The 144,179-nt window shown below is 36.6% G+C and overlaps 5 protein-coding genes and 1 long non-coding RNA gene across 9 annotated transcripts; 3 read left to right on the top strand and 3 right to left on the bottom strand.

The window, feature by feature from the left end:
- Positions 1–56,946: 56,946 nt before the first annotated feature.
- Positions 56,947–57,324, bottom strand: LOC110881742. The gene has a single exon (XM_022129908.1). It carries the CDS (start codon positions 57,322–57,324, stop codon positions 56,947–56,949), a length of 378 nt encoding a protein of 125 aa, XP_021985600.1.
- Positions 57,325–63,071: 5,747 nt separating this feature from the next.
- LOC118487258 lies at positions 63,072–67,986 on the bottom strand. The gene is made up of 3 exons (XR_004881050.1): positions 67,840–67,986; positions 67,264–67,330; positions 63,072–63,730 (listed from the first exon to the last, which is right to left on the bottom strand). It is a non-coding gene; the product is annotated as an uncharacterized LOC118487258 (long non-coding RNA).
- Positions 67,987–78,797: 10,811 nt separating this feature from the next.
- Positions 78,798–97,142, top strand: LOC110885139. Of its 3 annotated transcripts, none has more exons than XM_035983938.1 (6): positions 78,798–80,138; positions 80,247–80,302; positions 80,396–80,560; positions 81,632–81,745; positions 82,254–82,346; positions 97,049–97,142. In XM_035983938.1, exons 1-5 carry the CDS (start codon positions 79,268–79,270, stop codon positions 82,344–82,346), a joined length of 1,299 nt encoding a protein of 432 aa, XP_035839831.1. In that variant the 5' UTR covers positions 78,798–79,267; the 3' UTR covers positions 97,049–97,142. The 3 variants fall into 3 exon arrangements, with proteins under 3 accessions (XP_035839831.1, XP_035839830.1, XP_021988520.1); XM_022132828.2 differs by lacking the exon at positions 97,049–97,142 and having other exon boundaries at positions 78,800–79,921; positions 80,036–80,138; positions 82,254–82,629; XM_035983937.1 differs by lacking the exon at positions 97,049–97,142 and having other exon boundaries at positions 78,799–80,138; positions 82,254–82,629.
- Positions 97,143–98,987: 1,845 nt separating this feature from the next.
- LOC110885140 lies at positions 98,988–103,124 on the top strand. Its single transcript, XM_022132832.2, has 2 exons — positions 98,988–99,286; positions 102,709–103,124. Exons 1-2 carry the CDS (start codon positions 99,071–99,073, stop codon positions 102,928–102,930), a joined length of 438 nt encoding a protein of 145 aa, XP_021988524.1. The 5' UTR covers positions 98,988–99,070; the 3' UTR covers positions 102,931–103,124.
- Positions 103,125–104,732: 1,608 nt separating this feature from the next.
- Positions 104,733–118,044, bottom strand: LOC110885141 (E3 ubiquitin-protein ligase RKP). Of its 2 annotated transcripts, none has more exons than XM_022132834.2 (11): positions 117,903–118,044; positions 115,555–117,202; positions 114,205–115,038; positions 113,867–114,027; positions 112,652–112,790; positions 111,868–111,951; positions 111,083–111,364; positions 109,134–109,265; positions 108,394–108,593; positions 106,724–106,928; positions 104,733–105,185 (listed from the first exon to the last, which is right to left on the bottom strand). In XM_022132834.2, the coding sequence occupies exons 2-11, from the start codon at positions 117,052–117,054 to the stop codon at positions 104,895–104,897; spliced, it is 3,828 nt and encodes a 1,275-aa protein (XP_021988526.1). In that variant the 5' UTR covers positions 117,055–117,202; positions 117,903–118,044; the 3' UTR covers positions 104,733–104,894. The 2 variants fall into 2 exon arrangements, with proteins under 2 accessions (XP_021988526.1, XP_021988525.1); XM_022132833.2 differs by having other exon boundaries at positions 117,746–118,039.
- Positions 118,045–121,548: 3,504 nt separating this feature from the next.
- On the top strand, positions 121,549–122,859 carry LOC110881743. Its single transcript, XM_022129910.1, has one exon. The coding sequence runs from the start codon at positions 121,549–121,551 to the stop codon at positions 122,857–122,859; it is 1,311 nt and encodes a 436-aa protein (XP_021985602.1).
- The last annotated feature ends 21,320 nt before the right edge of the window (positions 122,860–144,179 follow it).

The raw sequence follows: 144,179 nt of genomic DNA, 5'->3' as shown, positions 1-144,179 counted from the left end.
AAACCTCGGATGCATCGCTGCTTGGCTCCACAACCAATCTGAGCAGAAAGCTGCTTACCGTCTTCAAGAGCAATGTGATTGGTGCCATGATGTTCGTATTCAGAAGGATAGCACAAAAGGTAATACTTCATTTGATTTGCATAGTGTATTATTTTAGTCTTTATCATTTTTGTTTTATTTTTATATTTTTGGTGAATTTTGAGGTAATTACATAAGATCTGTTTTAGGGTGTTGGGGGTCGCATGATGATGACTTGGCATCTTAACTACCAGAATAATATCAAAATAGATGTGCAACCCTGGTTCAAATTTGCTCACTGTGGTTTGCATTGTTGTGATAGAACCTATATGATTGTCACTATCGGAATTTATTTCACCGTTTATATAATTTTATGATCTATAGTGAAATTTAGTTGCGATAAAGATCTATTTTATGATAATCACACCTGTTGCAGATAAGATTTGTTCACTGTGTTTTGCATTTCCAGGTCCCCAAAGGATACGCTTGTTAATGAACCGAATGAACACGAATATGGTCATGTTCTTGTTCGTTCATTTCACTTTACCGAACACGAACATATAATCGAGCGATTTTTTTTGTTCATGTTCGTTCATTAAGAAAATCGGTATAAATGGACGTAAAGTTCACGAACATAAATAATCGAACATAAACGAACATGACATTTGTGAACATAAATTGACGTTCACGACTTAAATGAACGAATAGAACGTGTGTTCATGTTCGTTCGTTTAACTATATGAACAAAAAAGTTTGTTCATGTTTGTTCTTTTATTAATAAACGAACTTCCTATCGAACAAAGTTCACGAACAGTTCATGAACTTTGATTCGTTTAAAGGCCTATCTATGAATATGTGCTATCAGTATTTGATTAGATAAGTACAGAGACTGGAATTAGTGGTTTCAATAGGATTCAGATTCTTGTTGGGAATATTATATTGAGCTTTATTTTTTAACGTTGGCCTCTAAAACGCGCCCGCGCCTCCTCATTACTTTTCTGGGCGGCAATGGCCTCAGCTTTATTTTTCCTCGAGACAAGGAATAGAAATCGTGACAGTTATCAAGGCTATCCAACTCCTCAGGCGACTTGTCTACTAAAACCGGCCAAAATGCACTTAATTCCTCGCGAACCTGAACAAATGTAACGTGCGCAGAAGAATGACAATTGTTATTATGCATAACAAAAAAGATATTTTGAAAATTTCCCAAATGGATATATCCATGGGCATGGGATCTTACCGCTTTGATAACTCTCCATGTAGACTCAAATGGGTAACCCTCAACAGATTCAGCAATAGGTTTGTCGTCTAACAACACTTCTATACAAGCAACTACTGAATTTGCATATGAGTTGAGATTGTATCCTCCTTCTAATGCCATAACAATCTTTCCCCCGCTAAATTTCATCAGCTACACAATACACCAAACACCAGAAATACCGTTAAAACATATCAAGAGCATGATATTCATGTAAAACTGAGAACACATTCCTAGATTATTGGATGCTAACCTTTTTCAACAATACAGAATAACCGTGTGGTGTGACACAACAACCTCCAAGAGGATCACCAAGTGTTGGTCAAGTATACGATTCAGATTTTCATTTAACTATGTATGTATATTATACAGAGATTGGGATTAGTGGTTTCAATAGGATTTAGATTCTTGTTGGGAATATTATATTGAGCTTTATTTTTGAACGTTGGCCTCTAAAACGCGCCCGCGCCCACGCATCCTCATTACTTTTCTGGGCGGCAATGGCCTCAGCTTTATTTTTCCTAGAGACAAGATATAGAAATCGTGACAGTTATTGTAACACCCCGACCGCGTAGAACAACAAATCGCGACGGAATCGTCGGGGAGTGTTGTAACAGAATCATTGTTTCATAACACATGGAAATTGAAATTTTGTTTTATTGATTAAAAGATGTTACAATGTCTTAAAAACAAAGAACATAACATAATTAACTAGTCTTGCATCTTTTAATGTCACTAAGGCCCAAGTCCGCCTAAGTGTAACTTGATCAATCCTATGCATCATCTCCTAAAAACACATGTAAAAATAGGTACGTCAGCATAAAAATGACTGTGAGATACATAGGTTTTATTGAAAATAGGATTCATGACTTGTAAGTTTAAAGAAAAATGTTTAACAAAAGTTAGTCATGAAACTTGTAAAATGTTTTCTTTTATAAATCATACAAATAGTGATAAGAAATCAGATGATATAAAAGAAAGATGCACAGATAAATAAATGACCAAGTAGAATGAGTTTGTATAAAATATGTTGATTGTAAAACAATGTTTCTTGAAGATATGATATAAGTGTAAAATGTAATATGTCTAACTTGAAATGATTTAAATAACGCTACGATATTAATATCATAAAAGCACTTATATATAGGAAGTACCAACGGCGTATCCACCATGCTTTTATCATATTACACACGCCTCGTTACTTAAATCACTTACCCAAACAAACCACCAAAAATGTCATGTTTAAACCAATTGTCAAATGTTCATGTGTAAACTATGTCTATTGTCAAATGTAAATCATGTAATGTGTAAACAAATGTCATGTGTGGTAAGTAAAAGAAGTGACTACTTAAACCATATGTAAAAATGCACAAAAACAAAGGATTTGAATAAATCAAAAGTTATGTTTTGTAAAATCCAGGCATGCCTTACTGATACAAACATCTATGCGGTATTGTAAAATGCATACATTCAAGCCTTGCGACTGTGACGACAAACCCTTAAACAAATTAAAGGTTTATCTAAATTATGTATATTGCATTCAGTCATTCCTTCCATCCAAACAAACCTAGGATTTCAGGAACGGGAGTTGTCAATTCCTATGGTACCATTACTTACTACCAAGCGGCGTAGCTAATGTTAATGAATGTATTTTTGTCCCATTTAAACAAACCAAATGTCATACCAAAATGTAAGCATGTTTTATGAAAATAATGTACTAAGTATGCAATAAATGAACATACATAGCATGTGATGTAAAACAATGTACTAAGTATGCAATAAATGAACATACATAGCATGTGATGTAAAAACAATGTACTAAGTATGCAGTAAATGAACATACATAGCAAAAACATGGATAAAATCATGTACTATACGTGTACTAATGAACATAGCAAGTATGAGTTATGAGATCATGAAAAGCACGGAAGTAACAAGTAGGCACATGTGTTTCACCCCAAAATGTTTGAAAAATGGTAAAAGAGGGGACTATTTACTCACTTGAGGGTGCTTAGAAGTCTTGAATAACAACCAAGCAAAGCTAGAAAGATCACGGAATCAAACGGCACCAAATATAGGTAACTACGTTAATAAACGGACCTAAATCGGAAGATCGGATAGAACAAGGTTTCGTAAACCAAATGAGTATAGGAACTCATGTAATATGGTTTAACAAAGCCTACATCCTAAATCGAAACCTATCCTAAGTGCTTACGACCAACTACGACTTGTTTAGGTAGCTTATGCTACTTTAACGTGTCGTTCGCGTAAAACGCGTTCGGATCGCCTAACTAGTCCTATGACAGGTATTATATGCCTTAACATGCCTAATAATGTTGCCTAATCAGTTTAGATATAAAAATTTAGGTTACGTGTGCTTAAAATGAATTTATGCGTAAAAAGGGCATTTTGGTCATTTTCCTAAGGCATATAAATTACCTATCATACAACTACTTAAACGAAGTGACCATAAGGTATAACCTCGGAAGGTTATTCCCTATAAAACTATGGTCACAATACATGTTTGGTCGGATCCTAATGATCGACCAAACGGGTCGGGTTCGAAAGTCTAAGCGGTTGTTTAGACCGCTTATCTTACGACCCTATATAAGCACTAAACCTAAAGTGACGAGTTGAACATGTTAAAACATGTTTAACGAATTTAGAAAACAAGTTTGGTATCAAAACAAAGGGTCTTGATACCCAATAGTAGTTTGTTTGCAAAATACGCAAGAATACGCATTTTGACCGAAACTACGACTCGTCACTACGCCTAAATAACATGGTAATCAGTAGGTATAGTCACAAAGGAATATGACCATCATGATTACGCTCACCGTTGCAAAGTTCAAACGAAATTCGTGTTGACCATTGACTGGTCAAAGCAGAAAGTCAAACACTGTTTGACTTTCACGCTTAAAAACGCATAAAAGAACGAAAGAAGCTTACAAGAGGTCCAAGCGATGGAAATTTGATCCAAAATTCTCAGGTATGAAGTATAAGAACTCCAACTTAGAGAATGAATTCAGATCAAGGTGAGTTGCAAATGAAATCATGGGGGTATTTATAGTTTTCGGGTAACCGTTAAGATCATTCCTCGAAAGCCGAGCTTCGATCTAAGCCGTACGTGTGCACCCCCTGATTTGAATACCATGGCCACCTAAAAACAAGCCCACAGACTTGATAAAACCATTTGCAAACATGGGGAACAGTTGGAAATGGCTGGAAATCATTTTTGCTGAACTGGGCTACTTACACGCCCCGCGTAAGATGAGAGCCCATCTTACGCGGCCCGCGAGGGCTGAGTTTCCAGAATTTTCACAAATGGTCCCTGCATGTTCAAAACCTGCTTTTCGATGCATTTTCAGCATTTTTAAGCCCCGTTAACCCCATTTGAAGGCTCTAAAATGAAGTTAAAGTATAGAGAACATGAAATGTGCTCAAAAACATCTCGGATGTCGGTTCATTTGGTCGTACGGTTGCGTTGTTCGGTTAATTACGACGAAACACGAACGGACGTGAAAAACGATCCAAATTACGCGACGAATGGAATTTTATCATGCCAATCACTAAAATAAAATATTTTAATGACTATATAAATTTATGAATGTCCGGATGTATTCAGAATGTAAGATATGCGTGAAAATGCAAACTTATGCACTTTTTGATGCTTTTAGTCCCTGAATGACCAAAAAGTTTATTTTAGCACACCAAACCCCTCAAAGCCTATTTCTAAGCTATGTAAAGGATATTTAGGGTGTGTTTAACTTATGATCAAGTTTCAGAATGTCCGTTACAGTACAATTCGGCATACTTTCGCAGTTTTTCGAAATTAGTCCCTATAAGCGAATAAACTTGATTTTGCCATACCAAAGCCTTCAAAACTTATTTCTAAGTTTTGTAAAGGTTATTTAAGGTATGTTAAGCCCATGTCACTGTTCCGTAGTGTTTGTTGCATTAAACTGATTACGTTTACGCATCAGTTTGCGTATAACTTCCCAGAAAACGATTTAGAGCCCGAAATCGAACTAGAACTGATATGCGCAAATGATACACATATTTATACAAATCCCAAGTATAAAATACAATATTTCATTGATTTGGTATCTGTTTGATGGTCATGGAGGTACAGGTGTCATAGTCTCCCCTACTTCAGGAAATTTCGTCCCGAAATTTATTTAGAGGAAACCTGTGAGAGCTTGAAACACGAAGTCGAAAAGATAAAATAACACTGGTTAGGGTTCTGAATTTCTAATAACTTTAATAACATCATGCTTGCAATGTGAGAGGGACACTTATATACAAGTATATAAAGCGTTATTGGTGCGTCCACCGTACCTCCATTACATTGTTTACATTTCCATATTTTTGCCACTATAGGTTCTTACACATGATAAGTCTTACTTTGGTTTCCGCGCACTGAATTTCATAATTATGTATGCATCCATAATTACGTAATTCCTTGCATAGTCCACATAGTGCATTTTATAATGTGTAGGGGAAGAGAACAATGAACGGACCTGTGATGATTGTGACTAGACCACCATAGGGTTCTTTTAATTAAATCAATAATTGATCTCTTTAAATAGACTACCAAGGAGTCTGTTCAGCTATATCATCACATGCCATTCTTAACCAGATTCTAAATCAATCTTTTTTACTATACCATTCAAGGGGTCTCTTTGAATTATGGAATGGTACTATATAATCCAAGGGTCTTAACTATTACGTAGAAGCCCATTAAGGATTTAAGGTAGTACCTTTGGATATCCTACTGTGAATCCCTCATATGAAGATATGGAAGATTCTACGAGGATTTGGATAACGAAAATAAAAACACAAAAGAAAACACATAACACATAATCACATAATCACAAAACTGTTTAACTTGATCTTCAATTTGTTATCATTTTGTTAATTTGTTTGTTAACTGTGCACATGTATTTAAAGCATACCAGGAATCCAATCCATGGATTTCATTTGGCACTTTAAACATTTTCAAGAATCTAACTATAAAGATAGGAAGATCTTAATAGGAATTTGGCTTGTCCATTTTTGAATTGTAATGTACGTATTAAGGCATACAAGGAATTCAATTAAGGATCCCGATTTGAACAATAAACATCCACAAGGATCTAATTGTGAAGATAAGAAGATCCCATATGGATTTTGGGATTTGAAAAGTGGGAGACGTTTCAAAATCTTGCCCTAGACGTGCTTAATTCGATACATGAGGTAAAATGCTCATGAAGTTGAGGCGCTGGATATGCCAAGGCGACATATGAAGCAGAATTTGAAGGTTAAGTCAATGTATGAGAAAAATGTTTTTTGAAAACTATGCATGGGGTTCTTTTAGAAATGTGTTTAATGTTTTTGAAACCTTACATAATACTTTTGAAATCATAAAGTAGGTGTATTAGATAAGTATATTTATAAAATGTTTTAAAATCATGCGAGATGAATTTTGAAATTATGTATAAGGTTTTTAAAAACATGAATGATGCTTTTGAAATCATGCACTTGATATATTAAGTAAATATACTATGTTAAAAATGTTTTCAAACTATATGGAATATTTTGAAATCATGAAGGTTGTTTTGAAAACTTATACTATGTATGTTGTTATGAAAACCAGAATGTAATGGGTATGAGATCGAAAAATTACCCTTAGTTATCTAACCAAGGATTTAAAGTGATTATTCAAAATATCACTTTGTACTTCATTTCTTAGAATGAAACGAGTATTCTGAATTTTCGAGAAAATCATGAGCAAACATAAGAAAGAGAGAATCACAAGAGTAGTTTGTAAAGAACATAGTTCCTTGATGTAGGTATTATAGGGAAATGCCATACACACATGTAACTACACTTGTATTTCAGAATTGTGAACAACAATTTATTTATAAACAAAACAGATTGTTTCAGGGTTCAACAAAAGACACAAAAGCAACAGATACAAACTACTCAAAGTAGCAACATCTTCAAATCAGCCAACTGCTCATTCATGGGTCAGATTTGCAACAGCTTTGTTTTGGGTAGCAAAGAGGCACATGCCAACCAAATGTCCCCATCGTCCATAGTGGGTACATTTGAAGTAGGGTATGTGATCCAGATGATGACGGTTGCATCGATTGCATGATGGAGTAGCTCGGCAAACCCTAGTTGTATAAAATCCACAAATTAGGCATTTCCGGCACTTCACACTGGCATGATGATGAAGGTTACATTGGTTGCACGAGGGTGCAGTTCCGTTGTAAGGCTTCTTGGCTGGTGGTGCTGCCACCTGACTAGGTCCTCCTTGTTTTGGTGCAACCGCTGCGGGATTCTTTGAAGTTTTACGTTTCTTTGGTTTTGGTGAAGGCTTGGCTTCTGTTTCCTTCGGTGTCTCTTGAGTAGCTTCATCTGTGAGACGAGCCATGGCAGCAGGTAATTCAACAGTCTCCATGACTACTTCGCCAATTCGCTGGGCAAATTTGGTAGTCTGCTCGGATATCTGAGCATCGTTGCGATGAAGAGACATTCTAGAAGAAATGAAAGACATAGGAAGAAACAAGTGAAATGTTATCGGATAATCAAAACAGAATGACAACGCATAAAAATTGCGATCATTTGTTTGTTACCTAAGGCAAACAAATGAGACGGTGACTAATCAAAGTAAGCGGGTCATTTTAATGTATCGCGAAGACATGCTTTAGCCTATAAGTTGACACTCACCCCAAGAGTTCCCAGGTAAGAGTGACTGGTCCGATTATGTGGATTTGTATGAACACTCTAGCCTTAGACAGAAAACTTAGAGTACAGGCATCCACCCTTCCAGATTGCACGTGTTCACATTATAAGACCCAACTTTGACGAGATTTTGAAAACTTAGAGGGTTCAAAACCTAGTAATCAATCATCCTAGAACAGATGATTGGTTTTCGAAGCGGATTCGAAATTTGTGTTCTGGTTGTGGTTGTCACCTAAGGATAAGTGACGGTATTGTTTTAAGATCTAAACGCAAGGATCTTGTGTTAGGGTCCTAGGAAGGTTATAGACTAGGTCAAAGCATTACTAATAACCTAATTCCCTATAACCATGAGCTCTGATACCAACTTTTCTGTCACACCCAGACCGCGTAGAACAACAAATCGCGGTGGAATCGTCGGGGAGTGTTGTAACAGAATCATTGTTTCATAACACATGGAAATTGAAATTTTGTTTTATTGATTAAAATAAGTTACAATGTCTTAAAAACAAAGAACATAACATAATTAACTAGTCTTGCATCTTTTAATGTCACTAAGGCCCAAGTCCGCCTAAGTGTAACTTGATCAATCCTATGCATCATCTCCTAAAAACACATGTGAAAATAGGTACATCAGCATAAAAATGCCTGTGAGATACATAGGTTTTATTGAAAATAGGATTCATGACTTGTAAGTCTAAAGAAAAATGTTTAACAAAAGTTAGTCATGAAACTTGTAAAATATTTTCTTTTATAAATCATACAAATAGTGATAAGAAATCAGATGATATAAAAGAAAGATGCACAGATAAATAAATAACCAAGTAGAATGAGTTTGTATAAAATATGTTGATTGTAAAACAATGTTTCATGAAGATATGATATAAGTGTAAAATGTAATATGTCTAACTTGAAATGATTTAAATAATGCTACGATATGTAATATCATAAAAGCACTTATATATAGGAAGTACCAACGGCGTATCCACCATGCTTTTATCATATTACACACGCCTCGTTACTTAAATCACTTACCCAAACAAACCACCAAAAATGTCATGTTTAAACCAATTGTCAAATGTTCATGTGTAAACTATGTCTATTGTCAAATGTAAATCATGTAATGTGTAAACAAATGTCATGTGTGGTAAGTAAAAGAAGTGACTACTTAAACCATATGTAAAAATGCACAAAAACAAAGGATTTGAATAAATCAAAAGTTATGTTTTGTAAAATCCAGGCATGCCTTACTGATACAAACATCTATGCGGTATTGTAAAATGCATACATTCAAGCCTTGCGACTGTGGCGACAAACCCTTAAACAAATTAAAGGTTTATCTAAATTATGTATATTGCATTCAGTCATTCCTTCCATCCAAACAAACCTAGGATTTTAGGAACGGGAGTTGTCAATTCCTATGGTACCATTAATTACTACCAAGCGGCGTAGCTAATGTTAATGAATGTATTTTTGTCCCATTTAAACAAACCAAATGTCATACCAAAATGTAAGCATGTTTTATGAAAATAATGTACTAAGTATGCAATAAATGAACATACATAGCATGTGATGTAAAACAATGTACTAAGTATGCAATAAATGAACATACATAGCATGTGATGTAAAAACAATGTACTAAGTATGCAATAAATGAACATACATAGCAAAAACATGGATAAAATCATGTACTATACATGTACTAATGAACATAGCAAGTATGAGTTATGAGATCATGAAAAGCACGGAAGTAACAAGTAGGCACATGTGTTTCACCCCAAAATGTTTGAAAAATGGTAAAAGAGGGGACTATGTACTCACTTGAGGGTGCTTAGAAGTCTTGAATAACAACCAAGCAAAGCTAGAAAGATCACGGAATCAAACGGCACCTAATATAGGTAACTACGTTAATAAACGGACCTACATCGGAAGATCGGATAGAACGAGGTTTCGTAAACCAAACGAGTACAGGAACTCATGTAATATGGTTTAACAAAGCCTACATCCTAAATCGAAACCTATCCTAAGTGCTTACGACCCACTACGACTTGTTTAGGTAGCTTATGCTACTTTAACGCGTCGTTCACGTAAAACGCGTTCGGATCGCCTAACTAGTTCTATGACAAGTATTATATGCCTTAACATGCCTAATAATGTTGCCTAATCAGTTTAAATATAAAAATTTAGGTTACGTATGCTTAAAATGAATTTATGTGTAAAAAGGGCATTTTGGTCATTTTCCTAAAGCATATAAATTACCTATCATACAACTACTTAAACGAAGTGACCATAAGGTATAACCTCGGAAGGTTATTCCCTATACAACGATGGTCACAATACATGTTTGGTTGGATCCTAATGATCGACCAAACGGGTAGGGTTCGAAAGTCTAAGCGGTTGTTTAGACTGTTTATCTTACGACCCTATATAAGCACTAAACCTAAAGTGACGAGTTAAACATCTTAAAACATGTTTAACGAAGTTAGAAAACAAGTTTGGTATCATAACAAAGGGTCTTGATACCCAAGAGTAGTTTGGTTGCAAAATACGCAAGAATACGCATTTTGACCGAAACTACGACTCGTCACTACGCCTAAATAACATGGTAATCAGTAGGTATCTTCACAAAGGACTATGACCATTGTGATTATGCTCACGTTGCAAAGTTCAAACGAACTTCGTGTTGACCATTGACTGGTCAAAGCAGAAAGTCAAACTCTGTTTGACTTTCACGTTTAAAAACGCATAAAAGAATGATAGAAGCTTACAAGAGGTCCAAGCGATGGAGATTTGATCCAGAATTCTCAGTTGTGAGGTATAAGAACTCCAACTTAGAGAATGAATTCAGATCAAGGTGAGTTGCAAATGAAATCATGGGGGTTATTTATAGTCTTCGGGTAACCGTTAAGATCATTCCTCGAAAACTGAGCTTCATTCTAAGCCATACATGTGCACCCGCTGATTTGAATACCATGGGCACCTAAAAACAAGCCCATAGACTTGATAAAACCATTTGCAAACATGGGGAACAACTGGAAATGGCTGGAAATCATTTTTGCTAAACTGGGCTGCTTACACGCCCCGCGTAAGATGAGAGCCCATCTTACGTGGCCCGCGAGGGCTGAGTTTCCAGAATTTCAACAAATGGTCCCCGCATGTTCAAAACCAGCTTTTCGATGCATTTTCGGCACGTTTAAGCCCCGTTAACCCCATTTCAAGGCTCTAAAATGAAGTTAAAGTACAGGGAACATGAAATGTGCTCAAAAACATCTCAGATGTCGGTTCGTTTGGTCGTACGGTTGCGTTGTTCGGTTAATTACGACGAAACACGAACGGACGCGAAAAACGATCCAAATTACGCGACGAATGTCATTTTATCATGCCAATCACTAAAATAAAATATTTTAATGATTACATAAATTTTTGGATGTCCGGATGTATTCAGAATGTAAGATATGCGTGAAAATGCAAACTTATGGACTTTTTGATGCTTTTAGTCCCTGAATGACCAAAAAGTTTATTTTAGCACACCGAACCCTCAAAGCCTATTTCTAAGCTATGTAAAGGATATTTAGGGTGTGTTTAACTTATGATCAAGTTCCAGAATGTCCGTTATAGTACAATACGGCATACTTTCTGTAACACCTCGTAAAATCACGTCCAATGATGTATTGACACGTGTAATGAACCCTAATGAAGTCAAACATTGAAATTTAGGGACTAATTTTTCGAAAAATCAAAAACTTTGATTATGAAAGGACTGGAAGTGTTAGCATACCTAAAATAAGTTTCTAAATAACCTCTCACGATGATTATGTTCACAAATGAGCCACTTGATGATTAAGTGTAGCCGTTTGCGTAATTAATTAAAAGTTTGCGCGATGAAGGGTTAAGAGCGTCAACATGTTAATTCTTACCTCTGAGTGACCTTTTAACAAACCGGGAGCTTCATGATATTTGATTATACTCTCGGGAATGCCAACTATTGGCCGTCTAAGGTTTTTAGGCCTATAAGTAAAGTTACGCGCAACTTTGCAAATTAGAGGGGCTAAAAGTGTCAATATGTTTAATTATACCTCTGAATAATCTTTTAGGAAACCCGAAGCATCGTGATGTTTAATAATACTTCCAAGAATACCCACTATGGATTAAATGAGGCTTCAATGCTAATAAATGATGAGATGCGCAAGTTTGCGCAATAGAGGGGCCTAAAGCGTCAACTTTTGAATCTACGCCTTTCGGTGACCTTTTAAGCGAACGAGAGCGTAGTAATATATAAGTATATACTTGGGAATGCCATTATGGGCCATGGAAGGCTTGGATATCATTAAATGACATTTCGCGCTACTTTGCGCAATTAAAGGACTAATTGCGTCAAACTGCAAAAGTATGTCGATTCGTATGGTAACGGACCTTCCGGATTATGCCCATGAGTTAAACATACCCTATTTATCCTTTATATAGCTTAGATACAGGCTTAGAGGTGTTTGGTGCGCGAAAATAAACTTTTACGTCATGCAGGGACTAAAAGTGTCAAAAAGTGCACAAGTTTGCACTTTCGCGCATATCTCGCATTCTGAATATCCCCGGACACCCAAAAATTTATGTAAGCACTAAAATATTTTATTTTAGTGTGTGGCATGATAAAATTCCACTCGTCGCGTGATTTGGATCGTTTTTCACGTCCGTTCGTGTTTCGTCGTAATTAGACAAACAACGTGACCGTACGACCAAACGAACCGACATCCGACATGTTTTCAAGCATGTTTCATATCCCTTATGGTTAGGCACCATTTTAGAGCCTTATAGATGGCTTGACGGGCCTTAGAGGTGCCAGAAATGCATTCAGATGATGACAGGGACCATTTCTGCATTATTACTAAACTTGGAATCAGCTCTAGGGGCCAGGCGGGCCGCGTAAGTCCCATCGATATCCCACACGGGCCGCAAGGCAGGTACAGATGCAGAAAACCTTTTATGTTGCTAGTTTTGTTGAATCTAGGTTCCATACTCACAATTAACAAACCTATGGGCTATTTTGGGGCGCCCATAGTATACTAAATCAGTGGGTATTAAGTGTACGGTCCAGATTTGATCACGTTTATCAAGAAACGATCTTAACAGCTCTCAAAATCCTATAATACCCCCCTTTGATTTTGGGTTTCACTTGCACCATTCATTCATCTGATTGCTCTGAATTCTTTGAGGGTCTTGAGCTTCTTGAGAACCTCTTTCAGTCCTATGGACTCTTATAAGTAATCCCTTCATACTTAGTTTAATTATTTAGCGTTTTAAACCGAAAAGTCAAGCGTTATCAATAAAAGCTTTGACTTTTAAACGGTTGAGCCATGGTTCGCAACGAACCTGGCTACGTGACCGTAATTAGGTAGGTGATTAACCCTCAAAAGGGTGCCTCCTAATTACCACGTTTACTTAGTTAAATTGTCGGGTCAAATATAAGTCAAACGGGTTAGTTTTAAATAAAATACATAACTATTAATATAAAAGCCATAAAATCAGTTTTCTTACTTTAATAACTTGGTAAATATTAGTTGAACATGTCTAAGCATGTTCAACCCGACAATTCTAAGTATAGGCTTGGTTCGCAACCGCAAGTCGCGAAAGTTGACTTTTGCTTTGACTTTCAGTTCTGACCCGATTTAGCTTAGTTTAGATATGCCTTAGGATTCCATTAGGACCATATTATAGGTTAGTATAACCCTCCGAGGTTATACAACTTGGTTCCGTAGAAATCCTAGTTCGTGCATGTTTCCGTTAAATGCCTAAATGTTGACCGTTATGCCCTTTGGATCCTAAAACGAGAATTTTGAAAATATGAAAGGACAATAATCTTTATTACTGATTTATAAACTTGTTCCTAAAATTTGACATCAGTTTGAGGTCTAGATTAGGAGTTATGCTCATTAGCGTAAATGAAAATCTTTTTATTAATTAAACGGCGTAATTAGCATATATCCTATCTAAACCCAATTTTTGATACCAAACTTTTTACCTACTGATATAAAATAATATTTTGGGATTTTTGAAGATTTTTATTTATTTTTAGGCTGAGCATAACATAGGGTTCTAGCTTTAATTCGGTAATTGTCGGTTTTGCCATTTTGGCTTATAAATTGAGTTTTACAAAACATTTTGACCCCAAACCTTTTGCTACTGATTTTATATGATAAATAAAATATTTTAAGCTTTCTGGAACGATAAAAATATAAGCTTTTCTTTAAAATCCCGGATATCGCTTAAAACCGTCTTTTTACGCGTTTTAAACGCATAGTATGTATTAAAACTATTTTGAACATATACGGTTTGATGCCTACTGATATTTTTAGTAAAATTTTATATTTTAACAGTAAGAAAAAGTTTTAAACTCAGATTTCCAGTTTTGACCTTTTAGGCCTATGTGAAATTACCAAAATGCCCCTACGGCGCATAGTTTGGTTATAAATAATAAAAGTCACATATAGGTAATATCTTACTGTTATAACTTATTAAATTAAGTATTTCTATTGATTATATCAGACCTGAAACTCAGATTATTATTTAACCTCTCTTATAACCTTTAAAATGACCAAAATACCCCTACGGGGCATAAATTGGTTTTAAATTCGTTTTGGGCATAATGGAAGGTATCCTACTGATATCACAACATATAAGGCATATTAACTTAGGAAACTTGTTCATGACTCTTTTGGTTACCCGTTACGCACTTTTCGCGTTCGAATCGGCTTGTGTAACTAGTTTGCATAAATTAGCCGAAACGGGTCAAACCTTATCATTTTTATCTCAAAATCCAGAATATGTTTAGTTTACCCTTATTACACAAGTATACAAGCTTGTCGGGTCTAAACCACATTCTAATCCGGTTCTCGCTTAATCATGCGTTTTGAACCGTATCATCCTTTAAAACTAACCGGTCTAAGCATAGGCTTAATTAAGACCCATTAGGAATCTAATAGGTTATTAAAAACCTTCGTTCCAGATTTATGAGCCCAGTAAAAGCTATCTGTACTTGCTTGGTGGTATACGACTGGGATAATTTGTATAAATTTGCTCAGGTAAATACTTTTAACTTATTTTCCCTATATGGGCTTGGGGTACGGTATATACAAATACCGCTTGGTCTGGCATTGAATCATTAGCCATAATAAGGTTAATCCAGTGAGATGTCACGTTTAAATTGTTTTGTTTGCTTAAAATCTTTGGGGGGTTAATGACCATGTCCCAGATATCCTTGGCATCATTCATGAAATGGCCACGACCTAAGCACGGGGTGTAGGCGTACACCTGACAGTGCCTATATAAAAACTGGTAATCCACTTAGAGGAATCAACCTCGTGGGCATTATACCTGTGGTGTGTCTATTAATCTTTAACCTGGTATACAGGCCGGGCTACTGAACGTATAAGAAACATGTAAATCTTTTACAAGTATTATATACAAATAATTATCCCAAGTTATAAAAAGTTTTGTGCCGTTTGCACTCAAATCAATTTTCTTAAACATTTTCAAAATGAGTCAGTTAAATTGTATTTACCAGTGAAAACTGACGTATTTTCCAAAAAGGCTAAGTGCAGGTACTAATCGGAATAGGCTGGCTACTCCTAGCATCAATAAAGAGTCTCGCAAGCTTAGATGTTAAAATCTGTTGAACAATTATCTTTTATATGATCCGCCTGTGGATCGTTTACATTCCGTTTGTAATACTTTGATATCACTTTATATCAGATTGTAATATATTTGTCTTTTACTTCCGTTGTGCATTTAAATTGTGTTGTTTGACTATGATGATATCAACTACGTCACGATACTCCCCACCGGGCCCACCGGTAATACGTGGAAATATCGGGTTGTGACACTTTCGCAGTTTGTCGAAATTAGTCCCTGTAAGCGAATAAACTTGATTTTGCCATACCAAAGCCTTCAAAACTAATTTCTAAGTTATGTAAAGGTTATTTAAGATATGTTAAGCCCATGTCACTGTTCCGGAGTGTTTGTTGCGTTAAACTGACTACGTTACGCATCAGTTTGCGTATAACTTCCTAGAAAATGATTTAGAGCTCGAAATCGAACTAGAACTGATATGTGCAAATGATACACATATTTATACAAATCCCAAGTATAAAATACAATATTTCATTGATTTGGTATCTGTTTGATGGCCGTGGAGGCACAGGTGTCACAGTCTCCCCTATCAGGAAATTTCGTCCCGAAATTTATTTGATGGTCGCGCCTCCTCATTACTTTTCTGGGCGGCAATGGCCTCGGCTTTATTTTTCCTCGAGACAAGGAATAGAAATCGTGACAGTTATCAAGGCTATCCAACTCCTCAGGCGACTTGTTTACTAATACCGGCCAAAATGCACTTAATTCCTCGCGAACCTGAACAAATGTAACGTGCGCATAAGAATAACAATTGTTATTATGCATAACAAAAAAGATATTTTGAAAACTTCCCAAATGGATATATCCATGGGCACATGATCTTACCGCTTTAATACCTCTCCATGTGGACTCAAATGGGTAACCCTCAACGGATTCAACAATAGGTTTTTCGTCTAACAACACTTCTATACAAGCAACTACTGAATTTGCTAACGAGTTGAGATTGTATCCTCCTTCTAATGCCATAACAATTGTTTCCCCGCTAAATTTCATCAGCTACACAATACAGCAGATACCAGAAATACCGTTAAAACATATCAAGAGCATGATATTCATGTAAAACTGAGAACACATTCCTAGATTATTGGATGCTAACCTTTTTCAACATTACAGAATAACCGTGTGGTTTGACACAACAACCTCCAAAAGGATCACCAAGTGCTGGTCAAGTATACGATTCAGATTTTCATTTAACTATATATGTATATTATACAGAGATTGGGATTAGTGGTTTCAATAGGATTCAGATTCTTGTTGGGAATATTATATTGAGCTTTATTGTTTAACGTTGGCCTCTAAAACGCGCCCGCGCCTCCTCATTACTTTTCTGGGCGGCAATGGCCTCAGCTTTATTTTTCCTCGAGACAAGGAATAGAAATCGTGACAGTTATCAAGGCTATCCAACTCCTCAGGCGACTTGTCTACAAATACTGGCCAAAATGCACTTAATTCCTCGCGAACCTGAACAAATGTAACGCGCATAAGAATAACAATTATTATTATGCATAAGAAAAAAGATCTTTTGAAAATTTCCCAAATGGATATATCCATGGGCACAGGAGATGGTTTCTATTTTAACGGTCCCATATATATATATATATATATATATATATATATATATATATATATATATATATATATATATATATATATATATATATATATATATATATATATATGTATATATATATATATGTATATGTATATGTATATACACTATATTATAAAGCATTTCAGAAGGATACCCACAAAATTTAAGTACTTACAGTATTTTATGCTTATGATACAACAATTTAATAGGGTTAGTAAATGGGTAAAATGGTCTTTCGACATGAGTTAAATGAATTGATAAATATAAATTAATAATTGAAGTGTTCTTAAATACAATTAAATTAAATTGATATATAAAAACCAATAATTGATTAAAAAGATGAATGTCGTTTTTATTTAAATTAAAGACTCACCTCTTCATGTTCCCGTAACCCCTTTTTCTTCAATTCGCAGCAGTTTTATTTGGGGATAATCTGAGATTGCCAAATTTAATGTGGTATTTGAAAGGCCTAATCCTTCAATGCGGCTTAATCTTTTAAACCTCGGATGCATCACTGCTTGGCTCCACAGACCAATCTGAGCAGAAAGCTGCTTACCGTCTTCAAGAGCAATGTGATTGGTGCCATGATGTTCGTATTCAGAAGGATAGCACAAAAGGTAATACTTCATTTGATTTGCACAGTGTATTATTTTAGTCTTTATCATTTCTTTTTATTTTTATATTTTTGGTGAATTTTGAGGTAATTACATAAGATCTTTTTTAGGGTGTTGGGGATCGCATGATGATGACTTGGCATCTTAACTACCAGAATAATATCAAAATAGATGTGCAACCCTGGTTCAAATTTGCTCACTGTGGTTTGCATTTCCAGTTGTGATAGAACCTATATGATTGTCACTATCAGAATTTATTTCACCGTTTATGTAATTTTATGATCTATTGTGAAATTTAGTTGCGATAAAGATCTATTTTATGATAACCACACCTGTTGCAGATAAGATTTGTTCACTGTGTTTTGCATTTCCATGTCCCCAGAGGATACGCTTGTTAATGAACCGAATGAACACGAATATGGTCATGTTCTTGTTCGTTCATTTCACTTTACCGAACACGAACATATAATCGAGCGATTTTTTTTTGTTCATGTTCGTTCATTAAGAAAATCGGTATAAACGGACGTAAAGTTCACGAACATAAATAATCGAACATAAACGAACAGGACATTTGTGAACATAAATTGACGTTCACGACTTAAATGAACGAATAGAACGTGTGTTCATGTTCGTTCGTTTAACTATATGAACAAAAAAGTTTGTTCATGTTCGTTCTTTTATTAATAAACGAACTTCCTGTCGAACAAAGTTCACGAACAGTTCATGAACTTTGATTCATTTAAAGGCCTATCTATGAATATGTGCTATCAGTATTTGATTAGATAAGTACAGAGACTGGAATTGGTGGTTTCAATAGGATTCAGATTCTTGTTGGGAATATTATATTGAGCTTTATTTTTGAACGTTGGCCTCTAAAACGCGCCCGCGCCTCCTCATTACTTTTCTGGGCGGCAATGGCCTCAGCTTTATTTTTCCTCGAGACAAGGAATAGAAATCGTGACAGTTATCAAGGCTATCCAACTCCTCAGGCGAGTTGTCTACTAAAACCGGCTAAAATGCATTTAATTCCTCGCGAACCTGAACAAATGTAACGTGCGCATAAGAATGACAATTGTTATTACGCATAACAAAAAGATATTTCGAAAATTTCCCGAATGGATATATCCATGGGCACAGGATCTTACCGTTTTGATAACTCTCCATGTGGACTCAAATGGGTAACCCTCAACGGATTCAGCAATAGGTTTGTCGTCTAACAACACTTCTATACAAGCAACTACTGAATTTGCTAACGAGTTGAGATTGTATCCTCCTTCTAATGCCATAACAATCTTTCCCCCGCTAAATTTCATCAGCTACACAATACACCAAACACCAGAAATACCGTTGAAACATATCAAGAGCATGATATTCATGTAAAACTGAGAACACATTCCTAGATTATTGGATGCTAACCTTTTTCAACATTACAGAATAACCGTGTGGTGTGACACAACAACCTCCAAGAGGATCACCAAGTGCTGGTCAAGTATACGATTCAAATTTTCATTTAACTATTGTTAGGAAACTTTATTTGTAAGTATTGAAGAAAATCTCAATCAACTGGAACTCTGAAGAGATAACAATCTTGAAGATCACAAACAAGAAAAAGAAGATCAGATGGGACAACTGAAATGTAAAGCATCTACTTCAAAGAATCACAAGTTGATCAAAGAGCTGATTTGGATTATCAGAGAAGGTCATTTCTGATGGATCTGATGATATTTCTGATGAAATATCATCAGTTTCTGACGATTCTGATCATCAGACTTTCTGATGATTTGTTCACCGGAATTTCTGATGAAGTGGTTTATCAGAAATTCTGATGAAAACCCCACTTGTCTAAAATCTCAACTCTATCTTGCCACCAATGACCGAAGCATGACATTAATGGTTATCATGATTACAAATGCAACTTGAACAATTGGATTCAATGAATATGTCAAATTGCTACTTTATGCAGGACTTATTGCATGAATAAACAATTGTTTATTCATGTACACAGCCTACTATAAATAGAAGGCTCGAGGCAGAAGATAATTGAGTTTGAAGCTTAGCATTCACATACAAACACCCAAACTCCACTGCCCTTCTCACCTACAGAATTCAAGATTCATTTGTATTAGATAATAATCTTACAATCACCTTGTTAAACTATTTTGTTTCAAAGTGATATAAACTTGATAATTATGTAGGTCTTGTTTCTTGAAAGTCTGATTTCCATTTCCGCACATCTTTTTCACATATACTGAAATCACTTGCCATATTACGTAAAAAGAAGTTGTTAAGGCCAAACTGGGTCCAACAATTGGTATCAAAGCTGATTGAATAAATTATTTTCAAACGATCAATCACTCATCTTCTTTTTTCTAAATATGGCCAGCTTTCAATCCTGGAATAATGCTTTTAACATTGGTTCTATGTCCAAACCTCCGACTCTGGTCAGGGAGGAATACCCCCAATGGAAAATCAGGATGGTCAATTTCCTTAATGGTCATGACCGAGCTCTGTTTCAATCCATTGAAAGGGGTCCACATATACCAATGACTGAAATACCAGCAATTCCAGCAACTGACCAACTACCTGCTATCCCTGCCTCCCAAGCTCCTAAAAGTGAAATACTTTGGAGTGAGGAAGACAAGGAACTGGTGGCTAGGGATGAAAGGGCTAAGTCACTCTTAATAATGGCCATCCCCAATGACATATTTTCACAAGTTGATGCATGTGCATCAGCCAAGGAAATATGGGATCAGTTGGAAAATCTTTGTGAAGGAGGAGAAAGGATGAAGAGAAACAAAAGAACAAATAATGTTTCCTCATATGAGAGGTTTAAAAGTTTACCAAATGAAAAATTAAATGATACATATCAAAGGTTCATAAAACTTTTAAACGAGCTAAAGAAATTTGGTATAACTAAATCAAATGATGAAAGAAACGTGAAATTTCTTGATGCTTTACCCAGAGAGTGGAGAAGTCTGACCATGACTTTATCCTCAACCTTAGAACTAGGAAACATGAGTCTTCATGACTTATACAGCATCTTGATCCCCAGAGAGGAAGAAATATTTGAAGAATCCATTCAAAGAGGGGGATCTTTAGCTCTAATCTCAAACTCACAAAGACCAACACCAACCAATGATCCTCAATCATCAAACAGCCAGAATCATGAAAATTCTGATACATCATCAGATTTTTCAGCTTTTGCTGAGGCAATAGCACTGCTCACCAAAACATTTGAGCAGAGGTTGAGGGGTGGAGGTCAGAGATACCAGAGGAGTGATAGAGGGAGGATGGATGGTAGATCTAAAGAAGAAGTTAGAACTAAGGATAAAGGGAAGGCAGAGGTGGTGTGTTATAAGTTCAAGCAAAAAGGTCATTATGCATCTGAGTGCAAGACCATGAAGCTAAAAGATGTTGCCTACTATGAGAAAAAGCTTGAAGAAGCTAAGAAGCAGCAGCAAGTCAGCTTAATTGCTGGGGCAGATACATGGCTATCTGATGACTCTTCTGATGAAGAAGAAGAAGAAGAAGAAGAAATGGCCAACTTCTGTCTCATGGCACTTTCTAAAGACATACCAGAAACTTCAGGACAACAGGTAAGTTTAGATAATCTTGATCTTGAACACAAGCTAAATGAGCTCATGTCAGATTTTTTTAAACCTGCAAGTTAAACATCAATCAGATAGTAAAAAAATCTGATGAGTTGCAAAGGACCTTGAATAAAATTATTCTTGAAAACCAATTACTAATAGAACAAAGTTAGACCAAAGAGCTAAAATCGAGTTCTATGAAAATGAGAGAAGAGATCTTTACAAGAAAATCAATGATAAAGAAATTAATGTAAGAGGTTTTCAACAAGCTAAAGAATTCATAAATTTCATAGAGTCCACTCCAAAGAACAAAGGAGAGGGTTTGGGTTATGTAAGAACAAGTAACAGCAAACCCACTGTCTTTGTAAAAGCAACTCAACAGATTTCTGATAAATTTACATCAGAATCTGATTCTGAAACTAGCAAATCAACATGTTCTGAATATTCCTTTGATAAGCCCAACTTTGAACCAAAAAGAAGTGAATGCAATCAAAAGTGTGTAAAAACTCCAGAAGCAGTTCACTCATCTTTTCAAAATTATCCCATCATTCCATCACAAGAAACTATATAAATTTCTGATGATTCTTGTATGTGTGTTGACATACTGAAGCTTGTTCAACAAGATCTCCAAAAGAAAAAGAAAAATTATGTTAATGGCTCAGCATATAACAGAAATTCTGATGAAAGGTCATTAAGAAGAAATAATAAAATTAAAATTCCATCAGAAAGAGTACCCAAGTATGCCTGGGTACCTAAAATCCTCTAACTCTTCCATTTCAGGACCATCATGTGCAGCAGATCTAGTACTGCGACTCAGGAAGCTCCAAGCACATGACTGGAGATAGGAGCTTACTCAGCATTTTTTGTTGGTGCACTACATCTGTTGATTTCGTCTTAGATCGAGTCTTTCATTGTAATGTATAGATTAGGGCGCGTTTTACGAGAAAACTGGAGAGTTTACGTGATTTAGAGTATAGGTCCGCTTATACGGACATAGTAGGTTTTCTTTTATGTCAGGTCCACTTATTCGGTCATAATAGGTTAGCTTTTATGTCAGGTCCGCTTATACGGACATGCCGTATAAGGGAACCTATCAGGTCCGCTTATATGGACATGCCGTATAAGGGGACCTCCTCACCTATATATACCGTATAAGAGGACCTCATTTGTAACTCTCCGGATTCCATACCGAGGTGCTGCCGGTGTGAGAACTGAATGTAAACATTGTCAAATTAATCAGAAAAGAGAATTAAGAAGATATCTAGCTGTTTCTACGTCAGGTACTTGTTTTCCGCACCTGTATCTGATCAAACTCCTCTGATTGACTCGTTCGGGTCAGAATCCGATCCTACAAGTGGTATCAGAGCTTCAGGAGGAGGAGTTCTACATAGATTCGCTAGATTTCATCACATATTCTTACTTCTACACCTTCTCTCTTCGTCAGACCGAGATTTCACGGTCCGTTTTAGCTGATTTTTGGATATGTTGTGCGTGTATACCTGATCTACAACCCTACCAAGTTTCAGATCGAAACTCCTAGCCGTTTAGGAGAAATCGAGATTTTTCGGTTCGTTTTTCCGTCAAACAAACAGGTCCGCTTTTATGGCATCATCATAGGTTCGCTTTTGTGTCACAAAAATTATAGGTTCGCTCCAAAAATCATAGATCCGCTCCAAAGTTCATACAGATCCGCTCAAAAACGTGTTAGATTCGCTCAAAAAATTAGGTCCGCTCAAAAGTCTTTAGGTCCGCTCAAAAGTTCTTAGTGGATTCGCTCTTTTGGTTAAAAAAAGGACAGGTTCGCTTATCAAACAAATTGAGGTTCGCTCAAAAAAATGGTCCGCTCATAAGACAATGGTTGATTCGCTTATATGACATCATTGATCCGCTCAAAAGGACAAATATTTGTTGGTTCGTTTATCTGACATCAGTGAAAAATCCTTAATATTGACGGCCACCTTAAATATTTTGATCAACTCAGAATTGCCACCCATTAAAAATAAGACCCAATCTTTGATATTGTTTGCCACCATTCATCTTTTCGGCCCAATGAATATTTTAAAAAAAGGATATACTTGTCGGCCATTTTGATAATGATTGTTTGATCAAAAATAAATGTTGTTCACTTTAATGTGATTCAATCAAAGGATTTCAATAAAAGGCCCTATCACATTTTGTCTAAGTGGAAGGAAGGTCCAATAGGAGTGTTTTGTGTTTGAAAAGTGGCTGATATAAAAAAAAATTTATTACAAATTTGGTCCAATCATAGTGATGTTAAGTAGCCAACTTTATGACATTATTGTGATTACATGTGAATTTGTCTGCTAGTGTTGAATCATAGGTGTTGAATGTGAGTTAGTGGTTTGTTTTGATCCTATCATTGTTATTGGTTTTAGTTTGAAACGTATGTGTTGTCGGCCCATGTTAATTGTTGACAGACCCATCAAGTGAATATAAGGTTCAATCATTCAAGTGTGTCTCATATTAAAAATTGTCGGCACTTGGGTAAAGGTTTTGGTTGTGTTAGTTCAAGCCCAGTTACGGCCCAAGTTCAAAGCATAACAATTTTTTTTGGATTTTGAAACTGGTGTTAGAAGTTGTGAAGTATTGTAAAGGCGAATTCTATTTTTACACGGTTTGAATTCAATTCCAGTTCACAAGAGAGGTGGTTCTTTCCGTTTAAATTCTAACTATTTCAAGGTCGGGTGATTTAGTCAGGTCGCGTAAAAGGATCCAATTTGCTTGAAAGTCGGTTCTAGTTCGTACGGTTTGGAGTTCAAAGGTTTCAAAGGGTCAAGTCGTTTGAATTCGATTCGGGTCATAGCAGTTTGTATAGTTTGTCAACTTTCTGTCCGCACAGAATATTCACCGGTTCGAGTATCAGTTCGTTGTTGTTAATTGATAATTTTTAAACTGATTGTGTTGTGTTTGTTTGTGTTACGTCAGGTATTTCAAGACCATCAGGTAAATTCAAGATCATCAGGAATTTTTACGAAGTGATAAAGCTCATTTGAAAATTCGAAGAAAAATGGACGAAGATTTTTACAACGCATTCGCTACTCCGAGTACCCCAATCACTGCTGTTCAAACCACAATGCTCGAAAACGAAACAGGGACGATGCAAAAGCCTCCCAAACTAATGAACATCGAAGAATTTAAAGGTTGGGAAGGTCGATTTGAGAATTGGGTGCAAGCAAACTATCTTGATGCTTGGGAATGTGTCGAGACAAAGTATGTTAGACCTTTGAATGATGATGAAGAACCCATTCCGATAAAAGATCTTACTGCTGATGCTAGGAAGAAGTACAAAGATGAGAAAATGATGCTACGTCTTCTTCAACAAGCAGTGAAAGAGGATATCATGGTTCTTTTGCAACATAATGGAACATCATATTCGATTTGGAAAGCATTGCGTTCAAAGTTTAGGGGAAGTGAAGAGATGGTTAAGAGTAAGAAGTCGCTTCTAAAGAAAGAGTTTTATTTGTTCCGTGGGTTGAAGAATGAGAGTACGAGAGAGATAATTGAACGATATTGTAATTTGCTTGCCAACATGAAAAGGTTGAGTATTGAGAAGAGTACTAATGAGTTGATTGAGAAACTTGCTGATGCGTTGCCATATGAGACGTGGGGCACATACTTGATGATGCTCAGAAACAAGAAAGGTTTTAGCAATCTGACGCTCAGTAAGTTCATTGAAAAAATAGAGGCTCAAGAAATGGAACAACGGAAAGTGATCAGAATGAAAGATTTTGATGGTGAACAGGACATCGGGTTGTATTATAAGGCAGGAGTTAATGAAAAGAAATCTTCAAATCTATCTCCTAAGGTTGAGACTGCCTACAGTGCCAAGAATTCATCTGGAAGTCCATCATCTGGATCAAACAGCAAAACCAGTTTCACACCATTTTCATCTTTTGATCCAAATATTTCAGCAACTAAAAACGGGAGAAAATTACAGTGTAACATTGTGTTAAATCTTGAAAATGATCAAGATTATTCTGAGGAAGTTGCCAAAAACCAAATGTCTTTGTTAGGAATGGTTTTGGAATCTTACACTTGTTTTGTTGCAGGTCGTATCGGGAATCCAATGTTAACCAAAGAAGATTACGACCAGATAGATGCTGAAGAAATGGAGCTGATGGACATAAAGTGGTGTCTGGCTAATGTTTTACGGAGAGCTGATAAATTCAAACAAATCACAGGGAGAGATGATCTTCGTGATGCGAATGTTTCTACTTTAGGTTTTGACAAATCTAAAGTCACTTGTTTTCGATGCAGGGAAAAAGGACACTTCAAGAGGGAGTGCACTAACCGAGAAGTAAGTGGGGCTCAAAATCCGTTTAACAACAACAACGATTACTATCACAAAGCCATCTATCACCAAGTTGGTCAATCATCTCAACAACAAAAACATCAAGCTCAGACTGCGCATGGAAGAGATGTGATTGAAGATACCGGAAAGAGAGCATGTGTGGTTAATCCAAATCAAAAGCAGTCGTTTAACTGGGATAAATACATTCCAGATAATGGAAAAGCTTGTTTGATTGATCAAGAAGATGAAAGACTACCAGAGGGTTTTAGCTGGGAGAATTTCACTTGGGATGATTATATTCCTGATCAAACTACAGCTTACACTGCTTTTACAGCAAAGATTGTAGATGATAGTGATGATGATACGGAATATTGGGCAAGAAAATACAAAGAAGATATGAAGTTGCTTGCTGAAAGTGATAGTGAAGATGAAAAAGCCAAGAAGAAAAAGAAAAAGATCAAGACACCGGTGAGCAGTGATGATGAAGAGGTTCCAGTGGTAAGAAGACAAAAGGTGAAAGAAGTTCCAAAATTCAAAGTTGATGAAGAAGTTGATGCGAAAAAGATTCCGGTGAAGTGTGAAAACTGTGAAGCTGTAAAGAAGCAGAACAACACTTTGATTTACAACTTGAACAGTTTGAAGGAGTCTTATGATGTGCTGAACAAAACGATGAATCAATACAACCAAACGAGTGAAGAACAAGCCACAGACATGAAGACACTTCAGGGAGCTTTTATGACAAAGCAAAAAGTTGTAAACAATTACATTGAGAAATGTGCTGCTTTGGAACAAAAGCTTGAGCTTCAAAGAATTGAAACTGAAAGAGTTAATCGTTTGTTAAAAAGTTACTCATGTACTTCCTATGTTATTGACAGGATTTATCCGACAGTTGAAAGTATGAAGGTATGGGAAGATGATGAGGTAACTGAAGAGAAAGAAACTGGAAAAGGTGCTGATGAAAAGACTTCTGAAAAGAAGAAGAATGATACGAAGAAAAAGACTGACAAGAAAGATTCTGGTAAGAAGCAAGGTGTCAGTTATAACAAGTGTCCACCCCCGCTGGAAAATGGGTATTTGCCTAAATATCCAAACGATGAAAGAGTCAAAAAGGCCACAAATTTACAGTGGGAGTCAGAGTCGTCAGTCAATCTTCCAGAAAGTATTGATGTTGTGTTTACATCATCTGACACTGATCAACAGTCTCAATTGATGAAGAAAGTCGTGGATCATGTGTTAGAAAGTGATGATATTGAAGAGTCAAAGTCTGGGTCAAGCACACAGTGTCAAACAGAAAAACAGGACAAATTAGTTTATGATAGAAAATTTCTATTGTCAAAATCTAATTTGGATGATGGATTGTTTAAAGTGGCTTACACTTTGAATAATTCTGACAAATTATATTCTGATGATGAATTTCCAATAAGAGGTGTCAAAACTGAATTGATAAACAGGGTTTTTGTACTCACAGAAATTAATATTTCTGAAATAAAAGACTTATGTCTTAATGAAAAACCTAAAAAATACACCTCAAGAGTACAACAAAGATTAAACAAGAAAAAGAATTACAGTTCTGGTTCAGATTTCCATAAGAGATCAAACCATAACGGTAATTTCAAAAAGAAAGGTTTAGAGTTTATTCCTACAGAAAAACAGAAAAATGAAAAATATGTTCGTGATTTTAAATCCAAAATGTCATTTGTTTCAGGTACATCAACTGATGAAGAAGAAAAGACAAACTTCTGGAAAGAATCCAACAGTGAGTTTCTGATGAAGAAGCAAGTTGAGTTGAAGAAGATAGCTGAGCAGAAGAGAGACTCGAGAATCTGTTTCAAGTGCAACAATGTTGGACATATTGCCAAAGATTGTTCTAAGGCGATACAATCAAAACAGGGAGTATCTCGTAAACTCAAAGAACAAGTGGTTGAGTTTGAGCCACCAATTGATCGAACCAAACTGTTTAAAAATTCTATTTTTGAAATTGGTGAGAGTTCAATCAAGTTTTACAAGAAGAAAGCCAAATCTGACAACTAGAAATGGGTTGTTAAGAAGGTTGGTGAAAGCTCTAGCGATGATTCTGATAGGTCGAAATCAGAGGAGCTATCTTCGGGCGATGAAACTGATTCCACAAAGTCAGTTGAGCCACAAGTTGTTTCAAAATGTGAAGCTGATGTAAAAGTTGAAAAATCAGTTCCGATTGTTAATGATGAGGAGTTTCCATTACTTCGGACTGAGAATTATAAAAAGAAAATTGGTAAAGTTGAAATTTCTAACCAATTTTATCATGATGAACAGGAATTTGATCCTGAGAAGGTCTTTAACCCCAAAGTAAAACACATCTTTGGCAAGATGATTGACCGAAAAGTCAAAGGGGTTAATGAGTTTTATGAGAAGAAAACAGAGAAAGAAAAAACTGAACCATCCCTGGTTTGTGACTGGGATGGTACATATTATGAACAGTAAGTCTCAGGACTTGCCGGAGCTCCCAGGTTGGTAAGCGTGGAGCATGAATCGGCATCTTTCTTGAATTTTATTCGGTAACGTCAATCATACAATCGGTAAAGAGGTTTGTTTATGTTTGTTGGTTATAATTACAAGTGGTTAGATGATTTGATTACATATGGTAAATCAAGGACATTAATTTGTACTTGTATTTTCCTACATCTGGTTGGAAGACAAGATGATGAACCACATTCCCGAACATTTGTTTGATAAATCTACAAGTGGTAAAATCAATCAAACTTATTTTCCGGAAAAACCATTTTTGATTAAAACAAACTTAAGTGTTTTGAAATCTAAATGGGAAAATAGTTTGTTGATAGGGGGAGTTCTAATTGTTTATGCCTAGTGAATGGCGATTTGAGGTGATTTGATATCAGTTGTCATGTTTCTGTACAGTTTGTTTTCATATTTTCGTTAATGTGTTTGCATTTTAGGGGGAGTAAGAAAATTTCAGAAAATCCAAAAACATTAGAAAATTTGAAAAAGCCAAAACATGATAAAATAAAAAATGAGTTTTGTTGTGAAAAAGAGGAAATGATAGTACATCAGTGGACTATCACAACATGCTAAAGAATTGGAAAGTTTAAATGTGATAAACGATCTTACTGCGGATGTGTCAGTAGATTTTCGCACATTTAGTAAATTGAAACGAGATATAAACCTAAATCAAACTTGCTTGATTCGTGGGTAACTATTCTTGAATATATGGGTAACCCCCGAAATCTTGTTTGAAAGGTCCCGTATTCTGAGATACTAGGTCTTTATACTCAGTGATATCTGGGGTATTATCCCGGGACTTCTGTTGTATGGAAGTACTGACCTAGTCCCCGGATAATGCTTTTCGCAAAATGCTTGAAACATAGCGCCGCCCTCAGCAAATCGATGAAACAATAAAATTGATAGTCATTGCTGTTGTAAAAAAGATCCTCTAAAGGGGACCCACCAAAAGTCGAGCCGTCATCTCTCTGCTGAACGGAAGTTCTGACCTGAGCTCTCACGGTTTCGCATCTACCCCTTTACAGATATCATCTGTGGTATACTCACCTATAAGACTGAATATTTGGGATCTAGATACAGGAGTATATTCAAGTGGAGTGATACACAATTAAGTTTAAGTCTCTAAAACATTAATATCGTATCTCGAATAAATTGAAGTCTGTGTGAAAATTTAAGTGGACAAACATACTGACAATCTAGGTAAATTGTTTAGAACTGTGAATGTTTAAAGCTTAACGGTGTTAGTGATATGTCTCAAAAACTGATATGATCCTCTTGCACGAGCTCACAAAAATATTGTCTGTAATAGTTTATATCTGCATGTATTTTCTTTCAGAAAAATCCAAAAAAGTTTTTTGGTGTGTTTTAGCATAAATTTTTGAAAACACAAAAAGATTTTCGACAACTGGTGTTGAATGGCTGATTTTCAAAATTCGAAGTGCTAAACATGATGAACAATTGGTTTGGGTGTCTGTGTTTGTTTTGATAAGAAAAACGTCATAATTCCAAGTGGTTCATCAGTAACTAATTGGCCGGTTAGTTTGTTTGTTTGGTGATGTTTATATGCTTAAACGTTTATAATAAAACTTATGTTGTGGTTGAGTTGTTGTGTAGGAAGAATCAACATTTGAGGGGGAGCACATGTTGGATTTGATAAACTCAAAAGATGTCAAACTTCAAAGTGAGGGAGTCTGTTGATGATAAAAGAGAAAGAGAAGAAGATAGAGAGAGAGAAGCCCAAAGACTGATCAAGACTGAAGATATGAAGACACAGCATTGTTGTGACTCGATAGTCGACTCCATCAACATCTGAGGGGGAGTCTGTTGGTGCACTACATCTGTTGATTTCGTCTTAGATCGAGTCTTTCATTGTAATGTATAGATTAGGGCGCGTTTTACGAGAAAACTGGAGAGTTTACGTGATTTAGAGTATAGGTCCGCTTATACGGACATAGTAGGTTTTCTTTTATGTCAGGTCCACTTATTCGGTCATAATAGGTTAGCTTTTATGTCAGGTCCGCTTATACGGACATACCGTATAAGGGAACCTATCAGGTCCGCTTATATGGACATGCCGTATAAGGGGACCTCCTCACCTATATATACCGTATAAGAGGACCTCATTTGTAACTCTCCGGATTCCATACCGAGGTGCTGCCGGTGTGAGAACTGAATGTAAACAATGTCAAATTAATCAGAAAAGAGAATTAAGAAGATATCTAGCTGTTTCTACGTCAGGTACTTGTTTTCCGCACCTGTATCTGATCAAACTCCTCTGATTGACTTGTTCGGGTCAGAATCCGATTTCGTCTTAGATCGAGTCTTTCATTGTAATGTATAGATTAGGGCGCGTTTTACGAGAAAACTGGAGAGTTTATGTGATTTAGAGTATAGGTCCGCTTATACGGACATAGTAGGTTTTCTTTTATGTCAGGTCCACTTATTCGGTCATAATAGGTTAGCTTTTATGTCAGGTCCGCTTATACGGACATGCCGTATAAGGGAACCTATCAGGTCCGCTTATATGGACATGCCGTATAAGGGGACCTCCTCACCTATATATACCGTATAAGAGGACCTCATTTGTAACTCTCCGGATTCCATACCGAGGTGCTGCCGGTGTGAGAACTGAATGTAAACATTGTCAAATTAATCAGAAAAGAGAATTAAGAAGATATCTAGCTGTTTCTACGTCAGGTACTTGTTTTCCGCACCTGTATCTGATCAAACTCCTCTGATTGACTCGTTCGGGTCAGAATCCGATTTCGTCTTAGATCGAGTCTTTCATTGTAATGTATAGATTAGGGCGCGTTTTACGAGAAAACTGGAGAGTTTACGTGATTTAGAGTATAGGTCCGCTTATACGGACATAGTAGGTTTTCTTTTATGTCAGGTCCACTTATTCGGTTATAATAGGTTAGCTTTTATGTCAGGTCCGCTTATACGGACATGCCGTATAAGGGAACCTATCAGGTCCGCTTATATGGACATGCCGTATAAGGGGACCTCCTCACCTATATATACCGTATAAGAGGACCTCATTTGTAACTCTCCGGATTCCATACCGAGGTGCTGCCGGTGTGAGAACTGAATGTAAACATTGTCAAATTAATCAGAAAAGAGAATTAAGAAGATATCTAGCTGTTTCTACGTCAGGTACTTGTTTTCCGCACCTGTATCTGATCAAACTCCTCTGATTGACTCGTTCGGGTCAGAATCCGATCCTACATTTTTGTTTCAAAGCTGGGTAAATTAGTAAACCTTGGAAACGGAATGAATGGAAGGATCATGAGATACTTTGACCATTGAAGAAAATAGCCTATGATTAAAAGGCTTAAGGTATGATATGCTAAATCATGGTCAAAATTGTGATAAAGGTCTTTTAAAATAATATTATGATTTGCAACTTGTTTAAATAAAAGTGTCATAAGAAGAAGCATTGCATATCTGATAAAGCACCAGAAAATCTGATAAATTATGAGAAAATCTTATACATTATTAGAATATCTAATAAATCATCAGAAATTCTGGTACCCAATCAGAAGACTTCTTAAAACAGAATTATTGAATGATTATTTGAACAAGTTCATACATTTCATCACCTTTATCTATACCTCAAATTGACAAATTCATAATCTGTAAGTTTGCATATTTTTAGTCTTCTTTATTTTTTTATTATTTTTCTCTTTCTTTATTTGCTGTGGTTGAAAACGTCATTTGACAGAAGTTTTTTTGGGGGTCGTTAGTGGGTGTAGATTTTGGGGGGTCGTTAGTGGGTGTAGAGATTTTTCTCTTCTTCATTAAATACACTGAAGTGACAATGGTAGGTAATCATGATAGATAAACTGAAAAATGGCCGCCTAAATCATTTAATGAAGAGAGTTCTATCTGGGCTATTCTTTATGCCACCTGATAAACAATTAATAACCAAGATTGTGGTAGACAAGATCTAGTGGGTAGATACCATTTATGGCAGTTTTTAAATTTACTATATATGTTTACCACATTAAGCAAAGTCTGTCACCATCACTTAGAGATTCACCAGAAAACATCCTCATCTTCTTCTACACACATTCAAATCTACACTTACTTAAAAAAATGCTTACTATTAGAGCTGATCGTTTCCCACTTACTCAACATCCATACCACAACCTCAAACTCAGAACTAGCTTTGAGGGTCCTCTCTGGAATGGATGTCAAACGGTGGTAAACATGCTAATGGCAAGTAACCTAGGATATGCCCTCACTGCCAACATAACGATATTCCCGGAAATCCTTCAAATCTTCTGGCAAAACGCAACTTTGTCAGAAAGTCAGGATAGAGGGAGAATATATATTGAAAGTGAGGTGCTCAATCAAAGAGTCCGAATAACTGAAAGTAACATCAGAATGGCTCTTCAACTCAATGATGACAACAATGTACTGACGTTCTCAAACTCTGAGATTGAAGAAACATTGGAGCACATGGGGTACAATCCTGAAAATGATCCCATAGCAATCAACAAAAATGGCTTCATCAAGCCATGGCAGTTTCTGATTACTCAACTGGGTGCATGCTTCTCAAGAAAGGCCATAAATCATAATGAAGCATCCCATAAGTTATTAGAAATTTGTCGAGCCGTCACATTGAACATTCCTTACAACTTCTCTTATTATTTAATGAGAGATTTTGCAAGCAACATGTGGTCAAACAAGCCATTTTTGATGTACCCTCGTTTTCTAATGAAGATAATCACAAGCCAACTAGGCTTTGGAGGTATACCTACAGGTTATCTCAGAGCAGAGATGAATCTTCAACAAAATGTAAACATCAGTTTACTCAGACCAACAAATAGAAATTCTGGTTTGGTAACTGAACTTTGGGTACTTCTTGAGATAGAACATGGAGATGGAATAAATACTGATTAGGACTCCCTATGTTTAGATCTTGTGTGTGTAGATAGGTTGTATGTTAATATATATAATATGCTGCTTGTTTTGCTTTAATTGACTTTCTTATGAATTGGGTAATGGGTAAATAAAATTTTGACTCAAAAATTCTAATTTTTCTGATGACCAAAAACAAAAATCTGGTAAAACAAACTGATTTTCTGTTAAAACAAGAAAATACCAGAAAAAAGACCAAGAAACCCGGAAGCTACCAGAAAAACGAGTGTAAGTCTTCTAAATTTATCTCATTCCCTCTCATCATTAAAAAGGGGGGGGTCACAAGTTTAGGGGGAAAACACATCGAAGAAATTCTGTTGACTTTTGTTAACCATATCAAAAGGGTCAAATAAAAGTTAGAGCAAAGGAAATACATTTTTTTAACAGAAATTATTGAATGTCTGATGACATGGAACTTTGACTTACAAGGAAAGAAAGGATGCAGATGAAGAAAGTTAATTGGACCCAATGTTTTAAAAACCAGTTATACCGGTATTACCATTTTCAGATGTAAATCCGGTCCGAAACACCCCGATAAGTAGGAGAAACGGTATAGACTTTGTACTACCGGTAAAATCTGATATACCGGTTTGAACCATTATACCGGTACCGTCTCAAGTCTGTTTTTGGATTAAGATTTTACTTTTTATCGTCCCATCTCCATGTTTACTCTTAGCTTTAAGCTAACAACTTTTAGTATTTTATCTCTATCGATCAAAATTCAAAACATGCTTCATCACTCCATCATTCATGACTTGTTCCAGACTTCCATCACTCCATCGTTCGTTCCAGATTTCCATTTTAATCCAATTTTGGATTATTTTTTGAGTTCATGTTGTAATTTATGGAATTATACAATTAACGAGTCAACCCGGTTGAACCGCCCGGCACAATCCGGTTCAACCGGTTAAACCATTTTTGTGCCTAATCCGGTATGATTAAAAAACCGGATTTTAAAACATTGATTGGACCTCTTCACAAGAGTGGGGTCCACAAAAGTGAAAAGGTGTCATACAACCGATAGTTTACTCCAATCTGAAATCAGATGAGCACTTCAGTGAAGGAAATGATTGAAGAAACTGCAAATTAAAAGAACAAGTTGAAAGGGCATAACCACGATTACACGATTAATCATCATTAAAGTCTTGATACCCACGATCCAACGGTTATATTCTGAACCAAAACTCACATCACACGATCTAACGGTAATAAAGACAATTAATGATCCTTTAACCGCCATTACATAACACGTTCCATATCCTCTCAACTTCATAAACCCATAGTTCTCTGCTACAACCTTCACTCTATAAATTTCACTTAGCAGAAAATTCAAAAAATCCACACCATCTTCACAAAAATTGCAAACCAAATCTTTCCCTGTTTCTCTCTCAAAATCCAAAAATCCCTAAACTTCAAACCCTAATCCACAAAATTTCACAATGGAAGAAGTAAACCTCAACATCCCAATTGTTCAACACGATGTACCTTTCATTGAAGATACAGAATTTCTACCAATGAAAGAAAACAATATGCTAATGAATACAGAGCATTCAGAATATGATGTGAGATGTCAACTTCTGATAGAGTATCTCATAAATTATCCAGTCTCAGGAGCTCTAACAAAAGAGAGAGAACTACCAGAAAAGCTACTACAGCAATTTGTTCACACCTTTAATGAAATTGATGAAAATCAGGTCTCTGCTCATGTATGGGGAAGTGTTTTTGTAACATTAACTCCTGCAAGGGTGAGAGAATGGCTCGAACTACCTATTCTTGATAATTACATTGAAGCACCAAGCAGAGAAGAGTTATTAAGCTTTGTCATAGGGCTTGGTTACAAAAACAAGAAAATCAACAAAATTGGAGCAATCAGAAGAAATGAAATGCCAGCAATCTGGCAAGTGATGATGGAAGTATTAAATAAATGTCTCACCTCAAAAATAGGAGGAACTGATCAAATCATTAAATAAATGTCTCGCCTCAAAAATAGGAGGAACTGATCAAATCAATCAAGCTATTCTGACAATCATGTATGGGCTCATAACTAGGTTCAAAATTGATTATGGGTCAGAAATTTTCAACTTGATCAAGAGGTCAATCATCACCAGAAATGGAAAAATAACCTCACATTTGCCATATCCAAGGTTAATTTCTATTTTCATTACTGAAACATTTGCTGCAAGAGATATAGAAATTCCAAGTTTGGAATATATGTGGAGTTCGAATACCATGAAGGCCTGGAGTTCCAACCATGGATGGGAATCTGACAATGATATCCCTGAGCTACCAGAAAGCATGCTGTGCCTCATTGCACCAGACTCACAGTACAAAATACAGCATGAAGCACTTCTGACCAAATCAGACTCACCAATAGAAAGAGCCAGCATAGAAGTATTTAGCTGCTCTTCATCATCAAAAGAAAAGAAAACAAAGAAGTCTAGATCATCAGAAATAGAGGATGCAAGAGGAAAAGGAATTCTGATGATTACCAACTCACCAGAAAACAAGTCAGATGATGCTGAAGATGAACAAATTCATGAAGGAAGAATCCATCCAGAATTCGATATGCAACAAGAGACAGCACAAGAACACTATGCAGAATCACATATTGCTGGAGGAACTCATGAAGATGCTGAAGAACATTATGAAGAAACTCAGTTTGATAATACTGAAATTGAAGCAACTGAAGTGATACATCATAATGAATCTCATATTGCTAGTACATCTCTTTTAAAAACTGTGTTAGTAGATACTCAAACAAAACAAACAAAATCAGAAAGTTCAGTTAATGTCTCTTACAATTTGGAACATGAAAAGATTGATGTTGATAAAGAGGTTACTAGTACTTTTAATCTCAACTCTGAATCAGAAAATGAGGAAGAGGATGAGATCTCAATAGATAGAGATCAGGAAACTGGTCAAGGAAATCTGGAAAAAAATAATATGTTTACCTCAAAAACTTATGGAGAATCACATATCAATGTGATTCAAGGACATAAGGAAATCCAGGATGAGAGTATGTCACTCACCACTGGTGGAAATGATACTGGTAAACTTAAGGTTACACCAAAATCTGGTAAAGCCAAAAGTGATCCTATCATTTCCAAAACAGCAGCAAATATGTTTGCAGCTGGAATGTTAGCAGGAACATCTGTTGTTCCAAATATCCCTGAAACACCCATGAATCAAGAAAATCTGGAAATTGTGCTGGAAAATGTTTATAAAGCCTGCAAAAGAAATCCAGTAGAAGAAAAACTAGACATGTTGCTGACAGAAATACAAGGTCAAAGGGCTGAAATGAAGGCTTTAACAGAATCAGTGGAAGTAATAAAGAAACAAACTGAAGAAAACACTGATACACTAAAGTCTCTCCAAAAGATGAAGGAAAAGGCACCAGAATTCAACATCTCTGCATCAGAAATCCAGAAGATTTTCACAGAAATAGAAAGCATTAAGACACAAGTTGCAAAGGCTGTGGAATCAAGGGAATCAAGCAGTTCAAACAGAGTTTTGGAGGAAGTTACCATATTAAGGGCAAGCAACAACAGTATCACAGATGCCCTTGAGAAGTTGTCAAAGGAATGGGCTGAAATACAAATGAAAGCTCAAACTGAATTCAACAAAATTCAGAAAAACATGATCAGCAACTCAAAACAGGTAAAAGAAGTGCAACAACTAATGGAGAAAATGCAATTCAACATTGCAAGAGTGGCTAAAATGGATCCACAAGAACTCATGAAAGAAATTCATGCTGAAAGAGTACATCAAGAAGCTACAAAGTCAACTCCTCAACAATCAACAACCATACCAATCACCAAAGCTGGAATCACAATGATGGGACCGCCTCCGAATATTTCAAAAGATGAAATGGTGAAAAGGTTAGCAACTGCAAAACCTTAAGTTATTACAAATTTGAAATTGCTAGCATCTGTCCCAAAACCAACATTGTCTAATGACTCAGGCATAAGTAAATTCATAAATTTACAAACAATGAATGAATGGGAACAAGAACGTGATTCATTAATAAAATCAAAGGTTGTTAAAGAAAAATATCCGAAACTCAATCTGTCATGGTGAGAGAGATTGCCAGGGATGTGATGATATTCCCTGAGCACCATCTGGTAAGTTACTATTTAACAAAAGAAGATGAACTCTCAAGACCACGGTCTCCTGTCAGACTGGCTTTAAGAGATGTAAGGATTAAAAGAAATCCAGGCAGCATTCACTCCAAGAATGAAAATCCAGTAATAAAAGTTTTAAAAGTAAATGAAGTGAAGACTGCAATCGATGATGTTGGAGGAACTCGTGTGCAAAACAAATACACACTTCTGAGAAAGAATGGGGAAGAACAAATGGTGACTGATGAAGAATTAGCTGACCAATTGCATCCTATAGACATTATGTTTATGAAGGAATACTATGAAAAGGAAATAAAAAATAACCAAGAGGTCAAGAGGGCATTAAATGGCATATCAAAGGCTGGAATACTATTGTTTGAAAGAATAGCTTTTTCAGACTTTGATCTATGCATCAATTTTGAGCATGTACACAACAAAAAGGTATATGTCAAACCACCAAAAACAAAAGTTCCCTCAGAAATAGTGGAAGACGCAAGATCAGGAGACATCATTACAAGCAAAGGTAATATCCACAGCTATGGTGTCATCTTCAGAGATTTTAAGAAAAACAAAGCTCTATTCAGAAGTGTTGATATTTGCAAGTACTCAAATCAAACTCTGAAGTATATTATGAAAACCATGGACAAAAGACAAGAACATCTTCAGAAGACAGGAAAGAATTTGGAGGTACACGGGAAAGAAATTGAGCAAATGATTAAAGAATGGATTCAAGCAACAAAATGGTACAAAGACATGTATGTCAGTTGCAACAAGTATATCTCCTACAAGAAACAGTTGAAGATAGGGGATGTGCACAAGAGAATGAAGCTGAATTGAAGAACCGGTTTATTTGAATTTTATTCTTAATGTAATTTGTTTTTCAAAAACTTCAGCAACTGGTTTAAATTTGCAAGTAGTAAGTTTCCACTGTTTAGAAATTTCATATTCATAAGGTAGTTCATTTTCTTACAATACTTAGGGGGAAACTGTTAGGAAACTTTATTTGTAAGTATTGAAGAAAATCTCAATCAACTGGAACTCTGAAGAGATAACAGTCCTGAAGATCACAAACAAGAAAAAGAAGATCAGATGGGACAACTGAAATACAAAGCATCTACTTCAAAGAATCACAAGTTGATCAAAGAGCTGATTTAGATTATCAGAGAAGGTCATTTCTGATGGATCTGATCATCAGTTTCTGACGATACTGATCATCAGACTTTCTGATGATTTGTTCACCAGAATTTCTGATGAAGTGGTTTATCAGAAATTCTAATGAAAACCCCACTTGTCTAAAATCTCAACTCTATCCTGCCACCAATGACCGAAGCATGACATTACTGGTTATCATGATTACAAATGCAACTTGAACGATTGGATTCAATGAATATGTCAAATTGCTACTTTATGTAGGACTTATTGCATGAATAAACAATTGTTTATTCATGTACACAGCCTTCTATAAATAGAAGGCTCGAGAGGCAGAAGATAACTGAGTTGAAGCTTAGCATTCACATACAAACACCCAAACTCCACTGCCCTTCTCACCCACAGAATTCAAGATTCATTTGTATTAGATAATAATCTTACAATCACCTTGTTAAACTATTTTGTTTCAAAGTGATATAAACTTGATAATTCTGTAGGTCTTTGTAGGATCGTGTCTCGACCCGAACGAGTCGTTCAGAGGATATTCTATCAAATACAGATGCGAAAAATAAGTATTTGACTTAGAAACAGCTAACAGATCACTTTAAACTTCTATTTGTAATTATTTCTGACAGTGTACATTCAAATCTCGATCCGGCAGCACTTCGGTACGAGTTACAAGACTTTTCACTATGTTTCGCTTAAGAGGCTATTTATAGTTCTCAAGATTTCGCTTCAATGAACATGCCACTCAAGCGAAACCTCTAGCTTACATTCAAGCGGAACTATATTATGATATACAAGCGGAACCTCTACCTATGTGTCCCTATAAGCGAAACCTATTACAAACACATATACAATCTTCTGTTTTCTCGAATAACGTGCCCTGATCTAACACTCTAAGACTAAGACTCGATCCAAGACGAAGTCAACAGATGTAGTGCACCAACAGACTCCCCCTCAGATGTTGACGGAGTTGTCCATCGAGTCACGACAATGCTGTGTCTTCACATCTTCAGTCTTGATCAGTCTCTGGGCTTCTCTCTCTTTATCTTCAATTTATCTTTCTTTTATCACCAACAGACTCCCTCACTTTGATGTTGACATCTTTTGAGTTTCTCAGCTCCTACATTCATTCCCCCTCAAATAATGACTATTCCTGAACAAAACTCTATCACAAACATAAGTTTTATGACAAACATTTAAGCATATAGACACCACTTAAAACTTATCACAAATCAATTCAGATACTGATGAACCACTTGAGATTTGTAACATTTTTTTATCAAAACAAACACAATCTCCCAAACCAACTGTTCATCATGGTTAGCACTTAGAATTTTGAAAATCAGCTTTTCAATATCAGTCGTCGAAAATCTTTTTGACGTTTTCAAAATTTATGCTAAAACACACCAAAAATCTTTTTGGATTTTCTAAAAGAAAGTAAAAGCGGAAAAGAACTTTTTACAGACAAAAATTTTGTGAGTTTGTGCAAGAGGATCATATCAGTTTTTGAGACATATCACTAACACCGTTAAGCTTTAAACATTCTCAGATCTAAACAATTTACCTAGATTGTTAGTATATTGATCCACTTTAAATTTTCACACAAATTTCAATCGATTCGAGATACGATATTAATGTTTTAGAAACTTAAACTTAATTGCGTATCACTCCACTCGAATATACTCCTGTATCCAGATCCCAATATTCAGTCTTACAGGTGAGTATACCACAAATGATATCTGTAAAGGGGTTATGTGCGAGGGCCGTGAGAGCTCAGGTCGATACTTCCGTATACGCAGAGAGATGACGGCTTCGACTTTAGGTGAGTCCCCTTTAGAGGATCTTTTGATTACAACAGCAGCGACTATCAATTTTATTGTTTCATCAGCTTGCTGAGGACTATGCTATATTTCAAGCATTTTGCAAAAAGCATTATCCGGGGACTAGGTCAGTGCTTCCATACAGCAGAAGTCCCGGGATAATACCCCAGATATCACTGAGCATAAAGACCTAGTATTTCAGAATACGGGACCTTTCAAACAAGATTTCGGGGGTTACCCATATATCCAAGAATAGTTACCCACGAATCAAGCAAGTTTGAATTAGGTTTATATCTCGTTTCAATTTACTAAATGTGCAAAAACCTACTGACACATCCGCAGTAAGATTGTTTATCACTTTTAAACTTTCCAATTTTTTAGCATGTTGTGATAGTCCACTAAGTTACTATCATTTCCTCTTTTTCACAACAAAACTCATTTTTGATTTTATCATGTTTTTGGCTTTTTCAAATTTTCTAATGTTTTTGGATTTTCTGATATTTTCTACTCCCCCTAAAATGCAAACACATTAACGAAAATATGAAAACAAACTGTACAGAAACATGACAACCGATATCAAATCACATCAATTCGCCATTCACTTGGCATAAATAATCAGAACTTCCCCTATCAACAAACTATTTTCCCATTTAGATTTCAAAACACTTAAGTTTGTTTTAATCAAAATGGTTTTTTCGGAAAATAAGTTTGGTTGATTTTACCACTTGTAGGTATATCAATAATAGATTCGGGGATGTGGTTCATCATCTTGTCTCTCAATCACTTATAGGAAAATGCAAGTACAAATTAATGTCCTTGATTTATTATTTGCAAAGATGCATAATCAAATCTTCTAACCACTCGTAATTATGGCCAACACATACCACTAGCAAACAAACACAAACAAACCTTTTACCATTTGAATGATTGACGTTACTGAATAAAACTCAAGAAAGATGCCGATTCATGCTCCACGCTTACCAACCTGGGAGCTCCGGCAAGTCCTGAGACTTACTGTTCATAATATGTACCATCCCAATCACAAACCAGGGATGGTTCAACCTTTTCTTTCTTTGTTTTCTTCTCATAAAATTCTTTAACCCCTTTGACTTTTCGATCAATCATCTTTCCAAATATATGTTTTACCTTGGGGTTAAAGACCTGCTCAGCATCAAATTCTTGTTTATCATTATAAAATTGGTTAGAAATTTCTGTTTACCAATTTTCTTTTTATAATTCTCAGCTCGAAGTGATGGAAACTCCTCATCATTCACAATCGGAACTGGTTTTTCATCTTTTAAAACAGCTTCACATTTTGAAACATCATGTGGCTCAACTGATTTTATGGAATCAGTTTCATCGCCAGAAGATAGCTCCTCTGATTTTGACCTATCAGAATCATCGCTAGAGCTTTCACCAACTTTCTTAACAACCCATTTCTGGTTGTCAGATTTAGCTCTCTTCTTCTAAAACTTGTTCAAACTCTCACCAATTTCAAATGTAGAATCTTTAAACAATTTTGTTCTATCAATTGGTGGTTCGAACTCAACCACTTTCTCTTTGAGTTTACGAAATACTCCCTGTTTTGATTGTATTGCCTTAGAACAATCTCGGGCAATATGTCCAACAGTGTTGCACCGAAAACAGGTTCTCGTATCTGTATTCTCCTCAACCATCTTCTTCAAATCATCTTGCTTCTTTGCAAGAAACTCATTGTTTAACTGTCTCCAGAAATCTTTCTTTTCTTCTTCCTCGGATGACGTTCCTGAAACAAATGACATTTTGGATTTAAAATCACGAACATATTTTTCATTTTTCTGTTTTTCTGTAGGAATAAAACCTAACCCTTTCTTTTTGAAATTACCGTTATGGTTTGATTTCTTTTGGAAACCTAAAACAGAACTGTAATTCCTTTTCTTGTTTAATCTTTGTTGAACTCTTGAGGTGTAAGATCTTGGTTTTTCATTAAGACATAAGTCTTTTATTTCAGAAATATTAATTTCTGTTAGTTTGAAAACCTTGTTTATCAATTCAGTTTTGACACCTCTTATTGGAAATTCCTCATCAGAATATAATTTGTCAGAATTATTCAAAGTGTATGTAACTTTGAACAATCCATCATCCAAATTAGATTTTGATAACAAAAATTTTCTATCATAAACTATTTTGTCCTGTTTTTCTGTTTGACACGGAGTGCTTGACCCAGACTTTGACTCTGACGCGAACTCCGACTTTGACTCCTCTATTTCATCGTTTTCTAACACATGATCCACGAATTTCTTCATCAATTGAGACTGTTGATCAGTGTCAGACGATGTAAACACAACATCAATACTATCTGGTAGATTGACTGACGACTCCGACTCCCACTGTAAATTTGTTGCCTTTTTTACTCTTTCATCGTTTGGGTATCTCGGCAAATATCCATTTTCCAGCGGAGATGGACACTTGTTATAACTAACACCTTGTTTCTTACCAAAATCTCTCTTGTCAGTCTTTTTCTTCGTGTCATTCTTCTTCTTTTCCAAAACCTTTTCATCAGCAATTTTTCCAGCTTCCTTTTCTTCAGTTACCTCATCATCTTCCCATGCCTTCATACTTTCAACCGTCGGATAAACCCTGTCAATGACATAAGAAGTACATGAGTAACTTTTTAACAAACAATTAACTCTTTCAGTTTCAATTCTTTGCAACTCAAGCTTTTGTTCCAAAGCAGCACACTTCTCGATGTAATTATTCACAACTTTCTGTTTGATCATGAATGCTCCCTGAAGTGTCTTCATTGTTGTTGCTTGTTCTTCACTTGATTGATTGTATTGATTCATGGACTTGTTCAGAACATCGTAAGATTCCTTCAAACTGTTCAAGTTATAAATCAGTGTGCTGTTCTGCTTCTTTATAGCTTCACAGTTCTCACACTTCACTGGAATCTTTTTCGCATCAACTTCTTCCTCAACCTTGAATTTAGGAACTTCTTTCACCTTTTGTCTTCTTATCACTGGAACATCTTCATCATCACTGCTCACTGGTGTCTTGATCTTTTTCTTTTTCTTCTTGGCTTTTTCATCTTCACTATCACTCTCAGCAATCAGCTTCATATGAGCTTTGAATTTTCTTGCCCAATACTCAGTATCGTCATCACTATCACTTTCAACCTTTGCCATGAAAGCAGTGTAAGCTCTAGTTTGATCAGGAATATAATCATCCCAAGTAAAATTTTCCCAGCTAAAACCCTCTGGTAACTTTTCATCTTCTTGATCAATCAAACAAGCTTTTGCATTATCTGGAATATAATTATCCCAATTGAATGACTTCTTTTCATCTGGATTAACCACACATGCTTTCCTTCCAGAATCTTCAATTATGGGTCTTCCATGTGCAGTTTGTGCTTGATGTTGATGTTGTTGTGATGGTGATTGAGCAACCTGATGATAGATGACTTTTCTGTAGTAATCATTGTTGTTATTGAACGGGTTCTGAGCTCCACTTGCTTGGCGATTAGTGCACTCCCTTTTGAAGTGTCCTTTTTCCCTGCACCGAAAACAAGTGACTTTAGATTTATCGAAACCTAAAGTAGAAACATTTGCCTCACGAAGATCATCTCTCCCCGTGATCTGCTTGAATTTCTCAGCTCTCCGTAACACACTAGCCAAACACCACTTTATGTCCATTAGCTCCATTTCTTCAGCATCTATCTGGTCGTAGTCTTCCTTGGTTAACATTGGATTCCCGATACGACCTGCAACAAAACAACTATAAGATTCCAAAACCATTCCTAATAAAGACATTTGGTTTTTAGCAACTTCCTCGGAATAATCTTGATCATTTTCAAGATTTAATACAATATTGCACTGAAGTTTCTTTCCATTTTTCGTTGCTGAAATGTTTGGATCAAAAGATGAAAATGATGTAAAATTTGTTTTGCTGCTTGATCCTTTAGATGAACTTTCAGATGAATTCTTGACACTGTAGGCAGTTTCAATTTTCGGAGATAGATTTGATGATTTCTCATTCACCCCTGCTTTATAGTATAATTCGATATCCTGTTCACCATCAAAATCTTTCATTCAAATAACTTTTCGTTGTTCCATTTCTTGAGCTTCGATCTTTTCAATGAACTTGCTGAGTGTCAAATTGCTAAAACCCTTCTTATTTCTTAACATCATAAGATATGTGCCCCAAGTTTCATATGGCAAAGCATCAGCAAGTTTTTCAATCAATTCTTCATTGTTTTTCTCAATACTCAATCTCTTCATGTTAGCAAGCAAATTGCAGTATCTTTCGATAATCTCTCTTGTACTTTCATTCTTTAACCCGCGAAACAGATCAAATTCTTTCTTTAGAAGTGATTTCTTGCTTTTGACCATTTCTTCACTACCACGAAACTTTGATCTTAAAGCTTTCCAAATTGAATATGAAGTTCCATTGTGTTGCAAAAGCACCATAATATCCTCTTTCACTGCTTGTTGAAGAAGACTTAACATCATTTTCTCATCTTTGTATTTCTTTCTAGCATCCGCACTTAGATCTTTTATCGGAACAGGCTCTTCATCATCATTCATCGGTCGAACATATTTTGTCTCGACACATTCCCAAGCATCTAGATAATTTGCTTGTACCCAATTCTCAAGGCGACCTTCCCAACCTTTTAATTATTCTATGTTCATGAGTTTGGGTGGTTTTTGCATTGTACCCGTTTCGTTCTCGAGCATTGTATTTTGTGCAAAAGTGATCGGTGTAACCGGAGTAGCGAATGCGTTAAAAAATTCCTCGTCCATTTTTCGGTTTTTAACAAATTATTACAACAGCCCTTATAAGCGGAACCACTAAGGCAGTTGTTCACTGAAGCGAAACTGTTTGGACTTTTGAAGCGGAACCTCTGAGCTTTGAAGCGGAACCTCTGAGCTTTGAAGCGGAACCACTAAGCTTTGAAGCGGAACCTCCTGAACTGATGTAACACTAAGCGAAACTACTTTGTTCTTTGAAGCGGAACTATGGGGTGTCCGTATAAGCGGAATCTGTTCACGAGCAATTTTGACCCATTTTTAAACTGAATTTTAACATCAAATTTTCCAGGGTTTGTCTATATTCTATTTCACACAATCCGTGAAATTTTGAGCTGATTTTGACTGGTGAAACCTTTTGAACTGAAGAAAGAAGGTGTAGAAATGAGAATTTTTGACGAATTCCAGCTATTCTCTGCAGAACTCCTCCTCCTGAAGCTCTGATACCAATTGTAGGATCGTGTCTCGACCTGAACGAGTCGTTCAGAGGATATTCTATCAAATACAGATGCGGAAAATAAGTATTTGACTTAGAAACAGCTAACAGATCACTTTAAACTTCTATTTGTATTGATTTCTGACAGTGTACATTCAAATCTCGATCCGGCAGCACTTCGGTACGAGTTACAAGACTTTTCACTATGTTTCGCTTAAGAGGCTATTTATAGTTCTCAAGATTTCGCTTCAATGAACATGCCACTCAAGCGAAACCTCTAGCTTACATTCAAGCGGAACTATATTATGACATACAAGCGGAACCTCTACCTATGTGTCCCTATAAGCGAAACCTATTACAAACACATATACAATCTCCTGTTTTCTCGAATAACGTGCCCTGATCTAACACTCTAAGACTAAGACTCGATCCAAGACGAAGTCAACAGATGTAGTGCACCAACAGTCTTGTTTCTTGAAAGTCTGATTTCCATTTCCGCACATCTTTTTCACATATACTGAAATCACTTGCCATATTACGTAAAAAGAAGTTGTTAAGGCCAAACTGGGTCCAACAACTATGTATGTATATTATGTTCATTGGCAGTTAGTAAATCTGACCTGCATCAAATCCTGCTGATATTATTATTATGTCGGGGTTAAATTCTCATGCGACAGGGATTAATATATAGTCCCAAATAGCAATATAATCTGCATCCCCGCACTAATCATTCTCCCATGGAACATTTATATTATATCCAGCACTGGGTCCCTCACCGATCTTGATGTGTGAACCATCATCACCCATAGGATAAAAACTCCCATTCTCATGCCTGCACGTTTGCTGTAAGTTAGTAAGCATGATAAAGATATATAAGAGTGAGTAACAAAAGAAAATCATGAATTTTACCTGTGAACAGAGAAGACCAGCACTCGAGAGTCTTTCCAGAACATCTTTTGAGTACCATTTCCATGATGGACGTCCCAATCAACAATCAGTATCTTGTTGAGACCTAATTTCTAAAACATAACAAGATTTAAGCTGCTAATTATGTATTACAGACATAATACACATATCAACAATACAGAAAGACATAACACTCTCACTTTCTGGTTAAGAAGAATGCTTGTTGCGATTGCAACATTGTTAAATAGGCAAAATCCCATTGGTTCATTTTCTTCTGCATGGTGTCCAGGAGGTCGAACAATAGAAAAGGCGGAGTTAAGTTCCCCTTTTGCAACTTTCTCAGCAACCTGTTGAGAATATCATTTATTATTACTTCATGATCAAATAGAGGATACATATAACATTTATTTACGAACATGTAGCATGATTAAACAACGAAACATGTATCGAGCCTCTCACCTCGAGCACGGAACCAGCAACAAGATAAGCAGATTCGGATGAACCTTCGTTAAAATATATTGAATCGTTTCAGCAGCCACCCTGTTTCTTTTTCTTGAAGTTTGAGAGCTTATAGCCTTTATAAGATTGATGTGATCATTAGTATGAACTGCAGCTATATATTTGTCTTCTACTACTTTGGCATTAAAGACCATGCATCTGAAATACAAGTTAGCATATAAGGTAACTCATGCATGGGCGGAGCTAGCATATAGGGTACTGGGTCAACCGACCCCTTGGTTTTTTTTATATATGTAACGTACATCACAATTTTTCAACCAACCCCGAAGATTTGTAAACCTACTTAGAAAAGATCAATCTATACGTGTTGCATTTGAAAAAACTAATTATGGGCAAACAATATGAGTATCGAATTCGATTAGTACTTTTTTTTCTTTTTTTTTAACGGCAAAATCACTTCCAGCAAGAAGCTAAGAGATACAAACAAACAGAAAACCAAAACAAACAAGAAAAAGCTGAGATTAGTACTTTCATTATTCTTTTTAAATGGTTATTGTACGGTGTACTACCTTTTCATGGTCAAAATTACCAAAAAACATCATTGTAGCTATTAATGTTACCGATTGCATCTAGGGCGACCCTTTACCCGACACGATAAAACAGGTTTTGGGTCGACCAACATGCCGGGTTGACCTGTTTTAAAAACAGTTCAGGTTCGGGTTAACCCGTATAAAACGGGTTGATCTGTATAAAAAACGGGTTGACCCGCCAACCTGTTTAATTATTTAAAAAAGAAACTTTTATATTTTTGTTTTTATTTTTTCTTTTTCCGTTTTACATGGTTAGTCATAATGATACACCGTATTATCTTAGGGCTGTTAATGAGTCGATCCGAGTCAAGCCATTCAACGAGGCAACTTGCCTCGGCTTGAACTCGAGATAGAAGTTAAACGAGCCAACGAGCCGAGCGAGCTTGGCTCGAACTTGGCTTAGTTACAAACTGAGCCCGCTCGGCTTAGGTTGTTTCAAATTCAGTTTTTTTAGCCAGATTTTTTCGAGCTTTAGTCAAGCGAGTTACGAGCCATTAAACACATTACCGCTAACCCGTAACATGTATGACTCATTTAAAAAGGGTTAAAAGGGTCGTGTTTGGGTTGACCCAAACTTACGTGTGTGTGGGTTAGGGTTGAAATCTTTGACACGAATAGTAATATGAGTCCACTAACCCGACATGATTGACACCCCTTGCCCCAACAAGTTATCAATACATCACAAAATAATATAATACTGTAGTTTCCACTATATCTATCACAACAAATAATACCAAAACAAGCTTTGTAATATTCAGTGTGTAAAAGAAGTGACCTTTGAGGAATTCCAGCAGACGTGAGTTTGTTCCAAACAGCACGAATACGATCGGGGTTTTCTGGATGAATTTCGCGTTTAGGTGTTGAATGCTTGCACATTCTTTCATCGTAAACCAAACCCACACGACGTCGTTCAGTTCCATTGCTGTGATCAGGTGGAAACTCCATTGATTGGAGAGGAGAGTGAGGTCCGAAATATGAAATTTCTGTATATTATTTGTCAAACAAGTCAATAATATGCAATTGATAAAGGGCAGGATAAATGTACCCCTCTTATTACTTTTTGTTACTTTTTTGCAGAGAATCAGGAGAGAATCAAATAGTAACTTTATTTTGGCTTTATTTTGGCTAGGAAGGATAGGAAGCAATAGAATTATAATATGTGACAAAATTTAAAATAAAGAGGAAGGGTATTTTAGTCAATTTTACGCTATCTTCTCCCTTCTTCTTCTCTCTGTAACTTCAAAACCCACCATCTTCAACATTTTCTTCACTTTTTATCTGCACACTAATCACTACATTATAGTGCGATTTTCGTCACAAATCAATTATTCAAACACCAAATCAACGTGTTCTTCAACTTTTTTGAAGAAACCCAGTTTAATTTCTTTCATTATCTCATTTTTTCCCTGTAATTTTGAAGCGAATTACTCGATTCGTTCGATTCGATCACTGATAAGTGTTTCTAACATTCAATTTTCGTCAATCGGTGAAGAAATCTGAAGAAATCGGCTTTGATCTATGTAAGAATTTTTGGAATTGCATTTTTACGATCCGGGTTTTTGAATTGAGTTATTGCGTTTTACGATCTTGGCGGGGGTCCGGGGGCAACGCCTCTGGGAGCAGGGCCCAAGGGGCGGCATCTGTCACACCCCAACCGATGGCGGAAACATCGGGATGAGACGAACAAATCGCTCAAAAGCATCATAACACTAATAGTGACAGTATAGATTAAATCAATTTCATAATGCTAAAATGTCATACAAGATTCCAACATTTTATCAAAAATAGTTCAAAACATTGTTTATTCTAGATGGGTTTCTAGGTTCATCCTAGCTTGTTTTCTTGATTACTTCGTCTATCAACCTGCAACATGTATTAAAATAACATCAACAAAATGTTGGCGAGCATACAAGTTTGATACATAGCATAAAATAGAATAAAATAGTTTAACGTGCTCATATCCAACATGAATAAAATGATACAAGTTAACAGTTATGCCGAAACGATGTTACTCTATATACTCAAACCCAAGAATCCAACGCAATTAACATAGCCTATCCCAAGAGTTTAGCGGGAGGTAAAATAGAATAAACTTAACAATACCCAGAAGAATAGCGGGCGGGGCGTTACAACCTATAGCATATGCATAGTACCATAATTGTTAAGGTAGGCTTGCGGACAAGTTAATGAGCATATAGTTATGAAATGTTTACATTAGCATCACATGTATAACAAACATTAAATTGTTCCATGTATAAATTTGGATAGAGTGTGAATAAACAAGCTTCAAGTGTTGTGTAATTTGAATATGGAATACATGTTGCACCCAAAGTGTTTAAAACAAAAATGGGATCGAGTATACTCACATTGATTGCGTAAGAGAATTCCTCGAATTATCGCACGAGTAAGGATTGGGAAAAGTCTAAGAGAACAAACGAGAGAGTTTAACCTAGATATTAAAATTCAACATAAACGATTTAATTAGATAATAATCCTAGTATATATATATGTATATGTATATGTAAAATAGTGTGTGGAGTTTGTATCTTTATTTTCATATATTTGTATTTTTCTGTTGAATTTGTTTTTAGGGGATGTTTAATTGTTTTTTTCTTGATTTTATGTATTTTTAATAATATAAGTGAATAATAACCTATAACAAAATAATTTATGTTCAACTCTAAAATTCTATATACTGTAATATTTTATAATAAAGAGTTGAGTACATTTGAGAACTTTTAATAATTGTAAAACTTTCCGAACCTAATGGTATTGATTGAAAAAAAGAACTATCGTTTGGTTTGATAATTTTATTTAACAATTTAACATAATAATAAATAAAAAAACCAAATAAAATGTTCTAATAAGTAGTACTACATCAAAGTTCATTTTTTAAATACGCATCTTGACAAGTGTATGTGTTAACTGATTATATTATATTTAACCCGTGCAATACACATACTTTAAAGATATAATTGTTTTCTTATTTACTTAATATATAAATTATACGTATTCAAAATTATATAGTATGCATTTAATTTACAATATTGATTTACAAATAATTATCTTGTAGTTATAATTGGATTTTCAAGGGGGTAAGTTCAATATATGTTCATGTTATTAAATAACTATATGTGACGTCTTTTATATAATAGAAGTCACGTGTTAGCTTTGTAAGCCATCTAAAATTTGATTTTATCGTCTCTTTCAGATATTAAATATATGACATGTTATTAAAAATTCATATTTTTAAGTAAAAATTATTTAACCTGTGTAACACACTGGTCCCTAATATAGTGTGTGTGTGTGTGTGTGTATATATATTTAACGATCATAACACTAATTATTGCAAGAACAAAAAGCACAACTCTAAATAACTAAATTTTGGGATTTAAGGTTCATATTTCTTAAATTTTATGTTTCTTATATTCATATGTGTATTATATATACAGAACAAAATGAATCATTCCTTTTTTCAATCCTAAGCACCTAAAAAGTAAATGAAAATGTTATAAATGTAAGGTTTATTGTTTCTCATACTAGAATTTGAAACAAAATATCAAAAATCTTCAGTTTTTAGATAACCTACACACATGTAGGTTATGTGTAGGCTAAATTACCTACCTGTATGTAGACTATGTGTAGGTAAACATATATGATTTTTTTATGTATATATAATACACATATGAATGTAAGAAACATAAATTTAAGAAATATGAACCTTAAATCCCAAAACTTAGTGATTTAGAGTTATTCTTTTTGTTTTTGCAATAATTAGTGTTCTGTAATGATCCTTTTATATTATATTGGGTGGGGTTCGGCTACAAAGTCCATTTTTCCTACAAAGTGTACAAAAGTCATAAAACATCACAATTTCAGCCATAAAACACACTTGAAACCCACAAATAACTGAGTGAATATCACTAAAACACAATATCCAAACCCTAAGAGTCCATAAAAACTTCAAACATATTATCATAGAACTTTGAATATAAAACACATCATGATAATCAACATAAAACACATTAATGTTTGTCATTCAATAATAAAAGCCTTATCATCCAAAACACAACACAAAACCCACAAATATGGCGTTTTAGTAATCTTCACTTTGTTATTTGTGCGTTTTGAGTGTGTTTTATAGCTGTAATTGTGGTGTTTTATAACTTTGTACACTTTGTAGGAAAAATAGACTTTGTAGCCAACTCCCACCCTATATATATATATATATATATATATATATGTTTGGCTAATTGGTTCGGTTCGGTTATATTTTGGTTTAGATATATAATTAACCAAAACCAAAATCGAAACTGAAAATTCGGTTATTCAAAAAACAAAAACCGAACCATCGGTTATTGCTTCGGTTCGATTATTCAGTTTCGGTTTCGGTTAATTCAGTTTTATACACACCCCTAATTGAAATTACTATTGGTGTTTTTTTAAACTAACAAATAGAATTACGTAGCTCACTTGGTTTTTAAATTAACAAATAAAATCAGGTAGCTCACTTGGTAGGTCACAGGTTCAATTTTGGCAAAGGAGAATTTAATATTATTGATGTAAGAATAACATTTGCCGTTTAAAAAAATAAGAGGATCCTGTAAAAAGTGCTCAAAGTGAGAGAAGTGTATTATAACACTATATATAATACTATATAACACCATATAAACACCGTATAACAATATGTAACACCATATAATACCATATAACACTATGTAACACTATATATTGTTATACTTTGTTTATATGGTGTTATATAATATTATATATAGTGTTATAATACACTTCTCACACTTCTCACACTTTATGCCCTTTTTACACTATCCTTACCCTATATATATAATAGACGGATGAAATGAGGAAGAGAAAAAAAATCTTCGGGACAACGTAACTATAACTCATGGGCCATGGCACAATCAGTTCAAAAATTTTTTATTATTATTATTATTATTATTATTATTATTATTTGTAATCAAGTTTACTTTGTTACATACTGTAAATAAACTTGTTAATAATGATTATAAAATTCGATCTATTATGTTAAAACTAATATACTAAACCGAAAATTACACATAATAAATAAGTAAAACTAGTACTAAGCCCCACCGCGTTGCGGTGGGGGTGTAAAATTATTTCAAATAGTACCAATATCACACTATCGCTAACAATCAACACGTATTAATGTGAAGAAATTAGATCGTAACGTAAAACATAGAAAATAACAACTAAGTCGACTTAGTACCCGCTCGTTGCGACCAACCTGTTATGTTAAACGGGAAAAACGACCTAATAACGTTGAACCATAGACATATGTTGCGTCGTATTAACTCGCAATTTAGAACGAAGTGTTAAACGAAACATAATAACGTTGAACCACACACGTATGTTACAACGTGTTAACTTACAAAATTTAGAATGAAACGTAAAACAAAAAAAAATTGCTAAATATGATAAGTATAGGGGAACAAAGTTGAAAGTAAAAAAGTGAGACTAAATTGCAAAAGATGAAAAGTTTTGTGTTAAAAATGAAAAATCAAATAAATTTTAGATTAAAAATGTAATATTAAGTTTTTTTAAAACACCCCTAAGCTTTGTGTACAACACCCCAATGCATATACATGTTTTTGGACTAAAAATGTAATATTAATATTTTTTTAAAAGCACCCCTAAGCTTTGTGTACAACACCCTAATACATATAAATGTTGGAAATTTATAATATGTAAATTAAGAATTTAACAAATTAAGATGTTAAAAGGAAAATTATTGAACTGTTCACAAAACTAATTAAAAGATAAATAAAATTTCTATAGAGCTTGACCTGTCATGTACCGGTTATAATTATAAATTTATATTATATATCTCGTGTATTACCCGAGTTTGTACAATATAAATGATACAATTATATAATCTTTAAAAAACTTTACATAACTGACGACCTATATTAATTAGTAACGAAATTTATATAAATGAATTTTTATTATCATATGTTAGTTCATATAACTAATTGAATTTATCACAAAATGGGCTCATCTTAATTAGTAACACTGAAAATGTCATAATAGTCGTGTATTACAAAGGTTGAATACCGAAAAACATGTAATACACAAATTTATATATTATTAATACGAATGAAATTACGTATTACGTTACATATAACAGTGTACAAAAATAATAATATTTTTTATCATTGTGTATCTTTTAAATATAACTTTTGTTTAAAATAAATCTTTAATACTTCAATTCTGTTTACAAAATTCACTACTTAAGTTGTTCCTTTTCTCTTTATTGGTAAAAAGCCAACTTTATTGGTAAGACATAAATTAGATTTGTTATTTGTACTAATAATTGTTATACAGATTTAATTAATAAATAGTTATTGTAAAGTTACGATATAAGTTAAAGGTTTATATATGATGAATAATATCTTTTCATTATTAAAGGTTAATTCACTATGTCACAAATGGGTACAAAATGAAATTAATATATTTCTTAGCTCTGTCAGGGTATAAAATGAAATTAATATATTTCTTAACTTTGTCAAATTGAAAACACATTTATTGATCATAAATTGGTGTAGGTACAAACTTTAATATTATCTCATCTATAAAACTTCAAAACGTTCGGTTCTTTTCATCTATAATTTTAAAACAGATTTCGATAGAATTTTAGTTTTTTTTTTTTTGTGAGATAGTCCTCTAGTTAGTTGCTATTTTTAGCTTTTATTTATATGTTAGAAAAACTCATATATCAATTTTATATATAATCCCAAATGTAGATGACAACGTTTTTTGTAAGTTAAACTATTTTATTTTAAGAAGTACTATAGTCATAGTTTTTAAAACTATAGATCATTTAGGTATATTTTTTCAAAAATAAATTAGAATTAGATATTAATTATTACATTATTAATGAACTAAAGATGAAAAATGTCATGTAACATTAATTGGAAATAGGTTAGAGAAGAGAATGTCATGTGACATTAGAGCTAATTCTTTATTAGACCGCGAGGTGTGGGGCGTGGGTTCGGGCGGAGGATGCCAAGCAACGCTGGCTAAATCACACCTGGCCAGCGTTGGCCACGGCATTGCCCCGTTGGGATGGGTTTGAAGCCTGGCATGGGGGGTAAGGTAAGTTGGCTGGCTTGGATTGGCTGGTGAGATAGGACCATTGGGCTAGCCGTTTGGCATAACCGTTAGCCAACAACTATTCTATATAAATCAAACAATTCTTACTCATTTTTACTATCAAAAATTAAAAAATCACTACCAACCTCAAAAAAATATATACAATGGATTCTTCACGTTCAAGAGATTCGTATGATAGATTTGTTTTGTTATCCTCATCCGACAACGGGGCGGAAATATTATTATCAACAATGGCGATGGTCGCATAACCGCAAATGATTTACTGGTAAGCGATTATTTCTCACCTGAACCAAAGTATGATGAAAGAATGTTTAGGCGTCATTTTCGTATGAGTAAAAATTTATTTTTAAAAATATCAAAGGATTTAGAGGATAATTATGCTTTTTTTCCGACAAAGACCCGATGCGCATGGTAATTTAGGATTTACCACGTGGCAAAAGGTTACGACCGCCCTAAGACAATTGACTTACGGCAATAGTTCCGACATAATGAATGACTATTTAAAAATGTTAGCACGAGTGGCTAGGGAAAGTCTTCACAGTTTTTTGTGTGTATATCATTGAACTATATATGAAAAGATACTTGAGAAAACTGACGTTTAGTGATATGCAACAAATTTTGGAAAATCACGCTGAACATCATGGTCTCCCCAAGATAATAGGTAGTTTAGATTGTATTAAATGGGAGTGGGAACTTTGTCCAACTCCATGGAAAGGCTCTCACACAAGCGGATATCATGGAATGCCCGCTATGATTCTTGAAGTTGTTGCATCACAAGATCTTTGGATCTGGTATGCATTCTTTGGTATGCCCAGTTCACATAACAATATAAACATTATACATCACTCGCGCCTTTTCAGTGATCTAATAAATGGTGTTGGACAAAAAGGAACATTTTTTTGTAAATGAGGTTGAATGCAAGTATGAGTACTATCTTGTTGATGGAATTTACCCTGAGTGAGCTGTTTTTGTGAAATCATTTTCAAGAGATGAAACCATAGATCCTAAAAGAATAAGTTTAACAAAGTTCAGATGGTGGCAAGCAAAGACGTCGAGCGAGCATTTGGTGTTTTGTAGAAAAGGTGGCGCATTTTGAGCTTGCCTTGTCGATTGTATGAAAAAAATCAAATAAGAAACGTGATGTACTCGTGCATCATTCTACACAACATGATTTTAGAGGATGAAGGGCATGCAATACTTGAATATTATGGCAAGGAGACCGAATCAAATAACGAAGGCATTAGTGACGAAGAGAGAACGCAAAACCAAAATCTAATCGAGTCAAGAGAAATAAATTCAAACCTTCGAGCTGATTTGGTAGAACATGACGAAGAGGAAGATGATTGATTTTTTTTGGTGATGTAATGTATTTTTTCATTGTAGTTATTTAATATAAATAAAATGTGTTTTTAAAATTACTTTATTAAATTCTATGATTAATATAAAAAAATAAAAAAAAAATTGGTCGTCTGGCCACGCCCCTTCCACACCCCACTTTTTTTGGTGTGAACTGGTGGAGCCCACAACTACCACGTGTCGAACAATACCCCGATCCAAGCCCCCCACACCCCATAGTGTTAGTATCAGATTATATTGATGGGTAATATTAAAGTAGGGGATGGATCATGAGAAAACTAGTTTAAATGAGAAAACCAAAAAACTAACTAAAAAAGCCTAAAAAACATACCAATTTTTTTTTACAATTTTTTTATAAAAAATTGCTATTTTTTATGTATGGAAAAAAATTCACAAAAAAAATTGTTGTATTGCACATGTGCACTAATACGAATATAATGCACATGTGTAGTACACATTTAATGCACATGTGCAGTACAACAAAATTTTATTTTATTTTTTTGAAATTTTTTTATATATAAAAAGTAGCGATTTTTTATAAAAATTTGTAAAAAAAAAATTGGTATGTTTTTCTTAGGTTTTTTTAGGCTTTTTAAGTTAGTTTTCTAGTTTTCTCATTATTTAGATGTACTGTAGAAACTCGATAAATTAATACTCGATTATTTAATAAACTCTCTAAGATAATATTTTTTGCCGGTCCCGACTCGGGGATAGGGTGTTAAATTAATAATTCGCTAAAATTATAAGATAATACATTTTTGATAATTTCTTTAGACCCCATATAAAATATAAATTAATAATTCCTTATATATAGCATATTATATTACATGAATGATTTATGAAGGTTTCTTGAAAAATGACTCAATTGTCTTTTGTTTTTTTGTTGAAATCAATTTCCTCTTGAATCTCGTCTCTAATTTTCCTTAGCATGGTAAGAACTTCTAGTGTTGTTTTCTCATAGCTCAACAAGAATTGTTCAATGTGATTGCCGCTTTAATAGCTTCGTTTCGCGAAGGGGGCTCCATTGTAGAACTTTCATCATCTTCTTCATCGATATCATCTTTATTAATTCCAATAACGCTTTCAATAATTTCTTCATCAGTCAACAACAACTGTGCAACTACATTTTCTTCTGGGTGAGTCAGAACATCTTCGACATCCATTGTATTGCGATAACCCAACTCTTTGATCAAATTCTGGAGTTCTTGAGTGCTTTCACCACCTTCATCTGAGTTCTCAAAAGTCATGTTATCTGTTGATCGAAGTTTACAATAAAGAAAGCAGTTCGCAATTGTATTTGCACGAACATCCATAGTCCATGCTGAAATTGCAAGATTCATTGCATCTAATACATTTATTTTTGCTGGATTTGGAACCCCTAATTCATAACCCTCCAAAAGACTTCTATAACCCTCCTAATTCAATAACCCCTAATTCTACTATAAATTAATAAAATATTAATTAATATATAAATTAATAATTATTAATTTATCGATTAATTAATAACTCTTTTAATTAATAAATTTTGGTGGTCCCAAGTGTATTATTTTTTAGAGTTTCTACTTTAGTTTTCTCATGATCCTCTCCATATTAAAGTATCCCGTACTTATGTAACTCCATAAAATATATAACCGATATATAATTACATTATTATTTTCCACTGAAAAGGTGTTAAAACCATGAGAAATTGTCATTCCTAAAAGAAAACTCGTTCCATATTAATAGCTTGAGATAAAACCGAGAAGCTTAAAAAAGTTTTAAAGTAGTTCTGGGTAAAAAAAAATAAACATATAATGTTACAAAATAGGGTTGAGATCCTGTACAAACAGTGCTAACGGTAAGAACCGTAAGAACATATCTGAGCCATTGGTAGTTTAAATCAACTGTTAGTATTGATTACAAATAAAACCCTTGTAATTAAAAATTTCTACTAAAAAGTTGGGGGCAATTTCGTAAAATGGCTAGTCATTTGACAATTTTCCATTAAATACAAATTCCACCAAGACTTTTTAAACTAAAATAACATTTATATACTTCATTATTTTCTTTAAAAAAATTATACCATAAAATCAAGTATTTTTTATCTTTAATATGAGTACCATATTGCTATACTTTTTTTTATTTTGAAAAGTGACTTTTAAAAAAGTTACCAAAATGTGTTTTACAATTGTGCTGATTATGTGTTAATTACAAAATATATAACAAACAAACACCAAAAATAGATATAATCAACACATCTGTGTTAAATCTGAAAACCAAAAGTAGATATAATCAGCACATCTGATGTGCTAATAATAGAGAACGACTGAGGATGTTGTGCTAATGTCGTTTATGTTGATAATAGAGAGCGATTGGGGACGATGTGCTGATAATGGAGAATGATGAAGGATGTTATGCTAATGATATAGTGTAGTGCTAATTATATTTTTTTTGGTTCGATTATGGATATGTTAAAAAATTCAAACTTTGATTTGAATTAAACTTGCATGGATTTAGGGGTATTTTAGTATTATTTTTAATTAGTTATAAATAAATATGGTCAAAAGATCTAAATTACCCTTAAGCTATTTTTTTATTGAGGGACACTTGTCAATGTTCTTACGGTTCTTACAAACACAAGTGTTTGTATTTGATCTCATTCCTACAAGAATAAAGATGGCATATGAGCCTTGTATTTATTGAATGAATATGTATTCACTCATAAGTTCTCTACATAGATGATGGTGGCAGACGCTTTCCACTACGTGGGAGACACTCATCAGGTTTGGCAGTGGGACTGTATTGGATGAGGGGGCCGAACTCAAATAGCGAATGGTTCCAACCGATGCATGCATTCTAGGAGGGCATCCGACGTGTGGTTATGGCAAAGTGACCAGGGCTGTGGTGGTTTTTCTGTAATTCCCATATAATACTGTGTAAGGTCATTTTTAGTAATAAAGTGGGGCGTTATGCGACACGTGTCGCGCCACGTCATACAAATGCTTTATGAGGCGTTATATCACTAGAGTCCGTAGTCATAACTCATAAAGCCCCTACCTCATCATTACTTAATTAATTAATAACCCCTCAATTATACAATACATATGTATGTATATATGTGTGTGAGTGGGGGAAAGATTTGCAGATCCTTCACGTTGCTATGTACACAACGGCTTCATCCAAAATCACCCCATAGCGCCGGCAATATTGGTGTTGCCGGACTCTATGGGACTCCATGCCTCAAAAATCACCACCATCACGCCTGATAAAGCCCCATTACATACATTGACTAGTTATCTTAAAGGGTAAATTACACTTTTCATCCTTTATGTTTGTAACGGTTACAATGGATGGCCTTTAACTTTAATAATTACAGTCACAGTCCTTTATTTGCAAAACTCGTTACCCCTTAGGTCCTTTGTGTAACACCCGTCTCAAATAAACAAGATTTATGTCATTTAACGTGAAATTACTTCAAGAATGCGAGCTTACAAAAACTTTGTTAGGTTAACGATCGTACATGATCGTAGTATTCGGTTATCATCCATCAAGTTTAACACATTCAAAATGTAGTACTTAGTGTTTACAAGATTCAGATATAACAAAGCAAAGTGAGATCAACGCGGAAGCTTAAAACGATGTGTGTTCGGTCTTTGTTTCATGCTTGACCTTCATCCGGAGTAACATAACATTCAACTACATTGAAAACCAACTTAAACATTAGTTTTGAGTCTTTAAAGATCATTAAAACACAACCTTTATGCGAAATATTCGAGAAAAACGATTTTTAACCAGTTTTCTAGGCCCTCGCGGTGCGCGACTGTAACACCCCAACCCAGAACAGGCTGGCATGTCACTCATACAGATATCAAAACTAAAACCAATCCATAATGTTGAAAACAAAAGATCCTAATTACATTTTCATTACATTACCGAAATAAAAATAAATCTTTATCTTCACGACACTCTTCACTTATTCCCCACGTTTCCCAAATTACCTGTCAAACAAATAAGACAAACACCAGAAAGAAAAACTACGGCTAAGCCAAAAAGTTGCTCAGTAACGGAGAAATCAACGGTACATGTAAAGACGAACAAATGGGAACGAAACACCACATAACGGAAACTGAACCGAGACTGACATTGAACCACATTTGAAACTAAAACAATTTTCCTTCTTTCAAATAGTTTTACTTATAATATAATATTGTTTAAAAATCCAAATTCCTTTAAAACAAGAAAAATATCGAAATTACTATATTAAGAATAAACATTTAGGTTTAGATCAAAATCTAATGAAAACTCAAAGTTCATAGCAAAACATTATCTAACCAAAACAACTATATTTCTAATTTGAAAATATATATTTAATTAATCAAATAATTCAGACAACATGAGTTTTGAAAACATAGTAATCTAATACTTGTAAAGATTATGCAACCCGATACTGGAAACCAAACAGTTCTAAACAAATATTGAGGCGGACACCGGACAAATGCTGAAAACAGAGATTGAAATTCTGGCACTAAAACAAATACTTTTATAACTTGAATCCCAAAACTTATACTGAATAGATAATAGATACTGAACATAATCAGATGCATATAATCATATCAAACATATCATAACAGAGACAGGACATACGTGACAACATATAACAGTAAAACAAGTCACGTAATATAGAAGCACCCACGAGCCTAAACTGAGGCATACATGGCTATAGTCCAATGCGCCGAGATGGTGCATGTAGGCGTACAAACGTTATTCCATCTCAATAGGAGTCAGGAGTCAGAGCTAAGATTGATCTATTCGCCTCTAGGAGCCAAGTGCTACACAAGCACAAGCTAGAGACGCCGTGAACTTTAGTTACGCACCGTCACAATGAGTGCCATGTCGTTGACGCCCCAACGACAAGTCTTAACTTATAATTGCTCTGGTGACAGAGTACAAAGCCGTGTCAGAAATAAATGTATCATAGGGGAACATGCAATACCGAGTACAAGATCTAAAGTCTATTGCATGCTACTATATATACTAGTCGTATAACGATACAAAACAGAGACAAGTAGCAAAAACATCCGTACTACAAAGTAACGGACTTGAATAAATATACTATGATGAAAAGAAAACATAATCCGTAGCTTAGTTAGCAGGCAACACAAAATCTAGTCGTCTTCAAATAATCAAGAACCTATGATCCCGCTATCTAAGTTAGTTTAATTAAAAACATCATTCCCGTTAAATAATATATTTGTTAAGAAATTTCTGACGATAAGAATCCAAATCCTAAAAATTTTGTTTTACAAAATAACTTATTATTAAACAACACACCTGTGTATTACATGTTGGTTTAGACGAATCTCCGTATGCCAACGATTTTAAAATGGCTTCACCCATATCATAGCCATTAATTAAGTTAACTTATAATATATGAATACCCTCACATTTTATACGTATGTATATATATATGATATTACAAATATTTTTGACGTAAACCATATTTCTATCAATTTATGGCCACAATACATATGATAAGCACATGTACTTTTTTTAAGCACCATAACCCCTTTTCATTTATTTGTTTCTAACATATTAATAATTATAATTTATGTGTATAACCTGCTGATGAAGATGAATAGTCAAAATGCCATATTATTTTTTTAAAGAAAAACTAGTCATCTTCTCTAATGACTATAGTCGCCGGAAAAGAAAAACGTATACCATCTGATTAAATAAACGTAGGCATATGAGAGCGAATGATTTACCTCAAATAATCGAAAGAACAAAGTAGATTAAGGGCGGCTAACAGAACAAGCAAAACCGCTTCGAACGATGGTGCGGTGGCGAACGGCTCTTGGCGGTAAGGTTGTGCGGCGGTGCGGTCGATCGAACGTGGGGGTGTGGTGGCTGATCGAGATCGGAGAATTACAATGACGGGACCGGTGGCGTCGAACGGAGGTAACTGGAGACACACAATAAGAGCTTCGGACGGTCGTGCGGAACGGAACTAAGGTGTGCGGCAGTGGTGGTGCGGCGGCAGTTGTGCAGAACAATGGATGAAATTTAGAAGTGATTTTGAATGGGTTTATCAAGGAACGATTATATCAATCGCATTCGCATCCTAATTCTTCGGCAGATTAGTTTTAGAGATTGTGTTTCAAAATTATGAAAAAGTATGGCCATAGAGATCAAGAACAAGTTTGCCGCAAATTCTGGTGAATTTGAAATATGCTTCTTTTATTATTATATACAAATACAATATTTCAATCTCTTTCTTTGTGTAACACCAACAACATGCATAACAAATTTCTTTTTTTTAAATCATAAAGACTTTCAGTTATTATTAATATTACTTTTTTTTATAAATATACTTATTATTTTTCGTATATTACAATTCTACCCTCCTAAAAAAATTGTCCTCAAAATTGCTAAAAGGAGTGGGGGTGGTCATTAGTGATAGAATTCCATCACTCACAAACACCCAATCAAGTTCCGCCATGTCATCAACCATTTTTCCATCACTCACAACTTTTTTTTAGTGGCAATGGTCATCACTCACTACCACACCCAACAATTTCCCCCCAACCAACAATTCCTCTCACAAAATCAATTCATCACGCGTTATACTTTTCAGCATCTTCCACGCGTTATAATATTATGGTGGCGGTGGGAATTTTTTTTATCACTCGTTGAATTTGGCTATCACGCATTATACTTACTCCACCCCGCCTCCCCTAAGTACGAATAACACACATATATCAACATAACGGATACATAACAAACATAATAGATTCAGATACAAAATATGGTACCTTATTAATATTGAACTTTTAAGGTGACAATAAACGAGGACTAAATCGGATCGAAATTTATATTAGATCCGACAAAGATATCAAACATATGAAACATAAGAGTACTAAGACTTAAGTAGATTCGGATAGACATCAATCTACATAACAGGAATCTAAAAGCGCACAATAATTCACGATTACGTTCATGACCATAATTGTCAATTATCTTACAACTGTGCCCTAATTGTCCTCCCGCCATGTATCTCAATGACATGTTCAAATTGTAAGGAAAGGAATACTAACGATAAAAGAAGCATGGTCAATTGTTATAATTTTAAGACATAACGAAAAGATAACAAACGTAGAAGTGTTTATCTTGATAAAACATAAAACTGGTGTGGAACAGGAGACAACACCAAAGCAAAACAAATACTAATACAGACACTTAAAACATGTGACAATAGATATAAACCAAACACAACATCTAAATCTACATCGAAAACTAAAACTGACACTGAGACAAATTTCGATACAAAACCGATGCGGATACTATATCAAAGAGATGCGGCTGATTCTAAAACAGATTCAGATACAGAACATGATCATAAGCAGATTAGTAGCGATTAACAAAAGAAACGCCTCGAGCAGATAGACCCAAAGACGACAAACTGACAAGTATGAAAGTTGATCAAAAGTTGAAATCCTAACCCAACGTCTACCAATTACCTCACAGGTTTAGTTTTTTTTTTTTAAGGTTTAAGTTTTCTACATGAAAGAGTCTTTGCTCTGATACCATAATTGTAACACCCCAACCCAGAATAGGCTGGCATGTCACTCATACAGATATCAAAACTAAAACCAACCCATAATGTTGAAAACAAAAGATTCTAATTACATTTTCATTACATTACCGAAATAAAAATAAATCTTTATCTTCACGACACTCTTCACTTATTCCCCACGTTTCCCAAATTACCTGTCAAACAAATAAGACAAAAACCAGAAAGAAACTACGGCTGAGCCAAAAAGTTGCTCAGTAATGGAGAAATCAACAGTACATGTAAAGACGAACAAATAGGAACGAAACACCACATAATGGAAACTGAACCGAGACTGACATTGAACCACATTTGAAACTAAAACAATTTTCCTTCTTTCAAATAGTTTTACTTATAATTTAATATTGTTTAAAAATCCCAATTCCTTTAAAACAAGAAAAATATCGAAATTACTGTATTAAGAATAAACATTTAGGTTTAGATCAAAATCTAATGAAAACTCAAATTTCTTAGCAAAACATTATCTAACAAAACAACTATATTTCTAATTTGAAAATATATATTTAATTAATCAAATAATTCAGACAACATGAGTTTTCAAAACATAGTAATCTAATACTTGTAAAGATTATGCAACCCGATACTGGAAACAAAACAGTTCTAAACAAATATTGAGGCGGACACCAGACAAATGCTGAAAACAAAGATTGAAATTCTGGCACTAAAACAAATACTTTTATAACTTGAACCCCAAAACTTATACTGAACAGATAACAGATACTGAACATAATCAGATGCATATAATCATATCATAACAGAGACAAGACATACGTGACAACATATAACAGTAAAACAAGTCACGTAATATAGAAGCACCCACGAGCCTAAACTGAGGCATACATGGCTATAGTCCATGCGCCGAGATCGTGCATGTAGGCGTACAAACATTATTCCATCTCAACAGGAGTCAGGAGTCAGGAGTCAGAACTAAGATCGATCTATCCGCCTCTAGGAGCCAAGTGCTACACAAGCACAAGCTAGAGACGCCGTGAACTTTAGTTACGCACCGTCACGATGAGTGCCATGTCGTTGACGCCCCAACGACAAGTCTTAACTTATAATTGCTCGGGTGACAGAGTACAAAGCCGTATCAGAAATAAATGTATCATAGGGGAACATGCAATACCGAGTACTAGATCTAAAGTCTATTGCATGCTACTATATATACTAGTCGTATAACGAAAGAAACAGAGACAAGTAGCGAAAACATCCGTACTACAAAGTAACGGACTTGAATAAATATACTATGATGAAAAGAAAACAGAATCCATAGCTTAGTTAGCAGGCAACACAAAATCTAGTCGTCTTCAAATAATCAAGAACCTATGATCCCGCTATCTAAGTTAGTTTAATTAAAAACATCATTCCCGTTAAATAATTTATTTGTTAAGAAATTTCCAGCGACAAGAATCCAAATCCTAAAAATTTTGTTTTACAAAATAACTTATTATTAAACAACACACCTGTGTATTACATGTTGGTTTAGACAAATCTCCGTATGCCAACGATTTTAAAATGGCTTCACCCCATATCATAGCCATTAATTAAGTTAACTTATAATATATGAATACCCTCACATTTTATACGTATGTATATATATGATATTACAAATATTTTTGACGTAAACCATATTTCTACCAATTTATGGCCACAATACATATGATAAGCACATGTACTTTTTTTAAGCACCATAACCCTTTTTCATTTATTTGTTTCTAACATATTAATAATTATAATTTATGTGTATAACCTACTGATGAAGATGAATAGTCAAAATGCCATATTATTTTTTTAAAGAAAAACGAGTCATCTTCTCTAATGACTATAGTCGCCGGAAAAGAAAAACGTATACCATCTGATTAAACGTAGGCATATGAGAGCGAATGATTTACCTCAAATAATCGAAAGAACAAAGTAGATTAAGGGCGGCTAACAGAACAAACAAAACCGCTTCGAACGATGGTGCGGTGGCGAACGGCTCTTGGCGGTAAGGTTGTGCGGCGGTGCGGTCGATCGAACGTGGGGGTGTGGTGGCTGATCGAGATCGGAGAATTACAATGACGGGACCGGTGGCGTCGAACGGAGGTAACTGGAGACACACAATAAGAGCTTCGGACGGTCGTGCGGAACGGAACTAAGGTGTGCGGCAGTGGTGGTGCGGCGGCAGTTGTGCGGAACAATGGATGAAATTTAGAAGTGATTTTGAATGGGTTTATCAAGGAACGATTATATCAATCGCATTCGCATCCTAATTCTTCGGCAGATTAGTTTTAGAGATTGTGTTTCAAAATTATGAAAAAGTATGGCCATAGAGATCAAGAACAAGTTTGCCGCAAATTCTGGTGAATTTGAAATATGCTTCTTTTATTATTATATACAAATACAATAATTCAATCTCTTTCTTTGTATAACACCAACAACATGCATAACAAATTTCTTTTTTTTAAATCATAAAGACTTTCAATTATTATTAATATTACTTTTTTTTATAAATATACTTATTATTTTTCGTATATTACAGCGACACGTTAAGAGCATCCTTTCGCGGGCCGCGACCGGTGTCACGTCATGAGACTCATATGTGGTCTCGCCGTCGCGTAACGTGACGGCCTTATTTTTCCAGAACGTTTGTTTCTTTTGAGCTGCAGATGCCCAGCTCCGAATCTAGCAAAAATTCCAACTTAAAATATGCATAACTTTTTTTCTACTTGTCTGTTTTTCGTAATTCTTTTCCCTACGGGTCCGTAATTTAATTACGGATCCGTTTACCATCATTGCTCGCATTAAAATCTAATTTATGAGCAGTTAGCCTATAATTCCATTTTTTGATTATTCGACCCATTTGTTTGTAAGTCCTACAACTTATTTTGTTATCATCACTTGTTTTCAACAATGTTACACATTCCCGGGCTTACCAAACATTAGTGTTTCACTACCCCTCGTGGTTTGCACGCGCGTTAGCGTCATGCTTGGTTATTCATAATCCAAGCATATGCATCAACGCAATTTTTACAATTTCACCATGCTAAAGTTCTGACCCGTATCCAAGGGCTTATTTGCGTCAAGTTTAGCGTGTCCGTTTCACGGCTTACGCGTTCAACCATTAAATCAATTAGTAATAAGCAACTCACTTCAACATTTCAAGATTTGACCTTGTTTGACCCGTTTGGTTGTCTAATGGAAACCACCATTTCTATGACAATCCAAACATTATTCCAACCAATATTTTGACCCGTTTTATTTGTCTAGTGAGCTCCGTCACTTCAACGACAATACGGATTCGCCATTAATGCTAATTCTAATTCAACAAGCTACACTCACTATTTAAATACAATGTAATGAAACCATAGTTACGTACATTCAAGCCACTTCAATTTCAACCGATTATGCAACATTGTTTGACCCGTTGGGTTGTCGAGTGATAGCCATCACTTCAAAGACAAGCCAAACTTAATTATACCATTGATTTGGCCCGTTTGATTGTCGAGTGAGCTTCGTCACTTCAATGACATATCAAACTTAGTTTATCCGTTTATTTAGACCCGTTTGGTTTGTCGAGTGAACTTCGTCACTTCTATGACTTACCAAACTCAGGTATTACACTACATTTCCATTAACATTTCTAAGAACAATATTTATGCATAATGTAACGAAACTAAAAGTTGCGTACCTTCAAGGCTTTCCTTTCAAGCGCGTATCGCCCCTGGCTTGTCCGTTTGAAAACTCGGTTTCCTCGCCTATAGAGTTCAACCATAGATGTTTAGAACTCTATTCATAACACATATCGCATAATTCACCATATTAATCAAATATGCGTTTTTAGTCCGATTTTCTACATTTATCTTCTCTTAGGCATTATATCAAACACCTAAAGTGCATAATTTCATACTATAAACAATCAAGTCCATGACTAACTATTTAGCCAAGATTAAACATCATTTTATAAGTGCATATCTAATTTTTCACATCAACATTACGGATTTACTTGATAGAGCTCTAATACACTAGATTAACAACCATAATTCTAGTGTTTAACATGTTTCAACAAAACCCACTAAACACACATGGTGGATAGTCATGAAGTTCATAGTTTAAACACTAATTCAACAAGATAATGACTAGGGTTTATTCCTAGACATGATTTCATCCCTAATTTCATCCAAACTTCAACCAATCAAGTTCAGATTTCGATTTCCCAAGTTTATCAAGAATTTGAGATGAAACCAAATTGACAATTTTGACATACCTTATGATCACTTCACTGCGGTGATCACTAATCTATGCTTGGATTTTGATTTGGGCTTGATTTCCCCTTTCAATTTGGTGAATTCTTGGAATTTATGGTTTGAGCTCTAGAAGCTCCCATGGAGATCGCAGGAACACACGTATGTGTGTGTTTTTGTTGAGTTAATTTTGATTTAATCAAAACTTTACTACATTTGCCCATATTTAGTCCCTCCACTTTATGCAAGTTATTTAAAGGGTATTTTAACCAACTTGTTCTCATTATTTCAAGACTTATGATTAACTAGGTTATTTACTCCTAGTTATTTTATCTTGACCGTAACCGATATTTAATTTATAATATGGATCTATATTTTTGGGGTGTTACACTTTGACCCTAACCTGGTTAAAACTTTCAGTTAAGTGAGATGATGTACAACCCATATGAGGGCAAAACATACATTTAATATAGAAGAAAAGAATGTTATATAAAAATAATAAACCTAAACAATCATCATCTCTCTCCCCTGCACCCTTAATAATATCACACCTTTATCAAAACCCAAATCTCAATATCATGTTAATATCTTGCGACACCAAATTAATTAATTCAAGATCATCCATTATCGTTGAAAATAAAGCCACTGCACACATACGACAATAAAGTGATATTATTAATATATGTCATCCATCATAGACCATTAGATATACCTTAATGGACGAATTAAAAAGTTGCGATAATGAGGGTTTTGATAGGAATCAGTTGCTTATTTGAGAGAAGGGTTGGAATGTGTTGTTTGCTTGTCAGATGTGGGTGACGACGGCGCACACAGTTTGCGGCGGTTCAGAGGACGACGATAGAAGTTGTTGGTGCACACGTCTGTCGACTTCGTCTTATATCGAGTCTTGTATAGGTCTAGATAGATCAGGGCACACAAAACGAGAAATGTTGTTTATAGGTATTTCGCATGAAATGACACTTATGTCATTTCATACGAAATCAAGGGTATTTCGCACGAAATTGTAATTTCGTGTGAACTTAGTTTCGTTTGAGTAATTTCGTGCGAAATTACTATTTCGCATGAGTAGTTTCGTGCGAAATCACCAGCCTATAAATACCTGATGTGCCAATTCATTTGTAACGATTCTGATTCCGGTAGTAAAGCTCTGTCGAAGTGTCTACAGCATTGTAATCGATCTGATATCAATCAAAAGACAGTTTAAAGTGATTTCTCGTGCATTACAGCTGAAATAACACCAATACATTTGTTTCCGCCTTTTGTATCGGTGAAGATCTCTTCTGAACGACTCGTTTGGGTCCCAAAACAACCCTACAAGTGGTATCAGAGCTCAGGAGGAAGAGTTCTTACCATTTCAGCTGCAATTTCTGTTTTCTTCACCTTCTTCTCAAAATTAAACGAAATTTCATGGTTAAAATGGCTTGATTTTCAAGTATATTGTGCGAAAATGTGTTTTAACAAACCCTAGAAAGAATCAGATCTTAATTCGGCTTAAAACTTGATCAAATTAATGAAAAACTGTTCGAAAGTTTAATTTCACACGAAAGCTGATGTTATTTCGTTTGAACAATGCTGTAATTTCGCACGAAATCAGAATTAATTTCGCACGAAATCACTATTTCATGTGAAGCAGTTCATCAGTTCATTATTTCGTACGAAATCAGCATTTGATTTCGCACGAAATGGGTATTTCGCTTGAAAGTGTTCATCAGATTGTTATTCCGCACGAAATAGCAGTTTATTTCGTACGAAAGCTAATTTCGTGTGAAGCTTCATTTTGATTTCGTTTGAAACTTGATTCCGTGTGAAAGATTGATTTCGTGTGAAGAGGGTATTTTGTTTGAGACAGTCTGTTTGTGAATCTTTGAAAACCGAAACATGGAGAACGAGTTTTATAATGCCTTTGCTAGTCCGATGACTATTACTCAAAGTACGATGCTTGAAAATGAGACGGGGACAACTCAAAAACCACCTAAGCTTATGGACATTGATGAGTTTAGTGGATGGGCCGAACGTTTTGCTAACTGGGTTGAAGCATATCACTTAGATGCATGGGAACATACTGAATTTCAATATGCTAGACCAGTCGGGGACAATAATGTGAAAATTCCAATTAGAGAATTGAGTGCTGAGGAGAAAAAGAAATACAAAGATGAGAAAATGATGGTAAGTCTGTTGCAGCAAGCGATTAAAGAAGACATCTTGATCTTACTTCAAAATAATGGAAGTGCGTTTTCGATATGGAAAGAATTAGAATCAAAGTTTCTTGGTAATGATGAAATGATCAAGAATAAAAAGTCACTTATGAAAAAGAATTTGATCTTTTCCGTGGATTAAGAACGGAAAACACCAAGCAGATCATTGAAAGATATTGCAATTTTATTGAAGAATATGAATAGATTAGGCATCAAAAAGGATAATGATGAATTAGTTGAAAAATTGGCTGATGCGTTGCCACATGATGTTTGGGGCACGTATCTCATGATGTTGAAAAATAAACCAGGTTTTGACAAGCTACCATTGAGCGAGTTTATTAAACAACTGGAAGCTCAACAGATGGAACAACGAAAGATAGCAAGAATGAAGAACTATGATGGAGAACAAGACATTGGCTTGTACTACAAAGGTGGTGTTAGAGATAAAACCAACATTTCTCCAAAGGTTGAAACTGCATTTAATGTGAAAAGTTCTTCTGAAAGTTCATCTCAAGGATCAAGTAGCAAAATGGGATTTTCATCATATCCATCATTCGATCCAATTTTTTCATCAACAAAGAGTGGAAAAGTACTTCAATGCAACATTGCATTAAATCTCGAAAATGATCAAAACTATTCTGAAGAAGTAGCTAAGAGTCATATGTCCTTGTTAGTAACTGTGCTTGAATCTTATGGTAGTTTAGTTGCAGGGAGGATCGGGAATCCAATGCTTACAAAAGAGGATTACGATCAAGTTGATGCTGAAGAAATGGAGTTGATGGATATAAAGTGGTGCTTGGCGAGCGTGTTGAGAAGAGCCGAAAAGTTTAAACAGATTACGAGAAGAGATGATTTCCGTGATGCAAATGTTTCTACTTTAGGATTTGATAAGTCTAAAGTTACTTGTTTTCGTTGCAGGGAAAAGGGGCATTTCAAGAGAGAGTGCACCAATCGTGAAGCAAGTGGCGCTCAAAATCCCTTTGGAAACAATGACTACTATCGAAAAGCGATTTATCACCAAGTTACTCAACAGCCATATCAACAACAACAACCACAAACTGCTCATGCTAGGAAGGAGATTGAAGATTCAAAGAAAGCTTGTCTGGTCAATCAAGATGATGGAAGTTCATCAAAAGGATTCATCTGGGATAAATTTATTTCAGAAGAGAGTAAAGCATGTATGTTGAACAAAATATCAGATCAAGATGATGAAAGATTACTAGAAGGCTTTAGCTGAGAAAATTTTAGTTGGGATAAATATTGTCCTGATAAAGAAATTTTAAAGGGTCAAGCTTTTGTTGCTCAGGTTGTTAATGATTATACTGATGACTATTGGGCAGAAAAAATCAGAAAACATTTAAATGTTGAAGCTGAGAAAAACAAGAAATATGAAGAAGAAGAGCAAAAGAGACAAGCTGAAGTTGAGAAAAAGAAAAAGGTTGAAGAAGAAATTCAAGTAAGAAAAGTCAAAGAAGTTCCAGCGTTTGAAATTAAAACAGATGCTGATGCAGTTAAAATTTCTGAGAAGTGTATGAACTGTGAGTCTCTGCTAAAGCAAAACAGTGAATTGATATACAACTTGAACATGGTAAATGAGTCATACAATGTCCTGAACAAAGCCATGAATCAATACAATGAGACAAGCAGTGAGCAAGCCACAACAATGAAGACACTCAAAGGAGCATACATGAGACAGCTTGATAGTGTCAACTATTACACTGAAAAGTGTGCTGAGCTTGAGTTGAAACTGGAAACTCAGAGAATAGAAACCGAGAGAGTTAACAGATTATTAAAAAGTTACTCATGTTCTACTTTTGTGGTTGACAGGATTTACCCCATTGTGGAAGGAATGAAGACGTTTAAAGAGGAAAAGACTTCAGAAGAGAAGAAGTCTGAAACAAAAGAAGATGATGAAGTGAAGATTTCTGGTAAGAAACCAAGTGTTGTCTATAACAAATGTCCACCCCCGGTCGAAAATGGATATTCTCCTCGAAATCCAAATTCAGAAAAAGTCAAAAAGGCAACCAACTTACAGTGGGAGTCTGAGTCTTCAGATAATTTGCCAGAAAATATTGATGTCACGTTCACATCGTCTGACACTGATCATGAGTCCGAGTTAATAAAGAAAGTGGTCGATCAGGTGTTGGATAAAGATGAAACAGAGGAGTCAAAGTCGGACTTAAAATCAGAGTCAAAGTCAGAGTCCGACACGTCAAGTCAAAAAGTCAAACAGGGCAAACGGGTTTACAATAAAAAATTTCTATTGTCAAAATCTAATTTGAATGACGGATTAATCAAAGTGGGATATACTTTGAATGATTCAGACAAATTATATTTTGATGAAGATTTTCCAATAAGAGGTGTTAAACTAGAAATGATAAAACAGGTTTTCAAACTAACAGAAATTAATATTTCTGAAATAAAAGATTTAAATCTTATGGAAAAACCTAAACCTTACACCTCAAGAGTTCAACAAAGGATAAACAAGAACATGGGTTACAATTATGGTTTAGATTTTCGAAAGAAACAATGTCATAATGGTAATTTCAAAAAGAAAGGATTGGGTTTTATTCCACTGAAAAATTATAAAAATGAGAAAACTTATAAACCAAAAACCGTTTTTATTTCAGGAAAATCATCAGAAGCAAAAAAAGAGCAAGTGTTCAGAAAGCAAACCAACAAAGAAGTCCATGCAAAGAAGCAAGAAGAAATGAAGAAAGGTGTTGCTCAGCAAAAAAAGCAGACAAGAACCTGTTTTAATTCAAAACAGTTAGTCATATTGCCAGGAATTGTCAAATGGCAAACAAATCAAAACAGGAAGTCTCTGAAAAACTTAAAAAGAAAGTTGTTGAGAAAAACAAACTACCAACCAAAATATTTAAAATTTTTGAAAATTCTATTTTTGAGGTTGGTGAATGTTCGAAAAGTGTTTGCAAAAGAAAGGAGAAACTTAATAACCAAAAGTGGGTTGTTAAGAATTCAAGTGATAGTTCTGGTGATGAATCTGATTCTACAAAATCAGAGGAGCCACACGTTGTTGTAAAAGAAGAGAAATCAGTACCGCCTTTGGATGATGAAAATTTTCCACCATTGCGGGCTGAGAATTTGAAATCAAAAGTTGGAAAAATTGAGATTTCAAATCAATTCTTTCCTGAAAAGAAAGAATTTGATGTTGAAAAGGTCTTTAACCCCACTGTTCAAAACATTTTTGGAAAAATGATTGATGGAAAAGTGAAGGGGGTTAAAGAATTTTATGAGAAAAAATTGAAAAAACCAGATGGAGATGGTTTATCTCGGGTTAGTATCTGGGATAGAACCTATCATGACTAAACTCTGGACTTGCCGGAGCTCCCAAGTTGGTAATCGTGGAGCAGGAATCAACATCATTCTTGAATATGTTTGTTTGAGTATACCTACAAATGGTAAGAAAAGTGTGTTGTCACTTACAAGTGGTTAATCAAGGTTATTAAGTTGAACTTGATTTAACTTTCATTCAAATGATTGAGAAAACAAAGTGATGAAGTAATCCCCTAACCTACAAGTGGTAAAATCAACAAAACTAATTTTCCGAAAAAGCCATTTTGATTAAAACAAACTTAAGTGTTTTGAAATCATAATGGGAAAATAGCTTGTTGTAAGGGGGAGTTCTGATTGTTTATGCCAAGTGGATGGCGAATTGAAGCAATTCACAACAGTTGTCATTTTATTGTACAGTTTGTTTTCAAATTTTTCAGAAAATCAAAATTGAAATATATTTTGATTTTAGGGGGAGTAAAAATTTTAGAAAATTTCGAAAAATTTGAAAAATCCAAAAAACATGATAAAATCTAAAAAGCCAAAAACATTGAAAAATGAAAATTGAGGTTTGTTGTGAAAAAGAGGAAATGATAGTACATCAGTGGACTATCACAGCACGCTAAAGAATTGTAAAGTCAAAAATGTGATAAACGATCTCACTGAGGATGTGTCAGTAGGTTTTTGCACAATTAGTAGATTGTCTTCGAGATATAAACCTAAATACAAAAAGCTTGTTTATCTCGTGGGGAACATCTCTAGGATATATGGGTAACCCCCGAAATCTTGTTTGAAAGATCCCTCTTTCTGAGATACTAGGTCTTTATGCTCAGTGATATCTGGGGTATTATCCCGTGACTTCTGATTTTGCGGAAGCAATGGCCTAGTCCCCGAATAATACTTTGCATTTGCTTTAATCTTAAAGCTCGCCCTTAGTACAAAAAATGATGAAACATTTAAAAATGCTAGTCATGTGCTGTTGAAAAAAAGATTCTCTAAAGGGAACACACCTAAAGTCGAACCATCATCTCTCTGATTTTGCGGAAGCAATAGCCTGAGCTCTCATGGTCTCGCATTTATCCCTTTACAGATATCATCTAGGTATATTCACCTGTAAGACTGAATATTGGGATCTGGATACGGGAGTATATTCAAGAGGTGGGACACACGAATGAGTTTAAGTGATTAAAACACTAATCTCGTATCTCGAAACAGTTGAAATTTGTGTGAAAATTTAAGTGGATCAGTATACTGACAATCTAGGTGAATTGTTTAGAACTTAAAATGTTTAAAGCTTAACGGTGTTAGTGATTTGTCTCAAAAACTGATATGATCCTCTTACACAAACTCACAAAAATAGTGTCTCTAAATATTTCTTTACTGCATTCCATTTAAGTCGAAAATCCAAAAAGATTTTAGTGTGTTTTAGCATAAAATTTTGAAAAATTCAAAAAGATTTTCGACAACTGATAGTGGAGAGCTGATTTTCAAAATTCCAAGTGCTAAACATGATGAACTGGTTTGGGAAAGTTTGAAAAGAGAAGTTATGTTTACAAGTGGTCGTCAAAGATTAAATCATTTTTGAAGAATTACTGCAAAGTGTTTTCTAAATGTACAAACTTTTAAATTTGTGAAACTTATGTTTGTGATAGAGAATGTGCAGGATTAAAGATTGAAAATAGCCAGGTTCTGATACCTGAGGAGAGTTCAGGTCACGATCCTGAAGATCAAGAATTCCAGATTGCGATCCCAGATTATCGAAAGGGGGAGTCTGAAGACAATCAAGAGATCTGATTAAAAGCCAGGTTGTGGTGCAGGTCTTGTAGTGATAAGAGAAGAAGAGAAAGAGATTGATTGAGGATGCTTACAATGGAGAATCTTTGGAGAGAGCGAGAAGACTGATAAAGGCTGAAGGATTGACAACCGAAGACTCGACACCGAAGACTTCGTCAACATCCGAGGGGGAGTCTGTTGGTGCATACATCTATCGACTTCGTCTTGTATCGAGTCTTGTATAGGTCTAGATAGATTAGGGCACGCAAAACGAGAAATGTTGTTTATAGGTATTTCGCACGAAGTTGTAATTTCGTGTGAACTTAGTTTCGTTTGAGTAATTTCGTGCGAAATTACTATTTCGCATGAGTAGTTTCGTGCGAAATCACCAGCCTATAAATACCTGATGTGCCAATTCATTTGTAACGATTCTGATTCCGGTAGCGAAGCTCTGCCGAAGTGTCTACAGCATTGTAATCGATCTGATATCAATCAAAAGACAGTTTAAAGTGATTTCTCGTGCATTACAGCTGAAATAACACTAATACATCTGTTTCCGCCTATTATATCGATGAAGATCTCTTCTGAACGACTCGTTTGGGTCCCAAAACGATCCTATAGAAGCTGAAACGACGGCGGCGGTTAGGGTTCCGCCATGAACCCCCAAAGGAGATGGTGTTGCCGTTTAGATCTGATTCCGACGAGATATATCTGTTTTGCGGCGAAAGGGATGAGTGATAGGTTGTGGTGGTTAGGGGTGGTGGATGGTGGTGCAAAGGTAGATGACACCAATTTGTAGAAAGAGAGAGATGAGGGAGGAGGACTGAGTTTACATATATATATATATATATATATATATATAGAGAGAGAGAGAGAGAGAGATGAGTTTTTAGAAGAGAGAGATTATTGTATATATTTTATAAGTTTTTTATTTTGTTTTTCTTTTATTTATAAAATATTTTAATTAGATTCGTAAAAACACTAAATTGCCCTTCTATGAACAAACTTAACTTAAAATCTTAACTTGGTTAGTGCTAAAGGACCTAAGGTGTAACGAGTTTTGCAAATAAAGGACTGTGACTGTAATTATTAAAGTTAAAGATCATCCATTGTAACCCGTTACAAACATAAAGGACGAAAAGTGTAATTTACCCTATCCTAAAACAGATACGTGGTGCAAGTTTTTCATAAGTTATATACACTATATTATAATGCATGAGGGAGGGGCATTTTAAGATACCCAAAAAATAAGAACTTTTCCCCCTCTTTATTTATAGAAAGACCCCTAAAATGAGGGTAGTTTGGTCTTTTAAACATTATTTATTTTTTAGCCCCTAAAATTATTACACGTAAATCCCTAAGGTTTTAACAAAATTATAGATAATTAGTTACAATTCACCCCTCCATACCAAACTTATAATTTTTTAACGTATCTTGACATATCTTATAAACTATACTGTTTAAAAAAAATCCAAAGATAGCATGACGACCTACACATTTTTGTCGACGTTTCGGTAGTTGTCTAGTTCAATATCGACGCACGGATTAAAAGGTACAAGTCGATTATGCGTTAATGTACAAGTAATTAATACTTGTGATCTAATGTGCCTAATCTACAAAAATGGGCTCCATCTATGCAAACAAAAACAAAAGAAATTAAAAGTACCGTAAAATAAAATGAAGATATTATGTGTCACATTTTATTTTATTATATCTTATAAAAACTTAAAACTAACCACAACAAACTTCCTAAATAAAGGGGTGGCAAATCTAAAATTAAACCCTAATACACTTCTATAGTTAATACTATAAATATAGCAGGACACTCCTATATCTATTGCTAAACAAAGTTAAAAAAATGGGTTGTTGCGAAATGTCAGTTTTGTTATATCGCATCAGTGAATATTTTTTTTCTTTTATTTACTTTTATGCGAATGTTAACTTACTTGATTTTTTAGATTCAGTTGCATGATGAACATGCCAATTTAAACAACACATTTGTCGAACAAAGCTTCTAAGGTATTGATTTTGCTGGTTTTAAGTATTATTTTTGCGTATATCTTTCATATTAACATGTTCGTTATGTTATTATATGTGTGTTTTATTGCAGGATGATGGTGATAAAAGTATTGATATTATTTTTTATGGTGCAATGTTTAGTCCATACAAATCTAATCTTCAATGTGAATTTAGTGAAGATGTAATTTTAAGGTTTATTTAATCTTTTTTTAACTTTTGTATTCAATTTTTGTCATTTATAGGGATCGGAAGTTTGAGACTCAAAGTAAGAGATCCAAGAGACTCTCTAAATGGAAATGGAGTGAGGTTATTAATTCAGACGATTCTGAGGACAATGACAAAGAAGAGGAATTAGAAGATACTGTCGATTCAAGCACAAATCAGAAAAACCGATTAAAAATACGTCGAGTGTCAATTCAGAAACAGACAGATTTCCTGCAGTCTAATATGAAATCTATCAAATGTTTTTATATATATATTTTTTTTCATTTTCAGTTGTTATATTTGACCCTGGACGTATGAGTAAAGTTTATTTTATATTTGAACTTTATCTTTGGTGTTAATATAATGCAGTTATTAACCATATTAATAAAGTTCAAAATAAAGTTAATATCCCTAATTTATAAGTCAACTGAACTTATATAAGTTAATATCCTAAAGTTGCAATAAATAGATATTGGAGTTAGATATAGTAAAGCTGAAACTATAAAATATTGCAGTTATTCTTGGATATTAATCTAATAATTTGCATTTTTTAATTGGAGAGTAATAAAGTAATAAACTTTAAAGATAAACTAAAAAACTGAACTTACTATGATATAAAGTTAATAAAAATAATTATTTTATAAACATTTTTATAACAAGTAATATAAATAAAATACTCCAGAAATTTACAATCTTTACTAGATAAATTCTAAATTGGGTTGTAAATTTTTAAGAATTATAAGTTCAACTATATTGTTATAGATAATATTAGTCAGTTCTAAAATAATTATTTACCAACTTGACTAGATAAATAGTATTAGATTGTGTTGCATATTTTTAGGGATTATTAGTTAAAAATAGACTTATATAGTTAAGATTAGTTAGGAACTAAAAATTTGACCTTAGTATGATATAAAGTTAATAAAGATATAAATTCTTATCATCCTATTTTTTTATAAAAACAGTTATTGAAATCTTATAAAAATATAATTTTTTATATTTGTAAAAAACCGAAATTTAACAATTTAAGTTAAAGCTCTAAAACGTACTTACGAGTCAAATACTATTTTTTATTTTTATAAAAACGAAAATTTTAAACTTAAAGTTTATTGGATGGGTACTATGTGGATATTTAGAAAAAGTTATGAACTTTAAAGAATAAAATTATACTTTATAATTTAACCAATAAAATAAACAAACTTTACAATTATAACAACTTATCTTTTATTTTTTATCTTTTGATTGTTAGTTTTTATACAAAAAAAATATATCTTTTGGCTTTTGATTATTAATTTTTATAAAAGAACAAAACTTTTATATATGTGTAAACTTATGACATATATCCACCAGAATAATGTTATCATAAATATTATACGAATAAGAAAACTACAAGAAACGAGTGTCGCAATGCAAAGTGTCGTCCCTACCGCATCGTGGCACCTGATAGTTATTAATTTATAAAGATAGAAATTAGAGTCATCCTCTGCATGTGGAAAGCTTAATCTTTAGATGAACTCATAATCAACGTTTTACTGGATTCCAATTTCACGCTTTCCGATCTCCACCGCCATCCACCGACCTATCCTACCGCACCTCGGCCACTGCACTCAAAAGGTACGCTATGAGTTCTCTGCTTCCTGGTAGCTTCAATTCGATATGATACACCTACATCCTCCTCGAAGACAATACGAAAGCTTCTTTCTGACGTTGCACATCAACTTCATCATAGAAAATTATTGATATGATAAGTATAGAGGCAGCATCGTTAGATTAGATATACTATCCTTAATTAGATTATGGAAATTAGGGTTTTTGAGTAATTTTAGGGCTTTGAAACTTACTCCTTAATTAATTAATAATTTATAATATTAAACAAATATTAATTAAATAAAAAAGACCGGCAGCCGTTAACCACAACCTGCCTTCACCACCGCCACAACTGGACATGGCGATCACACACTTTCTGTTACAATCCAACTTCCTTTCCACCCAACAAACCTTCCGTTTTCGATCAACCAAATCGCACCATAATAATATTATTGCTCTCAAAACAAACTACTACTCTCCTTGTTGCATCAAAACTTCCCCGAAATTCGATATCAAATGCTTCATTACAAGCCATAAACACGAAGACGTAAAGGGTAACAGTTTAACAAATGTTGCTACTGAAACTAGTATAAATGGAGTGTTATGGAGATCAATGGGGAATGTTATGAAGGTGTTACATATATCGGTAATAACTGGGTTTTTATTGGGTTTGTTATTGATGTATGATCATCGGCAAGGGCCCTTTGCGTTGGCTGCTTCGGGTGGTAGAATGGGTGGGAGTTCGTTTTCTTCGAGTAGTAGTTCTAGCAGCGGTAGTTATAGCTATCCAAGCAGTAGCTCATCCTCGTATTCGTCTGATAGCAGTTGGTATAGCAGACCGAGTTCTTATAGCACTCAGATCGGCAGCCCGGCCCCCATTAAGGCATGGAGTGAAGTTAAGCCAATTCGTTTGGTCATGTTTATTTCTGTCTTCATTTTATTTTTTTACATCATTGACAAATGGAGTATTAGTTATATAGATGCTGCAAAACCAAGTGTTCTCAAGCTGCAGGTATTTTACTTTTCAAATGAGATTTTCATTTTCAGGTTTTTTGTTATGCATACATACATACAATGTAATAGGCTAATACCAATTGTGGCAACTAGTAACCGTCTATTTTTTAAGGTTGGATCGTTGGGTACGGGTAGATCGCTGCAAAGGGATCTCAATCGGATTGCTAAGGTTGCTGATACATCAAACTCAAAGGGCTTGCACTTTGTATTACAAGGTAATAGTGTTATCGATTTGATATGTCACGACAGACAGTTATCGTATCTTATCATTAAAGTGTTTGCATGTGTGTATAAATAATTTTTTATTTTTGTTATTGTTGTAGAGACAATACTAGCTCTGCTTCGGAACTCAGAGTATTGCATTTCTGGTTACTCCTCTGTAAGTCACTAGGCTATTTCCTTCATCATCTTGCTTTGAAGTTTTGTTACTTTTTTTATGGAACCAAGAATTTTGGTTTACTATGCCATTCAGGTGGATAACAAGTTGAGTGTAGCGGGATGTGAGAGACGATTTAATCAAATGTCTATTGAGGAAAGGGGTAAATTTGATGAGGAGACTTTGGTCAATGTCAACAACATCAAAAAGAAAAGTGCGACAAGTCATAGTTCTAACGGGCTCCCTAACGAGTACATTGTGGTTAGTTCTGTTGAGATGATTATCTTAAACACTCTTTTTGCTCTCCTTTCCATTCTATCTTAAACAGATAAACTTTCTTTTGGGTCGAAATAGGTTGAGTCGACACAAAACACTTTTTTTCCTATATTAATTTCGTACTTTTATGATAAAACAGGGTCAAATATGATGACAAAATTTATTTTCTCATTAACCGTCTAATTTTGGAATAAAATGATTTAGAGGTTTTATGCATTACAAATACATGTTAGGCGACTTTTAACTTATTTCCTTTTTAGTTAACTTTTGCCCATTTGACCTGAACATAACCCGAACAATCTTATCATATATAAATGCGTTTAAATTGTCATCTCTATTACTTTGTATGGAATATGATAAAAACACAACTAAGTTTGCAAATTCTTAAATTTTCGAAGTTTATAAAACTTTACATGTTATATAAGTTACAATTTGTTTAAAAGTTTATGTAAGTTCGAAAACTGTTCCAGTTTTTTTTAAAAGTGAACATAACTCATTTTTTTTTAAATTAAAAGGAAAATAAAAATAAGTAAAACAAGAAAAAGAAAAAAAAAATTAAAAGGGCCAAACAATTCCGCCTGTGGGCGTCCGTCCACACATCCTTCAAAAACGATCACACGGATTGGTGCAATGGAGACATTTGTCCAACGGGTCATCCACAACAATTGCTCAGCCTCAGGGGGACGGGGTTTTGTCTTTGGTAGAATAGGGTTTGCAATTCATTAAGGGGTGGCGGCACAGCTTGTTGCCTGTCTACCTTCTGTTTTGATGTAACTTGGCAAGTATGAATGAAATAGATATATGGATTTGTTTAAAAAAAAAAGTCGATAACTAGTTTCATATTGACTGCAAAACTGAATATACACTTTTCATCAGCATTTCTCATCGTTAATAAATTAGTTTGGAAAACGTAGAATCATTGGGTCTACAAATGAGACATTTTTAAGATGATTTATCTGTAAATGGTTTATAAATAACTTTATTGCAGTTGATACAAATTATTTTTGTCATCTTTTAAACATCTGATTTTCACAAAAGAAAAAATTGTGAGTGAAGGTAACGATCATCCTGGCTGCTCGTGGTTTACCTAAACTGCCACCCATAAAAAGCAGTGAACAATTGAAGAAAGCCTTGCAAAAGCTGGCCTCTATCCCTTCAAGCAATATTATGGTGAGAACTATATGCATTTAATTTCTAGCCCATAAATTCTTCAATTTTGGGTGGCACTTTTGACCCAGTTACCTCTAAACGGGTTGCTTTGGATCCTGTTATGCCCCTATCTATGACTGGTCAAATGGGCCACATGTGTTAATAATTGACGATTCTTCGGTTTCATCATTAATTGTTGCATCTCAAATGGGTCGCAAGTGCCAAACCAGTTGAAAAATATACAAATTCAGATGCATTAATCTTCTTAATTACTTAAACAAAAAAAAGTTATTTTTTAATACCCTGGTTTTATAATCCTATTTTGCATATTAAGTATATATATAATTCAAAAAACGGGCAAAAAGTGTTTGTAGGACACCCTGGTGCATTTTGACCCGTTAACCTACCCGTCCGCACCTTCATTTTGCCTCTATTCGTTTGTTATTCAATATTATGGTGAGACCTACTTGCACTTGTGTTTCTAGCCTATAAAGTATGAGTTAGTGTTTCTTTGCTAAACCTTTTACAGGGAGCCGAGGTGTTATGGACTCCACAAAAGGAAGATGATTCACTTACAGAGCAAGAAATGCATGAAGATTATCCGCTGCTGCGCCCTCTTTAGGTAAGTCATTATGATACTATCTGGATCACTACAGGTGATGAGCAGATACACAAAACTGCATCCACTTGGATTTTTGAACATTTTAGGTTCGTATTTTCGTTTATTATCTTTGCCACATCATTGGTTTATCAGATTCGATTATTTGGGTTTTTCTTTTAGTTTTTATTTGGGTTTTAGATTTGTGGAGGGGTGTAAGCAAACTACATGAACATGAACGGGACTTATTTTCTTGTCCGTGCTTGTTCGTTGAGGAAATGGACATGTTCATTCGTGTTTCGTGTTCTTTTCTGTTCGTTTGTTAATATGTCATACGAACACAGACCAATACATACAAACATAGACGAATATAAATAAATGAACAAGACAATGTCATGTGTAATCCATTTTACAAAATATGTATCACAACTTCTCCACACAATCATATTTAGCTAGAAAAGGATCTTCCAGCCATTTTCCTTCTTAACGGTGCGTCTAGCTCGTGGTCCACGTCATCAACTTGGCCAGAATAACCGACAATGGTGATTCTGTTTGGTCGTCATAGTATAAACACAAACTATCTCATATTCACATGTAAACTTCATGCTAACCTGCTATAGTAGTGTGGATAGATATATTTCGACTTATCACTTATGCCGAAGTTCTTGGAGCTTGTTTTATCACTTATGCTATAGTAGTGTCGATATATACTTCTTATATGTATTTTTAAAAAAGCCCTAGGTGCACAGAGACGATAAGGCCCCGAGACGCAAGGCTCAAAGCCTATATATAGTAATGACTAATTAAAATTATATACATGATAGTTGCATGAATTATAATGTTATATACATTTTTGACACCATGATTAATTAAAATTCTATACATGATACTTGCATGAATTATAATGTTATATACATTTTGACATCCTTCAATTACTAAAGGTGAATTTTAGTTAAAAATGGAATAAATGGTCGGGTTTTGAACAACCGGGATTGCATGTCTGCGTTGTATGTTGTATGAGACATGATACCAGTTGTTGGTTTCGCGATACGAATAAGCAGGAATATAGGTGTGTTTGAGATGGCTGTGAGTTTGAACGAGTGCGATATTTAAGCGTTTAATCCTTTATTGACCATTTACACAGAACTAACTTTTATCGCATTAACATCAATTGGAGTCGCAACTTCTTTAGACTCGGCCATGTCAAACTTCATAAGGAACTCTCTTGCATACTTCTGTTGATGCAATATAGGATACCATCTTTGTCATACCCCTAAAATCCACCCACGGAGTACTACCGCTTGGAGGCGTGACATGACCAGGATCAAGCCACCAATCATATTGAACATAGCATATAATAATTAAAGTAGTTCATGAAAATCCAACTCAATACAATTGATGTTCAAACCAAACGTAGTTTTAGTAGCGGAAGCATAATATGAAAACCCAATGTATGTAATAAGTTCAAGTGTTATAAAGTTTAACATGGCATCCACGATCCATTCTCTACAACGACCTGCTCCTCCCTGTGCAAGCTACATATGTACCTAAGGTCCTGCAAGGCATGCAGTAGAGAGTCAACAACTAGTTGAGCAAGTTCACAGAAAGTAAGTTCGTAGCAGCAATTTGTATGTTCATTTAGTGGGGGCTTCCCATGTATGTATGTACTACTAGTGGGGGTTTCCCACAGTGGCGGACCCAGGATTTTATTTCAATGGGGTCCATTTTCGAGTCGGTCCTTGTTCGGGTCGAGTTAAAGTGAGGTTTGAACTAGATTTTTAAAAATAATAAGAAAAATGAGCTTATCAAGGATTGAACCCATGACCTTTTGGTGGAAAAGAGGGAGATTTACCACTCCACCAACTTTCTTTTTATTTCTATGATGTCCACCTAATTGTATTTATGGGGTCCATATACAATTTAGTATACCGAATCTACTATTTTTTTTAAAAAGTTGGGGTCCGGGGACCCCGGTGGCACCAATGTGGGTCCGCCCCTGGTTTCCCATGATTATATTTATTACTAGCGGGGGCTTCCCATGTTTATCCTTACTAGACTATTGTAACCATGTGTGTTCTTCTTAATCCGAGAACAGGAATACGTACAAGGTCACGTAGGTTTTACGTGAGTGCCCTTCCCCGAGGACAGTTGTACGCGTGGGGTTTACATAGGTTTTACGTAAGTGTCCTTCCTACCCGGAAGACAGTAGTAGGTATGAGTTTACGTAGGTTTTACGTAAGTGTCCTCCCGACCCGGGAGACAGTGGTAGATACTAGTTTACGTAGGTTTTACGTAAGTGTCCTGACTAACCTGAGGACGATGGTATATAGTCTAGCAATAGCGTATGTACGAGTAATTATCCAATTCAAATCTTCCAACCCAATTCCCAACCCGGGAATCCCATGCCTTGGCTGTGTGAACTCACCTTGATTTGCTCGGTATGTTATTGCTTCTAGTGTTAATTAATGATTAAGTCCGTTACACACGACCTAGGGTACATTGCACATAAATTCGAGATAAGTGTTTACATTCAATTAGGGTTTACAAGTCATTGATATCCAAACAGTTGTGATTCGTGTGATGGTTGTGTGCAGAATGACATCAGATAGGATATACAGTAGCATATATAGTTGCATGCAATTTGTTCTTCATTCCGGGTTTTGAATTCAGCATTACACGTAAACTCAGATCAAGCAATAACTAAAACTCAGACACTTATATACATGTGAAATTCAGACTACACAACATCACATAACTCGGACTAGGTTAACAAGCATAAGAGTTGAACTACCATATTAAACAAACTCGGATCATGTGCATGTATGGCAAAACTCGGACCCAAGGGCTCCCCCCTTACAAAGTCGGACAGGGGTTTCCCCCACAAAACTCGGACAGGGCTTCTCCCTGGTCAAAAAGTCGGACTCCCCTGGTATCCATACATAAACTCGGACTCCCTTATCACATTCAAAAGTCGAACAAACATCACCATTAAAAATTCGGACTCATACCCCCATCCTTAAAACTCGGACTAACTACATTTCAATCAAAACTCGGACCCCCATGGCCTCTTTAAAATTCGGACTTTACCTGTTTCATGATGAAAGTTCGGACCCCTTTGTTTGGTGCAAAATTCAGACTTACCCCCAGATATAAACTTCGGACATTATCTAAAGCATAGAACTCGGACATCATACATTTTATAAAAACTCGGACTAGCCTTTAACCTTATAAAATTCGGACAAACATTCACTCATAATTTCGGATTCAAAACCCTAATCGCACATGATACAAAATAAGCAATGTAACAGTTACGTTTTCACAGACTACGATCAAAAACCCTAATCTCATGCTTTTGTATTGAAGTAATCAAATCAACAATCAACATTCTATCATAACAGGCATCTTAACATTCAGTAAATGATTACACAACTGATCATTAACCAGTTCACAACAATCAATCCTATAATCACAGAACCATCATATGAAGAACTAGGGTTTTTGCATGAATCACATAATCAAAAATCAACAACAAGAAATCATTAAACAATTACCTTGGATTGATTCTAAATGGATTGGAAGATCAAACTTGATGCAAGATAACTTGTGAAGCCAAGAATGATGAGAAGATGGTTGTAGGAGAGGAGAGGAGAATGTGAAAGTATGTGTGATGATTTTTGTGAATGATTAGCGAGGAGGTTAGGGTTAAGAGTGATTAAAATTTCACTAACTACTCTACTCACCCCCTAAGTATCATCTTTTACATAAGGCACACCCATCACAATGTAACTTACAGTTTCACCAGCAAGTTCATGCATTTGTCAAATCTTTCATAAGTAACACATAACCATGCACAATTACAATACACTTTATCGAACCAAAACATATACAGTTACAAGGCAAACCAATTGTGCAAGTAAATAACTAAACAAACAGTGAACGTGCAATAAATGCGAAAGTGGAATCTTGGAAACTCGAGTTGTCACATTATCCCCAACTTGAAAGAAATTTCGTCCCGAAATTTAGCATGCGGTTACTGAGGAAGCTAGGTAAGTTGCATCGTTTACTGGTTTTCCTGGGGTGTCACATCATCCCCCCGTTGATTTGGAATTTCGTCCCGAAATTCTGTAGTAGTAGCTTCAGCCTCAGTAGTGGTTGCACGGTTTTCGAATAACTGGGAATACTTGAGTTCCATTTGATCTTCTCGTTCCCAGGTGTATTCTGGGCCACGACGGGAGTTCCAACGAACTCGTACAAGAGGTATTCTAGTGTTCTTGAGGACCTTAACATCCCGGTCTGTGATTTCAACTGGTTCCTCGACGAACTGCAACCGCTCGTCGATAGTGAGTTCCTTCAAGGGAACTATGAGGGTCTCATCTGACAGGCACTTCTTCAGATTCGACACGTGGAAAACATTGTGAACTGCACCGAGTTCAGCTGGTAGGTTCAGTTTGTAGGCCACTTTGCCTACTTTCTCGATGATTTCGAACGGTCCAACATACCGCGGATTGAGTTTACCTTGTTTACCATAACGAACCACACCCTTCCAGGGTGAGACTTTGAGTAGCACTCGATCCCCAACTTGGAACTCGAGCGGTTTCCTGCGCTTATCAGCGTAACTTTTCTGACGGTCGCGAGCTGCCGCCATGCGTTGTCGTATTTGTGCAATTCGTTCAGTAGCATCAACTACAAGTTCTGGACCTGTGATTTGACTATCCCCCACCTCTGCCCAACAGAGAGGTGACCGGCATTTACGTCCGTACAATGCCTCGAATGGAGCGGCTTGAATGCTGGTGTGGTAACTGTTATTGTACGAAAACTCCACTAGAGGGAGATGTTTTTCCCAGCTGTTGCCGAAATCGATAACACACGCCCGAAGCATGTCTTCTAGAGTTTGAATCGTGCGCTCAGACTGCCCATCCGTCTGAGGGTGATAAGCTGTGCTCATATCTAACCGAGAGCCAAAAGATTTGTGCATCGCTTGCCACAGTTCTGAAGTGAATCGTGCATCCCGATCCGAAATAATAGAAGTTGGCACCCCGTGCCTCGAAACAACTTCTTTCAATTAAACGTCTGCTAAGGTAGAGAACTTGTCAGTTTCTTTGATAGCCAAGAAGTGAGCAGACTTTGTGAGTCGATCAACGATCACCCAAATAGTATTGTTCCCACGCTGGGATCTAGGTAGGCCTGTGACAAAATCCATGGAAATTTCCTCCCGTTTCCATTGTGGTATCTTTGGTTGTTGGAGTAGGCCCGCCGGTTTCTGATACTCTGCCTTGACTCTTGCACAGGTCAAGCATTTGCTGACATAGGTAGCGATGTGGGCCTTCATGCTAGGCCACCAATAAGTAGTTCTGATGTCGTGGTACATTTTATCCGACCCTGGATGTACCGAGTAGCGAGACTTGTGAGCTTCATCCATTACCAGCTCGCGTAAGTTTCCATAAAGTGGAACCCAAATACGCCCTGCTACATAGTAGGCGCCGTCTTCCTTCTGTTCTAATCGCTGCCTTGAACCGCGTAAGGCTTCAGCCTTGACATTTTCTGGTTTCAATGCTTCTACCTGAGCATCTCGTATCTGAGCAGGAAGACTAGACTGAATAGTAAGCTGCAAGGCTCGTACACGCCTAGGTACAATATCCTTTCGACTAAGAGCATCAGCCACAACATTGGCTTTGCCTGGATGGTACTTGATGGCATATTCGTAATCATTCAGCAGCTCAACCCATCGTCGTTGCCGCATGTCCAATTCCTTCTGCTTGAAGATATGCTCGAGACTCCTATGATCGGTGTAAATAGTGCACTGGGTACCGTACAGGTAGTGTCGCCATATCTTAAGCGCGAAAACAACAGCTCCCAGCTCTAAGTCGTGCGTCGTGTAGTTCCGTTCATGAACTTTGAGTTGGCGCGAAGCGTAAGCAATAACTTTATCCCGCTGCATCAATACACAACCAAGCCCCTGTATCGATGCGTCACAATAGACCACAAAATCGTCCGTGCCCTCTGGCAATGAGAGAATAGGTGCGCTGCAGAGCCTATCCTTAAGGTATTGAAAAGCCGTTTCTTGTGTATTACCCCAACGATAGGTAACACCTTTCTGCATCAGTAGCGTAAGCGGCTGTGCGATCTTGGAGAAGTCTTTAATGAATCGCCTGTAATAACCCGCCAAACCCAAAAATTGGCGTATTTCCGTTGGAGTGCGAGGCACAGGCCAGTTTCTGATCGAATCTACTTTGGATGGATCGACATGAATCCCATCCTTGTTTACCACGTGGCCTAGAAAGTGGACTTCACGAAGCCAGAAGTCGCATTTTGAAAACTTGGCGTAAAGTTGTTCCTTTCGAAGAAGTTCCAAGATAAGTCGTAGATGCTGCTCGTGTTCCTCCTGACTCTTAGAGTAGATCAGGATGTCGTCAATGAAAACTATCACAAACTTGTCTAGGTAGGGTTTGCACACCCTGTTCATAAGGTCCATGAAGACTGCCGGTGCGTTTGTTAGCCCGAATGGCATGACTAGAAACTCGTAGTGGCCGTAGCGAGTTCTGAATGCTGTCTTAGAGATGTCCTCATCCCGGACTCTCAGCTGATGGTAACCTGACTTCAGGTCAATCTTGGAGTAGTAACTCGACCCTTGCAACTGGTTGAATAAGTCATCAATACGCGGCAGAGGGTAGCGGTTCTTCGCTGTCACCTTGTTCAGTTCACGGTAATCTATGCACATCCTGAAAGTTCCATCTTTCTTCTTCACAAACAGTACTGGAGCTCCCCAAGGCGAAGAGCTAGGACGAATAAAGCCCTTATCCAAGAGCTCTTGCAGTTGCTTTGACAGTTCTTCCAGTTCAGTTGGAGCTAATCGATACGGTGCGTGAGCTATGGGTGCTGCTCCAGGAGCTAGCTCGATTTGAAACTCGACCTGGCGATGAGGCGGTAGGCCAGGTAAATCTTCAGGAAACACTTGAGGAAAATCGCGTACAACTGGGATATCCTCTATTCTTTTCTCTTTCACTGATGCATCAGTAACTAGTGCCAAAATGGCAGTGTGACCCTTGCGCAAACATTTCTGTGCCTTCAGGAAGGAGATGATGCCAACCACAGCACCATTCTTGTCGCCTTGAACTTCGAGAGGTTCTTGACCAGAACGGGGAATACGAATGATCTTCTCTTTGCATAGGATCTCTGCTTGCTGCTTGGATAACCAATCCATACCAACGACGATGTCGAAACTCCCCAGAACTATAGGAATGAGGTCGATAGAGAAAGCTTGACCAGCGAGGATAAGATTACAACCCTAAACTATGTGTGTGGCCTCTAGATTTTTACCATTAGCTAACTCTACGACATGTTTGGTGTTTAAGGGTGTTGGTGCACGTTTTAACATTTGGCTAACTTTCAAAGACACATAACTAGTATCCGCACCTGAATCGAACAATACAGTAACGTAAAAGTCGTCGAGAAGAAACTTACCCATGACCACGTTAGGATCGTTCCTTGCGTCACCTCGACCCAGCACAAAAGCACGACCCCTAGCTTCATTGCTGTTATTGTTCCCACCGTTGTTGTTACCATTTCCTTGGTTGTTGTTGTTGTTGCGATTCTGGTTCTGGTTTAACTGGGGGCAATCACGCTTGAAATGACCTTCAGCCCCACACTGAAAACATCCCCTGTTGCCCCGTTGTTGCTGCTGCTGCGGGTTTTGTGGAGCTGGTAATTGAAGTTGCTGGTTCTGATTCGCAGGCCGTGGGCTCCTACAGTCTTTGGCCTCGTGCCCCATCTTGAGACACCTTTGGGAACGACCCTTGTTGCACTGGCCGCTATGGTGTCTGTTACAGTTGTGACACTTGGGGTGAAATCCTTGATATCTTTTCTGCCTATGACCACTAGAAGATTGCTAACTAGGACTCTGGTAGTGGTCAGTCTTCTGTTGCTGAGCCTGAGACTGAACTGTTGCTGAACCTTTGCTAGAATCCCCCTCCCACTTTCTCTTGTTGTCACTGGGGGTAGTAGGAGTAGCGGCTGATGTGGTAGCAATAGTAGCGCTGATACGTTTCGGTAGTTTGTCCTGATCCACTGCCTGATCAGTGAGACGATGAGCTAGGCGTTGAACATCCTGGATGTTGTTATGATTAGCCGATGTCACGTGGCTTTGAATTTCCGGTGCTAACCCCTTGAGATATAACTCGATACGCCTGATAGGTGGGTCCACCATAGTTGGACACAGAACAGCCAGCTCATTAGACCGCTTGGTATATGCCTCGATCTCCGACCCCGTCATCTTTAGATTGAAAAACTCCACTTCTAGCTTGTGGATGTCGTCGCGTGAGCAGTATTCCCTTTTGATCAGTTCTTTGAATTCGTTCCAAGGGGTGGCGTTAGCAGCTGCCAACCCTAGGAGTTGAACTTGCGCATTCCACCAAGTTAGCACAATTCCTTCCAACGTGCCAGTGGCGTACTTGACCCTGCGAGCCTCAGGGCATTCACACATCTCGAATACCGACTCGAGCTTTTCAAACCAATGGAGTAGTCCCACTGCTCCTTCCGTGCCACTGAATGTGCCTGGACGACACATGAAGTTCTTGAATGTGCAGACAGGTTGTGGGGCGTGTTGACCTATTGTGTACGAATAGGACAAAGTTAAACACAAGAGTTAATGTAGGATCTAAAGATCCTAGTGTGAATCACATCCACACGGTATACTACCTGCTTGTGCAGCTGCAAGTGCCGCAGCTACTTGTTCGTTGATAAGAGCCGTCCACTGGGCTTGAGTCATATTCACACGTCCAGACATGATCTTCATAGTAAAAGTAGAATAAGTGAGAATGGTTCGCGAGTAGTGCGATGACAGAAGAGCGTAAGCACATAGGTGTTCTCATGTAATGACGCATAGTAGGCAATGTAATCTAAGCATACTGCGAGCAAAGTTCTATGTAATTCTAACATGTAGGCAATAAACATAAACCTTATTACCTAGGATGTTGAGTCTTGCACGTGGAGCGAAGTGTCGTTGTGGATCGTTGAGAGCACTGTTCTGGTTATAGTCTGGTTTTAACAAAAACGTTTTCCCCATATTAAAACCAAGTTCTCTATAACCAATGGCTCTGATACCAATCTGTCACACCCCCAAAATCCACCCGCGGAGTACTACCGCTTGGAGGCGTGACATGACCAGGATCAAGCCACCAATCATATTGAACATAGCATATAATAATTAAAGTAGTTCATGAAAATCCAACTCAATACAATTGATGTTCAAACCGAACGTAGTTTTAGTAGCGGAAGCATAATATGAAAACCCAATGTATGTAATAAGTTCAAGTGTTATAAAGTTTAACATGGCATCCACGATCCATTCTCCACAACGACCTGCTCCTCCCTGTGCAAGCTCCATATGTACCTAAGGTCCTGCAAGGCATGCAGCAGAGAGTCAACAACTAGTTGAGCGAGTTCACAGAAAGTAAGTTCGTAGCAGCAATTTGTATGTTCATTTAGTGGGGGTTTCCCATGTATGTATGTACTACTAGTGGGGTTTCCCATGATTATATTTATTACTAGCGGGGGCTTCCCATGTTTATCCTTACTAGACTATTGTAACCATGTGTGTTCTTCTTAATCCAAGAACAGGAATACGTACAAGGTCACGTAGGTTTTACGTGAGTGCCCTTCCCCGAGGACAGTGGTACGCGTGGGTTTTACGTAGGTTTTACGTAAGTGTCCTTCCGACCCGGAAGACAGTAGTAGGTATGAGTTTACGTAGGTTTTACGTAAGTGTCCTCCCGACCCGGGAGACAGTGGTAGATACTAGTTTACGTAGGTTTTACGTAAGTGTCCTGACTAACCTGAGGACGATGGTATATAGTCTAGCAATAGCGTATATACGAGTAATTATCCAATTCAAATCTTCCAACCCAATTCCCAACCCGGGAATCCCATGCCTTGGCTGTGTGAACTCACCTTGATTTGCTCGGTATGTTATTGCTTCTAGTGTTAATTAATGATTAAGTCTGTTACACACGACCTAGGGTACATTGCACATAAATTCGAGATAAGTGTTTACATTCAATTAGGGTTTACAAGTCATTGATGTCCAAACAGTTGTGATTCGTGTGATGGTTGTGTGCAGAATGACATCAGATAGGATATACAGTAGCATATATAGTTGCATGCAATTTGTTCTTCATTCCGGGTTTTGAATTCAGCATTACACGTAAACTCAGATCAAGCAATAACTAAAACTCAGACACTTATATACATGTGAAATTCAGACTACACAACATCACATAACTCGGACTAGGTTAACAAGCATAAGAGTTGAACTACCAAATTAAACAAACTCGGATCATGTGCATGTATGGCAAAACTCAGACCCAAGGGCTCCCCCCCCTTACAAAGTCGGACAGGGGTTTCCCCCACAAAACTCGGACAGGGCTTCTCCCTGGTCAAAAAGTCGGACTCCCCTAGTATCCATACATAAACTCGGACTCCCTTATCACATTCAAAAGTCGGAAAAACATCACCATTAAAAATTCGGACTCATACCCCCATCCTTAAAACTCGGACTAACTACATTTCAATCAAAACTCAGACCCCCATGGCCTCTTTAAAATTCGGATTTTACCTGTTTCATGATGAAAGTTCGGACCCCTTTGTTTGGTGCAAAATTCGGACTTACCCCCATATATAAACTTCGGACATTATCTAAGGCATAGAACTCGGACATCATACATTTTATAAAAACTCGGACTAGCCTATAACCTTATAAAATTCGGACAAACATTCACTCGTAATTTCGGATTCAAAACCCTAACCGCACAGGATACCACATAAGCAATGTAACAGTTACGTTTTCACAGACTACGATCAAAAACCCTAATCTCATGCTTTTGTATTGCAGTAATCAAATCAACAATCAACATTCTATCATAACAGGCATCTTAACATTCAGTAAATGATTACACAACTGATCATTAACCATTTCACAACAATCAATCCTATAATCACAGAACCATCATATGAAGAACTAGGGTTTTTGCATGAATCACATAATCAAAAATCAACAACAAGAAACCATTAAACAATTACCTTGGATTGATTCTAAATGGATTGGAAGATCAAACTTGATGCAAGATAACTTGTGAAGCCAAGAATGATGAGAAGATGGTTGTAGGAGAGGAGAGGAGAATGTGAAAGTACGTGTGATGATTTTTGTGAATGATTAGGGAGGAGGTTAGGGTTAAGAGTGATTAAAATTTCACTAACTACTCTACTCACCCCCTAAGTATCATCTTTTACATAAGGCACACCCATCACAATGTAATTTACAGTTTCACCAGCAAGTTCATGCATTTGTTAAATCTTTCATAAGTAACACATAACCATGCACAATTACAATACACTTTATCGAACCAAAACATATACAGTTACAAGGCAAACCAATTGTGCAAGTAAATAACTAAACAAACAGTGAACGTGCAATAAATGCGAAAGTGGAATCTTGGAAACTCGAGTTGTCACAATCTTTTTCGTACTTGATTTTTAAGCCTAAGAAGTGGCTCAGTTTTCCCAAGTCTTTCATGCTAAAACGGGATTTCAGATTGCTCTTTTACTGATCTATGTCGTCGTCGAGGTCTCCCGTGATCACTAGATAATCTACATATGTACCCTTACTACTACACAATTCAAAAGCCAAACTATCTAATGTTAATTGTTAAGTATAGTGGCAACTGGAAGAGATTCGTTAGAAATCTCATCCTTAATTAGATTTTATTATTTTATATAGAAATTAGGGTTTTGGAATTATTTTAGGGGTTACGCTTCAAAGTTACTCCTCGTGTTCATGTATATAGTTTCATCTATTAAAATCAATAAAATATTCGTAAATAAAAAACCAACACTTGACATTCAATTCTGTGATGACGATCACACACTTTCTGTTACAATCCAACTTCCCTACGCTTCAACAAACCTTCCGTTTTCGATCACCCGAATGGCATAGTATTGCTTTCAAAAGGAACTACTTCTACTACTCTCCTTGTTTCATGAACAAACTGTGGAGAACTTGTTTGTGTCGGGTTCTTCTGCTAGTTACTTGATCAACGGACTGATCGGTAACGTTACTCTACTTGTGCTCCGATTTATGCGGCGTGTTCCGATCAACGTTGTTTAAAGGTGATGAACATGGTTTTCGTAACCGGTTCGGACCGGCTGGTTCAACCGGTCCAACCAGGGTTCGGTCCCTCAGCAAATATCACAAAAACATGTGTATTGTCACCAAAAGTCAAAACATGAACAGATCATAAGTGTTGTGTTTGATTTTATGAAGAGTTTTTCTGTGATGATTCGAAACATTCCGAATAACTAGCAGAACCCGATCCACTTACATTCGAATAACGCTGAGAATCCACAACGCTTATGGCCAGATTCTTTCCTTCAATCTTGGCAAAATCAATGTCTGCTTGTTTTATTATCACGAAAGTACTGAACAACCGAGATAGACACAATAACAATGGTCTATTTGCTTCGTCCACTAGAACTATTTGTGTATGCATTCTTTTGGTAGTTAACAACGCTAATTAGAAGAGTCCGGAGATAAGGGTTTTTCTTTGAGAGAGAATGGAACAGATTTGTGGTTTGATTTTATGAAGAGTTTAGAAACCCTAGAATGATGGTGCTTTTACGGGAAAAAACGTGATAATTGAAACCCTAGAATGATGGTGCTTTTACGGGAAAAAACGTGATAATTGAAAAACATCAATCTATACGGCCCGTATACAGTTATACGGCCCGTATACATTTGGTAAACATCAAAAACCTCAGAAATAAATCCATTGAGCCGTATACTTTTTATAAATCGTATACACTTGTATACGGCTCGTATAACTATATACGGGCCGTATATAATAAAACAAAAAAAACATTCTCTGCGCATTTTCCTTTTCAAAAACATTCTATATGGGCCGTATATTTTGTATACGGCCCGTATACACTAGGGATGTGAAAATAAGATCTAGGGGGTGTGGGAATAAGGGGGGCCTAAAATAATAAACAAAAAAATGTTCTCCATTTTCGGTTATTTATTAAATAAACTTTTACTGGAACAATTTAGAAATGATTCGCCAAGTTTTGTTGATTTGTTCATTTAGTATCTTAAAGTTCCATGCAACATAAAGAATATCACATTTGAACCTGTTTGAGACCGACCCTGGCTTGTCAGTTTGGTACCAGACTACCAGTTCGAGATTTGAATAAAAAGTACCGGTTTTAAATCCGTCTTCGGTTCAGTTTAAAAAACGGTTTATTAGTAGGTTTGGGCCTTGAACCAGTTTAGAACCTGTTGCTAATCGATTCGTAACCTGAACCGATTTTTATCAAACCGATTTGGGCTTTCAATAAAAAATCGATTCGGTTTGGGCCTGGAACTGGTAGGGTCAGGTTGGGGTTTTAAAAACCCTGTTATTATAATATCAGGTTCGGGGCTATTTTTCGGGTTCGGGTTTTTTGTGCACAGTGGCGGTTCCAGGAACTTCTTTTACAGGGTTTCTTTTGTAGATTCTTCCTATTTTTTAAAATCATACAAAGTTTCCACTAATTTTTTCTATATTTTCCATACCGAGGAGGTTCCTGGGAACCCCAAAACAACCCTGGATCTGCCCCTGTTTGTGCACCACTAGTTGTACACCTCTATGTTGGTACCAAACTTACCGGTCCATTACAACAACCCATGCATATTAAGTTGCAACCACACAGATTCTAGCAACAAAAGTACTACCACACGGTTCACACTACAGGAGAACCAAAAGTTTATTCGCAAATCGCGTCATACGCCACCGCACAATCATATTTAGTGAGAAACTAATAGAGGGATTATATTGGCACACTGGCCCCCCTATCCGCTGTCACACCCACATAAATCAGAGTTGGTGTGATCTGACCGATATCTTCATTGCATAGCGGAAGTATGTAATGCTAAGATTTCTAGAAAGTGAACGCCCGCTAAGTACTCGAATCCCCATAGGTTCTCCTATTTCAACAGTGCCATAATTTGAAAATGCAACCTTAGAAAGAGCATGCAAAAAATCAACATAAAGTTGGCGAGTTCATGATTTGTTTGAAAAAGATTTAAATTAACTCTTTTTGAACTGGTTTATATAGTGTTGAGAAAACGTAATAAAATCATTTTTCTCGGCATGTCATATGAAAACTTTGAATTTGTAAAACTAGTTTGAAGGTCAATGTCCGCGTACGATAAAGACAACATGCCTGCATGAGCCTATAACCCACCCCGTGCTAGAGAGTGTCTCACCAACCGTTTACTCAAGACGGCAAACTAGCAGGCGGTTATAGTTTCGATATGTAGCGAGGACTTCACTGTACAGTTTTAAGAACCCTACGGCTCTTACAGTTGAGTGGAGGACAATCCAGTTCTTGAGTCTGCAAGTCGGACCAACCAGTCCCCTTGCTTGTATGCAGGACAACCAGTCCTTGAGTCTACAAGTAGGGGTATTGTTAAGTCAATCTTATTATTCATAAATAGTCTCATTACTTTTGTGGCGAGTGACACTTATAATGCTTGTGGATACTTGGGTTTGACATTTAGTATTGCATGCTAGATAACCTTGTATACCAAATTGCTATGTTGGATTTGAGAAATACTTTTTATACTTATGTCATGTGTCTAAAACTAGTGTACTCGCCAATACGTTTGTATTGAACCATGCTTTTATAACATGTTGCAGGTTTATGATGATTCGGATAATGCACGGAACCTTAGTAGGATGCCTAGAAATGCACCAACTTGAATTCATGCTTACTAGTTTAGACGTTCGATACTTGTTGTAATTTAATGTATTTTTGTAACAGACAATGTTGTATTTCCTTTCCATGTTGTACTTGAATTGTTATGAAATGAAATGAAATTCATTATTTAAATATTTGTCACAATTCTAGCATTATGTGTAATGAGCAATCTATTTCGTCTCACTCCGATGTTTTCGCCATCGGTTGGGGTGTGATAGATTTACCCCCACATCCCCCAGATCCTAACCTGGATCTAGGGTAAACGGACGTGAGAAACGTCTTCTCGAGATCCCTATTCGTGAGGAGTTTGTGTTGGGTCAAATTGGAGAATGATGTTATCAATTAAGGCCGCTTTAATTGGGGAAGTTACTGTTCGTATGATGTAGCAAGTATAATTCTTATTATTGTATGTTTTAGTAAGTTTAGTAGGTTTTCCAAGCAAGAGGCGCCTTGCTTGGAGGAGAAGGCTCAGGGGCTATAAATAGAATATTAGTCATCACTTTTAGGGGGTGCATTTTGTAAGCCACTACCCCGGGGGAGCTCACCCGGGGTGGATGATAATCTTGTAGTTTGTCTATTCACATTCAATGAAAATATATTTCTTTCAATCTTATCTTTATCTATCTTTCTATTGTTTATCTTTGTTCTTGGCTCAAAATCACCCGTCTCATTATCTTTTATCGAACCGAGACTGAAATCGGATCGTTACGGACCTATCATTTGGTATCAGAGCCTCGGTGGCTCATTTCGGTTTTCGGTTCGGTCGGGTCTTTACCGGAAAACCGCCGGAGACGTAAAAAGGAGTGTAAATGAAGGTTATGGGAAAAGGCACAACTGTGTTGGTACAGTCGTTTGCAACCAATATCGTAATCGGTAGTTCGTGTCTCACACAGAAAGTGTCACATGGGTTTCTTTCTTTATTCGAACATGAAATCCTAGGGATTTGAACCTCTAGTACAGAAAGTCAAAAAAAAAAGTTTTTGCAGCAAGGGTTTGGAAGTTAAGTGGTTTCTGGTGGAAGAAGGCGTGTACGATGATCTTTCATGGCGGTAGTTCGATGGAGATGTCCGATGTTGGTTGGGTTTGATTGGGTGATGACGGCTGCGTATTTGTTATGTCGCTAAGGTTTGCAAGAGTGAATATGAGGGTGGTGGCTGATGATGTGTGACAACTAGGGTTTGTCATATGATGCTGCATGGGCTAGGTTATTGAAGCCCAAATAAAGTTGTAACTTTTAAGACAATATGCTATCATGTGTTGTAAACACTTGACTTATGTTTTCGGTAATGCAATGTTTGAAGTTATTTTTGAGCATATAGTATGTTTACCTTTCGTATGCAATGAGAACCTTTCATGATCACACCTCGTGCTTCCGCCGCAGAAAGAGGTGTGACATACAAACACCAAATTTTGTCGACTATGAATAGAGATAAGAACAAAACTAACTAAAAAGACACAAATTACAAGAAAAAGATGAATTTGAGCTAGTCATTGGTGGTATGTGTTCTAGTTAAGACAACTAATTTTTTTACATAGATAAATCCACCCGAAATCCTCATAATTAACCAACACCCTTACTTTAATAGCACGTTACGTCTTTGTGATATTGAGTTATGTACAAGTATCAATTATCGTTTTCTTGAACGATGACTTTCTTTTTAAGTGACCCAATGTCACACCGTTTACGATGTTCCTAGTCAAGATTTGCCCAGACTATGTTGTCTTAATTGGGCCTATGCTGAATTGGCCATATTTGGTTACGGCGTTATGCTGACCAAACTTTGTGACACGATTGTTTTAAATGTCTCATTTATAGAAAAGGTAATAATAATAAATAGATTATCTTGAATGTAGAATAGAAAAAGTAGTAATAATAAGTAGATGATGAAGAAGTGTTGTGGAGGCTATTGAAGTACACGTTCGGTCACACTACTTTCTCTTCTCTCTCATCGAACACAAGAATGTTTGAATTTGGGGAGGAACTAATAATCGACAGTTACAGGATTCCATGGCTGATCTGGATCCAGCTGCTTGCTATGCTTCTTCTCCTTATCCTCCTCTATTGCTTCACCGCCACGTCATCCGATCTCCAGGCCTCCACCGCCGCCGATACGCCGTCCTTTCTTAATCGCTCCGTTCTCACTTCCGCCGATGCAAACAATCGTCAGAAGTTGAAGGTATGCTATCGGTTGAAAACTTCATTAGCTGAGTTAATGAATTGTATATGATTTGATTGAGATATATTGATGTTGAGAAATTGTTGTTTTAGTTGATTTTGAATTTGAACTGAACTCGGTTAGTTAGGTTTTAATGAATCCTGATGCGTATAATATTGTTGAGGTTGAGTAATTGTTGTTTTAGTTGATTTTATTGAAGGTTGATTTTTGACTTTGAACGAATAGGATTTGAATGTCAAATGACTTCATTTGAATGTCGATTTTGATTTTAAACAGATAAGTTTCAACTTGATTAGCTGAATTAACTAATTGTTACATATTGATGTTGTTGAGGTAGAGAAATTGTTGTTTTATGAAGGTTAATCTGAATGTTGATTTTTTATTTCGAACGAATAGGATTTGAATGTCAATTTTGATTTCAAACAGATAGTTTGCAACTTGATTAGCTGAATTAACGACTCCTGTATGACTAATACATAATTATGCAGTTGAGGTTGAGAGAGTGTTGTGTTGGTTAATTTCCGTCTGGAAGGATGTCAATTTTGACTTCAAGCTAATTGAGGAATTGCTGTTTTAGTTGATTTTATTGGAGTTCAGTTTGAATGTTGATTTTGACTTTAAGCTAATAGGATTGAGTGTCAGTTTTGACTTCAAACAACTAGAATTTGAATGTGAGTTTTGACTTCAAACTAATACAATTAGTCAATTTGAATGTCAATTTTGACTTAAAACTAATAGAATTTGAAGGTTAATTTTGACTTCAAACAGATAGTTTGCAACTTGATTTGCTGAATTAATGAATCCTGTATGATTGATATGTATTTATGTTGTTGTGGTTGAGAAATTGTTGTTTTAGTCGATTTCATTGGAGGTTAATCTGAATGTCTGTTTTGACTTCGAACAAATAGGATTTGAGTCAATTTTGACTTCAAACAAATAGAATTTGAATGTCAATTTTGACTTCAAACAGATAATTTGCAGCTTGTTAGCTGAATTTAAGAATCCTGTAAGATTGATATGTGATGTTGTTGAGCTAGAGAAACGGTTATTCTAGTTGATGTTATTGGAGGTTAATCTCAATGTCATTTTGACTGCAAACTAATAGTTTCCACTTAGGTAGCTGAATCAACAAATTTTATATGATTGATACGTATTGAGGTTGAGATTGAAAAATTGTTGTTCGTTGATGTTATTGGAGGTTAATCTGAATGTTGATTTTGACTTCAAACTAACAGAATCTGAATGTCGATTTTGACTTTAAAATAGTTTGCATAATGAAACCTATATGATAACACATATATATGTTGTTGAGGTTGAGAAAGTGTTGTTTTAGTTGATTTCTGTTTTGTATTCATAAATAGTTTTCAACTTTATAGCTGAATTAACGAATCCTATATGATTGATACGTATTCATGTTGTTGAGGTTGAGAGATTGCTCTTTCACTTGATTTTTTGGAGGTTCATGTGAATGTTAGTTTTGAGTTCAAACAAATAGAATTTGTTATTAAGAATGTATCCAGTTTCTTATTTGAAATTTTGAATGTTCTTCAGAGTTCAAGTTTCCAAGGGATTTTAACGAATTTCGTACTGACAAAATAGGCTTTGAAACATTTGTCACAAGTTTTAGTCGATCTTTGCCTTGTAACGTTTTTGGAAAACCTATAGAGATAATTATGTAATTGACTGGATATAGTTCCTTATATTTTTTTCTTAAAATTAGCTATGTAATGAATGTTTACCCTGTATAGGAATAGGATCTCTAGTAAACCTTATTATAGATCAATAGAACACCGGGTGTCGCTATTTGGTCAACACCCCAAGAGGGCAGCACCGTACTCCCATACTCCTTTGTTGCTTTAAAAAGGCATGAGGTGCAACAGGGGAAAAAGGTATGCCTCATGTAGTTCTAGGTCAATATTGGTCAAAGTTAGGGTATGCAGGCAGTTTATATGTAAAATCAAACTAAGGGGTGAAGATATTATGAAAGGTTTACTTGATAAATAGGTTTATATGTAAAACAAATGAGAGATATGCGAGTTCTAGTTGTAAATAAAGCTTATAGATGCGCACCTCACATAGCGTGCCTCGGCTTTTGGGACCAAAACGCCTCATAGCGCATCACGCTTTTTTTAAACCAAAATTTCCTTATTTGATCATTGAAAAACGTTGTAAACGTTTAAGTTCAAATTACAACCACTCGGCCTAAAGAATGTAGATTCCTGTTCATGTCTCAGCTCACTTATAGATAAAGATTTCGCTTGGCCTGTTCAAACAAAATATATCTTTCTTGTAAACAAATGGATTCCTTCCTAAGAAATAATAATTTAAGAAACATCTCATCCTTTAACGTATTAAAAAAATAAGAAGGAACATAAAGTTCATGTTAAGTTAGACGCCTTTTTCTTTAAGGAAACATCAAGTGCTTTGTAGGTTATATCACTATACTTGGTTCAAAGATATAGTAGGTAGGTTTAAGTTAACCCTGACTCCTGAGAAGCAAGTACTTAATACCTCATGTTTGTTGGTTGTGTCTGGTGTTTTAAAATACTGTCCAACAATATTTAAGTTAGGCTATGGGCGTTGACGTGAGATTGATTAGAAATTGTATGTTGAGGACCATAACGTATTATCTTAAACCTAAATCTTTGTGAATAGAAAATTACTTGCATTACAAGCGAGATATTTTAGCCATCAAACTGCATAGTCGGGATTCAATTGGTTCAATACCCTTGGTATGAACAATAAACTAAGGAAAATATTTTTAGTTCTGATTCCGGATGCTCAAATTGACAAAAGACGGTAACTTGCTATTAAAACAAATCGAAGTTGACCAAATATGAGAAAACTTTTTGTCGGGTATATAAGCTTGGCTTAATAATATTTTAGAAAACCTGTGTGCTTTTTTCGGTTGTTTGATACTTTCCCTTTGTCTTCATTTGCCTTCTGCATTATCCATCATATATGATGATTGATGACAAGAGAGGTTCCCAAATTTTAAAAATACACTCCAGATCATATATTATATATTTTGTATGTATGATATCCTTTATTTTGGTGGGTAATATTATATTGTGGCATGTGCAAATATCTAACCTGGAAATAATCTATACTTGTCTGTCTTGTTGTCAGCAAAGTAGAAGTTGAAAAAGCGAATATAATAATCTTAATACGAATACATGTTTAGAGTCTACACGTCATTTTTATATACATTTATACAACTTGATGACGGTTTTTGCCGTATCCGTTACGATCTTAAATTCGTGTAAAATCCATTTTAGCATAAATTTTTTCGTTGCTTGTTATAATAAACGAGTATTTGTCTCCAAACCTTTAATTTATTAGAAACCGACCCGTTGTAAATGGGTTGACTACCTTTTTTTACCTTGAAAAATTTTATGCTTAATAATTGATGATAATTGTAGGTTAGAGAAAATGAAAGAACGGAGACAGGACCAAGCACAAGTGAAGTAGTGGAAAGAGCAAAGAAACCAGATGGTAGACCGAGGGCAGGATCGTCCACGACAAACGAGAACAGGGGGGTGATGTTTGAACCTTCACACCATCCGTGTCATATATTTGGGCTTGCAAAACATGCTTTTCTCAAGTGCTTAGGAATAGATTCCACCCATGAAAAAGAAGATTAACGATTATGCCCCTGGTCTTTCGGTCACCTTATGAATGTACAGTATGTTTCTTTTATCTGTTACCTTGTTTTAGATCGGTTAATTTTGATTCTCGATGTAACATTGTGGAAAAGGAAGTATTCGATTGAAAGTTTGTATGGTTGGAGGGCGAAGGTGAAAGCCGCACCTAATGGTAAAACTGCACTTATTGGTTAGCCTATTTCTTATGTTTAGGTTCCGTTATTGGACTGAATTGAGATTCAGTAATGGTTAGCCTACCGAATCATTACCCATTACCCAATCGGATTCGTGTCACCACACGTACTAAACCCACAAAAGGAAAGCGCGAACAACATAATCAGAAAAATTCAAAGGCAGGCTAATATCAAAACTAAACTCCCTAATTGGTTTAAATTCGTGTAAACATTATGTAAAAACGCCTCACGCATGAACTCTTCTCTCCTCCCCTCTCAAAGCCACCCTTTTCTCCATCCAGTTTCACTTTTCTTTGTTTCTCACATGCCCTCACTCTTTTCAACCTAGCTTGATTCTTGACATGTCCACAAAGAACCTCAAGCGATCGCAAAAGCACTGCCTTTGCCGCATTTCAAGAAATAGTGTCGCTTCAAATAAGGCTTGTTAGAAGTTAATCCTAATTGTAAACAACGCGTTAAATGGGACGCAACTTAATGTCTACAGCTTTTCTAAGTCAATAGGGTCAGTTTATAGTTTTTATCTAGGTATAGTTTGTTTTGGTATGGGATTCTTTATTTTTGGTTAGGGCATTACTTGTTTCAAGTAATCTTGGTGAGTTTTTAGTATAAAAATAGGCGTGGGTGTCATTTGTAAGATGTGGTTTTGATTTAATATAAAAGAAAAGACTCGTAAGTTTGTTTCCCACAAGAATCGACTGGTGATTTCGAGTCTCACAATCCAATTGTCTAACAAGGCTAAGTGTCTCCGCTACCGCCTAGATGACTCACACACGCTTTTTTTTAAAACCACGATTCAGACCCAAACCGTATCTAAACCTAAATCAGTATAATCCATGAAGATTTACAGAGAACTAAAACGAAATCCACAAGAGCTCTACAGTTTTACTTAATATGCATTATCTAAAAAATTTGCATGTTTCAATACCGCAAAACATATCAAAGTTTAAAAGTGCACATATACCTTTTTGGATCACAGCGGGCTACGTTTAAATCTTTCAACGCCATATCACGAAACTAAAAACTATAGTGATTTGTAACAAGCGTCAGAAAATTGTCGCACGTCCAAATTGGATAAAAAGATGATAAACATAAGCAGAAAATTAAATCTAAGGGAGAACATCTACCTTCCATTGATATTGCAATTTACAGAGGCTAATCGCCCTCGGCCCCTACAAAACTCATAAGCATCCTAGTACCCACCCAACATTTTTCATGTTTTGAATTTCAAGGATTGTCCTTTATCTTTATACCTATTTTCAGGCGCTGTCCTTTATGTTTAAAATTAACGAGTTTTGTCCTTTATGTTTTCATATCATACACGTTTTGTCCTTCAGGCCTAACCCAGTTAGTTTTTTCAGTTAAATTTGGTCATGTGCTTTGCACATGAGGGCATTTTTGCCAATTCAAAGGTTGCAAAAGCTTTGAGCTGTAAATCTGTCGTTGAACTTACCTTTGAATTGACAAAAATGCCCTCATGTGCAAAGCATATGACCAAATTTAACTGAAAAAACTAACTGGGTTAGACCTAAAGGACAAAACGTGTATGATATGAAAATATAAAGGACAAAACTCGTCAATTTTAAACATAAAGGACAACGCCTGAAAATGGGTATAAAGATAAAGGACAATCCTTGAAATTCATTCTTTTTTAAATAACGATTATACAGCTAATATATTCTATAAGTTTCCACTTTCTATAAATAATACCTCCTAACATATCCAGGCCTTTCCCCCATGTAAACTAAATTTGATTCTAAATATAAAAAAAAATCATATTTCACAAGTTTTTTGAACGACTTCAAGTACTGTTGCATTGCAAAAGAAGCACCTTTCGCAATTGATGAGATGGCGGTTAATGCAGCCAAAACATGAAACATGTGTGCATGGTAAGAATTTGGCATCTGCTTCACAAGTGTAGCATATGCAACACACATTATCATCACTTTCGGTTTCTTCTTTTTGGGCCACCCTCTTCACCAATGTTCTTGAGATGAGATGGCTAGAGAAATCCTCTAGTTGCCTCAGTTTTGTAAGATGAACATCCCCCTTAAAGGTGCCAGCCTGGCAAAGTGATGAAAAAGAATGTCAGAATGCAATAAAGCCAACATACAATAGCCCCTTAACGTGCAAAGCGTACGCGACTTAATTACGCATGTTATAAAATTTAAACCCTTATCACACATAGGTTAAACACAAAATCACACATGAACAAAACACAAAAATCACGCATGAGAAACCCCTAATTACGCATGTGGTCACACAATTCATGCATGAGTAAAACCTAATTACGCACATAGTTATCGATAGCGAATAGCGACAAATAGCGACAAGTCACCTATTTGCTACGTAGCGATAGCGATAGAATAGCGCCCGCTATTTTGTAAATAGCGATAAGGTAGTAGAAAAATTCAAAAATATTTCATATCAAGCATTAAAATATTGTAGCAACTATAATCCAAAAAAAAAACCTTCCCATAGTACCAAAATAGCTAATAATACTATGACTAATAAGCTAAATCATCTAAATCTTCATATTCCGGCTCATCATCATCGTCAACAACGCCATCCAATGTCGGCACAAATTGTTTATAAGGCGCAACATCATTTTCTTCGACTTCCACATCATATTCATCTTCATCTATAGGCTTAGGCCTTGAGCTTGAAGTCGATGTTGACGTTCCCTCACCCCTTTTACTAGCATTTGCACTTCTTCTAGTATAATGCAATGGCTCTCTCGCCCCGATAGCCGTTGCAACATCACCGTATGTCAAATCTTCACCCTCATGAACAAGTGCATTTTCTTCATCCTCTTCTAACCCCTCTAAAGCTCCCTTCAACCACTCATTTGGATCTTGTAGATTTCCATCGTCTAAGATAATTTGGTGGTTGTGTACGCTTCGCACGTTAAGGGAGTTTTGTATTTTAAAATTTTTTCTATACACACACACACACACACACATATATATATATATATATATATAGAGAGAGAGAGAGAGAGATCAACAATAGACACCGCAAAATGACAGGTTTTGTACCTAATACAAAATTTGCGGGTGTTCAGGTGCAAATACATTTAGCTGAATGGGTCGACCTAGTGGGTTTGTGGATTTTCCAATTTAACTCGTTTATTTTATAAATAAAAAATGTGTTTTATGTTGTAATTTAAAGTTCAAACTGATTGGGTACTTTATGCCAAAATTAAAAAAAAAAGAGAAACAAGCATCAGGTTTTATATTCTAAATGTAACTGTTTTATATACATTTGTAAATTTAGTCTTAACAAGCAAAAGATAATATAGTTCGGGTTAAAACAGTGCGTCTTCAAGTCAACACGTAAATACAAAGGCATGCTGTGGCTCACGTGTCTGACATGATTTTCGGGTTCATGTCCTCTTTAGTTTCAACCCACCAACCAGCGAACATGGCCCGTTTAACACCCCTACTCAAAACCGATAACGTTGTGCAGGCTAATATGTCAAAACATAACACAACTTACAAGGTTTAACGCATAACAGGTTGCTCGTTTCTCACCGTTAAAGAAGCTAACACCTGTTTCTATTGGGTGTAGAGAAAAAACGCGTGAAAGTGACGAATACTAACCCAATTGAACTCTAATAGATACTGGAAACCAGATATAAGAGTGTCCGCACAGTCCATGCTTGCAAAAGTGCCCAAAATATCGTTCTGATCACTGGAGTCGGTTACAAGACTAGCATCCAACAAATTCAAGATGATGCCAACTAAAGGCGCCAAGATCATGCCTCTGTTGACTTTTTCTGGAGTCTGACCAGGTCTTCTAAGTGTCCTGTACAACCACAACAAATTCAAGATGATAACAAATAAAATCATGCCTCTTTGGGTGACTTTGAGCCCATATGGCCCATTTACTTTTATTCGAGATTTTTGACTTTACCCATTTGACCCGTCAGAGATAATACATGACCCATTTACTTAACACTAAGATTTACCGACTGACGTCCAAACTGAAAGTGAAATAACTTTATGAGTAAAGTACATGGATGGTCCCTGTGGTTTACCAAAATTTGGATATGGTCCCTAGCTTTCCAAAAGTACACAAATGGTCCCTATGGTTTGCACTTTGTCACACATTTAGTCACTAGCTTTTTCCAAAAGTACATGGATGGTCCCTATGGTTTGCACTTTCTAACGCATTTAGTCCCTAACTTGGACATGGATTTGTTGGTTGGGGACTAAATGCGTTACAAAGTGCAAACCACATGGACCATCCGTGTACTTTTGGAAAGCTAGGGACCAAATCCAAAATTTTGGTAAACCACAAGGACCATCCGTGTACTTTACTCTAACTTTATTATTTGCTTGGTTTTAGAAAGCAAGAGGCACACTGACACGATAGGGTCCAGAACCAAAGTGCGTGGTGTGAGATGCACTGCATAGGCGCAAGGTACATGTATACTTTTTTTATATTTCTCAATAGTTTCTAGCATATTGCGTACCCAAAATTTTAACATAAATAGGCTCTGTATATAAACTAATATATAGAAAACCTACATGTACAAGACGAACCGAACCGAACGTTCATTGAATAGTTCATGAAAAGTTCAACAGGAAGTTCATTTGTGTTCGTTCGTTTAATAAGTGAACGAACACGAACAAGAAATTTTGTTCGTTTAGTTAAATGAACGAACATTAACAGAAGCCACATTCATTCATTTATGTTCGTGAACATTTGGTAACGTGTTCATTTATCTTCAATAGTTCATTAGTGTTTTCAGTTTTTATATTTTATTTAAATGCTTCAAAATTCCAATAAATAAAATATTTAACAAGTATTAGTGTATTATATATTGTGTTCATGAACACTTGTTTGTGTTCATTTGTTTCCATTTGTGTTCATGAACATTAGTTTGTGTTCATGAACATTCGTCGCCTAAATTAACAAACGAACACAAACACGTTCATTTCCTTAACGAACGAACACGAACATAAAATCTCGTTTGGTAAATGTTTATAAACAGTTTGTGAAAACATATATTCCCTTAGCAAACGAACACGAACAAGGTCATGTGCGTATTCGTTCGGGTTGTTTGCAGCCCTATGTACAACCCTAAAAAGCTACATGTGCAGCATCCTGATGCACAAAATCTTCACGTATACAAGAGGCGCGCCTCATGCCTGCGCCTCCTGTATAGTCATCGCCTTAAGCAATCAAAGGCTTTGGGGCTTCCGCCCTATTTAAAACCAAGATTATTTGAAGAAATAAAAGCAAGTCAATAATAGAAGAAACTTACAAGTCAAAGAATTCCGGGTCAGCAACTGAAGTCAAATGATTGAGAACAAAAACAACCAACTCAACTAATCTGCGCAAGTTTGTATCTGACCCCAACAGAAAAGCCTGAGGAATTTCACATGTACAGAACTCTAGTACCCTTGCTAGATTGCTCGAAAGATCAAATATAACACTACATTTCCTCTGCTGAAATTCTATCATCTGAAAAGAAAATGCGCATTCATTTAAAAAAATAAAGAGTAAAATGCCATTTCCGTTCCTAAGGTTCGGCCAGTTTTGCGACTTTCGTCCAAAGATTTGGTTTTCCGCATCTGGTTCCAACAGGTTTAGAATTTTTCCATTTTGATCCGGCTCTTTATCCATTTTTTTCCGTTATGTCAAGGGTATTTTCGTCTTTTTGTTAACTTAAAAGGCAACTCGGTTTTTGAATACTTGTACATTATGCTAAATGCTTGTACATAAAGTGAAAATGACTGAATTGCCCTTAAATTAACAAAAAACACGGAAATACCCCTGACTTAACGGAGAAAAATAGATGGAGTTAACGAGCTGGATGAAAATGGCACGATTTCAAACCTTTCGGATCCAGATGTGGAAAAACAAACCTTTGGTTTGAACGAAAGTCGTAAAACTAGCCAAACCTCAAGGACGAAAATGGCATTTTACTCGAAACTAAATTTGGGCGAGAAGAAATATGTATTTCCAGATAAAACACAAAACGTTTGAGGAAGATCATAATACCTGGCCTTTTTCTTGCATTTCTCTAATGGACACTGAGAATTCCGTCATTGCCCAGCTAAGGGTATTAAAAAGACGATTGAGAAATGCTGAAAATAATTCTTCGTCTTCGAGACAAGCATCGCGTATTAATTTCTGCCAATAATCAAACATAGATGTTAGAATTGACATTAGAAATTGTTTCAGGTTGTATTAAGGCGGCAGTTTATTTCCATTTACTTGAGAGAGAGTCGATTCGGGTTTGGTTTTATCTATAAGCAAATCAAATGGGTCAAACAAATCAAAAGTCGCCCAAATTATATTATACTCTTCTCTTATACAATTAGTAACTTGGGTTACCTCCCTTTTATTGAAAAGTTGCGTCCCTTGGACACAAAAATCAACATGTACCTCTTTGTTTAACACACATACCTCTTTGTTTAATACACAAGCAACCTTTCTTTAACATACATATCCCTTTATTTAACACACACCCCTTCGCTTCTATGTATAAAAGGTTTATACCCCTTTCTTTCAAAAGTCACATCGGTTAAACGAATTAACACCTTACGATGCTTCGCTTCACGTTTAAATGTGCCGCCACAAAGTCGCATCGGTTAAAAACGAATTAACACCTGCTTACGATGCTTTGCTTCACATTTAAATGTGCCGCCACAAAAAATGAAGCCATGTAATTCATCTTTGTGATTACACGTGTCTTAAAAGAAAACGTTGGTTTAGCATTTTTCTTTACAATTGTATTATAATAAAAATAAAAATGGATGGATATATATTGCACGGTTCTTATTTATATATTTAACATTTCTTTTTTTATTACAAACAAATATTCTAATATGCATACTTTATTATATATATATATATATACACACACATACACGTACGCATCGGGCTAACGTAATTTCTTCTATGCGAACTAAGTTACAAAATCAATTTAGTTACACTGATCATTCTATGAGATCAATTATTTGATAGTTAAATCACTTAAAACTTCCTAATTTAGAAGTTCCCACATTTACAGCATACCCACATTCTAACCTAATATAAACTACGACATACTCACCAACGCCATTTTCACCACAGCCATCTACGTCCTCCTGTACAATTCCACCGCCATTTATTCAGAAGTTTTCTTATTTATTCTCTTGTTATTCATCTCCAATCGTTTCCCCCTTTTTGCATCATTAATTTACTTTTGTACCCCTGAACTTTAATAAAGTTATCGTACAGGCCGTAAACTTCAATAAAGTTAGTTTTTCCCTTCTTTGACGACTACACCGCGTACCAGTACTGTACTGATACCGCCGCAACGTGCGGGGTAAAATACTAAAGTTATCATACAGTCCCAAAACTTCAATTAAGTTAGTTTTTTCCCTTCTTTGACAACTACACCGCGTACCAGTAACGTATTGATACCGCCATAACGTTCGGGGTAAAATACTAAAGTTATCATATAGTCCTTAACCTTTAATAAAGTTTCTTTTTACCCTTCTTTGACAACTACCTTACGTGTCTGTATTGTGTGATCGCCACCAGGGTCGCAGCTTAAGAGGGGGGGGGGGACCCCCCGAACTTTTCGCTCAGTAGTGTTATATATGTAGTTTTCGTATAGAAATTTTTGGGTATATACGTTTTCGACCCCCCGGTTCTATAGAAATTTTTGGGTATATACGTTTTCGACCCCCTGTCTTCATTGTCAAGCTTCGCCACTGATTGCCACAACGCGCGGGTAAAATACTAGTTGTATTCTAATGCATAAACCTCATAAATCATTATATGAGAAATAACTTGGCCATTATTGAAATGATATAGCTTTGGTGATTAAAGTTGAGACATTAAATCTATATTAAAAACAAATTATTTTTGGACAAAAAGTGATGTGGCCCAACTCCACCGCTTTGACTTTGACACGCTTTTTTTAACACTTCTATTACGAAACAATGTAATAACTTCACCTGAAAAACACTAGAAGTCGATGAAGACTCTCCATGCTTCGAAGATCCAAAGCCGCAGCCTTTGCATAACCTTAGGAGTATATTTGTTACAGGAATCCACGATCGGTTATCAAATGCTGATAATAATGATGTTGGCAGGCTATGAATTGCCGTTTGGTTGCTCTCGAAAGCACCCAAAAACTCCTTGTATTGAACCAATACAGAAATCGATTGCAGAAGTAGATCTCGTAACTCTGCACTTGATATTCTTGGGTCACGGAAATGGGTAACAACAAAAGTAACCTGAAGAAACACAAAATCAAAAACATTCATTTATGTACAATTACAAGAGTAAAATGCCATGTTCGTCCTTTTGCGATTTTTGTCCAAAAGTTTGTTTTTCCACATCTGGATCCAAAAGGTTTAAAATTTTGCCATTTTCATCCGGCTAGTTAACTCCATCCATTTTTCTCCGTTAAGTCAAGGGTATTTCCGTCTTTTTTGTTAACTTAAAGGACAATTCGGTTTTTTTTCCAGGGGTATTCGGTCTTTTACATAAAGTGAAAAAGACCGAATTGCCCTTTAAGTTAACAGTAAAGATGGAAATACCACCGCCTTAACGGAGAAAAATGGATGGAGTTAACGAGCCGGTTGAAAATGGCAAGATTTCAAACCTTTTGGATCCAGATGCGGAAAAACAAATCTTTGGACAAAATTCGCAAAACTGGCCAAACCACAGAGACGAAAATGGCATTTTACTCATCACAAAATCAGCGAATAGATTTTTTATAGAAAAAGAGACATACAAATGAAGTAAGCCCTTGTTTTATAAACATTCCGGCAGGAACAAATGGAGGATTACTTTTTCTCAGCACATGAAAACAGTCAACCTGGAAGCAACATCAAAGTTACAACTTATTAACTAGTGGGTTACCACCTGCGCATCACGGCGGGTTCGAAACGTATATTCAAAAAAACCACGTTGTGACGGTATATTCAAAAGTCACGGGAAAGTTACGTTGTTGTATACCAAAATCAAGTTATTCTAACAAAGTTACATAAAAACGAATATAAAGATAAGCACGACGGTCTCGCATTGCAGCGGATCGGTTTAAACATAAATAAAAAAAGTACATCGTAATGGTGTATTTAGAGATGAGCGTCGAGTGATGTAAAAAACCGAATAATTTAAAAAAGGTTTAAAATAATGGTCAATTTGATTTAAAAACAACGTTACGAAAACTCACTCACGTGGAGCGTTACGAAACCTTTAAAAAAATTCACGTAACAGAATATTCAAACTCAAAGTGATAACTTTATTAAAGTTCAGAGGTTGTAGTGTAAATCCGTTAAAAATTAAAAATATAACTTTGTTAAAATTGAGGGGCCAAATGTTGAACTTAATAAAGATGAAGGATTGGACATGAAAATTGTTCACTAAAAGACAAAAATGAAACTATTACTAAGCACCCTTAAATGTTATATATAATCATCATAATAATAATAATAATAATAATAATAATAATAATAATAATAATAATAATTTATGTGCAATTAAGAAAAAAGTGAAACTGAGGGTAGATGTTGTACCAGAGTTTCCAAATAAAACTCCGGAACATAGCTGAAAACCAAATCATTTTTGCTAAGAACCAGAAGCAGCTGAACGATCCATATACATGTTGCGTACATCCCCCTTTGTTTCCATCTCGCAAAAAGAGAGACGCGGTACCTACAATACAGACAATCCAATTAAATAAAAGGAGTTGCGTACATTAGAATAAGAGAAAACTTCATATATCTCCGTCTAAATTTGGTAAAACTCATATTTACCCAACAAAAATCATGATATCAAATACCCATTTTCAAATTGATGACACTTGTACCATTCCGTTAAAACTTGCATTAGGATATGAGAGCCTGGAGTGTAAAGAGATAAGAAAAGGGTATGGTCATATTATAAGTTGTATTTAGGGTTGCAAACGGACCGAACGTTCAGCGAACAATTCGTGAACCGGTCGGCGGGAAGTTCGTTTTTGCTCGTTCGTTAATTAAACGAACGATCACGAACTAAAAAAATTCGTTCGTTTAGTTAAATGAACGAACATGAACAGAGGTCCTGTTCGTTCTTTTATGTCCGTTCATGGTAACTTGTTCATTTGTGTTCATTAGTGTTTTTAGTTTTTATACTTTCATCACATACTTCAAAATTCTGACAAATAAAATAATTAATAAGTATAAATGTATTATATATTTTGTTCATGAACGCCTGTTTGTGTTCTTTGTTTTCATTTGCGTTCATGAACATTAGTTTGTGTTCATAAACGCTAGTTTGTGTTCGTTGCCTAAAATTAACAAGACAATTATTTCCTTAACAAAAGAACACGAACTTAAAATCTCGTTCGGTAAGTGTTCATGAACAGTACGTGAACACATATATTTCCTATTTCGTTAACAAACGAACACGAACAAGGTCTTGTTCGTGTTCGTTCGGTTTGTTTGCAGCCCTAGTTGTATTTAATGTAACGAATAAACATGAAGCTTTAAGCATTTTAATTCAGTATATTTAATATTATTTTCTTTTTGGTTGGGTAAATATATGGTATCATGCAAGTTTTTAGGTGTTATATAAAATTGCTCAATAAAAGTTCATGATTTCTAAGTAACTTATGATCATAATTTTTTGGTAGAAGTACAGGTTTTTAAGTGCTGATTATATTTTACGTGCTGACCAAAACATATAAAAGCTCAGATATTATACGATTGCAAAGTACATTTTCAAACTTTAAAAAAAATAGAAATATTTACCAAGCACAAAGGCGCACAGAATCTATAACCTCTTCACGGTAGACACTTCGGGCCTCTTTCAACCGCCTTAATTGTTCACCGCTACTTCGTTCTCTTATTTGTCTATCTGTTTCTTCCAGCTGCGAAATTGAATGCAACTGATGCGACATGTAAGTGGATGCCTGAAAGTAAAAACGACTCGCGTTAGACGAATAACGTACCTGCATACACTAATAGTCACAAAAGCAAACAAAAAACAAATGAAGAAAATAGAAAATATCACAAATAGAGGTGTCAATTTCAACTCATCTACTTATGAATGGGTTGACTTTGAAAATTTAAAAAGTAACAAATTTGACCTGCTTAAAATTCGGTGCAACGCCCAAATGGTACAACAAAAGCATCACATCCAAAAGTTCCTCTTCTATTAACGTTGAGGATGATGAAGTGCTCTCGAATGCTACAACCCTCATTTGCTGCACGGGACGATAACCGAACTCGGAATCTGACTGACCACTGGTACTAGGTTTATCCGCCACGTCATCATTCAAACCACCAGCACTGCACTCAGCCGCCACATGAGCAGATCTCTCCGGAATCGAATTGCAATGGCTCGAAGAAGCTTTAGACGTATATTTAAACGGAATCTTCGAACTTCTTGTAAAACTAACATCCAAACTTAAACAACAACACGGTTTCCGAATCCCTACGTGAGTAATTCTTGTTTCCGGATCCACGTCATCTACACATCCTTCCTCCCACCGAACGAGTTCTGCTTCGGGGTCCACGTTTACGGGGTGTAAATTAGCTAGATGACTGTAGGACCCACCGAGTCTCGGGATTTCAACTCGGTGAGGATCGTTTTTCAGAATAAGTGGAAGTGGGAAACTTTGTTGACCACCTTTGTGAAGAAACCCAATAGTGGGCCCGCCAGTAGTTCCCGAACCCATCATCCAGCCGCACCCTCTCATTGCATACCCTTCTGATAAGAAGTGAAGTATAACCGTGAACAAAGATACGAGAACCGAGTTGCTTGATACGCCAGGTGGCGGTATGTTGCGATCCGCTCCCCTGTTTCGTAATATAATGTTTTGTAAAAATGTTCGGAAAACAGAGCCGGGTAATTGAGCGGGTGTGACAGATGGAATGAATTGCATCACTAGGCAACACAGGTCCCTATGTTTCTCCTCAATCTGCAAAAGGGGTCCATAAGTGCTGGATTCATAATGTTTTATATAACAATTATATTCATATAACTTTTTAAAATCTGTTGTTATATGGTGAGCTATGCAGTTAATATCGGTGATATATCACCGATATATCGGTTATCGGTCCCCATGTCAAAATATCGGTTAGAATATTGGCACCGATATTATCGGCGATATTCACCAATATCACTGATTTTCCCGATATCAGTACCTTTCTTCTTAGTTATACCATTCGTTTTTCTTCTTATTGCTAGTCTTAGTGTTTTAAGTCTTAATAGTTAATTGTTAGTGTTAAATTGCTATATATATAAATTCTGCATGAGATTAAAATTACCGATATCCCACCGCGATAACCAATATCTCAAATATCGGTCCTTGGCCGATATCCGATTTTTTAGCGCATTAACTGCATAGATGGTGAAGCCCTTATCTTAACACTGACTACTCTAGTAGAATATAATTAATAACAGAAAATAGCATATGGGAAACAAGAAACCAAACCTTATCAATTGCTTCAGTCAAAGTTCTAGTGGTCAACATCATGCTACTTAAACTAAAAATATCTTCACCTGAACCAGGCCACCATACAGCAGGTATCATACACTGAAGATCATCCTTATTTGGGCATCGTTGAGATAAAAACCCTTCAAACAAAATCTCAAAATCTGACATCTTCCACCAAACAACCATCAAATCTTCGCGCCTTAACAGGTGGCATACCAACGCAAGATATGGATACGAACCCGTATATGGACTCTCTTTTAAGACTACAGATGCAGTCTTACAACGATAAGAAAGAGCAGATAGAAGGTGTTCAAACATCAAAGTGGACCCCGGGAACGTGAGTAAGACGTCAACAACCCTATCCAAGCTTTCATAGTCATGAGGTACATCATCCTGGAACACATCCATGAGAAACGACAAAAGTGGGCCCCAAGTTATGTATTCTACACTATCAGGATTTGCATCAAGAGAAGAAAACAACTCCATGCAAATTCCATGAGAAACAGGGTTATATAGCTCGTTAGCAGGCATAAACCGTTTTAGCCTTCTTAGTTTTTCCATAGAATTATAACCGCTTTTCTCCCCCCGCAACATATTCGTCAGCATTGAAAAGCAATGAAGCAAATGAACTGCTAACTTATTTGTAGATGGTGGGATTTGAATCGGATGGAAGTCTTGAATAGGGTATCTAAACGGGCGAGCCCCGAAATTTAAATCACACCGTTCACCTTGAGAGAGGGAAATAGCGGGATAATATCCTATCCCAGGAACCACTTTCCGTATTCCCTTAAATGCGGCGCCAAGCGAAATACCGTTTCGGTAATATGAAATCTCGTCAATTTCTAAATCTATGCAGCAACCAATGACATCACCCGCGACCCATGGCTGACCATATGGGTCAGCATTTAGGTTCCATTTAATGACCCGGTTCCCATCATATGCATATGAACCATCAGCGTCACCGACACCTGTGTGTTCTTCAAAAGAGCAAGAAATAGTAGCCCACCCGAGCTGTTGCAAACCAGCGGTTTCTAGAGTTACTTCATACATCCATTTACCTTTCCATACACACGCATTTGCTCGTGCACTGCTGAATACCCCATGGCTTTCAAGTAGCAAAGGAGGTTTCATAAGTTGGAACTCACCACACACACTTGATTCATCAATTTTAACAGTGTAAGATCCGGAACCGTCAACAATAGCAGACACTCCTTCTCTTGGCGAATCAATACTTAACAACGTTTTATGATACTTCAAGTAATTGTTCTTTATAATAGCACAAATCACATTAGCATCAACTTGACATGTCAACGGATTAATCGTTTTATACGGAAGGTCAAATATGTGTTCGAGGGTCCGTTCAAGCGACTGCTCACCAAAATCACTACAATACGAAATGAGGCGGTTTTCCTGACCGCTCTCTTTCCTTTCTTCACCATCCAATATCAAAGCTAAACCAGACGCAAGCCCGTTTACCCGATGGTTGTCATCAGCCATTGGTAAAATAAAAATCAAAGCCACACAAAGTGACTCCTTTATCACCACCAATAACCTTACACCTCAACCGTCAGTTATCGATTTAACAACCACCATAGAACAATAACAGGATTTCAAAACCTTAGAACATGAAGCATTAAATTTCACCCTGAAAATTAAATAACAGTGATCAGAATACACAATCCAAGCACATACGTCACAACCAAATTCATACAACTTATATAAGTAATGATGGCATGAAATTAACAAATAACTGATGAATATATTGAAAGAAAACTCTCGTAAAAACACAAATTAACATATTCTTATTGCAGGTTTACGTGTTGACCGTCAAGTACAGATTTAACAACCATAAAATAACAAAGCATAAAATAACAACAGAATTGGAAATCTTAGTAAATCGCTAAATAAAGCATCAAATTTCACCCTGAAAATCATATAACAGCAATCAGCAAACAGAATCCAACTTTCATGAACACACAACACAATAAATTCACATAAATTATATAAATTATATTATAATAATAACTATAATGAGGGGAACTTAACAACATGAACAGTAAAACTAAAACATGTAATGAATATATTTTTTTTTAAGGAATTTTTTTTTTTTTTTTGAAATAAAACTAAAATTTAAGGCTTCGTTAAAGTTATCTAGAATCATACGTAAACACTAAATCAAACAACTTACGGATCATGAAGCCGTGAACGAAATCACTGCGTACGAAACACGTATCGGCTTAATCGTGAACAGAGTGCAGGAATTTGAATACATCGGAAAGCAGAGATGCAGATTTTGGATGAATAATAATGGAGAAATTGGTGAAATTAGGGTTTGGAATATTGACCTGTGCCAGAATTTGGGAAGTGAAGGATGAAGCAGCTTGACTGAAATTGAAATGATAGAACCCTATTTGATTGTTAACCGACACGTGGCGGTGAAGTTCATCGATCAGGTGGCGGCTTCATCCACCGTTCTGCAATTTCGCCAAGTCACCATTGTTGTCCCCTTGTCAAATTTATATAACTAGGATTAAGACCCGCCCGCGTTGCGGCGCGGGTACATCGCAAACATTGAATGGATTAGTCCAAACGTTATATGATGCATTAACCATATGAAACCACGTATTTTGACGTATCCAGTTGAACTCAATATAACTTGTATAAGCATTGTGATTCGATCAAACGTAAAGTAAATAAAATTCATATCGAACAATCATAACGTATTATGTGTGACCCAACTCATACATAAAAAATGTAACAGGTATAAAGGAAAATCTGACACATGTAATCGAAAGGGATTAATTAGAGTTTTCGAATAAAAGGGAAAAAAAAGAAACCACAATTTGACTCTACTCGGTTCGAAACAAACTTTACGAAACATACATAAAATAAACACATAAACATATTATATTTGACCTGAATCATTTCCCAAAAAAGTTTACGTCGAAACATAGAACAACTTAAATTTATACTGAAACATACATAAAAATATGCACGTAAAAATGGTTTATTTAAACGAAAACGTATTATATTTGACCTAGAGTTGTTTACAAAAAAAGTTTACGTCGAAATGTATAACAAATCATATTTATACCACCCGTACATAAAATATGCATGTAAAAAATAGTTTTTAAGTAAAGAAAGTATAAGGGTAAACCGAAACAAAATATTAATAAAAAATTTAATAGGTTAAAAACGTTCGTGAAAATATTTATACCACACCGGCATCGACTCCCAACATCGGAAAAACTCGTAAAAATAAAATAGATAAAATGGAAAAAATTACACCGAACGAAAAATAGACTTAAAATCGTTGAACCACGCACACCCGTTACAGTGTGTTAATGCGAAGTAATTAAACAGAAACGTAAAACGTAGAAAATAATAACTTAGTCGATCAAGGACCCGCCCGTTGCGGCGAACTTGTCAAAAGGGGGAAAATGGACACGTTGCGACGGGCCTATCAAATTCGAAAAAATAGAGTAAAAAACGTTGAACCCCACGCTACGACGTGTTAACTCGCAAAATTTAGAAAGAAACGTAAAACGAAAAACTTGCGAAAGATAAAAAATATGAGGGACCAAAATTGTATATAATAAAGTGTTGGGTTAAATTATAAAAGTTGAAAAATTTTGTGTTAAAAGTAAAAAAATTAAAAAGGGTTAAAATACAAAATATGTAAACACTTGGGTTAAAAGTGAAAAATCAAATTTTTTTTGAAACTCACCCTAAGCTAGGAGTACAACTCCTAATGCACAAAATAGTTGCTAATTTATATTGTATAAATTGGTTTTACAAGATATTTTTTAAGGGCAACAACACTTTTTTTATATATATAAAGAGCTGGCAACAAACTCGGGGATAACAATAGCCTCTCCGTCTTCCTCTCTAAATCTCCGACCGCCGGCGGCTCGACGAAGAGGTGTTCTTTGGGTTAGTGTGCGAGGTCGCTAGTTCCTGGCTTGACCTCTCATCCTAACTCCAATTTGGACCGATTCCATTCGCCTTCCGGGGTCGGTCTCCATCTCTTTTTTCGCCCTGTTCTTTTCTGGTGAGTAGTCTTATCGCCGGTGGCTCGACGATATGAAGCTGTTCGGAATAGCGTAATAGGATTAACGTGTTTCCCATATCGCTTGTGGATCTAACCTATCCTATTTCTCTATCTGGATTCATCTTTCTGTCCATTCGCTTTCCGGGTAAGATCTATCTCTATCATGGATGGGCCTTGGTTAGACCCTCCCCATTTGAGGAAGAAAGGTAATGTTAAGAGTCGCAATAATCTCCCCAAGGAAAATATAACGAAGTTCTTCATCTCCAATTTGCCTGACGGGTGTAGGCCTTGGGACGTAGCAGATTTTGTGAGACATTTGGGTGAAGTGGCTGGAATGTACATTGCCAGAAAGAAGGACAAGGAAGGCAGGAAATTCGGGTTTTTGAGTCTCAGGAATGTCAAAGACGTTAAAGACATGGAAAGGGAGCTGAATAGCCTAAAGATGGGGGGTTTTCGCCTTCGAGTAAACATAGCTAAATTTGCTGAAGAAAATATGGAATGGTGGGACGTGGAAGGTCAAAACAAAAAGGATGATACCATTACCTCAAATCATAACCCGGGGATCCGAGGTGATGGCGGACGCAATTCTGGATATGGCAATAACGAAGGATGGCTAAAATAAGGTATTTCGTTCAAAGATATGGTGAGTAAAAGTAGTAGTGGGAGTAGAGAAGATTCAAAGACTAAGGAGGTGGAGGTCCATAGTGAAACGGCGGCATTCTTCGATCTCCAAGGTAGAGCTGTAGTTGGCAGAGCTATCGATTTATTATCTTTGAGGAAGATGTATAATCTGATTAAGGAGGCTGGGTACTCCGATTTCAAGATTCAATACCTCGGGGGACTTAGCCTTCTCGTAACGTTCGATGATGACATTGAAGCGGCAGATTTCTTATTGGATGTTAATAAGTGGAACAAATGGTTTTCGTCTTTAGATATGTGGGCAGGCCAGTCTATGCAGTATGAGAGGGTGGCATGGCTTAAGTTCCACGGCTTGCCTCTCCATCTTGCTGAAAACAAAGTTTTCGATGATGTTGCTGGATTGTTTGGAAAAGTAATTCATGGTTCTCAATTGTCCTTGTCGGATAAGGATTTGTCAGTTAACTACGTGGGTATTCTTGTCGATCACGGTAAAAGAATTGAGGAATCTATTGTTTTAAAATGGAAGAACAAAAAATATAAGGTGTGGATAATCGAGGAGAGGGATGAATGGGCGCTGGATTGTGTATCGGAGGAGAATTCGTCGGAGAGGTCAATGGATGAGGAAGAATTCCGGGGACCTCAGGTTCCGGAAACCGAAAAGTCGGATGATGATGTCATTGGGGAAGTATGTAAGTCCCAGGAAGCTTCGGCTGGAAACGGGAGTCCCAAGGAGAATGTTTTTAATATTAATGGGGAGAAGCCAAGTGGTTTTTCGAATCCCCAAGATGGTGATGACAGATGTATTCTGTTTACCTCGATCTCTGGTAATTTAAATATTAAAAAGAAAAAGCCATTTAATATTTCTAAAGATAAGCACAAGTCTGTTCCAAAGGGGTTAAGCCTAGAAATATTAAATAGGCCCAACAAAAGGGCTCGGGTTGATATGGAGGATATTTTCGACAATTTTGGTAGATTGGGCCGGCCAGTTGAAGAGATGTTGTTGGGGAATCAGACTTGGCCCGTGAGACAGAAAAATTATTTGATCCATTGTTTGATCTGAACTTAAACGGTACCCCTCTGGAGGAAGGAACTGAAGCTGGTGGTAATTTCAGAATGAATCATCAGTCTCAACTCCCCAGGGGCGAAGAGGATCCAGTAGATAAGGATATCAGTGGAGAGGATGTGTTGAAGGAGATTGACGCTACGGTGAATTTAGGAAACAGAATCGGGGTGGATCTGAGGAATCATTGCAATTTAGTAGAGGAGGCGATTGGGAAAGAAGGTATCAATGTTGTTTTATCATGAATTTTTTATCTATTAACGCTTGTGGTATTGGGGGGGCTGGTAAAGCCGGCTGGATCAAGGGTCTTAAACAGGAACACGACATCGATTTTTTGATGATTCAAGAAACTAAAAAAGAGGATATTTCTAGAGTTGGTATTTCTAATTTTTGGGGAAATAAGGATTTTGATATGGAATTTGTTAGTTCGATTGGCATGTCAGGAGGGTTATTGTGTATTTGGGATCCGGTTTTGTTCGAAGCTTCTTCTTTTGTTAAGAAAACCAATTTTTTGATTGTGTCGGGTAAAATCAAGGGGAGCGAGTTGATTCTAAACGTAGTTAATGTGGATGCCCCTCAGTCAGTGGCAGCAAAAAAGGATGTGTGGTTTGAGTTATCGAATTGTCTGGAAGATCTCCCTGGCATGTGGGTAGTGGGTGGTGATTTCAATGCGGTCAGGGACCCTAATGAGAGGAAAAATTCCAAATTTAATAATTCTTGTGCGGCTAATTTTAATAGTTTTATCTTCAATTCGAGGCTCCGCGAATATGACTTGAAAGGCTGTAGATTCACTTGTGTTAGAGGAAATGGAAGAAAATTAAGAAAAATCGACAGATTCCTGGTTTGCTCAGATTTTTTTAATCGATGGCCGGATGCTACTTTCAGGGCCCTTCCGGTTAGTTTCTCGGATCATGGTCCTATTTTACTCATCTCCCAAATGAAGAATTTCGGAGCTAAGCCTTTTAGAGTATTTAATTCATGGTTGGAAAAAGAAGGATTTAAGGAGTTGGTGGAAAAATCTTTGGATTGTTTTAACATCTCGGGTCCGCCTGATTTTGTTTTAATTCAAAAATTCGCGGCTATTAGAAAAGGGATAAAGGAGTGGAGAGACGAAGTAAAAAAGAAAGAAGGGGAGATTTCTAGTAGAGCGTTGGAAGAATTGGAGGATTTGGAGAAGTGTATGGAGTTTAGATCCTTATCGGAGGAGGAAGAGTGGGCATTCTTGGAAAATAAAAAAGTTCTGTTTGAATTTGAGAGAAATAAAGCTTCGGATTTGAAGCAGCGTGCTAGATTGAAGTGGGCTCTTGACGGAGATGAAAACTCTAAGTTTTTTCATGCTCTGGTCAATGTTCGTAAAGTGGTTAATGGTATTGCGGGTCTTATCTTGGAATCGGGTTGGGTCAATAAGCCTTCGTTGATCAAGTTCGAAGTCATGAAATTTTTTAGATCCAGATTTACGGAAGAGGTTTCCAATACGCCGGTTTGGATTGTCAAGGTATTAAGCAATTATCCGATTTGGATAAATCTAGTCCTATCAGGTCGTTTACCCTAATGGAAGTTAAGGAAGCTCTAAAAGATTATGGAGATGATAAAGCTCCGGGGCCGGATGGTCTAAACTTTAAGTTCATAAAAGCCTTTTGGCATCTCTTCGAGTCGGATTTTATGAAAATTTTTGATAACTAGGATTGCGACCCGCCGCAATGCGGCGGGGATTCTTTAGTTATAACTAAGTCAATCTAGGACGCGCACGTTATGTTAAACCTGTCAAACGGGGAAAAAATAGATGATGTAAAAACATTCACCCACACACACACGTTGCATCGTGTTAAGTCGCAAAATTTAGAACGAAACGTAAAAACGTTAAACCAAAGATGCACGTTGCGATGTGTTAAGTCACAAAATTTAGAACCAAGCATAAAAAGAAAAATTTGCAGAAAATGAAAACTATAAAGGACCAAACTTGAAAGTAAAAAAAAGTTATGATTGCAAAAGATAAAAAGTTTTGGGTTAAAAGTAAAAAAAACAAATAGTTTTGAGTTAAAAGTAATTTATAAAATACTTTTTGGTGAAAAGTAAAAAAAATCAATTTTTAAAAAAAAACCCCCAAAGCCAACGTTACGACAACCATATGCATAACCATTTTTTCTTTGAAAACCCCCCAAGCACACCCCGCGTTGCGGCGGGGCGTAAAACGGTGTCAAATAGTACTAATGTCACACAACTGTGATCGACCACCAACACTGACTCGACCTAGGACATGCGTGTTGCGACGAACCTGTCAAACATGGAAAAATAGAGGTAAAAACGTTGAACCACACATGCACGTTGCGCAACGAACCTGTCAAACATGGAAAAATAGAGGTAAAAACGTTGAACCACAAATGCACGTTGCGTCGTATTAACTCGAAAAATTTAGAACTATACGTAAAACGAAAATTTGCGAAAGATGAAAAGTATAAGTGACAAATGTTGTGAAGTTAAATTGCAAATAATGAAAAGTTTTGGGTTAAAGTTAAAAAACAAATTATATAGGGTTAAAATTGTAAAAGGTAAAAACCTTAAGGTTAAAAATAAAAATTAAACTTTTTTTCGGGAAACACCTAAAGCATAATGTACAAGTGATGATGCACAAAAAAGTTGCAAAGTTATATATGGAATAATTTCTTTGAGACCGGGAAATTTAGTATAGGATGTAATTCGTCCTTTATCACGCTTATCCCGAAGATCAAAGACCCGGTGGATTTAAAGAATTATAGGCCCATAAATCTTATTGGATCTATTACGAAATTAATCTCGATGGTGTTGGCTATCAGATTAAAAAAGGTTATCGGCTCGATGATTTCCGAATCGCATTCGGCTTTTTTGAAAGGTAACTTTATTCTGGACGGTCCCCTGATTATTAATGAATTATTCAACTGGGGTAGAAAGCTTAAGAAAAAATTATTTTTCCTAAAGATCGACTTCGAGAAGGCTTATGACAACGTGAATTGGAAGTTTTTATTATCTATTATGTCTCACATGGGTTTTCCGGATAGATGGTGCAATTGGATTAAAGGATGTATGGAGTCGACGCGGTCTTCGATTTTGGTGAATGGGTCGCCCACTTTTGAGTTTAAGTGCTCAAAAGGGATTAGACAAGGGGATCCGATTTCTCCCTTCCTTTTTATTCTAGTTATGGAGGCATTATCTTTCATGATTGATAGGGCGAAAAGCGAAGGAATTGTATCCGGTATTCAAACTCCTCACAACGGGCCGAATGTATCTCATCTGTTTTATGCGGACGACGCTTTAATCGTAGGGGATTGGTCGGAAGCTAACATTTATTGTGTGGTCCGAATCCTAAGGATTTTTCGTTTATGTTCTGGATTGAAAATCAATATTTTTAAATCAAATTTGTTCGGGGTTGGAGTCAATGATGGGGAACTAAATTCGATGGCGAACATTATTGGTTGCCAAGCGGAGTCATTCCCATTTAGATATCTTGGTCTTACGGTCGGAGCTAACATGAATAGAGTTTCCAACTGGAGACTCGTTTATGATATCATAGAGGTAAGGCTAGCAAAGTGGAAAGCGGTGATGCTCTCGATAGGGGGAAGAATAACATTGATCAAATCGGTTCTTGAGAGTTTACCGAATTACTTCTTCTCGTTATATAAAGCTCCGGTTCAGGTGATTAAAGACATTGAATCTAAGATTAGGAATTTCTTATGGGGTAGATATAATTAGTCGAAAAAAATTCACTGGGCAGCGTGGGAGCGGGTGGCTGGCCCGATTGATAAAGGTGGATTGGGCCTTTCTAAGCTTAACCATATTAACATTTCATTATTGTCGAAGTGGGGATGGCGATTTAAGTCGGAAAAGGACAAACTTTGGGTGAAAGTGATCGAATCGGTTCACAGAACGAAATTTGAATCTGGACAGTTTTCCGGTTAAAAAGTCTTTGGGGGGAGTTTGGTCTAACATTGTTAAAGTAATGGATAGTTTCCGGATTAATAATACATCGATCAAAGATTTTTTTAAAGGCGAGCTGGGAAACGGGGAGTCTTTAAAATTCTGGTTAGACTCTTGGATGCCTGTCGGTCCGCTGAAATTTCAGTACCTTTCTTTATTCGAGCTGGAGTCTAAGAAAGATTGCAAAGTCATAGAGAGGATAGCTAGTAGTAGTGATATCTCGAGTTTTAGTTGGCAGTGGAAAATGGTTATCATGGCTGGTCAAGAGGTGAATGAATTGATCAGATTGTGCAGTTTACTCCTGTCGGTGAACTTAAAAGAAGTCCCGGATAAATGGGTTTGGGAAGGCTCGGCTGATCAATTGTTCAGTGTGAGTTTGGTTAAGGATCTTTTGTCTCAAAATTTTAACCCCGGGTGGAATTACGTTCCGAGTTCATGTAGATGGCTCCCTCGAAAATGCAACGTCTTCATATGGCGGCTTGGAGTTAATAAACTGGCAACTATAGATGCTCTTAAGTCTAGAAACATTGATAGGGGGATCAAACATGCGTGTTATGTGGTGACTATGATGAATCGGCCGAACACCTTTTTGTTTCGTGTAGTATTTCGTCAACGGTTTGGTCTTTAATCTCTTTGTGGTGCAAAATCCCAAGTATTTGGGCGTTTTCGGTAAAGGATTTATTAGAGTATCATGAGTTTGCTGGTATCAATGGGAAGAAGAAAGTTATCATTCAAGGTATTATTAGAATTGGGTGTTGGGTCATTTGGAAGGCTAGGAACGAAGCTAGATTCAATAATAAACCGATGAAGATGGAGGATATTATCCGTGAGATCAAGTCGTTTGGCTTTTTCTGGTTTAATGCTAGAGCTAAGGATAGTGATATCAAATGGTTAGATTGGTGTAACTTTTTAAATATGTAATTTGTTCTGTTTGTTGGTTGGTTGCCGCCCTTTCTCGGGGTTTTGGCTTGTGGTTTAATGAAGTTCTCCTTTCAAAAAAAAAAAAAAAAAAAAACTCGGGGATAACAACAAATACCGAAAAGGAAACAAACTACAAAGAAGCATTATAGTAAATTAACAACATTGAAATCTTTCCAGTTCTCCCATGAGGGAGGGGCATCAGCTTCGTTCGGTTGTTGATCCAAAGAAAACATCGTCTTTAATTAGGTCTATCGTCTTCCTTATCAGAACAAAATCGTCCTCAAAAGGTTTTAAGTTTCTCGCACACCAGATCCTCCAAACAGTCGCCATGCTAACCGTGAACATAATACGTTTCCATACTTTTCCACCCGGGCACTCTTTTAAGATGTCTATGAGCTCCTTCAGATTATTACAATTTGCTGGGAATTTGATTCGTAACCAAGTTAACATATTCCACCAGTTGCTCTTAGCCCACAAGAATTTTATAAAAATATGATATGGTGTTTCGACGTGTAGCCCGCACCGAGGACACAGAATGTCCGACATCGACACTCCCCGGCGAGCCAAGCCTTCTTTTGAAGCTATATTCCCCCCCCACATAGCTCTCCATACGAGATAATTCGGCGGAGCCCTAGTTGTCACACCCCTAATTTCCACGTGTCACCGGTGGGCCCGGTGGGGGATTACCGTGACGTAGTTGATATCATCATAGTCAAACAACACAAATTATAATGCACAGCGGAAGCAAAGATAGATTTATTTCAACTTAAATTATTGTAATATTCGAGTATCACAAAATGTCGAAATAGAATCCACAGGCAGAATCAAATGAAAAGGAAACTTCATTTCAACAGACTTCATGCATCCTAAGCTTGCGAGACTTCTATGGATGCCTAAGGAGTGACCAGCCTATTACGTGTAGTACCTGCACTTAGTCTTTTTGGAAAATATGTCAGTTTACACTGGTAAATACAATTCAACTGACTCATTTTGAAAATGTTTAAAATTGATTTAAATGCTCGTGGCATAAAACTTTTTATAACTTGGGATAATTATTTGCTTAATAATCTTGTAAAAGAATTACATGTTCGTTCTGCGTTCAGTAGCCCGGGTCATGCCTGGTTAAAGATTAATAGACACACCACTTAATATAATTCCGTCGCGAGACTTCTCTCGTACCGACGATTATACATGTTGTACAGCACTACGGGTGTACGCCTACACCCGAGTGCTAAGGTCGTGGCCATTCTTTGAATGATGCCAAGGATATCCGGGACATGGTCATTAAGCCCCCAAAGGCGTTAAACAAACAAAGCAGCATTTTCAAACGGGTTAATTTGACAGCACATAACCAAGACCGGTTAAGGTCAATTCCCCGACCAAGCGGTATTTTATATACCGTACCCCAAGCCCGTATAGGGAAAATAAGTTAAACGTATTTACCTGAGCAAAGTATAAACCAAATATAACGAGTGCACGTAGCTTTTACTGGGCTCCTAGATCTGGAAATTAAGGTTTTAATAACCTATTAGAATCCTAACGGGTCTTAAGCTTAGACCGGTTAGTTTTATATTAAGATTACGGTTTTAAACGCACCATAAGGCGAAGACCGTTTTAGAATGTGGTTTTGTCCCAACAAGCTTGCACACTTGTTTTATATAGGTAACATAATCACATTCTGGATTTTGAGACCAAAAAGATATGGTTTGACCCGTTTCGGCTAAAATGGCCAAACTAGTCACATAAGCCGATCCGAACGCGTATAATGCGAAACGAGTAACCATAAGAGTCAAATACAAGTTTCTGAAGTCAATACGCTTAAAATATGTTGTGATATCAGAATGATACCTTCCATTATGCCCCAAATGATTTTAAACCAAAATTATGCCTCATAAGGGCGTTTTGGTCATTTTATGAAGTGTAAAAGGGTTAAAATGGTAACCTGAGTTACAGGTGTGATTAAATTAGTAAATATACTTAATTTACTAAGTTATAACAGTAGGGTATCAAATTTATGTGAAATTTATTATCTTTAACCTTACTATGCACCGTAGGGGCATTTTGGTAATTTCACATGTGCCTAAAAGGTCAATTCTGGAATTCTGAGTTTAAAACATTTGCCTACTGTTTAAAAATATAACAATTCACTAATTACATCAGTAGGTTCAATCCCTTAAGCTTAATAAGGTTCTAGCGCACACTTATGCGTTAAAAATGCCTAAAAAGGCGATTTGGAGCCATTTCCGGGTTTTCTGTAAAAAGCTGATATTTTTAATATTCCAGAAGGCTCAAAATAATTTATTTATCATAAAAAATCAGTAGAAATTGGTTTGAGGTCAAAAGGATTTGTAAAACTCAATTTATGGCTAAAAAGGGCAAAACCGGCATAAACCGAATTAATCTTAGAATACTAAGTTATGCTCAGCCTAAAAATAAATAAAAATCTCCAAAAATCCCAAAATATTATTTTATAACAGTGGGTAAAAAGTTTGGTATAAAAATTTGGGTTTTGATAGGCTATACATAATTTACGCCATTTAATTAGTAAAGAAGCTCTTAATTACGCTATTGAGCATAACTCTTAATCTAGACCTCAAACTGACTTCAAATTTTGGGTGCAAGTTTATAAATCAGTAGCTAAGGTGCCTACCCTTTTACATTTTCAAAAACCACGTTTTAAGGTCAAATGGGCATAATGGTCAACATATAAGCGATTAACGGAAACATGCATGTGAATAGGATATCTAATGAACCAAGTTGTATAATCTCAGAGAGTTATACTAACATGTAAATAGGTTCAAAAGAAGCTCTAAGGCAATCCTAATATTGGCTTAAACGGGTCAGAACTGAAAGTCAAAGCAGAAGTCAAACTTTGCGACTTTCGGTTCCAAACCGAGCCTAAACTGAAAATTGTCAAGTTGAACATGTTGGAAGATGTTCTTACATTAATTACCAAGTTATTTTAATGATTAAACAGGTTACATGCATCCTACGTTGCTAATTATGTATTAATTCGCAAATAACCTTTCTGTTGACTTTTTATAACAAGCTTTGACTCGACAATTAACATAGTTAGAGTGGGAATCTGGAAATACCCTTTTAAGGGTTTGTTACCCACATAATTACCTACTTAAAGGTACTTTTAATTCGTGATTTGACAGAGCACATTTTAATTAATCACGAAGTCAAACCTTAATTACGACGGTTTGACTTTTAGCTAATTAACAAAGCTAAAACGAATTAGGAAGGGTTAAGGACACTTACAAGAGTCCTAATTGAGATTAGAGAGCCTAAGGAAGATGGCTTGAAGTCCAGAGAGCTCCAGAAGTGAACTTGTGCAAAGTTGTAAAGGAATGCATGAATTGTTCACAACTTCAAGTCCCTTATATACTAATTTTGATCTCATAGGATGGTGCCAAACAAGTCTACACATGACACAAGATCATTACAGGTGCCCCCTATGCATGAAATACCATTGGGGCAGCCCCTGGTATATAAAACAAGCTCTCAAAGTCGGTTAACAGGCCTGAAATGGCAGCTGTCCACATTTTCTGTAACTGGCAGCTTGATGCGGCCCGCCTGAGGTTTCAGGGGGTTCTAATGCGGGCCGCCTGACCTGTCTGATCAGTCAACAAGTTTTCAAACTTTGCAATTTCAGTCCCTGGTCCTTTGTAACGTGGTTTTAAGTCCTTAAATTGCATTTCCAGCCTTCTAACTTGATTTTTAAGGGCCTTGGGACTTTTACTAACTTGGTTAAGTCCTTGACTAACCTTGTAACCACTCATAAGGCCATAGAATTCAATGTTGACGCTTTTAACCCCTCGAACACGAATTTGATCATAACTTTCCCATACGACAACGAAACTTTATGAAATTTTAACCACATATTCTAGTGAGTATATTTTACCATTACAAAGCTTCGGGTCTGCCAAAAGGTCACTCAGAGGTATACTTTGCACATGTTGACACTTTTAGCCCCTGTAGTTTGTAATTCCCTACTTTCCTTTATGTTTCGCTTCGTATGATCCATGATTTATTCGTTGGAAGGTATAAACATTATGTAGGGCTATTTTAGAATATATTTATCCATTGTTGACACTTTGGACTCTTATATTCACATAGTTTCCCTGTTTGTCAACTTTTGTCCCTCTAAAGTATTCTTTCTCACGTTCAGAGCTTATGACACGTGTTTATACTTTATTGGACACAAATTTTCAAGGTGTTACATCCTCACCCCCTTAAAAGAAATCTCGTCCTTGAGATTTAAGGAAACAGATGAGGGTATTTCTCTTTCATTGAGGATTCTAGCTCCCACGTGTATTCAGGACCTCTGCGGGCATCCCACTTCACCTTAACAATAGGCACAAGCTTTCTCCGAAGCTTCTTTACCTGTCGATCCTCAATCGACACAGGTTTTTCCATAAATTTTAAGCTCTCGTCTATATGCACATCTGTGTGTGGTATAACTAGCGACTCATCGGCCAGACATTTCTTCAGATTGCAGGCGTGAAATACATTATGAATACCATCGAGCTCCTCAGGTAAGTTTAACTTGTAAGCCACTGATCCTACACATTCGATGATTTCGAATGGTCCTATATACCTTGGGCTTAACTTACCTTTCTTGCCAAATCGCATCACCCCTTTCCAAGGTGATACTTTGAGCAAAACTTTATCGCCAACCTCAAACTTGAGAGGTTTTCGCCTTTCATCCGCATAGCTTTTCTGCCTGTCTCGAGGAGCTTTCAGGCGGTCGCGAATTTGGACAATCTTGTCCGTTGTCTCGAAGACTAAGTCAGGACCAGATAATTACGTATCTCCCACTTCTGCCCAACAAATGGGCGTTCTGCACTTTCTACCATATAGTGCTTCAAAAGGTGCAGCCTTAATGCTAGTATGGTAGCTATTATTGTAGGAGAACTCGACCAACGGTAAATGCCTGTCCCAACTACCTTCTAGATCAATTACACATGCACGCAGCATGTCTTCCAACGTTTGAATGGTACGCTCACTCTGCCCATCCGTCTGAGGATAGTGAGCCATACTGAAATTCAATTGAGTGCCCAGAGACTGTTGGAAACTCTTCCAGAAATGAGATGTGTATCTAGTATCCGGATCTGAGATAATAGATACTGGTACGCCATGCAAGGCCACAATCTTATCCACGTACAGTTGAGCTAATATGTCAGAGCTGAAGGTCTCTCTAATGGGCAGGAAATGTGCTGACTTAGTCAATCTATCAACTATGACCCATATAGTATCATTTCCCTTTGGCGTTTTAGGCAATTTGGTGATGAAATCCATCGTCACCATTTCCCATTTCCAAGTGGGAATTTCAGGCTGTTGCAGCAAACCTGACGGCTTCTGATGTTCAGCTTTGACTTTAGCACATGTCAAGCATTTAGCTACATAAGCAGCTATAGACTTTTTCAAGCCTATCCACCAATAATTTGCCTTTAAATCCTGGTACATCTTATCAGCTCCAGGATGAACGGAATACTTGGAACTATGGGCTTCTTTGAGGATAACATCCCGAAGTCCTCCATATACAGGAACCCATATTCGTCTATTTAACCTCAACATTCCGTCCTTGTCGTAGGACAATTGTTCTTCAGTTACTCCTAACTTCTCCTCAGGATAGTTAGCTTCCAACACAGCTTCCTTTTGTGCAGCTAACAATCTTTCATTCAAACTGCTCTTAATTTCAATGCTCTTGGCATTGATCCTTATCGGCTTCACTCTTTCCTTCCTGCTCAAAGCATCTGCGACTACATTGGCCTTGCCTGGATGGTATCTTATTTCACAATCATAATCGTTCAAGGTTTCCATCCATCGTCGCTGCCTCATGTTCAGATCCTTCTGATTGAACAGGTGTTGAAGGCTCTTGTGGTCGGAATAGATCACACACTTCGTCCCATACAGATAATGCCTCCAAAGCTTAAGTGCAAATACAACGGCACCCAACTCTAAGTCATGGGTGGTGTAATTCTTTTCGTGCACCTTTAATTTACGCGAAGCGTAGGCTATGACCTTGCCCTTTTGCATTAACACACAACCCATTCCGGTGTGTGATGCATCACAATACACCACAAATTCTTCAATGCCTTCAGGTAGAGTCAGCACTGGTGCGTTACTCAACTTCTGCTTTAAGATATCAAAAGATTCCTGCTGCTTAGGCCCCCAATTAAACTTAATGTTCTTACGTGTTAACGACGTTAAGGGTGCAACAATTCTTGATAAGTTTTCAATAAAACGCCTATAGTATCCAGCCAAACCTAGGAAGCTACGAATCTCTGAAGGTGTCTTTGGCTCTTGCCAGTTCATAATAGCTTCTATCTTTGCGGGATCCATTTGAATTCCACGTTCGCTCACAAGATGTCCAAGGAACTGGACCTCGCGAAGCCAAAATTCACACTTTGAAAACTTGGCATAAAGCTTCTCTTGATGGAGCAGCTTAAGAATGCACCGAAGATGCTTCTCATGGTCAGCTTGGTTCTTCGAGTAGATGAGGATGTCGTCGATGAAGACGATTACAAATTTATCCAGATAAGGCTTGCATACGCGATTCATGAGATCCATGAATGCGGCAGGTGTGTTAATGAGCCCAAAAGGCATCACTAGGAACTCATAATGACCATAACGAGTCCTAAATGCGGTCTTATGTACATCCTCCTCCTTGACCTTCAGCTGATGATAGCCTGACCTGAGATCTATCTTGGAGAAGTAACTCGCTCCCTGTAGCTGGTCGAATAGATCATCGATTCTGGGCAAAGGATATCTGTTCTTGATAGTAACCTTGTTTAGCTCACGGTAATCAATGCATAGACGCATTGATCCATCCTTCTTTTTAACAAACAGAATTGGCGCTCCCCATGGAGATGAACTAGGTCTAATAAAACCTTTAGCTAGTAAATCATCTAGCTGTGTCCTTAATTCCTTCATCTCCGTTGGCGCTAATCTATATGGTGCTCTGGCCACTGGTGCAGCTCCGGGGATGATGTCACTCTTGAATTCCACCTGCCTATCTGGTGGCAAACCAGGTAGTTCTTCCGGAAAAACCTCGGGATAATCAGAAATGACTGGTATGTCTTCGATCCTGGGCTTCTTCTCGTCGATGGTTACTTGTGCCATATAAATGACACAACCCTTACTCATGCATCCGGATGCCTTAAGCATGGCCACTTGCTCTGGCAATCCATGTTGAGTATCTCCCTGAATAGTAGTGGCTCACCAGACGGGGTCTTGATCACTACCTGCTTCTTATTGCACATTATCTGGGCTTGGTTACGCGATAACCAATCCATTCCTATTACTACATCAAAGCCTGCTAGCTTAAAGGGTAACAAGGACAAAGGAAAAGAGTGGTTCCTAATGGATAGGACACATCCATCTAATATAGTCGAAACTGTTTCTATTGTTCCGTCAGCTAATTCCACTTCATATTTCATACTTAGAACTTTAACAGGTAATTTCAACAGTTCACAGAACTTATTATCTACAAAGGAGCTATCCGCCCCAGAGTCAAACAATACCCTTGCGTAGACATCATTAATGAGAAAAGTACCTGTTATGACATTATCATCCTGAATAGCTTCCTTCGCATCCATGCGGAAGACCCTTGCATTAGTCTTCTTTCCCTCTTCTGCTTTCTTGCCAAGTTTCGGGCAGTTGGGTCTAATATGTCCCTTCTCATTACAATTGTAGCAGGTGGCATCCTTAAGTTTCTTGCAATCTAATGCCTTGTGATCCGGGGACTTGCAAATCCCGCATAGTTTCTGCTGAGATTGGGATCTAGACTCCTGCCTGCATTTCCCGAAATGGTGCTTCTTACAAACTTTGCACCTGGGCTTTTCACCCGACTGTTGATCCCCCTTCTTGGATCCCGACCCTTTCTTGTGGTCGTCATTGCCCTTGCGCTTCTTATCTGAGCGTTGCGAACCATCATCTTCGCGTTTTCGTTTCTCAGCATCTGCAGCTCTCATGGATCTCTGTCTATCTGCGTCTAGTGTAAGGGACAGAGATATGTCAGCTACTGATCGAAACGTAGTGGGCCGAGAGGCCTTGACGCTTGCTTTAATTTCTGGGGCCAGACCCCCAATGAAACGGGCTATCCTCTTCGGTTCAGGTATTACAAGATAGGGAACTAGCCTTGACAAGGTATTGAAGGTTGTGAGGTACGCCTGGCAGTCCAGGTTCTTCATGACTAAGGACAGAAAATCAGATTCTATCCTTTCAACCTCATGTTAGGGACAGTAATTCTCCTTGATCAGGGCAACAAATTGTTCCCAAGACATGTTGTATAGAGGTATCTTCCCGGTGGCTTGAATCAGCGACTTCCACCATGATAGGGCATCACCTTTGAAAGATTGTGACACAAACTTCACAATATCTCTTTCAGCACAGCCACTTATATCCACTACTGTCTCCATCTCATCAAGCCAAGTCATACAGTCCACTGCCCCCTTCTCCCCTGTAAAATCCCGGGGTTTACAAGACACAAAGTATTTATACGTGCAACCCTTGGCACGTGGGGCATCCCACGATCTTTTTGGAATGATCACCATTTTCATTCGAAGAATGTCTATCATCATCCTTCTTAGATTCTTCCTTTTTAGACTTGGGTTGGACAGATGGTGGCTTGCTGTGAGACTCCGAATGAGTCTTGGATCCGATATGCGGTGTAGACAAGGTCCTACTATGGGTCCCACTGTACTCACTGTACTGTCTTTCTAATGCCTTAGTAACCGCATCATCCACAAGCGCTTTCAGTTCTGCGCAAGTTAACTGTATTTTTGCATTATCGCGATTCTCTACCGGACGACTGTTCACTTCGTCCGACCCCGCCATGTAGCTTCAATTGCTACATATAGACAATAATAGGCAAGGTTTTATTCAGAGGCTAATACAGCATTTTATATTTTATTAACCATGGCTTTAAAATAGTCATTACTGGTTAATTTGTTAATTAATTATTTATGCAGGACCTTTATTATGATCCTATACCATAACTTTAATGTTGGCACCTAAAGGCCTAGTTATGCAAACAAGTTTTAATTTATAACCAGGATTTTTACATAATCGAGGTATTAGGGTTTGAAGCACAGTTCATTACCCCTTTAGACAGTGAGTTGTAGACTCTAACTGTCTCTTAGTCCCTAGGACATTAATTATTACCCGTAGGCACTTCATTCCCAAGGAATGGATATTTACTTACAGGGAATTTTAAATTAACCCAATTTTCAATAATGGCTTATGTGACTTTTGCTGTGTCACAATTTGCCCAGTATGTTAACATACTTACAGATGTTAACAGAATTTGGAATCTTCTAGACAGGTCCTACCATCTTGGCCATGTCTGCGATGACACGTGGCTAGGTGTTACCCCTTAGATTCTCTTTATAACGCAGATCAATCCTAAGTTGAGACATTATTTATGGACCTGAATCTAATTATGGAGATACCATCTTGGCCTTGTCTTAAAATGACATGTGGCTAGGTCTTTTCCCTTTTTAGATTTTGCCATTTTATATTAATGGTAGGTCTTCTTTATTTTAGGAAATGTTATTTTCATTTTTACCTTTTTATTTTAAGTTTTACTTATTTATAACAATAATCATGAAAATTTAAATGCAACATTTCATTAATAAAGATTCAACAGTACAATACTTGCCCTAAACGGGACTTCTACAAACAACATGCCCACGCAGGGGCGAAATACAACAAACAAACATACAAACAAACAAACAACAAACCCACGCAGGGGTCAACTGAAAGACATACCCACGCAGGGGCAGAATACAAAAAGACAAGCTCGCGCAGGAGCTGAATACAGAAACAACAAGTCCACGCAGGGACTGATTACAACTAAAATACTAAGATCTTCAATGGTCCCTCCTTTTGGACTTTCCTTTGATCAAATCTGATAGTCCTTTGAAGAAACCTCTGTTGTGTCTGCGCTCAGTTTGGATTGCCCGTTCACAACGGTCCAGTCTCTCAAGGACCTCCTGCTGGCGCTCTGGTGGGATAAGCTGTGGCTGCAGCGGCTGGTACAATGGTTGAGGAGGTGGTGGCTGCTGGTACACATATGGAGGGTACCCGGTAGTCCAAGGACCACCATAGGGCCCTTCAAGGTGTCGAGCGTTGTAATCCCAAGCCTCCTGATATGGGTCCACGTTGGCATAGTTAAAGCTGTTGTGGCCCGGTATTTCAAACGGGTTGTATGCCGCGGAACCGGCATAAGCAGGGATTGGGTTGTCAAAACCCGGCGGAGGTGCCACAGGTACTGAGTTGACCTCTGGTATGGAGTTTGATGGACCCCTCATTTGTGGTTCTTCCCCTTCCTCCTGAAGTGGCGGATAATGGCTGCCACTTGATGGTTGGGGTGTGCTGATACGGACACCCCCTCGCACGGACATCCATGCGTTTGACCTCCTCCGCCTTGGTGGCTCCGGAGGCGGCTGCTGTTCCACTGGTGGTGGTGGTGGCAGAGTGACTGCCACAAATCGTTGATCCTCAGAAGGATCTTGCTGCTGCTGTTGCTGATATGGGGACGAGTGCTCAGAGGGCGTGAAGTACCAGTCCCACTGCTTGAACCTCTCCTGGTAACTGTCCGGACCGCGGTATGGTGATCCGTGGAAAGATGACCCATCCGAGATTTCGATGGGGTGGTTCGGCGTTCCTGTAGCAGGCTCCATGGGATCAGTATCCTCGTCCATGTCATTTTCCCCAGAGAAGTGGTCTTCCGGTCCAAGTGGGTTAAAACCCACGGGTTCTGGAAAAATGTTGGCTGGGTTGAATCGGCTTTGGAAAACTGGGGTTGGGTCACCAAAGGAGTGGTGAGAGTTGGATCTCTGCAAAGGTATGAAAGAGGGTGGTTGCTCGTTGGGCTCATTTTCCGATTGGGGCCCAAAGGAGTGCTGGTAAGAAGGTGAAGAACTGAGGGAGACTGACCGCCTCCCGGGTTCGACATAGAGCCTCCACGGCTCTTGTGGGCTAGTGCTCATGGTAATGGATGGGGTACGCCGGTGTGAAGGCCCGGCTTCGTGATCGTGACCCGTGACTGGTCCTTTGCCTCGACCGCGAAGAAATCTTGGTGGCATGTTGACCTGCATACAAGTTTTAGATAACAACAACAACATATAATAATAAGACCCAAAAATAAAACAAAACAGAGTTTGTCCTATGTTCTTTGTCTAGACTCGGAACTCGAAGAATGTGCAATTCGTGCACTGAGACTAAACACAAAAGGCTAGTGTTTAATTCACTCAGTGTTGGCTCTGATACCAACCTGTCACACCCCTAATTTCCACGTGTCACCGGTGGGCCCGGTGGGGGATTACCGTGACGTAGTTGATATCATCATAGTCAAACAACACAAATTATAATGCACAGCGGAAGCAAAGATAGATTTATTTCAACTTAAATTATTGTAATATTCGAGTATCACAAAATGTCGAAATAGAATCCACAGGCAGAATCAAATGAAAAAGAAACTTCATTTCAACAGACTTCATGCATCCTAAGCTTGCGAGACTTCTATGGATGCTTAAGGAGTGACCAGCCTATTACGCGTAGTACCTGCACTTAGTCTTTTTGGAAAATACGTCAGTTTACACAGGTAAATACAATTCAACTGACTCATTTTGAAAATGTTTAAAATTGATTTAAATGCTCGTGGCATAAAACTTTTTATAACTTGGGATAATTATTTGCTTAATAATCTTGTAAAAGAATTACATGTTCGTTCTGCGTTCAGTAGCCCGGGTCATGCCGGGTTAAAGATTAATAGACACACCACTTAATATAATTCCGCCGCTAGACTTCTCTCGTACCGACGATTATACATGTTGTACAGCACTACGGGTATATGCCTACACCCGAGTGCTAAGGTCGTGGCCATTCTTTGAATGATGCCAAGGATATCCGGGACATGGTCATTAAGCCCCCAAAGGCGTTAAACAAACAAAGCAGCATTTTCAAACGGGTTAATTTGACAGCACATAACCAAGACCGGTTAAGGTCAATTCCCCGACCAAGCGGTATTTTATATACCGTACCCCAAGCCCGTATAGGGAAAATAAGTTAAACGTATTTACCTGAGCAAAGTATAAACCAAATATAACGAGTGCACATAGCTTTTACTGGGCTCCTAGATCTGGAAATTAAGGTTTTAATAACTATTAGAATCCTAACGGGTCTTAAGCTTAGACCGGTTAGTTTTATATAAAGATTACGGTTTTAAACGCACCAGAAGGCGAAGACCGTTTTAGAATGTGGTTTTGTCCTAACAAGCTTGCACACTTGTTTTATATGGGTAACATAATCACATTCTGGATTTTGAGACCAAAAAGATATGGTTTGACCCGTTTCGGCTAAAATGGCCAAACTAGTCACATAAGCCGATCCGAACGCGTATAATGCGTAACGAGTAACCATAAGAGTCAAATACAAGTTTCTGAAGTCAATACGCTTAAAATATGTTGTGATATCATAATGATACCTTCCATTATACCCCAAATGATTTTAAACCAAAACTATGCCTCATAAGGGCGTTTTGGTCATTTTATAAAGTGTAAAAGGGTTAAAATGGTAACCTGAGTTACAGGTCTGATTAAATTAGTAAATATACTTAATTTACTAAGTTATAACAGTAGGGTATCAAATTTATGTGAAATTTATTATCTTTAACCTTACTATGCACCGTAGGGGCATTTTGGTAATTTCACATGTGCCTAAAAGGTCAATTCTGGAATTCTGAGTTCAAAACATTTGCCTACTGTTTAAAAATATAACAATTCACTAATTACATCAGTAGGTTCAATCCCTTAAGCTTAATAAGGTTCTAGCGCACACTTATGCGTTAAAAATGCCTAAAAAGGCGATTTGGAGCCATTTCCGGGTTTTCTGTAAAAAGCTGATATTTTTAATATTCCAGAAGGCTCAAAATAATTTATTTATCATAACAAATCAGTAGAAATTGGTTTGAGGTCAAAAGGATTTGTAAAACTCAATTTATGGCTAAAAAGGGCAAAACCGGCATAAACCGAATTAATCTTAGAATACTAAGTTATGCTCAGCCTAAAAATAAATAAAAATCTCCAAAAATCCCAAAATATTATTTTATAACAGTGGGTAAAAAGTTTGGTATAAAAATTTGGGTTTTGATAGGCTATACATAATTTACGCCATTTAATTAGTAAAGAAGCTCTTAATTACGCTATTGAGCATAACTCTTAATCTAGACCTCAAACTGACTTCAAATTTTGGGTGCAAGTTTATAAATCAGTAGCTAAGGTGCCTACCCTTTTACATTTTCAAAAACCACGTTTTAAGGTCAAATGGGCATAATGGTCAACATATAAGCGATTAACGGAAACATGCATGTGAATAGGATATCTAATGAACCAAGTTGTATAATCTCAGAGAGTTATACTAACATGTAAATAGGTTCAAAAGAAGCTCTAAGGCAATCCTAATCTTGGCTTAAACGGGTCAGAACTGAAAGTCAAAGCAGAAGTCAAACTTTGCGACTTTCGGTTCCAAACCGAGCCTAAACTGAAAATTGTCGAGTTGAGCATGTTGGAACATGTTCTTACATTAATTACCAAGTTATTTTAATGATTAAACAGGTTGTATGCATCCTACATTGCTAATTATGTATTAATTCGCAAATAACCTTTCTGTTGACTTTTTATAACAAGCTTTGACTCGACAATTAACATAGTTAGAGTGGGAATCTGGAAATACCCTTTTAAGGGTTTGTTACCCACATAATTACCTACTTAAAGGTACTTTTAATTCGTGATTTGACAGAGCACATTTTAATTAATCACGAAGTCAAACCTTAATTACGGCGGTTTGACTTTTAGCTAATTAACTAAGCTAAAACGAATTAGGAAGGGTTAAGGACACTTACAAGAGTCCTAATTGAGATTAGAGAGCCTAAGGAAGATGGCTTGAAGTACAGAGAGCTCCAGAAGTGAACTTGTGCAAAGTTGTAAAGGAATGCATGAATTGTTCACAACTTCAAGTCCCTTATATACTAATTTTGATCTCATAGGATGGTGCCAAACAAGTCTACACATGATACAAGATCATTACAGGTGCCCCCTATGCATGAAATACCATTGGGGCAGCCCCTGGTATATAAAACAAGCTCTCAAAGTCGGTTAACAGGCCTGAAATGGCAGCTGTCCACGTTTTCTGTAACTGGCAGCCTGATGCGGCCCGCCTGAGGTTTCAGGGGGTTCTAATGCGGGCCGCCTGACCTGTCTGATCAGTCAACAAGTTTTCAAACTTTGCAATTTCAGTCCCTGGTCCTTTGTAACGTGGTTTTAAGTCCTTAAATTGCATTTCCAGCCTTCTAACTTGATTTTTAAGGGCCTTGGGACTTTTACTAACTTGGTTAAGTCCTTGACTAACCTTGTAACCACTCATAAGGCCATAGAATTCAATGTTGACGCTTTTAACCCCTCGAACACGAATTTGATCATAACTTTCTCATACGACAACGAAACTTTATGAAATTTTAACCACATATTCTAGTGAGTATATTTTACCATTACAAAGCTTCGGGTCTGCCAAAAGGTCACTAAGAGGTATACTTTGCACATGTTGACACTTTTAGCCCCTGTAGTTTGTAATTCCTCACTTTCCTTTATGTTTCGCTTCGTATGATCCATGATTTATTCGTTGGAAGGTATAAACATTATGTAGGGCTATTTTAGAATATATTTATCCATTGTTGACACTTTGGACTCTTATATTCACATAGTTTCCCTGTTTGTCAACTTTAGTCCCTCCAAAGTATTCTTTCTCACGTTCAGAGCTTATGACACGTGTTTATACTTTATTGGAGACAAATTTTCAAGGTGTTACACTAGTGTTCCATTTAAATTCTCTATTCTCGTTCATACCTCCTGAACCGGCTTTAACAATGTTTAAACGAACTTGTTTTGCTGAAAAAGATCTCAAGATTCATTACGCCACCTCCACTCGTCTCTAGAATCTTTTAAGCTAACTTGGCCAAACTTACTCATGAGGTTTCCAATTTGCATCCATTCTTCGTCAGAGTTCGGTCCTTATCCCATTCCCACCTCCATTGCCTTGTTCCCCCATCACTTATCACATTAGCCGCTACAGAAGCATTTTTGTGTTTTGCTAATCTGAAAATATCCGGGTAAACATCTTTTAGTGGTTGTGAAAGCAACCATGTTTCCTTCCAGAATTGGATGTTTGACCCGTCTCCAACTTCCGTCGTTAACTTTTCTTGAATTTTCATACCAAGCTTCAACCGTATTTTTTAAGTGGATCAAATTATTATCTTTATTTTTCTTATGAATAGTCGTGAAATCCCTAGCCCAAAGTTGGTTTGGGTCCATTTTGAACCGCCACCACCATTGTCAACATAGATTGATTAAAATCTTTAACCCCCCCCCCCCCCACACACACACACATACCACCTCCTTTATTTGGTTGCACCAACAATTCCCATCGCACCAATCTAATTTTATGACCCGTTCTGGTTTTTCCCCGTATAAAATCCCTTTGAATCTTTTCAAGTTTGTTAATAATAACCTCAGGGGCTGAAAATAAGGAGAGAAAATACGTAGAGAGACTCCCCAATACCGTCTTGGCCAACGTCATCCTCCTCGCAATTGAGAGATATCTAGCTTTCCATTTTGAAAGTTTCTTATTGAATCTATCAACAATGGGTTGCCAATATGTTGCTCTCTTCATATTCACACTGATGGGGATTCCTAAATAAATGAAAGGAAGCGACCCAACTTCACAATTAAGAACCCGAGCTAACCAAGACACCTTACTTTCGTCCACCCCAATCCCAAAAAGCTTACATTTGCGATGATTCACTTTTAAACTCGTGACGAGATTTAGCCATTTCAAAAGCCGATTTAGACTCACCACATTATGTTCCGACCACTCCCCTATCTCGTGTTGTTTTCAGTCTTCCCTTGACTTGAATTATTTTGCCAGTTGTCTCTTGCACAATTTCAGGACCTGATAATTGCTTTTCTCCTATTTCTGCCCAACATACAGGCGTTCGACATTTTCGTATGGAGCAGCATTAATGCTTGTATGATAACTATTGTTATAAGAGAATTTTGTTAATGGCAAATGTTCATCCCAACTTCCTCCAAAGTCTATCACACAGGCTCTTAGCATGTCTTCCAAAGTCTGAATTGTCCTTTCACTTTGTCTATCAATATGAGGATGATAAGTTGTACATAAATTTAGTCGGGTTCCCATGGATTTTTGGAAACTTTCCCAAAAAAAAAAGTAAAATGACTATCTCTATCGGATATAATGGATAGCGGGGCTCCATGTAACAAGACTATTTCATCCACATATAGTTTAGCTAAACGTTCCATACTGAAGGTTTCCGTCATTGGCAAGAAATGCGCAGATTTAGTCAATCGATCCACAATCACCTAGATAATGTCGTTACCTTTTCGTGTTTTGGGTAATTTGCTAACAAAATTCATTGTTATCAATTCCCATTCCCAAACTGGCATCTCCAATTACTGAAGTAATCCTGAGGGTTTCTGATGCTCAGCTTTAACTTGTGAACAAGTTAAACATTTAAAAATGTAACTTGCTATGTCCATTTTCATTCATATCCACCAGAAATTCTTCTTTAGATCTTGATACATCTTGTCTCTTCCAGGATGCATCGTATACTTGGATTTATGAGCTTCTTCGAGAATTCAATTTCATAAATTTCTTTGGATAGGTACCCAAATTCTTTTCTTATGGAATTCCCAAATTCCATATGTTCCTTTTTTCTAATTCTTTCATCATTCCTTTTAATCCTTCAGCATCATCCTTGATTGCCGCTTCTTTAGTATCTTTCAATTGTTCCATTAAGTCTATTGATGTGTGTAAAATGCAACATATAAATTACATCAAATGTGGCATAAAACTAACCCTTTTTTAGTATTAATGTTGGAAAAAGTGTGCTTTTGTCTTCCTTTTGTATTTTCAGGGTTAAATGAGCTTAAATGAACAAAAGAAGAAAAAATGCAGCTAAATCTGACAATAATACAAGAAAAGGAATAAACGTGGCATGCCCGACCCCTCGACAGCATCTTACCAAGCAAAAACAAGAGATCAGAAGGCTGAACACGCCCGGTGTTCATTGAACACGGGGGCGTGCCCAAGTGTCTGCAGAAAAGACAAAGTTGTAGAAGCTTCTATTTCCCAACACGGGGGCGTGCCCAGCGGACATGGGGTCGTGGTCAATGCTAAGATTCGCAGAATCCAAGCAAATCTTGATAGTACAGATACGCTTCTACACATGGGGCCATGCCCAACGGACACGGGGGCGTGGTCAACTAACGTAGACAAACTGCAATTAATGAAGAAAGAGAAGATGGATGAAAAGGGGCCGTGCCCAATGGGCACGGGGCCGTGTTCGGACTTCTGTGCAGGCTATAAATAGAGGTGCTTGGTTCACTTCAAAGGCATCCCTTGGCAAACCACCTCTCTCACACTTCACCCACCCACCACCACCATCATAACCCACATCCACTACCATCATCCATCATAGATGTGTGTAGTAGTCTCGGGATCCAAGATTGATAGTAAGAGTTCTTGACAATCAAAGGCCATGTTTGCCTAAGTCTCTTACATCACTTGGTGAAGACAAGCATTTAGTGTAATACTTTTTATTTTTAATCTTTTCGCACTTTTTATTTGGTTTTGTATTAATGACTTTAATAACTAGTTTCTTATGTTGAAGGTGAAACTTCCTTATCATTTGTCCGTGGTGTCTTGGCGTTATTTTACTGTCTATATAAAATAAAAGATTTACACCATTCATATCTCCACGGTCTATATGGAGATATATTGGCTACCTGGTCGGGGGTTAAGGGAATGGTTTGGTAAGCGTCTTGCCTTGTTAAGTGTATAGATCCTGCAAGGACCTGGGTCAAGCTTAGTAGGACCTCCTTCAATACCCACTGGTATTGGATGGCGGGGGTT

Source organism: Helianthus annuus, chromosome 15 (genome assembly GCF_002127325.2).
Source record: "Helianthus annuus cultivar XRQ/B chromosome 15, HanXRQr2.0-SUNRISE, whole genome shotgun sequence".
In the NCBI taxonomy this organism is placed as follows: domain Eukaryota; kingdom Viridiplantae; phylum Streptophyta; class Magnoliopsida; order Asterales; family Asteraceae; genus Helianthus; species Helianthus annuus.
Note: the sequence above shows the minus strand (reverse complement) of the source record. Positions and strands in the feature narration are given on the sequence as shown.

Coding starts and splice junctions, on each gene's coding strand:
- LOC110881742 (XM_022129908.1), bottom strand. CDS start 57,324: ATGAATCTTGCAATTTCAGCATGGACTATGGATGTTCGTGCAAATACA.
- LOC110885139 (XM_035983938.1), top strand. CDS start 79,268: ATGGCGATCACACACTTTCTGTTACAATCCAACTTCCTTTCCACCCAA. Junction 80,561..81,631: donor TCCCTAACGAGTACATTGTG/GTTAGTTCTGTT, acceptor TTGTGAGTGAAG/GTAACGATCATCCTGGCTGC. Junction 81,746..82,253: donor TCCCTTCAAGCAATATTATG/GTGAGAACTATA, acceptor AACCTTTTACAG/GGAGCCGAGGTGTTATGGAC.
- LOC110885140 (XM_022132832.2), top strand. CDS start 99,071: ATGTTTGAATTTGGGGAGGAACTAATAATCGACAGTTACAGGATTCCA. Junction 99,287..102,708: donor ACAATCGTCAGAAGTTGAAG/GTATGCTATCGG, acceptor TGATAATTGTAG/GTTAGAGAAAATGAAAGAAC.
- LOC110885141 (XM_022132834.2), bottom strand. CDS start 117,054: ATGGCTGATGACAACCATCGGGTAAACGGGCTTGCGTCTGGTTTAGCT. Junction 108,594..109,133: donor AAATGCAAGAAAAAGGCCAG/GTATTATGATCT, acceptor TTTTCTTTTCAG/ATGATAGAATTTCAGCAGAG. Junction 106,929..108,393: donor GACCCGGAATTCTTTGACTT/GTAAGTTTCTTC, acceptor GTGGTTGTACAG/GACACTTAGAAGACCTGGTC.
- LOC110881743 (XM_022129910.1), top strand. CDS start 121,549: ATGAATTTTTTATCTATTAACGCTTGTGGTATTGGGGGGGCTGGTAAA.